At 37.6% G+C, this 144,179-nt stretch overlaps 9 protein-coding genes across 9 annotated transcripts; 5 read left to right on the top strand and 4 right to left on the bottom strand.

The window, feature by feature from the left end:
- The first annotated feature begins 31,901 nt into the window (after positions 1 to 31,901).
- On the top strand, positions 31,902 to 36,099 carry LOC100890925 (aqualysin-1-like). Its single transcript, XM_030986075.1, has 7 exons — positions 31,902 to 32,033; positions 32,545 to 32,688; positions 33,581 to 33,704; positions 34,171 to 34,280; positions 35,043 to 35,190; positions 35,550 to 35,734; positions 36,094 to 36,099. The coding sequence occupies exons 1-7, from the start codon at positions 31,902 to 31,904 to the stop codon at positions 36,097 to 36,099; spliced, it is 849 nt and encodes a 282-aa protein (XP_030841935.1).
- Positions 36,100 to 41,141: 5,042 nt separating this feature from the next.
- LOC105439046 (probable G-protein coupled receptor Mth-like 11) lies at positions 41,142 to 42,256 on the top strand. The gene is made up of 2 exons (XM_030986074.1): positions 41,142 to 41,597; positions 41,972 to 42,256. Exons 1-2 carry the CDS (start codon positions 41,142 to 41,144, stop codon positions 42,254 to 42,256), a joined length of 741 nt encoding a protein of 246 aa, XP_030841934.1.
- A 30,161-nt stretch (positions 42,257 to 72,417) lies between these two features.
- On the bottom strand, positions 72,418 to 76,604 carry LOC105443049 (ras-related protein Rab-7L1-like). The gene is made up of 5 exons (XM_030986395.1): positions 76,438 to 76,604; positions 76,070 to 76,138; positions 75,275 to 75,450; positions 74,345 to 74,466; positions 72,418 to 72,516 (listed from the first exon to the last, which is right to left on the bottom strand). Exons 1-5 carry the CDS (start codon positions 76,571 to 76,573, stop codon positions 72,432 to 72,434), a joined length of 588 nt encoding a protein of 195 aa, XP_030842255.1. The 5' UTR covers positions 76,574 to 76,604; the 3' UTR covers positions 72,418 to 72,431.
- Positions 76,605 to 78,385: 1,781 nt separating this feature from the next.
- On the top strand, positions 78,386 to 89,762 carry LOC578857 (aqualysin-1). The gene is made up of 8 exons (XM_030986224.1): positions 78,386 to 78,738; positions 82,317 to 82,457; positions 82,960 to 83,095; positions 84,708 to 84,817; positions 86,041 to 86,185; positions 87,004 to 87,188; positions 88,672 to 88,843; positions 89,541 to 89,762. The coding sequence occupies exons 1-8, from the start codon at positions 78,610 to 78,612 to the stop codon at positions 89,678 to 89,680; spliced, it is 1,158 nt and encodes a 385-aa protein (XP_030842084.1). The 5' UTR covers positions 78,386 to 78,609; the 3' UTR covers positions 89,681 to 89,762.
- A 1,129-nt stretch (positions 89,763 to 90,891) lies between these two features.
- LOC578793 (alpha-(1,3)-fucosyltransferase 6) lies at positions 90,892 to 94,399 on the bottom strand. Its single transcript, XM_003731224.3, has 2 exons — positions 94,346 to 94,399; positions 90,892 to 93,040 (listed from the first exon to the last, which is right to left on the bottom strand). Exon 2 carries the CDS (start codon positions 92,654 to 92,656, stop codon positions 91,493 to 91,495), a length of 1,164 nt encoding a protein of 387 aa, XP_003731272.2. The 5' UTR covers positions 92,657 to 93,040; positions 94,346 to 94,399; the 3' UTR covers positions 90,892 to 91,492.
- Positions 94,400 to 96,916: 2,517 nt separating this feature from the next.
- On the bottom strand, positions 96,917 to 98,193 carry LOC115924192. Its single transcript, XM_030986073.1, has 2 exons — positions 98,108 to 98,193; positions 96,917 to 97,529 (listed from the first exon to the last, which is right to left on the bottom strand). The coding sequence occupies exons 1-2, from the start codon at positions 98,191 to 98,193 to the stop codon at positions 96,917 to 96,919; spliced, it is 699 nt and encodes a 232-aa protein (XP_030841933.1).
- A 3,794-nt stretch (positions 98,194 to 101,987) lies between these two features.
- LOC115924191 (aqualysin-1-like) lies at positions 101,988 to 120,286 on the top strand. Its single transcript, XM_030986072.1, has 5 exons — positions 101,988 to 102,238; positions 115,662 to 115,802; positions 119,137 to 119,272; positions 119,744 to 119,853; positions 120,161 to 120,286. The coding sequence occupies exons 1-5, from the start codon at positions 102,113 to 102,115 to the stop codon at positions 120,284 to 120,286; spliced, it is 639 nt and encodes a 212-aa protein (XP_030841932.1). The 5' UTR covers positions 101,988 to 102,112.
- On the top strand, positions 119,645 to 141,561 carry LOC115924238 (extracellular serine proteinase-like). The gene is made up of 5 exons (XM_030986223.1): positions 119,645 to 119,853; positions 130,715 to 130,858; positions 131,804 to 131,988; positions 133,134 to 133,305; positions 140,412 to 141,561. Exons 3-5 carry the CDS (start codon positions 131,851 to 131,853, stop codon positions 140,549 to 140,551), a joined length of 450 nt encoding a protein of 149 aa, XP_030842083.1. The 5' UTR covers positions 119,645 to 119,853; positions 130,715 to 130,858; positions 131,804 to 131,850; the 3' UTR covers positions 140,552 to 141,561.
- Positions 123,172 to 130,704, bottom strand: LOC115924237. The gene is made up of 2 exons (XM_030986222.1): positions 130,541 to 130,704; positions 123,172 to 129,861 (listed from the first exon to the last, which is right to left on the bottom strand). Exon 2 carries the CDS (start codon positions 129,732 to 129,734, stop codon positions 124,269 to 124,271), a length of 5,466 nt encoding a protein of 1,821 aa, XP_030842082.1. The 5' UTR covers positions 129,735 to 129,861; positions 130,541 to 130,704; the 3' UTR covers positions 123,172 to 124,268.
- Positions 141,562 to 144,179: the final 2,618 nt, after the last annotated feature.

Below are 144,179 nucleotides of genomic sequence, written 5' to 3'. Positions count from 1 at the left end.
AATATATATATATATATATATATATATATATATATAGAGAGAGAGAGAGAGAGAGAGAGAGAGAGAAGGGGGAAAAAGAACATGATAAATTTGAGCCCCCTGGACCCCATCAAGATAGAAGTGGTTCCGTTTATTAACCCTTTTTTTTATAGAATTGACCATGTGACAGTGTGAATTCTACGCTACATTATCATAGGGAATGGTGCATAATCGGGGGACGTGGCTTGTACAAGCCCCTTCCTCTTCCAATGCTTGACAAAGAGAAGAAGAAGCAGAGAGAGAGAGAGAGAGAGAGTGTGTGTGTGTGTGTGTGTGCGTGTGTGTGTGTGTGTGTGTGTGTGTGTGTGTGTGTGTGGGGGGGGGGGTGTATGGTGAGAGAGAATTTTCCAACAAAATGAATCGATAGGGGCAGCGCAAGTTTCCAGGCTTATATAATAAGTTTCTATAGCTCAAGACGCCTATCTGTAAGGTTCTAAATGGCTGAAATTCGAGAGCGCCTGAAGGTTCCATCTTATAGACTCCATAAGGCGAGTCTCTGGACCCTATATCTGTAACGATATAAGAGAGGTTCCCAAGACAATCCTTTTCCCTAAGAAAAGAGTTCTACGAGAATGCGTGTGACATGATTTATTTCCATCGAAATAAAATTATAGACGCAGCGCAAATTTCTAGAGATAGATAAAACAAAATTCTGTATTTATCTATAGAATAGTTTTTAGGACAGACAATGCACATTTCACGGCATAGATAAGAGTTCTTATCGCTCAAGACATCTTAATTTTCTGAATTGATAAATCTCGAGAGCGTCAGCCTGGACCCCGTCTGTAAAGATGGAAGTGGTTCCCAAGACAATTGTGTATTGTATAAAAGTGCTCTTAGCTAGGAGAGAGAGCGTCTTTCTATCGCTAAATACGGCTATCTATTTGAGGTTCTGAATTGCTAAAACACGAGGGCATCCAGGGCTCTGTACCCTAGACCCCCGGCATATGCCCCTGGACGCCATCCGTTAAGATAGAAGTGGTGTGGTGCGTCTTAATTTGTAACGCTCAAGGCGGCTACCGTGAATGTTCTTAATTTCTCCGCCCCTAGGACCCTACGACAGGGGCTCTGCGTCTGGACCCCGTGACCCTTGAAGATGGGAATCCTCATTCTCTATGATTACGAAATCTTGTATCTTTCTTGGGTCTCCTCGCTCTCTTTTCCTTTCTTTCTCTCTTCCTCCCTCTCTTCTTTCTCTCTCCCTCTAGCTCTATATTCTTTCTCTCTCTCTTTCTCTCTCTCTCTCTCTCTTTTTCTCTCATTCTCTATCTACATTATCCCATTTCTCTCGCTCATATCACTTAACCCTTAGTCTGGCTATTCCAACTACGCTTAATAATTGTTTATTATTCTTTCTAACAAACACTTTTTTAATAAATACATTTTAGAGGTCACACTGAAATAATGACACATACTGATTAATTATTCTTTATTATGTTTTTATTTTAATGGATTGGGCTAATGAAATAAGAAGCCAGGTTGACATTGTTTACTCTGCATAGGTCACAGGTAATAATAATATAAAACAAATTATCAGAATGAAAATTAACAAAATAAACCTGACTACCAAACTACTCTTCAAATACCAGAATGAAGATGACCAAAATAAACACTATTACAAAACTGCTCTTCATAGTAAGAAGTGTGTCATCAACGCTATAGGGAACTATACTCTTTACACTTTTGACAAGTGATATTTTTTAAAACTAAATAAAGATATATTTGGATAAAATGAAACATTTACTTTATGTGATAAAGCATTACAACTGAAATATTCTTAAAAGCCTCTTTCCATAACTAGTTTCCTCTTTGTCAGCTAGAATTTTAAGCAAATGTCTGCAAACTGTACATGTATTTACAAGCCCGATTTAAAATCGAAATATTCTTAAAAGCCTCTTTCCATAACTAGTTTCCTCTTTGACAGCTAGAATGTTTAGCAAATGTTTGCAAACTGTGTTTACAACTACAAGCCCACTGTTTTTTGGTTTTACATTCTAAAGCCCGTCTAACCATATATGTTACACTTCCTATATCTTTATGTGACAAAGCAGGAAACTCGAAATATTCTTAAAAGCCCGTTTCCATAACTAGTTTTCTCTTTGTCAGCTATGATGTTTAGCAAATGTTTGCAAACTGTACATGTATTTACAAGCCAGATTGAAAAAATTACATTACAAAGCCCATGTAGCCTCATATATTACAATATATATATTTATGTGACAAAGCATTACAACTGAAATATTCTTAAAAGTCTTTCCATAACAAGTTTCCTCTTTGTCAGCTAGAATGTTTAGCAAATGTTTGCAAACTGTACTCACGAGCCCACTATTTTTCGGTATTACATTATAAAGCCCATCTGACCTTATGTGTTACACTTCCTATACGCTTAGGAATGAAACCTAAAACAAAGTGAAGATACATGAGTATATACAAGCGCACTGTAAAGAATTAACAAATTTATATCCCACGAATTTTAACGAATGCAAATTTATTTTAAACTTAAATCAGTATTTATTTAAGCGAAGTTGTAATATACGTGTGATGTTGGATTTTAAATATAATTTACAATCATAAGAAACTAATAAGCCTCATATTAATGTTATACATTACATATAATAATTTACTTACATGATAACTGAATATAACGTTAAATGGCACACCAATCGTAGAAATGAAGAAGAAAATAGTCCTCACATTAATGATTATATGATCTTGGTTATATACTTTAACAGGGACAGTGCCAATATTGTGGATAATGATATGAAAAAGAAAAGTTTACTTGTATGTAAACTTATCGAGGGATTAATGTAAAGGAGAAAAGTAAAAATCGAAGAAAGAGATAAAGAATAATAAGTCTACAGAACTGGGAGATTCATGAAGGGCATGTGATGATTTCAGATTGACTGATTTGAGATAGATGTATACACAGTATAGCAGTGTGAAAAGATTTTTGACAGCGGCATGAAACAAATAACATAACGAATTTATACTTAGGTGCGATTTGATATAGATGCAGAAGATTATAAGGTTTAATGAACCGCCTGTACATTTATCTATTTTTAGGGCATACAGCAATGTAGCATAAATGTACATGCCTTTAATATAATATTACAATATTAAATATAAATTGATAACATGAATCCATAATAATCAATATGATGAATTCAATGTTTCGGTTCATGAAATCATCCACACAACTTTAAAATATTGGGTCATAACCCTTCATGTTCTAGCTACCTTTACACATCACTGACAATATATTGACAAAATCTGTTTTTTAACCTGAAACGATTTGGGGGAACTGAATATGTCCCTCTACCCGTGTGAGTCAAAAAAAGTTAACACCTAGAAAATTGCTAATTATTTTTAAAGTCATGAATGAACAGTAAATTATTATATATCTTATGAAGAGTGTTTTATCCCAAATCATTTGGTACCATTTTTGTGTGGTATGTGTTCACGCTTGGATGAACAGGAGGCATTGTTTGCGAGAGTGCAAAAATCGACTTGCGCCAAAGTGATGCCTATTATGTTGGGATTAGCGGAATGAGAGAATGGATTGAATGTATCAAATGAAATGCATTGCATATGTTTTTTACATAGGGGAAAGTCACACACACCCACACACACGCGCACAAATGTTCGTTGATATTTGATATTGATATGCGTGGCATGATTAATTTTGTTAAGGATGTTATTTGGATCTGCAAAGACCGAATTAATACCCAATTCCCAATTGTTTTATTCAAACATCACATAGGCAACTTTGGCGCAAGTCGATTTTTGCACTCTCGCAAACAATGTCTCCTGTTCATCCAAGCGTGAACACATACCACACAAAAATGGTACCAAATGATTTGGGATAAAACACTCTTTCATAAGACATATAACAGTTTATTGTTCATCGATTTAAAAAAAAATAATTAGCAATTTTCTAGGTGTAAACTTTTTTTTGACTCACACTGTACAACCCCTCTTGAAGTTGAAATATCACGATAATTTGGAAATTGGAAGAAAAAAGATTGCCGATGTCAAGCTTTTATGTATTAAAAAAATAAATTGCCTCACTGTTTCAAAGTGGCTTAGTCTATTTAGACTTCTTATCGATTTAGACATATTGTGTACCACCGAAAAGGCTTAATGCTTTCCTTTGCTTTTAGAATGAGGAGTCATTTCCAAATCCATGACCTGTATTAACCCGTTTTAACCTGTCTTCTCAGGCTCCATTTTAGTGGTGTTTCGATGAGCTAATATGATATATATTTAAATTAGAATGCATCTCCATTGTATTCAATGGGTAAAAACAAATTCCTTCGTGAGAAATACAGATGCTTTAATTAACTAACTATATCGGAGAGGTCATCTCCTTGATTATTATTTATGAACAATCGAATAAGCCTACATTCCTTTGAGGCTAATTAGGCCTGCAGTGTATGAGGAATTCTATTTCTTATGATGACTTATAGTACAATAAATCTCTTCTTGTACACAAGAAGCTTGTCCCCGTCATAAGCCACAAGATGACCAGTAGGAGTTACGAGGCATGGGCCAATGTTTTTTGATGTCTCGTGTTCCACTATCTTCCTTGGCTGGATGATACCACCGCCTGACACCTGATCAACTGCGTAGATAGTATGCTCGTCATCCCGGTTTGTGATGTAGAGTGTGTCTGTCAGTTTGTCAACGCTACACCCTGACCACGCAGCACAGTGTGTGACCTTCTCTTCTCCTGATCGTGAGATGATAGTGAATTCCTTATTACTTGTCTTCACAACGATATCACCTGATGACAAGGCTTGTATCTTACCCCGCACTACCTTGCCCTGCATCGTAATAATGTTTATTATCTCATCATCAGCAGGATTTATCACGTAGATATTAGGATGATTTTCCTGAGCAGCGAGAATCATCCCATCCCTGTCAACATCAACGTACACTGAATCAAAACTGCTGTTATTCCACGGTATGTTGATGTTTCCAATCACATTCCATTGTCTGCTGTTATATTTCCACGGTATGTTGATGTTTCTAAGCACATTCCATTGTCTGTCATAGAAAATGATGCGTCCTTCAATAATGGATAAACCGCTGTAATCTCGGGCCCGGCTACCACTTACTATGACGTTGCTGTCTATGGGACGCATGATGTCATATTACCATGCGTGGACATGCTGTTTGTGTGTTCAGTGCTGATATTTGTACAGCATATGGTATTGCTATTTACGTCCAAAACAAATATCTCATCATCACTGATCAAACCACGCACTGAAGATGCATTGACAATCGGTGGAATGTTGATCGACTTGACAAGCTCCCATTTACCTGCATAGCCATCAATTCTGCCATAGTGTTTCCCACCTACTTCACCCCCGACAAACTTAATTCTCTGAACTTCACGCTCAATTCGGTCAAGACAGTCCATAATAACATCTTGATGAACATGAACATTTAAATTGTCATCAAGAGATGCAAGTACTCGAGGAGCTTTATTCACTAATGTTTTGTCATCTTGTGTGATTCGTTTGATCTTGGCGTCAATATCATCCAAATGCATAGAGTTGATTTTATGCTGATTCTTACTTGTTAGATCTTTCATCTCTTTTGCAACCACTTCGCTGATTGCCTTTGTCTCTGAGAGAACTTTTGCTAGGCTTTCATCGACGATTAGTTGATCCTTTTCCATCTCAGCATTACATGTTTTGACCTCTCTGTCCTTCCTCTCGTTAATAATACGAATTTCCTCATCCGCCTTCTCGTTGAGGAGTCGAATCTTCGTCTCATGTTTGTCCTTTACACTCCTTGATTGTTCTTTGTGTGCGGACTTAACGTTGTCGTTGATTGTCTGAAAATGGATACCTGTACTAGTTGCACTGGACTTTATTTTAGAGTCAAGCGTTTTCAGTTGTTTCTTTGTCATCTCAATCTCGTGCTGTTTATCATCCAGTTTTCTCCTCCTCTCCAAGATGACATCCGCGATGTCGTCTAGCTCACACGGTTTGTGATCTTTTGTAGCGCATGGGTGGCAAATTGAGATGTTGTGTTCTTTGCAGTAAAATTTAATCGGCTCACCGTGTATGTCACATGACCACTTCATGTCATGACCTTTTCTGGCTCTCAGTTGAACCCGATTTTTTGGAGGAAACCTTGACGCCATGGCGTGTAGTGTGTAGGTGAAAGATGTAGCTGCAATGAATGCATTTAATACATCATGAGACAAGCAACTAGTTATTGAAACACCTGGGGAAATTCTTTGTCCTGTTCGTACAATTATAGCTTATACATTGTAACACATACCAGGGGTTAATTCCAAATAAATGAGTGGAGGGGGGGGGGGGGGGGGGAATAGAAAAGCAGAAACATACTTATAGAATGAATATCAAGCATTTTATCTAATCTTTCGTATATTATTTTTTTGTGTATCTTTTTTATCCCCTATTGTCCGTCAGTACATTATGACTAATGTATTCATACTTAGTCAGGCGAGTATGAATAATGTCTACGCTTTGATCATTTCAATCGTAATTTAGCGCGTCCAAATAAACTCACCAATGTTTTGCTTGTAATGAAACCAGGCGCGTACGCAGGATTTTTTCAAGGGGGGGGGGTTTAACATTTATTAATCGGTCCGAAAATTTCGCAACGACTCAGCCAGCCGCTGAATAAGCGGGGGGGAGGGGGGGGGGGCGGGTAAGAGGTCCCTTTTTTTTTTTTTTTTTTGGTCCCCCCCAAAAAAATCGCAACGACTCAGCCGACCGCTGAATAAGCGGGGGGGGGGGGGGGTTGGAATGACAGATATATATATCTATAAAAAAAAAAAGGGGGGGTTTTAGGTTTTTTTAGGGGGGTTTACATACATAAAATTACCAAAGGGGGGGGGGGGGGTTAACCCCCCAACCCCCCCCCCCCTGCGTACGCGCCTGATTGAAACCAACAGCGATTAAGACAAACTTTATTTATCTAACGTCCTATATGTCTAAGATATCTTATTACAAATGAAATATATAACTTACGAACTATTGCTGTATTATCCCATTGCGATGAGGACTTCTCCACCATGAGACAATGATGTAGTATGTTACTATATTACAGCGTACAGTTTGATTGTATATGCAACTGATTAGAGAGGTGCAGTGCTATAGTGCGTGGTGTGCCATACTCGGTATTTCCCAGTAATAGTAATGCTCCACTCATTGAAATTAGATGTTTAGTTCTATGCGTTGCCATACGTTTGCCATAGCAATTTAATTAACAAATGTGGTTCAGGTATTATGCTACTGTTTGCTCCCGCCGTCAAGGCACGCAGTGAAATAGGTCATATGAACGGGTTTCCCACCTTCATATTCAAGGGATTTGCACACAAACAGACAACCTGTCAAAGGGATAATACAATGTTTATATTTGTGAAAATGTGATGTGCATAGAAAAACGCCATCATGTGTCCAGACTCACACAGTATCCTCATTGGGTCACCCCTAGCAAAAAGCTAGATCCGCCCCTGTTAAGATGGGGGTTCCATAAGCTATACGCATTGTGTTCTCAAAGTCCTCTAAGTATTTTAGGACAGTTTATTTTGTTTATCTTGGTTCGATATTTTCTGGAGTTCAGTTGTGGAGAAACAAAATAAGACCGACCAATGACGATAATGCGTGAATTTTAAAATTATAATATTTGTATGACAAAATAAAATTAAAGGCTCCAATAAAGCTGTACGCATGCACGTACGTGTACACAGGCATGCAAGTGTATCTTGAATTGATCCCATTGCATTGCCATCATGTGTCCAGACTCACACAGTATCCTCATTGGGTCACCCCCTAGCAAAAAGCTAGATCCGCCCCTGTTAAGATGGGGGTTCCATAAGCTATACGCATTGTGTTCTCAAAGTCCTCTAAGTATTTTAGGACAGTTTATTTTGTTTATCTTGGTTCGATATTTTCTGGAGTTCAGTTGTGGAGAAACAAAATAAGACCGACCAATGACGATAATGCGTGAATTTTAAAATTATAATATTTGTATGACAAAATAAAATTAAAGGCTCCAATAAAGCTGTACGCATGCACGTACGTGTACACAGGCATGCAAGTGTATCTTGAATTGATCCCATTGCATTGCGGCATTAATGGAAACGAAATAGCAGATCCCGGGAACAGATCATCTCGCAAAAAACATTACAGGAAGAAATCGAAGTACAGAATATATTATGTTGTTTATCTGAAATACAATCGTTGTTAATATCAGAACTGTATAATAAATGCAAGGAAACAAAGATGGCAAAATCATATTGACACAAGACCTTTCAAACCAAAAAGTTTCACTTTGAATGCAAACTGAACAGAGACAAGTTAATGATACGCAGACTCAGATTAAGTAATGTTGGCGTACTTGGCGTAATTATTAAAAAAAAAAGGATATCGGTGGTATCGATCGCCGATATCGCGTGCATCCAGTAAAAATAATTACATGGTAATTGACCAATCAGATTGCAGGGATTCTTCTACCCATCTTATAAACATGTTTGTACATTTGTTCTTTCATTTAACAGTTAATAATCAATAGATGGCTCCATACCACAATGTTCACGCCCTCTTCGCTCACAGCACACGATCATGTTTTGGATACAAGTAAGTCTACAATGCATGTTATTGCAATAGACCGGTCTACTAACATATTCACATTTATGGATTGATCATTCCTGGGGACCTCATGATGAGTTATTCCATTAACCCTTTTATTCTTGAATGAACTACAATTTTTGGAATTCAGTCTGCACACAGTAAATGTTGCTACATCGGGCAAGCCTCGGACAAGCTTTCAGATTACCAAGATCAACTTTGGTTAAAAAGTATGCATACAATTTGAACATATTAGTAAGCCGGTCAATTGACGTGAAATGTCGATATCATTATCGACAATTCGACTTGAATCTCAAGCTTCAATCTTGAGTATTTATTTAGAGTGGCGCTTGTCATTTTCTTGGCAATTTCTGATGTACAAATTTTGATTACTTGGATACTTCAGGCGGAGAAAGAGCGAGATAAACTTGAAGGATCCCTTCCTTATCAACCAGTTAGACTTTTATTTGAAACTTTAACAAAATATATGCCTATACGTCTTGATTGAAGCCTAACCCAGTCTCCCACAAGCAGCAGGTTTTTAATAAAATACTGAAACAATGTACATTACAGAAATAATGATATACATTAGAAAATGTATTCATTGAAATAATGACACATACTGATTAATTATTCTTGATTATGTTTCTTTTTTAATGGATTGGGCTAATGAAATAACAAGCCAGGTTGACATTGTTTACTCTGCATAGGTCACAGGTAATAATAATATAAAACAAATTATCAGAATGAAAATTAACAAAATAAACCTCACTATCATACTACTATTTAGATACCAGAATGAATATGAACAAAATATACATGACTACCAAACTACTCTTCAGATACCAGAATGAAAATGAACAAAATAAACCTGACTACCAAACTACTATTCAGATACCAGAATGAATATGAACAAAATAAACCTGACTACCAAACTACTCTTCAGATACCAGAATGAAGATGACCAAAATGAACACTATTACAAATCTACTCTTCATAGTAAGGAGTGTGTCATCAACGCTATAGGGAACTATACTCTTTACATTTTTGACAAGTGATATTTTTTTTTTTACTAAATAAAGATATATTTGGATAAAATGAAACAATTACTTTATGTGACAAAGCAATACACTCGAAATGTTCTTAAAAGCCCGTTTCCATAACTAGTTTTCTCTTTGTCAGCTCGAATGTTTAGCAAATGTTTGCAAAACTCTACATGTATCTACAAGCCCGATTTAAAAAAAACAACATTATAAAGCCCATGTAACCTCATATGTTACACTTCCTATATATCTCTACGTTACTAAGCATTACAACCGAAATATTCTTAAAAGCCCGTTTCCATAACTAGTTTTCTCTTTGTCAGCTAGAATGTTTAGCAAATGTCTGCAAACTGTACATGTATTTACAAGCCCGATTAAAAAACAAACATTATAAAGCCCATGTAACCTCATATGTTACACTTCCTATATCATTTTGTGACAAAAAATTACAACTGAAATATTCTTAAAAGCCTCTTTCCATAACTAGTTTCCTCTTTGTCAGCTAGAATGTTTAGCAACATGTTTGCAAACTGTATTTACAAGCCCACTGTTTTTTGAGGTATTACACTCTAAAGCCCGTCTAACCATTATGTTATACTTCCTATACGCTTAGGAATGAAACGTAAAACAAAGTGAAGATACATGAATATAGGCGTATTGTAAAGAATTATCAAATTTATATCCCACGAATTTCCCACGAGGGCGCTACACAAAATAATTCTTTTTGGGAGATAATGAAAAACTGACTGTCAAATTTGAAAGAACATACAATTTACATGACAACATAATCTTTGTTTGATCAAAATCGGTTCAGAGACGGCTGAAATATCCATAAATATGGATTTCTAATACTTGAGTAGCACCACAAATATTAGATAATTTAAATCAACCGTTGAAAGCCGTTGAAAAAAAAAAAAAAATAGCGCCTTTACGCTGTATTTCAGCCAATGCCGATGTTGGCTTTTTTGTTGGCACTTTCGTGTTGGTTATATTACGCACAATCAGCCGGTCCATATATTGTTATTATTAATTAATTAACGGTCACCGTATTTTTTAAAAAGTAGAGCTGAATTGGTATGATCGTATTGGCTAAATTTCACACATTTTGGGGTCTAAAATTATCTTCTTAGCAATTTTAGGTTCTAACAGGGCACTAGAAATGTCATAGATAAGAATAAGAGCAATAACCATGCACGTTGAAGGCATTTGCGATCTGAAAACAGAACTCAACTATCCCTTTAACAGGGACAGTGCCAATATTGTGGATAATGATATGAAAAAGAAAAGTTTACTTGTATGTAAACTTATTGAGGGATTAATGTAAAGGAGAAAAGTAGAAATCGAAGAAAGAGATAAAGAATAATAAGTCTACAGAACTGGGAGATTCATGAAGGGCATGTGATGAATTCAGTTTGACTGATTTGAGATAGATGTAGCAGCTTGAAAAGATTTTTGACAGCGGTATGAAAACAAACAACATAACGAATTTATACTTAGGTGCGATTTGATATAGATGCAAGAGATTATAAGGTTTAATGAACCGCCTATACATTCAATTTATCTGTTTTTAGTGCATACAGCAATGTAGCATAAATTCACATGCCTTTAATATAATATCGCAATCAAAAATATAAATTCATAACATGAATCCATAATACTCAATATGACGAATTCAATGTCTCGGTTCATGAAATCATCCACACAACTTCAAAATATTGGGTCATAACTCTTCATGTTCTAGCTACCTTTACACATCACTGACATATAACAAAACCTGTTTTTAACCTGAAACGATTTGGGGTAACTGGATATGTCCCTCTACAAACAACCCCTCTTCATTTCATTTCATTTATTTATTTAAACACGGAGGCCTACCTCAGCCCGCAGACTGTTCTTCTGTAGGGCCGTGTATATACATAAAAACATACAATATCAAAATAACATATATACAACATAATTCAACATAATAATGATAACATAAATATATACAAAACAAAAATAACATAAACTAAAAATACATATGAAATATTAAAAGGGGATGGGGACTACTCCTTAAGGGCTCTTGGTTCCATATACTTATTTAGATTACGCTTGAAATTTATAACAGATAATTCACGTTTAAGTTCTGGTGAGATTGAGTTCCAGCATTTCGCACCGAAATAGCTGAAACTCTTTTTTTTAAAACATGTTTTTAATTTAGGTAGTACAAAATTATTAATTGAATTTCTCATATTATAATTACATTTTTTTAGTTCAAATAAATCTAGCAAGTAATTAGGACAATTATGATTAGCAATTTTATACATCATGTAAAGGGCATGTTTATCTCTTCTTTTTTCTAAAAAATCAAGCTTTAACTGCTGAAACAGGGAAATTGTAGAATATCTGGCATCAACTTTTAATATAATTCGGAGGGCTCTATTCTGGAGGACTTGAAGCTTCTTAACAGATTTTTTCATAATATTTCGCCAGACCACATCACAATAGTCAAGTTTACTTTGTAATATTGTTTTATAAAACATAAGTGCAATATTCTGAGATATATAGTTCCTTATTCTTTTAAATAGGTACAGCTTTTTAATAATATCTTTTCTCAGGAAATTAACATATTCATCCCAATCGAGATTGTGATCTATATATATACCTAAGTATTTGCAATGATCTATTTGATTGAGTTTTACATCATTAATATAAATATTAATCGTTCGATTTTTAACTTTGGTTCTAGATCCAATTAACATGACCTCACATTTTGTAGTATTGAGAAATAATTTGTTTGAATTCAACCATTTTGAAAGACGTATAAGATCAGCATTAATGACATTTTCAATAGTTTCTGTTGTTTTACCAGGGTAATATATGCATGTGTCATCAGCGTACAACGATATACTACATCTTTTAATACAATTTGATAAATCATTAACATATATGGTAAAAAGTAGGGGGCCTAAATTGGCCCCCTGTGGAATTCCACAAATTACATTCAGTTCGTCTGATTTTACACCATTTACAACCGTGTACTGTCTTCTATCAGTCAGGTAGTTAAGGAACCATTCACAAGCCCTTTTGTCAAGTCCAATCAATTTCAGCTTATCAAGGAGGATAGCATGGTCAACCGTGTCGAAAGCCTTTTTAAGGTCGATTGTGACCATTCCAACAATGTCCCCTTTATCCAAACTATCCAACCAGTCTTCTGTGACATTCAGAAGGGCAGTCGCCGTTGAGTGCTGAGGCCTAAATCCGGATTGCTTCACGTCAATAATACTATTAGACGATAAATAACTATATAATTGATTAAAAATGAGCTTCTCGAGTATTTTTGCTATTACTGATAGTATTGAGATTGGCCTATAGTTTCCCATTTCTGACCTCTGCCCATTTTTGTGGACAGGTATAACTCTAGAGCATTTTAGCTGGGTTGGTATTTTTCCCGTTTGTATTGTTAAATTGAAAATATATGCTAAGGGTTTTGAGATGATATTAGCTACTGGTTTCAATAGAAGAGAAGGAATATTGTCACTTCCTGACGTTTTCTTAGGGGGTAAATTTTTAAGCACTTCAACTATCTGCTCTTCTGTGATATCTTCGAAGGTACATGTACAATCGTATCTTCTGATATACTCTTCAAATTGCTTATCGACAAAAGATGATTTTTCTTGCAAGGAAGGGCCAATTTCAACAAAGAATGAGTTAAAAGCATTTGCTATGTCTTTTTTGTTACGCAATTCCTTTGAATCCTTTTCAATACACTTAATTTCATCTGTAGACTTAACAGGCATTAGACGCTTTAGGGATTTCCAAACCTTTCCTGAATTTCCAGTACTTTCAACAACACTTTTAGTAATGAATGCTGCTTTTGCCTTTCTTATCTTCATTGTAATCTGGTTCCTAAGCCGTCTAAATACATTCCAATCATCTTCATTCTTGGAGACAATAGCCCTTGCCTTTTGACAGTTTCTGGAACGAATTAATACAATGATTTCCTCTGTCATCCAAGGAGATTCGAGTTTCCGAATTCTTTTTTTTCTCAGTGGAGCGTGTTTTTCTATAACCTTTAACAACTTATTTTCAAAGTAATTATATGCGGATTCTACATTCTCAAACGTCTCAACATCTTCCCATGATATCTGATCTACATCATGCACGTAATCATCCACATCCACTTTTCCAATGTTGCGTGAAATATTATATCTATGGCAGTTCTCGTTACATGCATTATGCTTTGATCCTAAAGTACAATAAACCATATAATGATCACTAAGTGATATTGGAATAACTCCAGAATTTGTTATTTTTTCGGGTCTGTTTGTTATAATAACATCTATTGTTGATGAGGTACGTGGTGTCACCCTAGTGGGTGAATTTATAATTTGTTCCATATTATAACTCTCAATAATGTCAAACAGGTGTTTTGTCTGCCATGACCTTGTATATGATGCTACATCACAGTTCAAGTCACCAAGTATCAATAAATCAGATTCATGATCATCAACTGATTGTATGACCCGTTCAAACTGTTGAAATACGTCTACATTTGCATTAGGTGGCCGATACCATACAAGTACCACAATTGGTTTCCTGTGTGATACTTTGAGCTCAATAGCTATTAATTCAAGTTCATCACTCATTATATCTGTTCGAATATTATATTTCAAATTCGATCTGATATAGGCCGCTACACCACCTCCTCTCCTATTCCTATCCTTTCTCACGATATCATACCCATCAATTTTCAATTCTGAATCATCTATCAAATCATCAATATGAGTTTCACTTAATGTCAGAAAATCTATGCTCAGTCTATAAGCAATTCAGATGAGCAAATTTAAGACCTTTTAACCTAGTTACCTTTTCTAATTGTTCGTCTAATCTGTCATCTGTTTCTCTTGTCATTCTTTCTTCATCAGAAGCAAAGCTGATTTCTTCTTCTTCATTAATAAAGTTAATGCTGTCATTCATTGTACTGTAATCATTTGCAAATGGCATTTCTTTTAATGTACTAAATCGCATGTCCAGTCTAAATTTGAATTAAATATGGAATCAGAAGTATGGGTACAACTAAGATGACACCAATGTGAACATTGGAAACATAGTAATGCATTATGATTACTTTTCACTTTTTTCTCACAAATAATACATGGAAACTTTATCGGCATCGTTATTATATAGCATAATGTCTCTTACGTGATCGTACTTTCTATTCTTCTTATCCAAGACGTTCGATGTCGCTCATGCCTCGGATCAGGGTTATTCGCCTTTCTTCACCATTTCCAGTCTGTACAAAGATTCGTCCGTCACGAGACCATGTCCTCGAGGTCGCGTCACACTTACGAGCAAAGTACATCAATGATTGGCGATGGGTTGTTAGATCTTCGTTGATGAAGATTTTACTCCCTTTGAGTTTCGACCTGGCGCTGTACACTTGTTGTCTCACTTTGTAGGTAGCGAATTTCACTATGATGCTCTTCTCCTTGCCGGTGTCTCTAGTTGTATTCGATGTTGGTTTCGGTGCAATTCTATGGCTACGGTCGATATCATTCTTTTGAAGATCAATTTTCAGATGTTTTCTAGCGATTTCAGCAACGATGTCATCCGTGTTTTCATCTGGTCTTTCCTTAACTCCGTATATTCTCAGACAATTTCGTCGACTATATTGCTCTTGCTCATCCAGTTTTTCTTGAAGTCTGTTGATTTTCCCCTCGAGTTTCTCAACTTTCCTTTTCTCCAACTTTGTCTCTTCTTCTTTGGACTCCATGTCCATTTTCAGTGCAGCGTACACTTGTTGCGTAACTTTCCTGATGATAGCTTCTTTCACTGCAGCGACGAGGGCATTTAGGACTTCGGGGGAACATAATGCGGTTTTAATCTTGGATTCAATAGCTAGATCAAGGCTATTGTCTCCATCAATTGTTGCTGTTTCCATGTCTTCAGCTCGTTGATGATAAGCTTCTTGCCCCTTGGCGTTCTGTGCTTGACTTTGCCCCCTGTAACTTCGGGACCGAGTTACTGGGGCTCCGCTGTCATCACAGTTTTTAGAAGCCGACATATTTCCATGAATGTTTCCGACAGGATTCTCACATGAGAAGTTCCAAATGTAAGATAATTCGTTCCAGTAGTAGTATATGGTATATCACAAATGATGTATAATGAAATTATCCAGAATCAGTCGGTAAAACGGTAAAAATAGCAAGGAATTTAAGAGCAAACCATATAGAGCAAACCATATAAAATGGCAATGGCAATAAGAAGTTAAAATATCGCGATAATTTGGAAATTGGAAGAACAAAATTGCCGATGTCAAGCTTTCATGTGTTTATAACAAAAAACAATTGCCTCACTGTTTCAAAGTGGCTAAGTCTATTTTCACTTCTTATCGATTTAGACATATTGTGTTTAGACATTTAGACACCAAAAAGGCTTATTGCTTTCCTTTGCTTTTAGAATGAGGAGTCATTTCCAAATCCATGACCTGTATTAACCCGTTTTAACTTGTCTTCTCAGACTCCATTTTAGAGGTGTTTTTGATGAGCTAATATGATATTTTTAAAAATTAGAATGCATCTCCGTTAGTATTCAATGGGTAAAAACAAATTCCTTCGTGAGAAATACAGATGCTTTAACTTTAACTGTGTTAAGCCCCAGTCCCATATAAAGCCGGACCAGCACGGACGAGCACGGACCACTCCGGACCATCCCGGACCATGGTCTGGGGTGATCCGGGATGGTCCGGGATGTTTTGTTCAAAAAAGTGTGATGCTTTAAAAGCTACAGCTACAGTCCCATATACGTCCCGGACCGTCCCGGACCATCCCGGACCCCATCCGGGGTGATCCGGGATTCGGTCCGTGTTGACACCGTGTTGGCACCGGGGTGGTCCTGGATGGTCCTGGATGGTCCTGGATGGTCCTGGATGGTCCTGGGCGGTCCGGGAGTCGACCCCGGATGTTTTTGACGGTCAAAAACTGCCGGGGTGGTCCGGGACGGTCCGGGACAATAGTTTGATCCGGGGTGATCCGTGTAGCCACCGTGCTGGGTCCGGGGTCATCCGTAGTGGCGCCGGGGCGGTCCGTGTTGATCCGTGGCAGTCCGGGAGTGAGTTATTGACCGCCCAGGACCATCCAGGACCATCCAGGACCATCCAGGACCATCCAGGACCATCCCGGTGCCAACACGGTGTCAACACGGACCGAATCCCGGATCACCCCGGATGGGGTCCGGGATGGTCCGGGACGGTCCGGGACGTATATGGGACTGTAGCTTTAAAAGCATCACACTTTTTTGAACAAAACATCCCGGACCATCCCGGATCACCCCAGACCATGGTCCGGGATGGTCCGGAGTGGTCCGTGCTCGTCCGTGCTGGTCCGGCTTTATATGGGACTGGGGCTTACAGTCCCATATACGTCCCGGACCGTCCCGGACCATCCCGGACCCCATCCGGGGTGATCCGGGATTCGGTCCGTGTTGACACCGTGTTGGCACCGGGGTGGTCCTGGATGGTCCTGGATGGTCCTGGATGGTCCTGGATGGTCCTGGATGGTCCTGGGCGGTCAATAACTCACTCCCGGACTGCCACGGATCAAAACGGACCGCCCCGGCGCCACTACGGATGACCCCGGACCCAGCACGGTGGCTACACGGATCACCCCGGATCAAACTATTGTCCCGGACCGTCCCGGACCACCCCGGCAGTTTTTGACCGTCAAAAACATCCGGGGTCGACTCCCGGACCGCCCAGGACCATCCAGGACCATCCAGGACCACCCCGGTGCCAACACGGTGTCAACACGGACCGAATCCCGGATCACCCCGGATGGGGTCCGGGATGGTCCGGGACGGTCCGGGACGTATATGGGACTGTAGCTTTATATCGGGTAGGTCATCTCCTTGGTTATTATTTATGAACAATCGAATGAGCCTATATTCCGTTGACGAGGCTAATTAAGCCTGCAGTGTATGAGGAATTCTATTTCTTATGATGACTTATAGTACAATAAATCTCTTCTTGTACACAAGAAGCTTGTCCCCGTCATAAGCCACAAGATGACCAGTAGGAGTTACGAGGCATGGGCCAATGTTTTTTGATGTCTCGTGTTCCACTATCTTCCTTGGCTGGATGATGTCACCGCCTGACACCTGATCAACTGCGTAAGCTACAGTCCCATATACGTCCCGGACCGTCCCGGACCATCCCGGACCCCATCCGGGGTGATCCGGGATTCGGTCCGTGTTGACACCGTGTTGGCACCGGGGTGGTCCTGGATGGTCCTGGATGGTCCTGGGCGGTCCGGGAGTCGACCCCGGATGTTTTTGACGGTCAAAAACTGCCGGGGTGGTCCGGGACGGTCCGGGACAATAGTTTGATCCGGGGTGATCCGTGTAGCCACCGTGCTGGGTCCGGGGTCATCCGTAGTGGCGCCGGGGCGGTCCGTGTTGATCCGTGGCAGTCCGGGAGTGAGTTATTGACCATCCAGGACCATCCAGGACCATCCAGGACCATCCAGGACCATCCAGGACCACCCCGGTGCCAACACGGTGTCAACACGGACCGAATCCCGGATCACCCCGGATGGGGTCCGGGATGGTCCGGGACGGTCCGGGACGTATATGGGACTGTAGCTTTTAAAGCATCACACTTTTTTGAACAAAACATCCCGGACCATCCCGGATCACCCCAGACCATGGTCCGGGATGGTCCGGAGTGGTCCGTGCTCGTCCGTGCTGGTCCGGCTTTATATGGGACTGGGGCTTTAGATAGTATGCTCGTCATCCCGGTTTGTGATGTAGAGTGTGCTTGTCACTTTGTCAACGCTACACCCTGACCACGCAGCACAATGTGTGACCTTCTCTTCTCCTGATCGTGAGATGATAGTGAATTCCTTGTTACTGGTCTTCACAACGATATCACCTGATGACAAGGCTTGTATCTTACCCCGCACTACCTTGCCCTGCATCGTAATAATGTTTATTATCTCATCATCAGCAGGATTTATCACGTAGATATTAGGATGATTTTCCTGAGCAGCGAGAATCATCCCATCCCTGTCAACATCAACGTACACTGAATCAAAACTGCTGTTATTCCACGGTATGTTGATGTTTCCAATCACATTCCATTGTCTGCTGTTATATTTCCACGGTATGTTGATGTTTCTAAGCACATTCCATTGTCTGTCATAGAAAATGATGCGTCCTTCAATAATGGATAAACCGCTGTAATCTCGGGCCCGGCTACCACTTACTATGACGTTGCTGTCTATGGGGACGCATGATGTCATATTACCATGCGTGGACATGCTGTTTGTGTGTTCAGTGCTGATATTTGTACAGCATATGGTATTGCTATTTACATCCAAAACAAATATCTCATCATCACTGATCAAACCACGCACTGAAGATGCATTGACAATCGGTGGAATGTTGATCGACTTGACAAGCTCCCATTTACCTGCATAGCCATCAATTCTGCCATAGTGTTTCCCACCTACTTCACCCCCGACAAACTTAATTCTCTGAACTTCACGCTCAATGCGGTCAAGACAGTCCATAATAACATCTTGATGAACATGAACATTTAAATTGTCATCAAGAGATGCAAGTACTCGAGGAGCTTTTTTCACTAATGTTTTGTCATCTTGTGTGATTCGTTTGATCTTGGCGTCAATATCATCCAAATGCATAGAGTTGATTTTATGCTGATTCTTACTTGTTAGATCTTTCATCTCTTTTGCAACCACTTCGCTGATTGCCTTTGTCTCTGAGAGAACTTTTGCTAGGCTTTCATCGACGATTAGTTGATCCTTTTCCATCTCAGCATTACATGTTTTGACCTCTCTGTCCTTCTTCTCGTTAATAATACGAATTTCCTCATCCGCCTTCTCGTTGAGGAGTCGAATCTTCGTCTCATGTTTGTCCTTTACACTCCTTGATTGTTCTTTGTGTGCGGACTTAACGTTGTCGTTGATTGTCTGAAAATGGATACCTGTACTAGTTGCACTGGACTTTATTTTAGAGTCAAGCGTTTTCAGTTGTTTCTTTGTCTTCTCAATCTCGTGCTGTTTATCATCCAGTTTTCTCCTCCTCTCCAAGATGACATCCGCGATGTCGTCTAGCTCACACGGTTTGTGATCTTTTGTAGCGCATGGGTGGCAAATTGAGATGTTGTGTTCTTTGCAGTAAAATTTAATCGGCTCACCGTGTATGTCACATGACCACTTCATGTCATGACCTTTTCTGGCTCTCAGTTGAACCCGATTTTTTGGAGGAAACCTTGACGCCATGGCGTGTAGTGTGTAGGTGAAAGATGTAGCTGCAATGAATGCATTTAATACATCATGAGACAAGCAACGAGTTATTGAAACACCTGGGGAAATTCTTTGTCCTGTTCGTACAATTATAGCTTATACATTGTAACACATACCAGGGGTTAATTCCAAATAAATGAGTGGAGGGGGGGGGGGGAATAGAAAAGCAGAAACATACTTATAGAATGAATATCAAGCATTTTATCTAATCTTTCGTATATTATTTTTTTGTGTATCTTTTTTTTATCTCCTATTGCCCGTCAGTACATTATGACTAATGTATTCATACTTAGTCAGGCGAGTATGAATAATGTCATATCTTCTACGCTTTGATCATTTCAATCGTAATTTAGCGCGTCCAAATAAACTCACCAATGTTTTGCTTGAAATGAAACCAACAGCGATTAAGACAAACTTTATTTATCTAACGTCCTATATGTCTAAGATATCTTATTACAAATGAAATATATAACTTACGAACTATTGCTGTATTATCCCATTGCGATGAGGACTTCTCCACCATGAGACAATGATGTAGTATGTTACTATATTACAGCGTACAGTTTGATTGTATATGCAACTGATTAGAGAGGTGCAGTGCTATAGTGCGTGGTGTGCCATACTCGGTATTTCCCAGTAATAGTAATGATCCACTCATTGAAATTAGATGTTTAGTTCTATGCGTTGCCATACGTTTGCCATAGCAATTTAATTAACAAATGTGGTTCAGGTATTATGCCACTGTTTGCTCCCGCCGTCAAGGCACGCAGTGAAATAGGTCATATGAACGGGTTTCCCACCTTCATATTCAAGGGATTTGCACACAAACAGACAACCTGTCAAAGGGATAATACAATGTTTATATTTGTGAAAATGTGATGTGCATAGAAAAACGCCATCATGTGTCCAGACTCACACAGTATCCTCATTGGGTCACCCCCTAGCAAAAAGCTAGATCCGCCCATGTTAAGATGGGGGTTCCATAAGCTATACGCATTGTGTTCTCAAAGTCCTCTAAGTATTTTAGGACAGTTTATTTTGTTTATCTTGGTTCGATTTTTCTGGAGTTCAGTTGTGGAGAAACAAAATAAGACCGACCAATGACGATAATGCGTGAATTTTAAAATTATAATATTTGTATGACAAAATAAAATTAAAGGCTCCAATAAAGCTGTACGCATGCACGTACGTGTACACAGGCATGCAAGTGTATCTTGAATTGATCCCATTGCATTGCGGCATTAATGGAAACGAAATAGCAGATCCCGGGAACAGATCATCTCGCAAAAAACATTACAGGAAGAAATCGAAGTACAGAATATATTATGTTGTTTATCTGAAATACAATCGTTGTTAATATCAGAACTGTATAATAAATGCAAGGAAACAAAGATGGCAAAATCATATTGACACAAGACCTTTCAAACCAAAAAGTTTCACTTTGAATGCAAACTGAACAGAGACAAGTTAATGATACGCAGACTCAGATTGAGTAATGTTGGCGTACTTGGCGTAATTATTTTAAAAGAAAAGGATATCGGTGGTATCGATCGCCGATATCGCGTGCATCCAGTAAAAATAATTACATGGTAATTGACCAATCAGATTGCAGGGATTCTTCTACCCATCTTATAAACATGTTTGTACATTTGTTCTTTCATGTAACAGTTAATAATCAATAGATGGCTCCATACCACAATGTTCACGCCCTCTTCGCTCACAGCACACGATCATGTTTTGGATACAAGTAAGTCTACAATGCATGTTATTGCAATAGACCGGTCTACTAACATATTCACATTTATGGATTGATCATTCCTGGGGACCTCATGATGAGTTATTCCATTAACCCTTTTATTCTTGAATGAACTACAATTTTTGGAATTCAGTCTGCACACAGTAAATGTTGCTACATCGGGCAAGCCTCGGACAAGCTTTCAGGTTACCAAGATCAACTTTGGTTAAAAAGTATACATACAATTCGAATATGTTAGTAAATCGGTTTATTGATGTAAAATATCCATATCATTATCGACAATTCGACTTGAATCTCAAGCTTCAATCTTGAGTATTTATTTAGAGTGGCGCTTTTCAATATTTTGCCAAATCCCTTACAATATTTTGCGTCACCTGTTCAATTGCTGATGTACAAATTTTGATTACTTGGATACTTCAGGCGGAGAAAGAGCGAGATAAACTTGAAGGATCCCTTCCTTATCAACCAGTCAAGCCGTTCAAAATATAGACTTTTATTTGAAACTTTAACAAAATATATGCCTATACGTCTTGATTGAAGCCTAACCCAGTCTCCCACAAGCAGCAGGTTTTTAATCAAATACTGAAACAATGTACATTACAGAAATAATGATACACATTAGAAAATGTATTCATTGAAATAATGACACATACTGATTAATTATTCTTGATTATGTTTTTTTTTTTAATGGATTGGGCGAATGAAATAACAAGCCAGGTTGACATTGTTTACTCTGCATAGGTCACAGGTAATAATAATATAAAACAAATTATCAGAATGAAAATTAACAAAATAAACCTCACTATCATACTACTATTTAGATACCAGAATGAATATGAACAAAATATACATGACTACCAAACTACTATTCAGATACCAGAATGAATATGAACAAAATAAACCTGACTACCAAACTACTATTCAGATACCAGAATGAATATGAACAAAATAAACCTGACTACCAAACTACTCTTCAAATACCAGAATGAAGATCACCAAAATGAACACTATTACAAAACTACTCTTCATAGTAAGGAGTGTGTCATCAACGCTATAGGGAACTATACTCTTTACACTTTTGACAAGTAATATTTTTTTTTACTAAATAAAGATATATCTGGATAATATGAAACAATTACTTTATGTGACAAAGCAATTAAAACATACGAAATGTTCTTAAAAGCCCGTTTCCATAACTAGTTTTCTCTTTGTCAGCTAGAATGTTTAGCAAATGTCTGCAAACTGTACATGTATTTACAAGCCCGATTTAAAATAACAAACATTCTAAAGCTTATATAATTATGTTACACTTCCTATTATCTTTATGTGACAAAGCATTACAATAGAAATATTCTTAAAAGCCCGTTTCCATAACTACTTTCCTCTTTGTCATCTTGAATATTTAGCAAATGTTTGCAAACTGTATTTACAAGCCCACTGTTTTATTTGTATTACATTCTAAAGCCAGTCTAACCATATATGTTACACTTCCTATATCTTTATGTGACAAAGCAGAACACTCGAAATGTTCTTAAAAGCCCGTTTCCATAACTAGTTACCTCTTTGTCAGCTGAAATGTTTAGCAAACGTTTGCAAACTGTACATGTATTTACAAGCCCGATTACAAAAAATTACATTACAAAGCCCATGTAACCTCGTATGTTACACTTGCTTTATCTTTACGTGACAAAGCATTACAACTGAAATATTCTTAGAAGCCTCTTTCCATAACTAGTTTCCTCTTTGTCAGCTAGAATGTTTAGCAAATGTTTGCAAACTGTATTTTCAAGCCCATTCTATTTTGTATTACATGCTAAAGCCAGTCTAACCATATATGTTACACTTCCTTTATCTTTATGTGACAAAGCAGAACACTCGAAATGTTCTTAAAAGCCTATTTCCATAATTAGTTTCTCTTTGTCAGCTAGAATGTTTAGCAAATGTTTGTAAACTGTACATGTATTTACAAGCCCGATTTTTTGAAAATTACATTATAAAGCCCATGTAACCTCATATGTTACACTTCCTATATCTCTACGTGACAAAGCATTATAACTGAAATGTTCTTAAAAGCCTCTTTCCATAACTAGTTTCCTCTATGTCAGCTAGAATGTTTAGCAAATGTTTGCATACTGTATTTACAAGCCCAATGTTTTTTGTTTGTATTTCATTATAAAGCCCCTCTGATCTTATGTGTTACACTTTCTATACGATTAGGAATGAAACCTAAACAAAGTGAAGATACATGAATATAGGCGTACCGTCAAGAATTAACAAATTTATATCCCACGAATTTTAACGAAATCAAATATATTTTTAACTTAAAATGGTATTTTTTCAAGCGAGGTTGTAATATACATGTGATGTTGGATTGTACATATAATTTACAATCATCAGAAAATAATAAGCCTCATATTAATGTTATACATTAAATATAATAATTTATATACATGATAACTGAATATAACGTTAAATGGCACACCAATCGTAGAAATGAAGAAGAAAATATTCAGTATTTCGAGAAAAAATAGTCCTCACATAATGATTATATGATCTTGGTTAGAATATAATTTAACAGGGACAGTGCCAATATTGTGGATAATGATATGAAAAAGAAAAGTTTACTTGTATGTAAACTTATTGAGGGATTAATGTAAAGGAGAAAAGTAAAAATCGAAGAAAGAGATAAAGAATAATAAGTCTACAGAACTGGGAGATTCATGAATGGCATGTGATGATTTCAGTTTGACTGATTTGAGATAGATGTATAGCAGTTTGAAAAGATTTTTGACAGATGTATAGCAGTTTGAAAAGATTTTTGACAGCGGTATGAAAAGATATTTAATTAGGTGCGATTTGATATAGATGCAAGAGATTATAAGGTTTAATGAACCGCCTGTACATTTATCTGTTTTTGGTGCATACAGCAAAGTAGCATAAATTCACATGCCTTTAATATAATATCGCAATCAAAAATATAAATTCATAACATAAATCAATAATAATCAATATGATGAATTCAATGTCTCGGTTCATGAAATCATCCACACAACTTCAAAGATTGGGTCATAGTCCTTCATGTTCTAGCTACCTTTACACATCACTGACATATGAAAAACCTGTTTTTAAACCTGAAACGATTTGGGGTAACTGAATATGTCCCTCTACAACCCCTCTTAAAGTTGAAATATCGCGATAATTTGGAAATTGGAAGAAAACAGATTGCCGATGTCAAGCTTTTATGTGTTTAAAAAAAATTGCCTCACTGTTTTAAAGTGGATAAGTCTATTTAGACTTTTTATCGATTTAGACATATTGTGTACCACCGCAAAGGCTTAATGCTTTCCTTTGTTTTTAGAATGAGGAGTCATTTCCAAATCCATGACCTGTATTAACCCGTTTTAACCTGTCTTCTCAGGCTCCATTTTATGGTGTTTTTGATGAGCTAAAATGATATATATTTAAATTAGAATGCATCTCCATTGTATTCAATGGGTAAAAACAAATTCCTTCGTGAGAAATACAGATGCTTTAATTAACTATGCTTTAACTTTAACTGTGTTATATCGGGGAGGTCTTCTCCTTGGTTATTATTTATGAACAGTCGAATAAGCGTATATTCCGTTGAGGCTAATTAGGCCTGCAGTGTATGAGGAATTCTATTTCTTCTGATGACTTATAGTACAATAAATCTCTTCTTGTACACAAGAAGCTTGTCCCCGTCATAGGCTACAAGATTACCAGTAGGAGTTACGAGGCATGGGCCAATGTTTTTTGATGTCTCGTGTTCCACTATCTTCCTTGGCTGGATGATGTCTTCGCATGACACCTGATCAACTGCGTAGATAGTATGCTCGTCACCCCGGTTTGTGATGTAGAGTGTGTCTGTCAGTTTGTCAACGCTACACCCTGACCACGCAGCACAGTGTGTGACCTTCTCTTGCCCTGATCGTGAGATGATAGTGAATTCCTTGTTACTGGTCTTCACAACGATATCACCTGATGACAAGGCTTGTATCTTACCACGCACCACCTTGCCCTGCATCGTAATAGTGTTTACTATCTCACCATCAGCAGGATTCATCACGTAGATATCATGATGATATTCCTGAGTAGCGAGGATCATCCCATCCCTGTCAACATCAACGTACACTGAATCACAACATCTGTTATTCCACGGTATGTTGATGTATTCAATCACATTCCATTGTCTGCTGTTATCTGTCCACGGTATGCTGATGGTTCTAAGCACATTCCATTGTCTGTCATAGAAAATGATGTGTCCACCCATAAAGGCGATACCCAAGTCATCTCGGCCCCGCCTACCACTTACTATGACGTTGCTGCCTATGGGGACGCATGATGTCATTTGCTTGGGCATGATGTTTGTGTGTTCAGTGCTGATATTTGTACAGTACATGGTATTGCTATTTACGTCCAACACAAATATTTCATCATCACTGATCAAACCACGCACTGAAGATATATTGCCAATCGATGGAATGTTGATCGACTTGACAAGCTCCCATTTACCTGTATAGCCATCAATTCTGCCATAGTGTTTCCCACCTACTTCACCCTCTACAAACTTAATTCTCTGAACTTCACGCTCAATTCGGTCAAGACAGTCCATAATAACATCTTGATGAACATGAACATTTAAATTGTCATCAAGAGATGCAAGTACTCGAGGAGCTTCATTCACTAATGTTTTGTCATCTTGTGTGATTCGTTTGATCTTGGCGTCAATATCAGCCAAATGCATAGAGTTGATTTTATGCTGATTCTTACTTGTGAGATCTTTTATATTTTTTGCAACCACTTCGCTGATTGCCTTTGTCTCTGAGATAACTTTTGCTAGGCTTTCATTGACGATTAGTTGATGCTTTTCCATCTCAGCATTACATGTTTTGATCTCTCTGTCCCTCCTCTCGTTAATAATACGAATTTCCTCATCCGCCTTCTCGTTGAGGAGTCGAATCTTCGTCTCATCTTTGTCCTTCACGCTCCTTGATTGTTCTTTGTGTGCGGACTTAACTTTGTCGTTGACTGTCTGAAAATGGATACTTGTACTAGTTGCACTGGACTCTATTTTAGAGTCAAGCGTTTTCAGTTGTTTCTTTGTCATCTCAATCTCGTGCTGTTTATCATCCAGTTTTCTCCTCCTCTCCAGGATGACATCCTCGATGTCGTCTAGCTCACATGGTTTCTGGCCGTGATCTTTGGTCGCACATCGGTGGCAAATAGGAATATCGTGCTTTTTACAGTAAAAAGCAATTGGCTCAGCGTGCTTGTCACATGACCAATTCATGTCATGACCTTTTCTTGCTCTCAGTTGAACCCGTTTTCTGGAGGAAACCTTGACGCCATGGCGTGTAGTGTAGATGAAAGATGAAGCTGCAATGGATGCATTTAATACATCATGAGACAAGCAACGAGTTATTGAAACACCGGGAAAAATTCTTTGTCCTGTTCGTACAATTATAGCTTATAATAAAAATGCATTGTAACAAATACCAGGGGGTGAATTCCAAATAAATGAGTGGAGGGGGAATAGAAAAGCAGAAACATAATTATAGAATGAATATCAAGCATTTTATCTAATCTTTCCTGGATTATTTTGTCTTTTTTTCCCTATTGCCCGTCAGTACATTATGACTAATGTATTCATACTTAGTCAGGCGAGTATGAATAATGTCATATCTTCTACGCTTTGATCATGGCCCGATTTAAAAATGTTAACCCCCCCCCCCCCCTTGAAAAAATCCTGCGTACGCGCCTGCGTCCAAATAAACTCACCAATGTTTTGCTCGAAATGAAACTAACAGCGAAGACAAACTTTATTTATCTAACGTCCTATATGTCTAAGATTTTCTTATTACAAATGAAATATATAACTTACGAACTATTGCTGTATTATCCCATTGCGATGAGGGCTTCTCCACCATGAGACAATGATGTTCATGTGATATGTTACTAATACAGCGTGCAGTTTGTTTGTATATGCAACTGAATTTAGAGAGGTGCAGTGCTATAGTGCGTATTGTGCCATAGTGGGTATTTCCCAGCTACATAATAGTAATACAAACGATCCACTCATTGAACTTAGATGTATAGTTCTATGCGTTGCCACGCCCATGGTTTTGTTAACGCGTTCCTACTATATAGAATTGCTCTTAGCCGAACGACTCTCATATTAAATTTCTCAATTACATCATCTTTATATATAGCAGTCGAATTAAGAAAAAAGTGGTTCAGGTATTATGTTACTGTTTGCTCCCGCCGTCAAGGCACGCAGTGGAATGTCATATGAACGAGTTTCCCACCTTTCAAGTTCAAAGGATTTGCACACAAACAGACAACCTGTCAAAGGGATAATACAATGTTTATTTTTGTCGCTGTTGTCATGTAGTGATATGAATAGCGTTCGCTGTCCATATACGACATCAGGGCGTATTACGCAGTGGCGGATCTACGGGGGGGGGGGGGGGGGGGGCTGCCAAGTGAAAATGTGATGTGAATAGAAAACGCCATCATGTGTCCAGACTCACACAGTATCGTCATTGGGTCACCCCCCTAGCAAAAAGCTAGATCCGCCCCTGTTAAGATGGGGGTTCCGTAAGCTATACGCATTGTGTTCTCAAAGTCACCTAAGTATTTTAGGACAATTTTATTTTGTTTATCTTGGTTCGATATTTTCTGGAGTTCACTTGTGTATAAAAAAATAAGACCGACCAATGACAATAATGCGTGAATTTCAAATTATAATATTTGTATGACAAAATGACATTGAAGGCTCCAATAAAGCTGTACGCATGCACGTACGTGTACAAAGGCATCCAAGTGTATCTTGAATTGATCCCATCAAGAAGTTGTAAGAGATGGAGTCCAATCTAGCTCATTCTTTTTGTACCATATTCGATGCCGCCAGTAGAAAATATGTCAGGCATGTGCTTGACTGGATCTTCCTTGCAGATACGTTTTAGGACTGTGATTTTTTACTATTTTCACAAATTAAAGCTGCTATCATACAATGTAGGCAAATTTCTTGGCACAATAATCGTCCTTGTTTTCACGAAGTGACGGTATTGCGGAAAATCGTAACGCAAAGTGAATGCAATTTTTTTTTCACTACCGTCACTTCGTGAAAACAGCGACGAATTAGGCTTTTGTATTCATATTTTATCATCTGTTCGATTTTCCCCTTGTTAGTTTCATATAAAAAGTGAAATATTAAGGATATTTCTTTGTGACAAAATCACTACTCAAGCTTTCCAATGAAATTGGCGGCTTCGAACCTCGGACATCAAAGGTAACCAGGGGCATCTCCAAAGGGGGGGGGGGTGCGACACCCCCACCTGTCAGGATATTGTCGGTAAAATTGCGCTGCTGTCGGAAAAAAGAGAAAAGGGGGAGGGAAAAAAGAGGGAAAGGGAAAGAAAATAAAACAAGGAAAGGAAAGGAAAAGAAGAAAGAAAGAAAAGAAAAGAAAGGAAAGAAAAGAGAAGATAGAAAGAGAAAGAAGAAAAAGAGGGGGGAGAGGAAAGAAAGGAAAGAACAAAAGAAAGAAAAGAAGCAAAAAGAGCAAAAGGGAAACAAAAGAAACGGGGATGAAAGAGAGGAGAGAGAAGGGAGGTAAGAGCCTGAGAGAGGAGGAGTGGGAGTGAAAGAGAGGAGGGGTTGTTGGGTGGAGTCGTCTCGTCGAGGGAGCAAGAAAGACACGGGTAAATATGGTGCTGTGTCGGGTCAGCTGTGTCGGTGTTCTTGCTCGATCCTCGTGTACTATATTAATGAAACGTCAAAGCTTTCGCGCGAGAGGAGGAAACTGAACTCAGACAAATAGGGCTTATTAAGTGTCGAAAACGTGTGTTTATTCTTTTGCATCATAATTGCCGAATTAATGACATGGAATATATATACTCTTACTAAGTCATTATTCCTTAGATTTATTTCTCTAACCATGTTTCTGATTTTCTTTTTTCTTCTACTAAACGAATCTTCGGCAATAATATGTATTTTTGAAACCAATTCTACTCTTAGCCTTTACATCGTAGCATGATGATTGAAAACTTTCTTTCTGTAATTCTGAATTTTCAATAAAATCACCTTATATTAAGGCATTTGGTTGTGGCTTTATTGTTTCAAAAACTGTTACCTTTTAGAGAGTGCCATACTTACAATTATATCATATTCTTCAAGACATTTCTTGATGAAATTTATTAGAAGTAGCATCTACCATTTACAGAAAATTAGAACTATAGACGTCGACACGAATCGTCCAGATAAATTTTTAAAGATTTTCAGAAGAAAATTCAACAGATTCGCAAAATAGCTTTTATTTAAAAATGCTCTTGTCTGTTTCAAGTTTGTTATTTAATCGATCAACACCCTAAACGTTTTTCTAATGCATTCCCCTAGATATAATACATGGCATACGTAAACAAATAACATTTTGGAATTTTAAATGGCCTCATTACGATTGTTTGAACGAGAAAATCTTTTGTTAGTCGTGTAAATAATTGATAAACCCTGCCCCTAATCGGTGTATGAAAATAGAGTATGGAGTCCAAATGTATAGCTTCTGTTGTGTAAATTTGTACATGGCTTGTCAATCGGAACAGAGCACGTAGAGTGTGGATACTTTTTTTTCTTCAGATATTTACAGGAGGTTAGAGTCCTGGGCAGGCGCGTACGCAGGGGGGGGGGTTTGGGGGGTTAAAACCCCCCCTTTGGAAATTTTTTGTGTGTAAACCCCCCTAAAAAAAAACTAAAACCCCCCCCTTTTGGATTTTTTTTTTTTTTTTTTTTTTTTTTTTTTTTTAATTATTAAAAAAAAAAAAAAAAAAAATTATTCCCATGGCCGACCTAAAAAAGGTGACCTTACCCCCCCCCCCAACGGAGCAAAATGTCAAATTTCGAGACCAAAAAAAAAAAAAAAAGTGTCCTCTTACCCCCCCCCCCCCCCCCCCCCCCCCCCCCCCCCCCCCCCCCCCCCCCCCCCCCCCCCCCCCCCCGCTTATTCAGCGGTCGGCTGAGTAGTTGCGATTTTTTTTGGGACCAAAAAAAAAAAAAAAATGTGTCCTCTTACCCCCCCCCCCCCCCCCCCCCCCCCCCCCCCCCCCCCCCCGCTTATTCAGCGGCTGGCTGAGTCGTTGCGAAATTTTCGGACCGATTTATAAATGTTAAACCCCCCCCCTTGAAAAAATCCTGCGTACGCGCCTGGTCCTGGGTATCAAAGATTGGAATATTACTGCTGGAATCGTAACAATTGTCTTCGAAAATACAGTAAGTATAAACAAATTAGATCATTCCTTGGCGCAGCATCGTTATTACCTGCTGGAATCCAGATATTTGAGCTACGGTTCTGTAAGCACCTGAGATCATTACTTGTTCAGATCGCATCGAAAGAACTAAGAAGTAAAGCCACGGTCCCCGGCGAAGTTGTGTCTTTAATTTGAATTATGCGCTTTAGCAGTTTACATTTGTATAATCTAAAGGTATCATACGAATTAATTAAAACCGTATATGTACGTGCTCATTATCTCTAAAAACGTCACTATGATTAATTTTGTACAAATAACTAATCCTAGATGCCTATGAAAAGTTGGGGTTTTATTTATTAATTTTGATCGATTATAATATACATAAAAACAGAAATTACAATACCTAAATCCCTTTGAGTTCACCTCTTATATATTGTTCATCTCATGAAAATGGCATGTCTCATTCCAAAGAAAAATCTACATTACATTTCGAAGCAGACCAATATATACTTTTTATTCATATAGGCCTATTTTTTATTTTATTAAAAGCGATTTGGCTGAATAAAGTTATTTTGTATTGTAATCACATCGTATGAATTCATTCAGCTTTTCCCATTTACTGAGGGTTATCGTTACATCCTATTGTTCTGACTGAACTTTGATCATTTACTCGAGGCCTGTCTTTATCACCTCGTGAGTATGGGTAATGTTTATGTCACCCCTAAATTTACATCAGACGAATCGACATTAAAACTGGAATTGCGTTTTGGTTAAATAGACTGGATATCGTTATCTAATTCTCAGAACATCGGAACAAAAAAAGAAATCTCCGAATATATCAATATTCATATTTTGAAGAGAAAAAACAAGGATCAACCTTCATGATGACGTCAGCAATGCGGGTTGTAATCTTCATCCTCTCATTCTCCATCTTGCTGTCTTGTGTGGTTGCCCGTCGAGCTCCTCTACTTAGAACAAGTGAAGCCATCAAGGAACAATATATCGTGGTCCTTAAGGTAACTAAATGTTAAACAAGTACGTATGAATACTCTTTGTCGTACACATTGAAAGAGTAAAGCTGAACCTAGATAGGTGATTGCTAGAGATTCTTAATGTATAGAGAATTGTAAAGAATAACTGAAAGAATAGATTGTAAGATTAACTGGTAAATTAGCGGCAGATTTGTGATGAAGTCTACGACAGGATTAATGAAAGAACGTTAAATGATGAGTTGATTCATTCCATGAAATTAAACAACATCTACATACAGACTGTAGCCACCAAACAACGATTTGGACAGGTATTTTTAACGGTATATTACAGATTACTATTTGCTTCATTGGTAATATTTTTTGTTTAACTCTTCTATTTTGTAATGTTGTTCAATATTACATACATTTCATAACTTTGTTTCCAGTTTAATTCTAGAAAAGGAATGTCACGTCCATCACGGGCAACATATTAGCTACTTTTCAAAGATTTATAAATATAACAACTGAATAGTGTATACTTTTCTTCATTTTGCAGAAAAACGCAGTGCTTTCAAACGTTCTTCAGTCCCTACGCGAAGAATCCAACCAGAAAGTGGTAACTTTAAACAACCCGATAAAAGAATACACCAGAGTACTGAACGGATTTGCCATCTCCCTGTCAAAAACAGCATTAGCCGTGGTGAGTAATCCTCTTAATAAATATATTTTTTCTTGAATCAAGAAGTTGCGATTTATTTTCGATGAAATGTATAAACCGATTATACTTAAAGGTAATACAAAGTTTTGGGAAATTTTGAAAATTGGGTGGATAGCGATTCTTTACAATTTTGATATATTTGGATGCCCATGTGGATGTATTACAAGTACTGCAAAATTTAGCCCCTAAAATACTTCTGCTTTCGAGAAAATTTGAATATAACAATTTACCGGTGCTCCCGGTAAATTTTGATAAATTTCAAATAGCGCCTACGGCCGAACAATGGTAGCTGCGACCCTGAAAATATCAGAATATGTAGTTCTGATATAATTTCCATACGGGAAAAGCTAATCGGTCGATTTTAGTCAAGAAACATTGTTTTACAGCTTAATTTATATCTTGACCTTAAGAAGGAGCTATACCACATAAAGAGTGTATTATTTACAATTTCATAACTTTAGACTCGATTTCAACCCCGAAAACGATCAATGAATATTGTAGGATCGCATATGCTTCGAATATGTTCATTTGAACCAAATTGATGACCCCATACCAAAACTTTGTATTACCTTTAAGCTGTGTAATGCTCTTGGGGACTTCCCCAAAAAAGTCAAGATTTTGTGCTTGACATGATTAAACCTTCTTCTTTTGTCTTCATAACTATGCTTTATAATACATTTCTGGGTGCTGTAGAATGTATATCCAGCTTCAAGTTAAATAATTCAAGTACTGTCTTTTTTTCATCTCTATATCGACTGTTGCTGTTTAAAACATATTACCCACCCCCCTCTCTCTCTCTCTCTCTCACTCTCTCTCTCTCTCTCTCTCTCTCTCTCTCTCTGTCTTTCACTCTCTCCTTCTCCTCCTCCTACAGGTGCGTGACCATCCATCTGTGCGGTACGTAGAGGAAGATGGCGTAGCGTATGGTTCGGAGACATGGGGTCTGGATCGGATCAACCAAAGGGACCTTCCTCTAGATGACAGCTTCACTCCTATCGGTAAATGATGAAGTCTAATAGTACAGTCAAAACAGTGTAAGTGTAGATGAAATATGACGGTTAGCTTTACATAATTATTCCAAGGACGTTAAAACGCGGGGTGTTGGGAACGTAATCCCTCACCTTTAAAAGGGCGGGGACTTCATCCCCCCTCCCATCTTCATTTTGAGGGAAAATTGAAATGTCTTTTAACACTTTTCTAACACAGAAAATTCAACCACATCCGCCTAACCCCCCCCCCCTATTTAAGACCTTGTAGACTACCTTGTATTATCTAAATGGCACAATACAACTAGATATGCATCTCGATATAATTTATGCTTGTACGTCTGCTTTGAGTGCGACGTGCACTCATACTAGTTGAATCGTCGGGAGAGCCTTAAACAAATAGTGATTTGTGGTGATGTCTCCTTATGATTATGAAGAATTTAAGAAGCAAATCTCCAACCTGGTCCATCTTTCCTAGGTAATGGGAGTGGTGTGAACGTATACGTCCTTGATACCGGGATCAGAACCACTCATGAGGACTTCGAGGGCAGGGCGGAATTCAGCTATGACGCCATGAACTACGCTATTGTAAGTGTTTCTTCTTCTTTTTCTTTTTCTTCCTTTTCTTCTTCTTCTTTTTCTTCTTCTTCTTCTTCTTCTTCTTCTTCTACTACTACTACTTCTTCGTCGTCTTCTTCTTCTACTTCTTCTTCTTCTTCTTCTTCTTCTTCTTCTTCTTCTTCTTCTCCTGTCTTTTCTTCTACTTCTCTTTTTCCCCACCATCCTCTCCTCCTCGTCTTCGTTCTTCTCATTCCTCTTAGTTGTAGTCGTCTTCTTATTCTTACTTTACCAGAGAGCAAGTCCAAATTTGCAGATCTACCTGGGCCCCATTTCACAAAGCCTTTTTTTAATGACAAACCACAAAAATCTGTGAAAAATCTGCTGAAAACCCAGAAGCAAGGATTTCACTAGCTTTTAACAAAAAATGTCATTTGTCACTGATGCAAGTTATTTTTTGAATGGGCCCCTGGGTTAGTCGTGTCTCCATCCTTCTCTATCCTGAGCCTTCTGATTGTGTTTCGTCACCTACCAAACAAGACTCTATCCCAGTTTTAAATTGTCGTCCTCTTTCCTTTTTACGTTCATTTTCAATTCAAGTAAATCCCTAAGCATGTTGTTTCTCCATCATAATTATGTCCAAATGCTCTTGTGCCTCCATCGATTTTAGTTTTTTCTCCTTCTTTCTCTTTCTAAGCAACTGTCGCTAGTCATAGATGATTTCGTATTATAAGGCTCTTTTCGAAAGAAAGAAAATGACAAAAGTGTATACATTTTATTTTATTTTCACAGGGGAATGACGGTGACTGTCACGGGCATGGGACACACTGTGCAGGTACCATAGCTGGCAAGCGATACGGTGTTGCCAAGGCCGCTAAAGTATATGCCGTACGAGTTCTTGGTTGCTCCGGCCCTGGCTCTTGGTCTGCCATTATCGATGGTAAGTAAACTAAATTGACAATATCACTTTTTTCTTTGATGATAAAGCATGAATGAATGCAATGCTTTAATATGGATAATGTCTGATCAAAGTTCCTTAGTCTTGATGACTGTGCAGAAGCAGGAATTGTTTCTCATTGGGCTCATCTTTAATAGTAGAAACCATTAATTCATGCTTCATCACTGAATGAAATCCTAATCTCCTTGGAAATTAATTTCTTTTGATACAGTTATATGAAAGTACACGTCTATTTATGTTTTACTGAATATAAGCTGAACCTACTATATTAATAATATAATATTAGATGTTTGCATGGTTTTTATCTGACACTTCCCTTCCTATAATTTTCTATGTTTCAGGTATGGATTGGGTTGCTCGTAATGGTATACGTCCAGCTATTGCGAGTATGTCACTCGGTGGAGGGGGAATCAGAGCAGTAGACGAGTCACTGAGGAACCTTCACAGAGATGGGGTCACCGTGGTAGTAGCCGCTATGAACAACGATTTAGATTCATGTGCATTTTCACCTGCTAGGGCTCCTGAGGTATTGTGTTATCTCTTTCAATATTATTTTAACTACCGCATATTCCTTCAAACTTCTTTTTGGTGCCCTCGTCTACTGCTAATAAGTAATATGCCACCTCAGGAAATTATTTTTCAATTGTGAAATGGGAATTTTTTCCTAGTGAGAGAAGCCCCTTTTCTCATCTGGAAAAAAAATCTGAATGCTCCCCATCCAAAGCTTCGTCCCGTTCTGCCTCCCATGTATATAAGTTTCAATGTGGCCTTCAAGTCGTGATGATCATGATCCTGACAAGAAAAGAAAAAAAAATCAAGTTTCAATTTTTGTACAACTGATTTGTTCATGCAGAAATTTATTACCGCCATGACTTTCGTAAACAGATTTAACCTTTATGAAAACTATCCCCTTTGTGTTGTAATATTTCAATTACTACCTATATTACCATGTTTGTTTCATACACCGTTTACCCCCTCCAGGCCATCACAGTCGGTGCTATCCAGGATGACGATGCCCGAGTCTACTTTTCAAATTGGGGCGCATGCGTAGATATCTTCGCCCCCGGACATCTCATTCTAAGTGCAGATTACCGATCTGATAATGGGTATCGATCGTTGAGTGGAACCAGCATGGCATGTCCTCACGTAGCAGGTATATCATATTTTGATGAAAAACCTCGAAATTTCATCCAAAGCTAAAGACCAATGCTAGCGTAATGCATAAACTTGTATGCCGTTGATGGACCATTTTGCTCAACGAGTGCAACTGGCCAACAAACATATCTTAAATATCATTGTTCAAGCTAATTACTAGGTACAAATAAAAGTCATTTTGTATTTTGTCAATATCCATTTTTCAACACGTTACACTGTTAGAACAAGTATTACAATTTTTAATCAAGTTGGTTAAAATTTTAATCAACCACGGATTACCAGGTGAATCACACAATCGTTGGTTAAACTTTAACCAACAGTCTGTTGATTAAAATTTAACCTGTGGTTGATTAAAATTTTTAATCAATTATTGGTTAAACAAATTTGCTCAATGTTGGTTAAAATGGTGTTGATTAAACTTTAACCATTTGTTGATTAAAAATTTAATCTTTTGTTGGTTATTTATGCTTTGTTCGGGGCTGATTCACATTATGTTGGTTAAACTTACATGGGCCGTTGGTTAAAATTGTAACCATTGTAGGTTAATTCTTTTTTGATTCACACGATGTTGGTTAAACTTGGTTACAGTTATAACCACTGTTGGTTAAACTTATGGGGGTTTGGAGGTCTTATCCTCGTGTTTGCAGGTAAGAAATTGTTTAATATGATTATCATCAATGCTAAGATTGTAAGGAAGAAGTGAAATAAGGTTCTTGCTCAAATTAAAAACGCTTTTTGTCCCGGCCCGTAGGTTGTAGCTCAGCTCAGCCAGTAAATGTAACGGATGACCTACCCAAATTGCATGCATAAAGACGTTTCACTTTATGATGACATCTTATTTTATATTTAATTGTTTTAAACAATTAGATACAATTAGACTTAAAAAATAAGATTATTATTCATGCATGCAATTTGGGTAGGTGATGCGTAATAGGCCTACACTTCTCCTTTTGTAATTTGGTCTGCCTCCTTCACGGTTGAAGATTCTTGCAGACTGATGAGTGTGTGTGTACTGTGCTTACGAGAGAGCCAGGTGCACGGTGCAAGTGAAATGTTACTTATTGGTTGAGCTACGTACAGCCTAGGGGACACAAATCGTTTTTGATTTGAGCAAGAACCTTATTTCACTTCTTCCTTACAATCTTAGAATTGATGATGATAATATTAAAATAATTTCTTACCTGAAAACACGGAGATAAGACCGTCCAAACCCCCATTTCTCAGGTCCTCGCGACAACCTCCATTGTTAATTTTTGCATGTACTTTGCATGTACTTTGTTTGTATGTCGAGCGATCGCTAGCTACGCGCTTCGATATCGTTCCGTTGGGTCACGTGACCAGTACTTTAATCAACATTGATTAAACTTTAACCAGAAGGGGGCTATCATTACTGTCGGAATTTTGTTTTTAATCCATGCTGGGTTACAATTTTTGCCAACGACTTAGACTTAACCAACACAGGTTAAAAGGAATAATTTTGATCAACACTGTTTTTAACCAACGCAAGATTAAAAGTAAATTTTAATCAACACTACATTTTTAACCAAGGTTGAGCGTTTTTTAATCAACAATTTTTTAACCCGCAGTTTTTTAATACTTGTTTTAACAGTGTACATGGTGTATGTAAATTATGTATCCATTTCTTTTATACCTCTTGTACATTAAATCTTGCAAAGTTCACTTTTTTAGCGTTTCTATCAACAAACGTACACAATAATAATGGTAATGGCAAACATCCAGACTGAATATACACAAAGGTCGTCAAGGTTTATCACGTGTGATAAAAATTATCAATAATATGCCTAGATATATATAGTTCTGAAAAGCCCTCTAAAAATAAAAGATTTCGTTACAATTTTGTGTATTCATTAAAGGTAAATATATTTCTCATGAAATGCGCATTGACGATAATAAAACCATGACAAGGAGTTGACATGATCAATCGTCTATAACGTTTTAGTAATTATTGCATGCGTGATTATTTGCGTGGTATTTTTTCATCGATTCCTCCTATCATAGGGCGCTTCAGTTGAAATGATAGCAGCAACTGTTAAGGTAGATTGATAACCATCAACCTTCAGATCTTTCCGTAAACCCATCTGGTTTCGTGTATAAATGAAAAGGTCACTTTCATATTTCCGAAATCCCTAAATGTTATCACAAAGATTACATGTACTATTTCGTATTCCCAATGAGACCATTTGATATTATTAATACTGTATCAATACCAAAGACATGGATAAAGACAAATACAAATGAATTAGTATGATATCCAGAAGATAAAAGTTTTTTTAAAAAAATCCCCTTCAGCTGAAAGTAGTTGATAGAATTGTAAAGGCCCTGTTAAAACCTTTTCAAAAATTAGCACAGGGTATCTGTCACCCCTCACATTTGTAACGATTGTCTTGTGCTCTCTCTCTCTCTCTCTTTCTTTCTTTCTCTCCATATCCGTATGTATAGACTACATTAATTGTATCAATACGTTTTCAAATCACTGTTTTCTACTCCCAATTGTTTGTTTCGTTTTGTCAGGTGTTGCTGCGATCCATCTTGGTTTGAATCCCAACTTATCACCTGATAGCCTTCGTGACGTCATCCTAGAATCAGCTAGCAGAGACAAAGTCACTGAGCTACACGACTCGGAGAACCTCCTTCTATACGTCCCCAACGAATCTTGAACCATGCTAAACAAATCACATAATGCCCAGTGTACACGAAGCGTCATTTACTGACGTACGACTGCGTCAGGATTTATGCAGACTTTAACGCATCGCATGAGAGTGACAGCGTACATGATGTGAACGCAAAAAAGTGGAAACATTGCGTTAAAGGGATAGTTGAGTTCTGTTGCAGAGAGCGCTACACACAATAATTTTTTGTGATAATGAGATAATGAAAAACTGAGTGTCAAATTTGAAAGAACATACAATTTAAATGACAAAATCATCTTTGTTTGATCAAAATAAGTTTAGAGACGGCTGAAATATCCATAAATATAACGATTTCTAATACTTTTGTACCACCACAATATTAGATAATTTGAAAAAGTCGTTGAAAAAAACAAAATAGCGCCTTTTAAGTCGTATTTCAGCCAATGCCAATGTTGGCTTTTTTGTTGGCATTTTCATGTTGGTTATGTAATGCACAACCAGCCGACCCTTGTATTGTTATTTTTAATTAGATAAATAATTAACGGTGACCATATTATTTTGAAAGTGGAGCTGAATTGGTATGATCATATTGGCTAAATTTCATACATTTTGGGGTCTCAAATTACCTTCATAGCAATTTTAAGTTCTAAAAGGGCACTAGAAATGTCATAGATAAGAATAAGAGCAATAACCGTGCACTTTGAAGGCATTTGCGGTCCGAAAACAGAGCTCAACTATCCCTTTAAATTACTGTCACAAGCCACACACACGGATTGTTTTCCTGTGCTCGATTAACGAAATCGAAATAACACTTCGTGTGCAACGGGCATTACTGTTTACAATATAACTGCAACATTGAATTAACAAACAAAAAACACGCAATGCTTTGCAGACTCTTGTCATGGCTCCGTTAATCTAACTCCTGATAAGAAGGGTGATAATGCACTTTAAACGATTGAAAATATCATGACATTTACAAAGGCATGTAGTACTCTGTAAGATTGAAAGACGTTAGATAAGTAAGTTGCCTGCTTAAAAATCACTACACAATTATTTTGTGTAAACATATGATGAGGATATATTTCACATTAAAAAAAAAGAGATATTCAAGAAATATGTGTATATTTTTCTTAAGAGACAGACGGGATTGAACAGAATTTTGGATAAATGGAACATGGAAGAGTTAATCATCAACAATATTGCTAAAGTCTAGATTGTTCATATATCTCTAATAAATTTCTCATTCCAATCTGTATCTTGTAGTTGTTTTACTGTCAACAAGTTTCTATATTTTCCTTCTGAAGTACGTGGGTTTGTTCGTGTGTGCGTACGTGTGTGACAGTGTATGCGCGTGAGCGCTTGTGTGTTAGGATTGGATTATGATATTATCCCTTTCATTGTTATAGTCCTTTCATATTTTCTTTCCGGTGAAAATAATACAAAATGTTCTGAAGAAAACCTGGATGGTGTATTCTTTTCCACAAGCCCACGACACTCAACTAGGAATGGCATCTGCAGCAATATGAGTTTCATGATATCTGTTGGATGCAGCAACCTAAATGAAAGTTGTCCTCACCGAATCGTGTCTGAAGATAAAGTTATAAAATCATACCAAAACACAACAAGACAGGTATTTGTCGTAGGAAAAACAAAGTATAGCCTTGTGGAATCTCTCTATGTAATTGAATACGATATCACATCAACGGAGATGAGTTTCAAACGAGAAAGTTTACAAGGATGTGAAGTTCCATCTGAAACATGTGCATTCGTATCACAGAACATATCACTGTTTGTTGACTTGGGCAATGGATCTTACCTTTACTCACCCCTTAACAGAACCCTGGCGCCGAATGACTATCTTGATGTTGGAAATGACACCATTTTAGTTTGCGCTTACGTCTTGCAAAGTGTGCAGTCTGTTCTTAGATTTTTCCGTTTTTACCCCTCTCAGATTATTATAGTCTACATCGAATTTTCCTTGTCTATAATTTCTCATAACCTAACAATAATGTTACTCATCTCAAATTCAACCTTCTTCGAAAAGCCACGTCGAACACTCCTATTATGAGTCTCTGCATAATTCTGATCTTCGCCCAATCTGTCATCTTATTTAAAGAACTAGCCGCGATGAATTCTAATGTGTGCCTCTCATTTGCCATCTTGGACCATTACATGTGGCTCGCAGTTTCCTCTCACACAACGGCTCTTGCTTTCGATTTACACCGTCGATTCGGCATCGCAACAAAATTTGGCCGAACCGATGAGGGCGCTGCAGTACTTTCAAGGTTCCTTCTGTTTGCCTGGGGATGTCCAATCCTTGTGGTTGTTCCGTGCCTTGGAATCTACTTCAGCGGCACCAAGCTTCCACACTTCAACCTGACCTACAGGACAGTGAACTGTTGGATCGGTGATGGTATGGCCGATGTGTATGTCTTTGCGATCCCCGTCGCTTCTCTTCTTTTCTTCAATCTCATTTTGTTCGCCATGGTAATTGCCGGTCTTCTTCAGAAGAGAATGAGCCCTGTCAACAAACACAAGAGCAAATATTCTAGTCTCCGATCGGACCTTTTGATTTACATAAAGGTGAGTATTCATGAGTCAAAGTACTCGGGATAGATATGCAATTGCAGGATATCAAACAAAATCTAGAAGAAGATTTCCTTCATTTCCGGATTTGCCTGAGCACAAAGCAAAGAATGAAAAACTTGACTTTATTGTATTATTTGATAGCATGTTTACCTATCATGGAAACTTTCGTCGTGAAATTAGCATTTGCATCAATATGTTCTATGCTCAATATATCTCGACAAACGTATCATCCATGTAAATCTTTGCTACAAAATGACAACTATGGCACACTTACGTATATAATACATGAATTGCAATATCAGATCCATGTAATGCTTTGGTGCTGATCAGCCATATTCTTTAATTGTTCCTGTCCCTCTCTAAAACAGATGTCCACACTGCTCGGTTTCACCTCGATATTGGGTTTCGTAGCTGCCTTTGCTGATGTCACAGCTCTCTGGTATATCTTCTGGTATATCGACTCTCTCCAGGGAGTCTATATCTTCATTGCATTCGTTTGTAACAAGCGTGTGTTCAAGCTCTGGCGGGACTATTGTACATGCCTCGATAGAGTCTCCTCGACGACATCATCCAGGTCAAAGACAACAACATCAGACAGAGTGAAGATGAAAGGATCAAAGTGTGAAATGGCTGAGAATGAATCAATGCTCTGAAGGAAAGTACAGCACCCACGATCGAATACAAGTTTCCAATACCATTCATGCAAAGCTGGAATCATGTACAGACGTTAAATGTTCCACTTAATAATATCTGAATGCACTTCTTTGCTCTCCTTTTCCCTTTATTACTTTCTCTCTTACACTCTTTCTTTCTCTCTCTCTCTCTCTTTAATTTTGTGTTGACCGACCGCTATTCTTTCATGCATTGTTTACATAAAATTACGTATAAATATTGTATATACATGTTTTATTTATAACAAGGACGTCAGTTCAAGTTTTGCTTATGACGACCCTTTTTTTTGTTTATGTCTGATGTTATATGACCATGTTAAAATTCATATATTTGTGCAGATGTATATATGGCAAGTAATTAAATATCCTTAGACGAAACAAAATATTAAAAACCCGACGGTTGGCTTATGCTTAGTTATGGTTAAAACGGGTTTAACATAGGAGGTTAATCGTAGGTCTCAGTTTTTCCTTTTGTTAAACGTAATTTTAGAACAGGGTCAAGTTCAACTGAATTGTAAAATACGGACCGTCAAGTCTTATTTAAATTAAAATAAAGGGTGAAGTATATATTTATTACGATGCGCGGAACCAGAGGTCTGGGGCGTGGAGTCAAAATAATGATACTTCAAGATATTATGCATATTCATTAGACAGCGCGATTGGCTCTAGGGGACGTCCTCGGGGCGCTACCCGCCCCGGCGCGCCTCGGGGTCATATCAGGATGTAACGTCCCCTTGAGCATATACCAACAGCGATGCCTCTTATAGCAGTCAATATACAATTACATTTTTCATCTAATATACATATTTTTTAAATGTTATTAATTCTAAGAAATTTGAAAAAGTAATACATTTCAGTGACTGGTTTCAGCGAATATCAAAATGTAGTATTCGTCTTGATGGAAGTACACAGAGTTTCGCGAGCAATAAACTGTCCCTCTGAAAAGTGTTGTTTTAATAGTAATGTGGAAGTACTTCTTAATTTTTCGAATATTTGTACTAAAAAAGAGCTTTCAACAATTTTGTAGAAATTAGGAGTCATCCGCAGATAAGGAATGAGATGTCATGTGATAGCGCGTAAGAGGATTTTATGAACTGCGATATTATATCTTCATCATCTAGAACACCAACGATCAAATACAGTGATCGTCTTAGTAAGGAGTCTGCAGCATTTTTTTAAATACTGCTTTCCTTTTTGTTCAAGTGAATCAATTTTAATTTAATCTATTTTTGAGACAAGAATAGATGTTCATGACACACTAGGAAGAGATCACAAGCATGCGTCATCGTCAAATAATTATTAAAGTATTAACTAGCATGCATATATTTGCACACCTTCCCCATCATTATCCCCAATATCGAACTGTAGATGCTCTTGGTGTAAGAATAACTGATTACACAAATATGTTTGACAAGTGGGTGGTTTGGCGATAAGAAGTGAAAATATCTTCTATCAATTTATGTTGATAAAGAAACTGTATGCAATACGCTTAAGTAATGCTACAGTTGTATTTTCTATAACTCTAAATAAGTTGTGATATTTGTGCTCAATAAGTTGTCATTTTACATGTATAGCTTATAATTAGCTCATTTTTTGTTTTGTTCCAGAAGGAGGCTTTGCAAATAACGGCCACTGCTAGTGTAAACGATAAAACAATCAACAATAAATATGTTTCCATGTATAATTTAGCCAAGGGCTGTGTTGTCTCAACAATTTTAACAAATACACATGTAGGCCTATGTATATCAGCTTTGAGTGAAGGCAGAGTTGTCAGGGGCGGATCCAAGGAGCATGGGCGCACGCCTCCACCTTTTATTCCCTTCAAAACAATTTGCAGGAAAGGAGTTAAGAAATATTCACATACACGTTCAGAAATATTCACATACACGTTCAGAAATATTCACATAAACGTTCAGAAATGTCTCAAAGCATCTTAAGGTTCAACATTATCCGGGGCCCTTAAGCGGGCCCGACCCTCACGCCGTAAAGGCTTCGCCCTCGCAATTTCGTACATTTCGCACCCCCCCCCTTTGTAAAATGCTGGATGTATATATAACGATTATAACAAAATTATGGATAAATGTTCCGTCTCATGTGAGATTCATGTGGATTATACATTTTAAGCTTAATAAGCATAAAACCGCATACCTTTTCAAGGAAAATGGAAGGTACAATTAACAAAAAGTAGACAATAAAAGGAAAATTGATTTAAACTTATTTGTTATTGGTGTGGTGAAATACTTGATATTAGATACACGGTATTTTATATTATCGGACTTAACTATAATTACGTTTACGACAACAAATTGCTTGGCCAATTGAATAGGTATAATCATTAATACTGTACTTGGTTTCACATGGTTTGTAACACTTTTTTGTTGGTGCAATCTTCGAATTTGAAAGAAAACTATTATTCAAATGTGTAACGATTTTACATATCGAATGTTAACTTAATTTGATGAAGAAATCGTAAACAATGATAGTTTACCCAAACAGCTCTTTGATCGATACAGTATATAAACTTCACTCAATATCTTTATAATGCAATACCCATTAATTATAATGAGAAATTAAATGGCAAGATAATAACACGAAAACACCTAAATTATTTCTTGTCCTCCCTATTTTTGAGGCTGGTAAAATTGATTTACAAAGTGTATCATTTTATGTAGTTGAATGTTGCGTTAATTAATGAGCAAAAATGAAGTGGAAAGAAACTTGTTAGCGTTCTATATTCAATTTATGGAATGTAAGGTCACTAAAAGCAATATCCTAGAAGATAATACATTATGGACGAAAAAAAGACCCCTCAAAATAGGTAAGGAGGAACAGAACAAAAATCAAAATTGAACTACAATTATGATGTGGCATGAGCGGAAATAGTGGTTAGGTATTTGATATAAAGCACACATCAATATAAGGAGCGGAAATAGAGGTTGCATGAGCGGAACTAGAGGTCGGGTTTCTGATATAAAGCACATATTAATAAATGGAGCGGAATTTGAGGTTGCATGAGCGGAACTCGAGATCGAGTCTGAGATATAAAGTACATATGGTCTGTTCGGTCAATTGTAAGTTTTGTGTTCAAGCTGCACTTGGTATATATACGTCTATCTCTTAAGACTAAACGCTGTCGTAGTTCCTTACTCAGAATGGCTCGTCAAAGGGATCATTTTGTTCCATGGTTTCAGAGTGTGTATTTGTGTTTGTTCTTCAGTTTCATATTGCCAGGTGGTAAGTTAATAATTGCTGTTGACTTTGTATGTCAATTTTGGTGTGATAATCAAATGAGTTTGCAACTCCAATTACTCTGTCATTAGAAGTTAAACATCAGTTGTAGCACCTTCTTTTTCTGGTAATAAAACAGATTGCAGAAGAGCCCGTGTCTTAACTCTTGCAGATCAGTTATATCATTATCTTCATCTGATCAATGATCGGGATTTCTCATCATGAGTAAACCTTTATGGCATCTATCTCTCACTGATTTACCAAGAGATTGGCGTCTCATTATAAGCTTTTTGGTAATGAACAGGTTTATTGCCTCCCTTCACGATCTTAAACTAGAAATGTTCTATACCTCATAAGCTTACATCACTATCACACTAATGAGGCTAACACCAGACCGACTGCAGACCGAACAACAACTGAATACGGCCCAAACTAGGGCAGTCTCCATTTTGTTTTGAGCCAGTTTGGGGGCTTGACTATAAAAGTAGGATACGACGCTAGTCATAACCGACTCCAAACCGACATATTCTTGGCCATCAATATACCTCAGTGACTCCACACCGACTCAAAACAGCTCATTGTCATTCGAAGTAATGCAATTTTCGTTCGGTCTGTTTTTGGTCTGCTTCCGGTCCCCTCAGTGTGACTGAGGTATTGTAAAAGCATGTATTAAGCTGGACACACTTCCTGTTGACATATAGAGCTTTTTTGCGATCAGGCCTTTCATCAACTTTTTAGATATCAATTATCTGAATTATCGAACCTCTTGCCTCGTATTAGTGTTTTATGAGTGACTTTTTATCCTATCGGGACGGCTCTTTCCAGGACAATCACCATAACACGAACAAATACCTCGGACAATTACACCTGTCCTGATTTGTTCACTCTATACCGCATATCTTGTCAAAGGCGTACCCAAAACAATTTTCCAGGGGGCTGCAACGTCGCTTACCCCAAAATCATCTCTTTTTAGTTCTAAATTAGTTAATAATTTGATATTTTAGTATTGTGGAAGTGTCGTGGTATAGTGGCTTAACTTCAAATTCACTGCACCTCCCAACCCACCAATATCGTCTTTTGGCAAGACATGAATCCATATCAGCCAATCTCCACCCAGTTGTTTAAATGGGTTCGTGTCAATTGCTGGGGTAATGATAATTGCAGGGCCCTCAAGAGGGCAGCATGGGTGCTGAATGGTGTTTCCTTATGGGGCGATCACACATAGGAGACGGACGGCCCGCGCATTTAAATTGTGCAATGTTAGCCAGTGCGTTATCGTTCGCTAGGTGTGCGTCATCATTCGTAACTCGTTCGTCGAGCGCGCTAGACCAACGTTATGCATTCGACGTCATTCGCTATGTGCGTCGGGATTATTTTAGCATGCTCAAAAATGTGCGCGGAGCTCGACGCATGAATGTAAACGCCATGAGGACGCCAGATATGCGCGGAGCACACGCTGTGTATTCGTTGTGATTTCAGCGGACGACGTCTAGCGAACGCCTAGTGCACACCTAGCGCATACTAGCGCGTTTCAAACGCATGTCCAGCGAACATGCAGCGAATACGTGCTACACGTGTCTCTAGCGCACCCAACGTTCTTATTGCGTGTCATTAGCGTATACCTGGCGTTTCATAGCGCAGTGGGGTTCGTGGACGTCGGGTTAATTTTCTTTGGTGAAATCTTGAAGAACTCAGCTGCACACTCGTCGTTGCGCAATTTTGATATGACGACAAACGCAAGTAAGAAGAGCTGCTACCGCGTTGAGCAGTGCATGCGTAGACCATTCGCCCCGCGCTAGCAACACGCTGTGCATTCGGTGTCAGCTCGCCAGCTTCTCTCAAATCCTGACAAAAGTTGGGCGCACTACCATGCAGTGACCTTATTTTTCCCGATTTTCAATGCGCGGGCCGTGCGTCGTCTATGTGTGACCGCGCCTTTAGGTAAAGACAATAAGTTATCATTATTATTAGTTTTGTTTTCATTAGTGTTGTTATCATTATCAATCGTGAAAATGTGAGGTTTTGTCATCATATCAAGAAAGATAAGCAGAAAACACTAAATAGCCTCACAACGTTGCGGGTGGCTGAGTAACGGTTAAGTCAGTATGTGTGCGTATCTGTGGCGAGGGGGGGGGGGGGGGTTGTCGAAAACCGGCGTATTCTTGTTTTAAAAGCGTTATGTTCATTTCGTCTTGTTTTATATTTTATTTCTGTATTTCAGGCAGCCCCTTTTTGGGTACTGAATTGTACGAGAACTACACTTTACGTGGTTGGACGGTCCCCGTATGCCCGCTTTCTTTATTCTGCAACAGCAGTTCTACGAATTACAATTATGCTGGAGGATGTCATTGTGATCCTTACTGCTTTTATTTCAATGACTGTTGTATCGACTATCTTAATGAGTGTAAGACGAACCTTGTTGATGACGCCTTCCGTGAGGCTACTGAAGGCATACATCCGAGTCAGTTCTCCTGCATGCGACCACCGGGAAAACCCTATTACAATGACGAGTATTGGATTGTGAGCCAGTGTGATGTGCGATGGAGTAATGAAGAGATAAAAGCAAAGTGCGAAGGTCAGGCAATGGATGAAGATCCACTGACATTAATGCCCGTAGAGTACTTGACGAGTATCACATTTAAGAATGTGTATTGCGCTGTTTGTAACTACAAGAACATCAGTGGAATCACACCCTGGGAAATTGCCGCTGATTGTCCCTTTGATGAATACTCTATATTCTCTGCCCAACAAATCGGTAAATACTCACATCTATCACGAAGTGAATTCTCTGCCCAACAAATCGGTGATATTATGAGGGACTGCTTCAATTGGAACTTTCAGAGTCCCTTCTCACCAACGGCTGCAAGGCAGTGCAAAAATTCAGGAATCGTAACATGCGACGTCGATCCAAAGAATGAAACAATGGTTCTATTGGCGCAGGCTTGTGAGTCGTACAAAGGCGTTCTAAGCATCTACAAAAAAGGCGTTCTAAGCATCTACAAAAACCCTCACTGCTTCATGTGTAATGAGGCTTTAGTTTACAATCAAACGATGGACAGAATCTATTTGAATTTAATTCACATGAGATGTCCTCCTTTAACCGATGACAATATTGTACCTGGCATAGATTTGTTCCCAAGTTACCCAATTTCTGTCCTCTTTGATTTTTCATCTGTTGTAGGGCTCTCTAGCCAAGAACCACCAATCGATCTTTCTTGTAGAGATAACCAAATATTTGAAAAGTTTAATAAACTGTGTATTAATATCACGTGTCCAGTAGGGTATGGTCTCATGAACGGCACTTGTCAAAGGCTTCCGGCTAATTCACATTGCTCGTTTGAAGAAGCTATCCCTATTCTTATCGAAGTGGAGTGCATGTATAATGTTGGAGACATGTCAAACTGCCATCCCGATGTGCGTTTACAGGATTACGTAATTTCTTTAATCAATGAAAATTACTTATCCTCAGTGAATCTTACCATTAATAGGTTCACAGCTGACATGAAGGAGAATGATTCATTCATCAAATGTACTCAGACCGTGGACATTTGGGGGTATCTAGGAATCAATATAGACGTCTCTAAAGAAAATCTTGACAGTGTGTTCTTGGCAACAAACGAACAAAGTTCAGCTGTAAATGATGTCTGCAGCAATATGACTTTCATGATGTCTATAGGATGCAGCAGCATCAATGAAAGTTGTCCTAACAGAATTTTGTCTACAGATGAATTTATGAAATCATACGACAACGCAACAGGACAGGTATTTTTCGTTGGAGAAACGAAATACACCCTCCGGGAATCTCTCTATGTAATTGAATACGATACCACATCATCTAAGATTAACTTAAAACGAGAAAGTTTAAACGGATGTGAAGTTCCATCAGAAACATGTGCATTAGTATCACAGAACATATCAATTTTTGTTGACTTGGGCAATGGATCTTACATTTACTCGCCTCTCAACAGAACCGTGGCGCCGAATGACTTTCTTGATGTTGGAAATGACACAATTTTAGTTTGCTCTTACGTCTTGGTAAGTGAGCAGTCTGCTGCAGGATTTCTTCGTTTTACATCTGCTCAATCTATTTTGAGCACCATTGGTATTTTCTTGTCTATAATTGCTCTTGTTGTAACATTTGTTACTTATCTCAAATTCAACCTTCTTCGGAAAGCTACGTCGAACACTCTCATCATGAGTCTCTGCATAACTCTGATCTTCGCCCAAATACTCATCTTATTTGGTGGACTAGCCGCGATGAATCCTAATGCGTGCCTCTCATTTGCCATCTTGGGTCATTTCATGTGGATCGCAGTGTTCTCTCACACAACGGCCCTTGCTTTCGATTTACACCGTCGATTCGGCATAGCAACGAAATTTGGCCGAACCGATGAGGGCGCTGCTGTACTTTCAAGGTTCCTTTTGTTTGCTTGGGGATGTCCAATCCTTGTGGTTGTTCCTTGCCTTGGAATCTATTTCAGCGGCACTAACCTTCCACACTTCAACCTGACCTACAGGACAGCTTCCTGTTTGATCGGTGATGGTATGGCCAATTTGTATGTCTTTGGAATCCCCGTCGCTTCTCTCCTTGTCGTCAATCTCATTTTGTTCGTCATGGTAGTTGCCGGACTTCAGCAGAACAGAATGAGCCCTGCCAACAAACACAAGAGCAAAAAATCTAGTCTCCGATCTGACATTTTGATTTACGTAAAGGTAATTACGTTTTTACACAAATTGAGTTGGATAGATAGATATGAGGCCCATTGCATGATAAACACAGCTTTACTGGTTTCTAAGACACCATGGACAAAAGAAATGTGAAAATAATATGGGAAGAGGTCTCTAAAATACGTTGCAATTTTGTGAAAGACTTTATTTTTCATCTTCAAATATTTTATGAGTGGTAGCTTAAAACCTTAGTGATCATGAGTATCGTGTCGTGGCGATCGTTTATTTTGCTCCGTAGGGGAGGAGATTTTTGATAGATTCCATCCCATAATAGAGTTTGTATCATATCTTTTATTGTATTCTGTGCAAAGAAAACATACGCATAAAAAAACATAATGTAATGAAATATATTTTCTCTGTATACTGAGAAATAATTATGGAGGCCTACATTGTCATTTTTTCATTTATTGTTAAAACTATGATTGGCTCAGGTGACGATCTGAAATATTCTTTACTTCTTGCTTTCCCACCCTGAAACAGATGTCCACTCTGCTTGGTTTCACCTGGGTCTTTGGTTTCGTAGCTGCCTTCGCTGACGTCACAGCTCTCTGGTATATCTTCATCATCCTCAACTCTCTCCAGGGAGTCTATATCTTCATTGCCTTCACCTGCAACAAGCGTGTCTTTAAGCTCTGACAGGACTCTTGTACATGCCTCGATAGGGTCTCCTCGACGTCGTCCTCCAAGTCTTCGTCAGATACGGTGACAATGAAAAAATCGAACTGGAAAACGACAAATAGCGAATCGATGCTTTAATAGAGCACGTGCGGAATGGTCAGATGAGCAGTCGCCAATCATCTATCAAGGGATAATCCAGTAGACCGACAGCCCACTGGAAGGGCACAACACAATACCGACAAAAAAAAAGAAATTGATTAATAATTTGTATGACTCGTGAGCTGTGGGTTTCATGGAATGTCGGTCATTTTTGCTACAGCCAAATTACACGGGGCGCAGTACAGTTTGCTGACAATATTGTACAGTTACCGGTAGTTTCTGGGTCATCACAGCAAATCGACAGTCCACGAGACCGACAAAAAGAAAAGAAAATACACAACAAGATATATAGAAGCGGAGAACCTAGAAGGTCCACGAGACTGGATAGCCCATTCGAACCACAAAATAAACATGCGGAAATATAGAGAAATTATAATCTAGATGGCTGTCGGTCTCATGAGACGTTGGTCTAGTGGTTTGTGGCAGGTTATTTTTGGCACGGATGGATCGAGCTGGTGCGACTGACTGACTGATTTTCTTCAGAGTGAAAAAAGCACATCAGTGTTAGAAGCAGTACCACGGAATGATAATGAAAACATGCGATAGCATTAAAACTGGCTCCTAAAAGAAATCTCTTAGGCCTTGATAGAAGCTGCTTTTAGTACTTCTTGCATTACTAAATGAAATGCATGTTCAGCAGTGAAAGGCACAAATCGTAAAATATAAGATTTTAGAGCAAAATAAACGGTCATTTGACGCGAAACATTGACGCGAAACATCTGTCTGCATGTTGCACACATATAGAAACATTGTACTTTAATAGTGGGACGTTTTATTGGAGGTACACCCCACAATTTTGTATGTACGGTGTGCCTTTGGTGGGGAATGTGGTTGTCGTTGTCTGGTTGTCGATTGGGTCTGACCAGCTCTTACGCTGTTTTTAATTATTAAAAACAATTTGTATTATTATTGTCTTTTCCTGTAAAATTTGTATTTATGAATGGAAATGTGCATGTACTTACAGCTACCATGTTATAGCACGTGTATCCTTGTTCCTATACCTACACTATGAAAATCTCAGTTGCCATGAATGTTATCAAGGTGCTCGGTATCCACAGACGTTAAATGTTCCACTTAATTATGTATGAATGCACTTCTTTGCTCTCCTTTTCCCGTTCTTACTCTCTCTCTTTCTCTCTCTCTTTCATTTTGTGTTGGCCAACCGCTATTCCAGTATGCATTGTTTACATAAAATTATGTATAAATATTGTATATAGGCTACATGTGCATGTTTACCTATGACAAGGACGTCAGTTCAAGTTTTGCTTATGACGACCCCATTTTTTTTGTCTATGTCTGATTTTATATGACCATGTTAATAATTCATATATTTGTAACAATGTATATGACAAGTAAAGAAATATGATTAGACGGAAAAAAAAAACCGACGGTTGGCTTATGCTTAGTTATGGTGAAAAACGGGTTAAATCTAGGAGGTTGATCGTAGGTCTAAGTTTTTCCACATGACTTGTTTAAACAAATGTAGACAAATTTAAGTTGATCACATGTCTGTATCAAATAGTCAATGTAAAATTGCATTTCTGTCCTACGGTTTGACTCACTGACCGCCTCTTAAAAATGGTATATGATTACGTCATGTTTGTCGTTTTCAATTTCAATGTCTTCTTGTTGTGAATTATAAACAAAATCTTGATTAATGCTAAATATATTACTCATTGCGGATATAGTATCGAAAATAATATCGCTGGTGATATTCGTTTGTCTCGCAGTAGTTATTATCACCAGACGAAGTGTTGCAGATGCGCACGAAACGTCGTGAACTTTTAGATTCCTTATTGACCACATTGCGAGACAAACGAATATCACTAGCGATATTATTTTCAAAATCTTGATTGTTTGTACATAAAGAATGATTTAATGTTTAAAATGTTAAGTTAAACTGTTTACATGTGTATAATGAATTGTTATGGTATATGAGAAAAACTACAAGCCGTAGAAGCCTTTGTTGAGCATTACTATGAGCTTTACTGGACAAATAACTGAACGATTGGCATACTGATTGGCTGAAGCTGTAGATTTTAAAGCTACGTGGTATAATTGTATTTTGTTTATTTGGAAATAGTATATATACACTCCTTGATAGATATGAACATCACTTTGCGTTCAGACCTACTAACCAATTATTCTGTGATTGCATTTAATGTAAAATAATGAAAGATTTTAATCGGGGGCTAACCTCGATTACCATGTTGTTATTTGTTATTAGCTCAAGTTACCAAATAATGTTATTCGTGTTTTATTGACATTGAATGAATTTACATGTTGGCGATTTGGTAATAAGTTCTAAATTTCAAAATTTGGAAAGGAGAAACACGATTACTTTGCATTGATACAAAATTCGTCATTTTACCAAAAAATGGCCAAATGCTCGTAAGTAAACTTTTACCATGGACTTTCACGATTATAGCAGGACTTCAAACGTTAGCGTTATTTTATTTTGCATGAAGGTTTGAATAATAATTATGTGGTCCTGAGGCCAGGAAATAGGCTGAGATCTCTAAGGTGCAGAACAAGTCGGTTTCTCAACTCAGTTGTGCCTAGCTCGATCAGGTTGTTGAACGAGAGGGTTAAATTTGAGAACGTTCGACATTCCATGTATTGCTATGCTCTGATTAATTAAATGCTCCCAAGCTGATGAAATGATAAACAGCTTTATGATTTTTACATTCGAAAATAGGATACCCTCTTGTTCCGAGTATTACCTTTATCGTATGGTACATGCCATTTGTTACTTGATCTGAATTATGAATTTAGTTTTAATCTGAATTAAGAATTGAATGTGATAGGGATTAGAATTGGATTACCAAGTACCAAGTACCATTACCCTGAATTTGATTTTTTTGTTGAAAGTCTTTGCGATCATTTTTTCTTCTTATTATGATCCACTTGGAAAATTGTCCAGGTAGGGTAATACACACAAGTAAAGTTATTGGTAATACGGACCAAGACGTCATGATCATCATAAATATGAATATTCGATATATACGTAAATGATATCACTCTTAAATCACGTAACTTCTACCAATGGCGTATAGTTGGCCTCGTGCTGCGGAGGCGGGGAGGGGGAGGGGGCACGTTATATAGGTCTTGGAGGGGTCGCATCAATCATGTTTTCCTTATCCTTCTTCCCTCTTTCGCACACACACACTCTCTCTCTCTCTCTCTCTCTCTCTATATATATATATATCTCACACCCTCTCTCGCTCTTTCTTTCTCTCTCTCTACCTCTCTATATCTCTCATACACACTCTCTCTCTCTCTATCTCTCTCTCTCTCTTACACTCTTTTTCTCTCTCTCTCTCTCTCTTTTACAGACTCTCTCTCTTCCTCTCTTTGCCAAGCGTTGGGAGAGGAAGGGGCTTGTACAACCCACGTCCCCCGATTCTGCACCATCCCCTATGATATACATTGTAATGTCGCGTAGAATTCACACTGCCATATTATCGCTCTCAACCCATAGTCACATTGAAAAACGACTTTATAATTGTTTGCCTGAGCGATCTTTTATGAACTTCAACTACCGAACTTAAATAATCCAGAGTTTTTCGGAACTAGAGATAGATGCCATGTGTTGCGTCTGGCCAGATGAAAGGGGCTACCTGTAGATTTATACATGTTGTGGTGCATCCGGGGGGGGGGGGGTGGAAGCATGATGGGTATAGACATGTGCAAATCCTATTATGCATGGATATCCCAACAATAATGAAAATTCTAAATAACTTCGTAGGGCGCTTCGGGTTTTTTTTTACGTGTTGGAATTGTGCTTATTTGATGTGCGATAATGTGGTGGAGAAACGTTTACAGTGCACTCTCGTTATAAAGAACACCGATATAACAACATTTCATTATAAAGAAGTAAAATCTCTGGTCCCATATGTGGGATTCCCTTTGTATTCTATTGTTTTTGCAACCCTGATACATGTATAAAGAAAATTGATTATAAAGAAATTTCATGGGTCCCGAGGACTTCTTTATAATGAGAGTGCACTGTACATGGTGTTCTAGAGGTGAAGGATATGCAGGATGTTAAGAATGTGGATAAGATATCCCTCCCCGCCCGTGGCAGTGACCAATAAAAGACAATGACACCATGGACCGTGTGTTGAGTGGTCTGACATAAGTGTAACGTTTATATTTAGGAAAAGTCTGTTGACCTCCAAAGTATATACAGTATTTAAGATAATTACTATTTTTTTTATCAATGATGGTCCAAACGTGAAGCATTGGTGGAGGAGTACATGTATGGGCCAGGAGGAAGTACACTCCCTTCACAATGGCGATTCCCTCATTCACATATGATGTATGTCATCACTCTCAAGTGAAGCAAGTATTGGAACAAGGGAACAACCTCTCGAGAGGAGTATAGGGGGAAGTGTCGTGGCAGTATTGGAATGCCCTTACAGGTACACTCCCCTCAAGAAGTTGTTCCCTCATTCACTTACAGTGCACTCTCGTTATAAAGAACACTGATATAACAAAATTTCATTTTAAAGAAGTAAAATCTCTGGTCCCATATCTTGGATTTCCTTTGTATTCTATTGTTTTGGCAGCCCTGATATAAAGAAATTTCGTTATAAAGAAACAATTTCATGGGTCCCAAGGACTTTTTTATAACGAGACGACCAAGATGTGACTTTTGCTTTGGACTACCATCCCCCTGTTCATGAGGAAAATGATGAACAACCGAAGATTTGGGGGTATGAGTTACAGGTTAATGCTAGTGTTGGACAATAATTAAAAGATTAAGGTGTTAGCAAAATCAACAGGTACAATTACTTTGGCTACATGCAGTGTTTGTTGAAGGCATGCTGAAGGGATTTTAATGTAGGCCTACTGGTACATGTCTTGAACTGTTTTGATGTTGCACATAATTTTGTGTAATGTTCCTGTGCTTGGAGGATGACTGTTGTTGATGAAGGATTCTGGTGGTGAGAGGATGCATTACCCATACGGGGAATACATCCTCTCACCTACTGATTTTGATGTTGGAAGTGAATGTTGGGATAGTGTCTGTACTCACATTGGCTGGAGTTGTTCATGGGTGAAATTGTCCGAAGTCCTCCCAAATTAGATTTGGGTAGCGTTGACGCATGCGGTTGAAGACGCATGCGGTTGAAGACTATCACATGAACATAACAAATGATCTTCCATGGAAAACATTTACCAAAAGTTTATATTTAATTGTAAAGTGTCAGTACAAGGTGGCAGATTTACAATGTATTCCACACACAAAAAAGACAATCGGCATGGTCCTTGTCACATACTCTGAGAAACTATAGCGACATATTGCTGAAAGTGGAAAGGATAGGGAAGATGACTATGAGTGTACCAGTGGTAGTCATGATGAGAGCAATTTATACTAAGAATCACTGATTGCTATGTGCACTCAAGTAGCCAGCAGTAACTTTTGAGATGTTGGTATTACACAATGTGTGTTATGGGTAGTTGGATATTTTTCTTTTGAAGTCTACGAAATTATGAGAACCTTAAATAATTTTTAATTGGTAAAATGACCTTTTAAAGGAAAATGCAAGATTTTGCAACCAATGACAACAAAGCATGCCAAGTGAGTGTGTTGTTTGTAACATATTTTTTCATATGCTCTGGCCTACAACAAATTTGTCAGAGGTGCAGAGGTAAATTTATGGTGAAATACATAGTCTTACATGTATAATAGCCCCAAAGGTGAAAGTGATTTCACACGCCCTAATATTTGTTAATACACATCCATTTTTCACAAAATTATACCTATTAGGTGACAAAAAAAATGGCGGTCAAACCTTCCAGGGAGGGTCGGTCAGTCAGCATTTTTTATTGTGTTTTTGACATTAAATTTATCGATTAAAAAACATGGAAATTATTTGTTCTCAGCTTCTCGCTCACTCACTGCACTCGCAACTTTTCATCCAATTTTTTTGTCAAAATGGCTGATTTCCTTGTTTCCAACAAAATTTACAATGATAAAATATAGACCTAAACACCTCAAAATAACAGTAAAATACAAAGACTGACAAATGGAGGAATGAGCCGGAGAGCCAGTAAGGCCCGAAAGTAGCCCACACCTTTACAAAAATATGTATACAATGCATGATATACACAGAAAAAAGAAACAATTAACAAAAGTTGAACGCGTAAAAAAGACTCTGACAAAAACCATTACGACAAGACAAATGTGGACATGCTCTAAAGAAATTACTCATAATTACTAATCAGCTAACGTTTAAGTAGGTTTCGAAAGTGTTTTGTATTTTTTGATTCTTTGATTAGTTTAGGGAGTGAATTCGAAAGGATTAGGCCGGCTGCTTGTATACCATGATCAGAGAAAGCTTTCTTATTGAGTGTATGAGAAAGATCATTAATTTGTGTTGTTTAGTAATGGTAAGTATCAGAGCGCCTTTTGAAGTAGTCTTTGAAAGACACTGGTAAATTATTAATATAGAATGAATGCATAAATACGCCAAGTTCAAGATTATACATGTCTATTACAGTATCGTGCATGCGCATTCAGTTTCAGCAGTTCCCTACGAAGAAGAAGTGTTCAAGCGATGCCCGTTATGGACAGAAATTGCTTGAAAACACTGACATCGTAAGTAATGGTTGTATATGTGGTGTAAATGTTCATTAATATCGTGTTATTGATCTCGGTGAGCACAAACATGGAGAGCTCCTAGTCAGGAATCCGCCTGACAAGCAATAGTTCATATCCTGCCCGGTTGACGTGAATTGACGCGCATGAAAATATGCTGGTAATGATGTCTGTCCTTTGTATGAGGGGACTGACCCAACAACACCTCAAGGAAATTTTGGACGGTAATAGGTAGGGTGGGGACTTGAGTAACCGGACACTTCATTTTGTGCGTTTTTTCAGAATATGTTGCCAAAAAACATAATTTCCAAATAATCAGCATTATAATTTCCATGCAAAATCAGGATTTATGCGAAGAAAAATAACAGCTGCGCCACCGGGTGTCTGTTTGCAACTACGCGCGATGTTTCCCCGACGCGTATTGCGCCGTTCTAATGCGCGATGTCCGGGTACTCAACCCGTCCGGAAATACAACCCCTCATGATACCTATTTTGTGAGCACGAAAAAGAAGACTACGACAAGGTTAGGGTCATTTTGAACAGCGATATAAACAAACTGGTAGGTTGATACGGAGTGCCATTCCAGGAAATAAAAATACAGAAGTTTCTTTTTTATCATAAACCTACTCGTAGATTTCATGTTTTGATCGACAAATTGAGGACCTGAAATAATTGTGGACGGTAATGGTAATAGGGCCCCCGTCATACGAGATGAACACGTATGCCCACGCATGGTATTACCGGACACTATTGAATTACCGGACGCGCGTTCTACGCGCGGGACTACACGTATCGAATGTGCAAGTCGAGTGGGGTGATCAAGAAATGTATGACGCATCGTAAGAACACAAAAAAAAATTTAGAAAATTTACACATCTAACTTAGCCTAACGTATGAGTGACAAATACATGCCTTTTTCATGAAATAATCCAATTTTCCTAATGCCCGTGCAAAGTGAATGGCTGTCAAGTTTGTTTTGAGAATGTCATTTTGCTATTTGTTTTCCGTGCATTTTCTTCTCGCGCGACTCGCGACTTTTGCGTTTCGCCATAGACATAACACGGTGTCCGGCAATACAGGTCGATTTTCAGCGCCGCGAAATAAGAATCATAACATGTGCAGGGACTAGATCTACGTGGGTACACTTTCCCATGACCATGTGCATGGCATTTTAATTTTAAGCGCCAACATGCTAAATAATCTGGTCAAGTTCACGCGATTTCTACATTTACACTTTTGCGTAGCGAATAATGATTCGAGTAGTGTAAAATCTAAACAGTTAAAAAGTTACTCGCTCAAAATCGCTCAAATTTTGTATCAATTTGAAGAAAAAAAATCACATTTTCACTTACCCATCATTGATGCCATTTGCCTCATGATCATCTTGAACTTTCAACTTTGTTTGGGTGACATTTCCGAGCATCCGAATGCTTCCGAAGACGTTGCTTCCAAGACCTATGATGCCGAAGATGACGTTTTGTGTGACGTCACAGGTCTACTAAATAAAATAATAAAATTCACTTTTTGGCTCAGATATATACTGTTTCGTATGTTTTTCAGCGTTTTAACCCTCTTGAAACCATTCTAAGGCGTTCCATGCGATAGAATGTCAAAATGTTGGCTACAACATACATATCTGGGGCATTTTAGGTCATTACCTGGTATTTTACTACGAAAGTAATACACCAGTTTACAGTTGTATCAGTGCGCATGCGCAGACAGTTGACCTCGGGTCATTGGCCCCGGAAGCGGGGTCATTGGCCCCGGAAGCGGGGCCAATAAGCTTTGACCAGTGGTATTTATGCGTAAATTAAGATTGCGCCCATGCAAATAATGATGTGCGCACACAACGCAGCGCGTAGGCAGTGATATCATCAAAATTTGCATGGGCGCAATCTTAATTTACGCATAAATACATGACCTCTAGGTCATTGGCTTTGTTTAAAATGGCGCACACAACTGTAAACTGTTTAAAATGGCGCACACAACTGTAAACTGTTTAAAATGGCGCACACAACTGTAAACTACCAGTTTACAGTTGTGTGCGCCATTTTAAACAAAGCCAATGACCTAGAGGTCATGTATTTATGCGTAAATTAGGATTGCGCCCATGCAAATTTTGATGATATCACTGCCCTACGCGCTGCGTTGTGCGCGCACATCATCATTTGCATGGGCGCAATCTTAATTTACGCATAAATACCACTGGTCAAAAGTTATTGGCCCCGCTTCCGGGGCCAGTGACCCGAGATCAACTGTCTGCGCATGCGCACTGATACAACTGTAAACTGGTGTATTGAGAGTGTTCCGTTAAAGCCCTAGTCATGTGGTGCGCCACCTACCGGTGGTTCCGGGAACATTGCGTCGAGGTTAAGATAGGCGGTGAAAAGCTTTATATAATTGAACCTTTTTGTTACAAGAAATTTGAGAAATGTGAGATCTTTATTGTGATCGCTCGCATTTTTGACGCACAACTGCTGCCAACAAAAGTGTTTGTTCCATATCCTTCCTCTCTCTCTCTATAGATCTCTCCCTCTCTCTCTCTCTATAGAAATATCTCTCTCGTCCTCTCGTTGTTTGTTTAGTTGATTTCTTTGCGAGTTGCACGTAAATGTTATATTGTACTACATCATTCTAGACATTTAACTCTAAGTCCTACGAAATGTGCAGGTGAATCAAAATGGCTCATGAAATGGATCATTTTGCGTCTTTGTTTCAAAGCATGTACTTGCTTTTGATCTTCAGTTTCATGTTAGCAGCTGGTAAGTTGTTGTTGATTCTGTTTGTCGATATGTAACTAAACTGAATGACGTTTATGTACAATAAATTCCGATTTAAAATGTTGCAAAAGACGTTATCGTCTGTTCTTCAAGTGTATTTCATGTTTCATATATTTTGATGAGAGTGCATGGGAAGTTTGACATGTTGACTGATGTCACCTTTATCAAATTCCTTATACTTGTTCGTTATCTTTAACTAAATTGATAATAATAATAATAGAGAATATTTATATAGCGCATAACAAATTGAAAATTTCTCTATGCGCTTTACAACCATGATGTTACTATAGCGCTTTGTTGAGTAGCTTTGGTTATAGTTTGGCCAATTTTGCTAACTTTCACAACATCTAACGAGAAATCCTGCTCTGAATTTAAATTTGGGCTCCTAGAAACTTGCCTCTTTCTGGATGGATTAAATATGTTGATAGTCAGACCTTTCATCAACTATTACGATCACAAAGATAATATTTAAATGATTGAAGATCTTGTAGTTTAGTGTTTTTCAAACTTGTACTATTTACTATATCTGCATGGACCCTGTAACATAACAAGTTACGATTAATTGTATCTCCCCACGATCAATCACATCTCCTTCAAATTAATCGTATCTCCTTCAATCAATTGTAACTTTACAATTAATAGAAATTAACGACCAGATTTATGATACAGATAGACACAATACATAGAAAATACAATGCATTGTAGCGGGATCATTCAAGTTGATCTTTATGTTACAGGGCCCAGGACACATCTATCCCTAAGACTATCACCTCGGAAAATTGACCAAAAACCTATACACCCTTCAAATTCACCAAATAACCCCAAATAAATGTCATAGGGGGTGGGTAATAATCCTATGCGTAATATCCTCGGAGCTATTGTGTGGGGAAGTTCTCCTATGGTAGTTGTCCCTAGCTGTGATAGATTTACGGGGGTACTTATCAAAATTAAGGAGTGCACGGCCTAGAATCTTACATTCTAAGTTACATGTACCATTGTATGCTAAAATTTGACTTAGATCTCTAAAATTAAACGAGAATTCCTTCAATATTTTCCACTGAAACTTGATTTTAATATTCTGATGAGTAAGTGTGCCAAAAATCTCATCAAGATGAGGGCAAAATATATGAAATTTTAAGAAGAAACGGCGTAGACTGTGCGCATGCAGACATGCAAGGCCAGCTAGGGCACTGCGCAAATTTGGGGCGCCATACCATACACATACTCATGCATTACACACTCAAACGTACATGACGATTCTCACGTTGTTCGCTACAGTTGTTTCACATGTCTAATTTGTTCAAAAATTATCTTAATAATGACGTAAGGTATATATAGTAATTAAAATGTAATTAAAAATTAAAAATTCTTATCTACAAATCAGGTTTCGCTCGTGTCAGGACGGCTTAGCTGCATATTCGACTCGCGTTGCCAAGTTACGACGATGCAGTGCACGTACGTACGTATTATCGTAAGCCAATATTAACGCGCGAAGTTAACATTTGACCAGTAAATTTTACACCTTTTTGGCGTCTGAGTCGCTCCGACATGATAAGTATGACGTCACACTCTAATTTACAGGCCTTTAACTGTAATACACGTAGACTATAAATATTCGTCGAGTTTTACCGCCAGTGGATTGTAAAATTTACAAACATTTTTTACAGTGTAGGTATGTACGTGCATGGTTATACTCAGAGGCGGCACTCCCGGGGGCAGGGGGCACAGTGCCCTCCCACTTTTTCAAGAGCCCCTTTTTACATAGGAATATTGCCCCTTTTACTGAGACAAGTGCCCCTATTAATTTGTAAATGAGCCCCTTCCTCTTTTCAACTCTGATAAGTGCCCCTTTTATTTGGACACGCGCCCCTTTTCTTTCGACAGGTTCCCATTTTCCTTTGCAATATTTAGTGTCCATTTTCCATTCTTATAAGTGCCCTTTTTAATCTCTAGGAAGTGCTCCAAATTAGGTACGAGAAGTGCCTCTTTTTACTATTGTTAAGTGCCCCCTTCACCCCTGATAATTGTCCTATTTAAATCTGAGAGGTACTTGCCTGTTTTAATTTGACAAGTGCACCTTTTCCTTTGTTAGAAGTGCCCCTTCCCCTTTTAATAACTACCCCCATTTTAACTCTAATAAGCACACCTTATATTTTCACATGTGCCCTTTTTCCTTTCTAATAAGTGCCCCTTTTCCTAATGATAAGTGCCCCATTAAAAAAGATCCCCTTCTCCTTCTCATAAGTGCCCCTTCTCTGGTAAATGACCCTTTTCAGGTACGAGAAGTAACTTCTTTTCACTTCAGATAAGTGCCCCCTTCACCTCCGATAAATGCCCCTTTAAAATCTGATCGGTGCCCCTTTTCCGTCGACAAATGCCCATTTCCTATTCTCATGACCGACTTTTTTCATCCCTGGTGAGTGCTTCTTTTTGAGGGTTTAAAAAGTGCTCCATTTTCACCTCTGATAATTACTCTTGGTACTTTGGCACATGCTTATTTCTTTCCTAATAAATGTCCCCTTTTCCTCTCATCATTATACATGCCCTAGCTAATTTCAAGCGACTAAGAGCAATTTCCCCCAAAATTCGCTCGCTACGCTCGCACGCATCTATAGAAGATATACTTACGTTACTTAAGGTCTTTTCAGTCTTCCGTTATGAGAATATGCTTATAACCCTTATACGGTTTTTTTTTTTTCCTGTTTATAAGATGTAATTTTTCGCACTGCGACCTCACCCATCTTAAAATTGTTCCTCGCTCGCAAATCAAACTCAACTGCAAAGCATGATCTTGTATGGTGTATGAAGTGAAACAAATATTGAAATCATCCACTGATAATTGTAATCACAATGTAGGGGCATATACTAATGCTTAAAAAATTGTATATTTTTGCTTTGAGATTTCCCTTTATAGGTGCCCTTTTTTCCCAGAAAGTGCCCTTTTTTCTTGGTGCCCCCCTCTCCCCCACACTTTGGAAGTCGCTCGGCCGCCCCTGGCTATACTATCCTCGTGAGTGCACTATACATACACAAATGACTAGTCTAGTCTGCAAAAGCACTTCGACTTTCTCAAATGTGTATTGTATACAATGTACGATGGTATACGGCTTGGATCTCAGAGAAAATTGAAAAGCAAGACAAAGGTGAAGTAAAAACATTAATGATACCACCATGTCATATAGCACTGGAAACAAGTCAATAATCAGTCTAGTAAAAAAACAATCCGGAAAATACATATTCGAGGGGGTGGCATAATGTTTAGAAAGATTACCGGTTCACGAACATGTTTTTTTTTTAACGTATTTTTGTCCATATTTCTGTATCGATTTCAGGCAGTCCTCATAATTCGTATACTAACTTCACAGTAAACGGTTGGACAGCCCCAATTTGCGGAGCCTCTTCTCTCTGCAACGATGACGAATCATGTTCTACTACCCGCTACATGTCGCTGGGAGGATGTCATTGTGATCCTTACTGCTTTTATTTCAAGGACTGTTGTATCGACTATCTTAATGAGTGTAGAACGGACCTTGCTGATGACGCCTTCCATGAAGCGACTGAAGGCATCGATCCAAGTCAGTTCTCCTGCGAGCAACCAGCGGGTAATCCCGTTACAATGACAAGTATTGGATGGTGAGCCAGTGTGATGTGCGATGTAGTAAAAAAGAGATGAAAGCCAAGTGTGAAGGGCAGGCAGTGGATGAAGATAAACTGACCCAATCCCCGTCCAATATTTGAAGAGTATCACTTTTAAGAATGTGTACTGTGCTCTCTGTAACAACAAGAATATCAGTGACATTACACCTTGGAAAATCGACCTTACATGTGTCTCTGAAGAATACTCAAATTTATCACGAAGTGAATTCTCTGCCCAAGAAATCGGTGATATTATGAAGGACTGCCCTGGATGGTACTTCCAGAAGCCAGAGTCAACAACAGCAGCTAGGCGATGCCGACACTCAGCAATCGTTTCATGCGACGTCGATCCAAGAATGATACGATTATTTTCTTGGCGCAAGCTTGTAAGTCGTACAAAGGTGTTGTCGGTATCTTCAAAAACCCTCACTGCTTCATGTGTCACAAAGCTTCAGTCTACAATCAAACAATGGAGGCAATCTATTCAAATTTGGTTTCCGGAACTTGTCCTTCTAACTTAAATCGTTTCGATGATGAAATTATTATAAGTAAACCCATACGTAAGTCCATTTCTGTTAAGTTTGATTTTTTATCTGGTCAAGGACTCCCCCAGAAAAGACCCCCAGTCAGCGCTTTTGGCTCAGATGATCAAACGTTTGACCAGTTGAACAAAGATTCAATCCTAACGTGCCCAGTGGGATATGATCTGATGAATGATACTTGTCAAATGTGTTCCATGAATTCGGATTGTACGCTCTATGACACAATGCCTTTGCTTATCGAAGTAAGGTGCACACATGTGGTAGACAGATCAAATTGCCATCCTGATATGCTTTTAAAAGATTACGTAATGTCTATAATTAGTGGCAACTATATATCCTCAGTGAATCTTAGCGTTAGTAGGTTCCAAGCCGAAATCCATGGGAAGAATTCATTCATGGTATGTACTCAGACCTTGGACATTTGGGGGTACCTGAGAATGAATGTAGATGTTTCGGAAGAAAACCTGGATAGTGTATTCTTTTCCACAAGCCCACAACACTCAGCTAGGAATGGCAACTGCAGCAATATGAGTTTCATGATATCTATTGGATGCAGCAACCTAAATGAAAGTTGTCCTAGCCGATTCGTGTCTGAAGATAAAGTTCTAAAATCATACCAAAACTCAACAAGACAGGTATTTGTCGTTGGAGAAACAAAGTACAGCCTTGTGGAATCTCTCTATGTAATTGAATACGATATCACATCATCGGAGATGAACTTAAAACGAGAAAGTTTAAACGGATGTGAAGTTCCATCTGAAACATGTGCATTAGTGTCACAGAACATGTCATTTTTTGTTGACTTGGGCAATGGATCTTACCTTTACTCGCCTCTTAACAGAACCCTGGCACCGAGTGACTATCTTGATGTTGGAAATGACACAATTTTAGTTTGCTCTTACGTCTTGCAAAGTGTGCAGTATGGTGCAGGATTTCTTAGTACCTACCTCGCTCTGTCTATTCTAAGCAAAATCGGGACGTCCTTGTCTATAATTGCTCTTATCCTAACATTTGTTACTTATCTAAAATTCAAACTTCTTCGGAAAGCCACGTCGAGCACTCTTGTCATGAGTCTCTGCATAACTATGACCTTCGCACAATTTGTCATCTTATTTGGTGAACTAGCCTATATGAATTCTAATGTGTGCCTCTTATTTGCCATCTTGGGTCATTCCATGTGGCTCGCAGTTTCCTCTCACACAACGGCTCTTGCTTTCGATTTACACCGTCGATTCGGCATAGCAACGAAATTTGGCCGAACCGATGAGGGCGCTGCTGTACTTTCAAGGTTCCTTCTGTTTGCCTGGGGATGTCCAATCCTTGTGGTTGTTCCTTGCCTTGGAATCTACTTCAGCGGCACCAAGCTTTCACACTTCAACCTGACCTACACGACATTTATCTGTGGGATCAGTGATAGTTTGGCCAATTTGTATGTCTTTGTAATCCCCGCCACTTCTCTTCTTGTCGTCAATCTTGTTTTGTTCGCCATGGTAGTTGCCGGTCTTCTTCAGAAGAGAATGAGCCCTGTCAACAAACACAAGAGCAAATATTCTAGTCTCCGATCTGACCTTTTGATCTACGTAAAGGTGAGTATTCATTAGTCAAAGTACACGGGAATGATATGGAATTGCAGGATATCACACCAAATCTAGAAGAAGATTTATTTCATTTCCGAAATGCCTGAGCATAAAGCAAAGAATGGAAAACTTATGGTAAAGGGCCTATCTCACTGAGCAGCGAATGCTTGCGAACGTTGCGAATTTGGATTCGCCAACTTTTCTGACGAATGTTGGCGAAAATCAGCGACATTAAGTGACGTTTAGCGACAATTAGCAACATTTGAGCGAATGTCTCCGAAAGTGTTTGCGAAAGGCAGTTGGCGACTATTAGCGACTGTAAACAAATGTTAGCGACAACTTTTGCGAAGATTAGCAACTATTTGCCAATCCTTTGCCACTATTTGTGAACGTTTGAGACCTTTTGCTAACTACTGGTACTCAATGGGTCGATTTTATAAAGGAACCATAAGGTAACGTGGTCGCTAGCTTTGGCGAAACACAGAGAACTGACGAAAACAAAGAGCAAAACCGTTTAACAACCGTTTGCAAAGGCTTACGACTGTTTTGCAAACGCTAACGACTGTTTTGCAAACGCCTGCAACTGTTTGCGGAAAAATAAATTCGCAAAGAAATTTTGAACATGTTCAAAATTTCTTTGCGACAAGAAAAACTGTTTACAACAAAGAAAACTGTTTGCGATCTTTCTTGCAACCTTTTACAACATTTTACAAACTCTGGCGAAACCCCAAATTCGCTACGTTCGCAAGCATTCGCCGCTCAGTGAGATAGGCCCTTTAGGGTAATATTCCAATTTGTATGATGTCCTGTTCATACAACATGTAAGGTTATACATGTATATATAAACAACCTCTCAAACTTTTGTAAATATTTTGTACAAAGTAAGCATATATAATTATCATAAAAGAAAGCCACAAAGAGTTAGTACATGAACTGTATTTTGTAGAAAACGAGTAAATCCATTTTGCTGGGGGGGGGGGGGGGGGGGTCATATCGCTCATGTCTTTTCCCGCTATTTCCTGAGCCTTCAGCATTTTGTGTCATGTGACGCTTTATATGAATACTCATATCGTCGTTATTGTTAAAAACGAATGGAATAAGTTGCAGAGTCTCATCTCTATATACACATGATGCACAAGTGAATAATTATCAAGTTTAACTAGAATGAGTTTTACGGATGTCAAATCTTATCATTCATTATACGAAGGTCTATGATAAAGCAAATTATCTTTATTAGTTAGTTGTTTAGACCCCTTTCTCAATCACGTTGCTGGACCGATGTATGCTAGACCTATCCCCTGGACCGCTCCAGAGGTACGGTTTGTTCGGTATCACACTTATCGCAATGCTTTACCCTGATGAGTCACGTGATCCCATAGCAATAAGAAACTGTGGCTATGATAGCATGGGCCATTTTCGCGCGGAATCATCTTCTCTTCTATCTTTCCTTTTCTTATTCTTAATCTTTATTATTCTTTCATCTTCTCTTTCTTCGTTTCCCCTTTCCCCCTTCTATCATCTTCTCCAATGTTATTCTTTTTGTTTATCATTCTATCATTTTCTCTTTCTGTCTTTACTTATGCTATCCTTTGTTTTTCTTTTTGTCATTTTCTCATTCTGTCTTCCGTTATATTATTATTTCTTTTTTATTCCTTGATTTTCTGCTCTATCTCTCCCTTTGCTAGTCTTTCTCTTTACAATTACTCTATCGTCTTTGTTTAAATTTCCATCTATCATCTTCTTTAATGTTATTTCTTGTCTCTATCATTTTATCATTTTATCTTTCTTTTTTCCTTTCCCTATGTAAATATTTTTTTTTCTTCCTGCTAATATATTTCCTTATATTATTCTCTTATTTATTTCTTTTTACTGTAATATATTTCTATCTTTCATTACTTTCCCGCCAAACAAACTCACTTCCGATTAAAGGACGCTTCCTGGCGCGGTTTGGTTTCACACTGCACGTTAGAGCTACGATCACGATCACACAAAACTTTCACAAAATTGTAGCTTATTAGGCAATATCAAAAGGTTTGTACACCACCTCTTGAAATGTAAAAAAAACATTGCAATTGCGTTATATTACGTAATCTGAAATTCTCTTCTCTAGGCACTTCAATATGGTATTGATATTGCCATGAATGTGATTTTTCGAAAGTCTTTATGATCATGTTTTTTTCCTAATCACCCCGATATCGGGAAACATTGTTATGTTTATTGCGCGGCTGTTTAATTAACAGTGCAATCACATGACTCGAGCTTTTAAAGAGAAGGTTGAGTTCTGGTACAGATGATAAATGATATGAGAGCTTTAGAAAAGAATATACGTAAGTTTGAAAGAGTATCAAATAGTACAAACTTTCCCTGAACAAACTGACTGGGATCCTGTGGACAGTGAATAGGCCTTTAATTAGAATTGAGCCAATTACTCATCAACAATCTGATTGCATGAACAAGAACTCAACTTGACCTTCTTTTTTAATTGCAGCTCTACTCTTTCAAGGATCCACTTAGAAAATGTTCTAGGTAGGGTAATACATACAAGTAAAGCTATTGGTAATACGGACCAAGACATCATTATCATCATAAATATGGATAGTCGATATATATTACGTACATGAACAGGTGGCGTATCGTTGGCCTCTAGCTGCGAAGATGGGGAGAGGAAGGGGCTTGTACAACCCACGTCCCCCGATTCTGCACCATCCCCTATGATATACATGTGATGTCGCGTAGAATTCACACTGTCATATTATCGCTCTTAACCCACAGTCACATTGAAAAACGACGTTATAATTGTTTGCCTGAGTGATCTTTTATGAACTTCAACTACCGAACTTAAATAATCGATGTTAAAGGTGAAATTCAAAGAAAATCACAAATATGTCAACTAATGTATCAATAGAAACTGGTAAGCTAACAGATCGCCAGCGTACAAGTTTATAGGTCATCTACATATCGGGTGATTTATAAAAATACAAATACAACCACCTCCATAGCAGCTGGGATATACGAGAGATTCGCCGGAAAAATAACGATGTTTTAATGACGTCACTATATGGACCAATACTGCCCAAGCAGACGACATCCCATAAAGAATCAACATAATTGCAAAGTTATTATTTGTCAAATTATAATGAGTTTAGTGTATATAAATGTAATGGCATGTCAAACCATTCAAAAGGGGATATGACCCGATTCTGATAACTAAAATCTTTTGCTTGTAAATACACAGGATATGGGTTAATTAACAATCAAAGAAACCAGACTTTCAAATTGAAAACCCCCGGACGGCATTTGTTCCCTCTTGAAACGCCGAACATACCGCGTTGTGTGCAGCTGAAAATACAATGGCGTCTGATTTTGTTTACAAGCGACAGATTCCTTTATTTTTGTATCACTGCATTTGTCATCAAAATAAAACCATGCGCGGGGTTTAGAGTGAGGCAATAGATTATACATTTAGCCTGACGGTAGTGAAGTAAGAGAAAGAACTCATGAGAAGATGAAAACACAGGCACTGAAAATGTGTGAGATGTCATGGGACATCGTCTGCTTGTGCAAAACATGTCCATACTGTGATCTCACACATCTCTGCGGCGTTCGGAGAGCTCTTCAGGTGCTATGCCGGGGCTGTATTTAAGCGTTTTGTAATTTATAATAATCATTACTTCGAATGTTTCAAAGCATTGAATTTTGATAACCTTGTCGAATCAAAGTTTCAACTTTGCAATAATGAAAATAAGTTAGTTTTTAAAATCAATGAATATCTACTTTAAGATAGGCGGTGAAAAGCTTTATATAATTGAACCTTTTTGTTACAAGAAATTTGAGAAATGTGAGATCTTTATTGTGATCGCTCGCATTTTTGAAGCACAATTGCTGCCAACAAAAGTGTTTGTTCCCTATCCTTCCTCTCTCTCTATATAAATATCTCTCTCGTCCTCTCGTTGTCTGTTTAGTTGATTTCTTTGTGAGTTGCACGTAAATTTTATATTGTACTACATCATTCTAGACATTACTCCAAGTCCTACGAAATGTACATGTGACGCCTCATCGTAACTCTCAAGGTTGAATCAATGTTTGATATCATAGGTATTCTTTAATAGTAAAATACATTCAATTACTCTTGATTTAGTCATATAGTTGCAGATATCGTTGCCCAAGCTGACAGTCAGCCCAGCACTGATTCCGACTTTTTTCTCTCTTTTTTTCTTCTTTCTTTCAGTCTTTCTCTCTCTCTCTCTCTCTTCTTTCACTTCTTTCTCTTTCTCCCTTTCTCCCATACACTTTTCTTCCTCCTTCGTATCTTTTCTTTCTTCTTCTCTTTTCTCTCTCTCTCTCACTCTCTCTCGCTCACAATTTCTCTCTCACATGCTCAATGCGTTCATGAAAATCTAAATATGGTTTTATAATCAAAGGCTGATGTTTTTATTTTAAACTACTGATGGGTTAATTGACTATCCATTTATTATTCAATCTCGTTCTTTATTTTTTTTTATTCATCTATTTATTTTGACTGGGTTACCTACATGTATTAAAAAAAAAAAAAACATAAAGGAGTATAACAATAACGAAGAATACAAGAAAACGAAGTTCAATTATTAATACAATAACAGGAAAAAGCCATCAACTAATTACCAAAAGAAACTGATATTCTGTAGGAGGCTCTCCTCATTAGTTGATGGTATAATACATAACTATACATAAATATACATAACTATACATAAATATACATAAATATACATAAATACATAATATATATATAATTCAATAACAAAAAGATGCAAAAGACAAATCATGAGATCTTAAATATAATAATAATAATATATTGTTCAGGTCATAAGAGTATAAAACGATTTAAAAGATGAAAGAAGAAAAAGATATCATTTTTTTTTTTTTTTTTTTTTTTTGGGGGGGGGGTGGTGTTTTCAAAAGGAGGGAACATTATATGCGAACCCTAAATAACACTGGCTGGGGGGGGGGGGGGTTCTTTCCATTAACCTGTTATTCTTGAATGAACTATAATTCTTGGAATCCAGTCTGCTTCAATCTTGAGTATTTATTTAGAGTGGCGTTATTCAATATTTTGTCAAATCCCTTACAATATTTTGCGTCACCTGTTCAATTGCTGATGTACACATTTCGATTACTTGGAACTTCAGGCGGAGGAAAAGAGGGAAAGAGACATGTTAATGAAATATATGCCTATACGTCTTGATTGAAGCCTAACCCAGTCTCCTACAATCATATATTTTATAGGTGAATTGCATCAAAACAGTTAATAACTACTAATTAAGTTCATTTTGTAACTTCAGGGCTTCATCGAATTATCTGCGATATATATCAATAAAGTTATATTTTGTTCACAGTCAATAAGAAAGTTCAGGAAGCAGCAACATATGACGCTTCTTTTCAAATAGATTTAACAGACTGATCACACTGAAAAGCTTACCTAAACTAAACATTCTTTATATCATACATGATCATAACTTGACCTGATAAATATGTTAAAAACGTAAATTTTCAGACGTAATATTTCAAGTCACGTATCATGAACGATAACCTTTATCAACTTGATCGCATTGATTCGAATTGACCAAATAAAAACAAATAGTCAATAGTAATATTTTAAGTCACCTATCATAACAAAATGACTAAGATTACTTTTATCAAGTTGATCGCATTGAGTTGAATTGACCAAATAAAAACATATAGTCAATAGTAATATTTCAAGTCACCTATCATGAAATTTCGACTAAGATTACTTCTATCAACTTGATTGCATTGACTTGAATTGACCAAATAAAAAAAAATAGTCAATAGTAATATTTCAAGTCACCTATCATGAAATTTCGACTAAGATTACTTTTATCAACTTGATGGCATTGGATTGAATTGACCAAATAAAAAACAAATAGTCAATAGTAATATTTTTAAGTCACCTATCATGAAATATCGACTAAGATTACTTTTATCAACTTGATGGCATTGAGTGGAAGTGACCAAATAAAAACAAATTGTCAATAGTAATATTTCAAGTCACCTATCATGAAATTTCGAATAAGATTACTTTTATAAACTTGATGGCATTGAGTTGAATTGACCCCCCAAAAAATCAATAGTCAGAGATGCTTCATCTGTCACAGGATTTTGAATCATTGCTATACAGACGAATATGTATAAGACATACTATCTAAGTAAATCATATCACACTATTGCAAGTTTGATATTTGTAATGATGTATTCCAGAGCCAGGTGTGTTTAAGTGTCACGTATTATTCACTTGATGCTCTCAGCTTGTAGGAGAATCCCGACGTCACTGTCCAATCGCCCGTTCGATATTAAAGCTTTCTCCACCAAGAACCTGGGATTTGGTAGTAAAAGGATACATTAAATAGCATGAATAATGTATAACATACATTGTAATTTTGTTTCCATATTTTCCCTCCACAGGGATTTTATTGATTTTCAACAAATTAACAAACATATTCAATTTACATTTATAATATAAATAAATTTGACTACTCAAGATACAAATATTTGTTGATCTGTTGAGTTGACAAAAGACAAACATATTATTTTCAATAATGTAATTTTGATGTTCATGGAAAAAAAGGAAAACAATGCAAAAGACACATATTATCGTTTCATTATTGAGCTATGCAATTACATTATTGTGACCAGAAAATGATTTAGAAAATATATCTCAAATTGGCAACACGTTAAAGACCATTTGCGCATACGCAAGTACGATATATAGTCCATAGGCCCCGGGTTCATAGGGTTAAAATTGTAGATATTGGGACATTTAATTTTGTTGGTAATTGGTGGCTAGTTTTGTCGGTAATTGTTGGCCTCTAAACCCCCCCCCCCCCACTGAAAAAGGTCTAGCGACACCCCTGATGACAAGGGGCCTAATAACTCGCCAAGTGTTTATAAACATTATGTAATCATCCATGTATGCATCAACCATGAAGCTACTACCACAACAGTGCATTCTGTAATATACAGGTGGATTTTTGTTTTCTTCTTCAAGAGGGAAACATAAGTTATTCATAGAGCTCTGCATCACCGCATCACCGCAGTAGTTCTGTCTATTGCACAGTACAGAGTGCAAGGCGACGTTTCTTTGTTTTAAAAAACACCCAGTGGTTATTTGAGGTTAAACGCTAACTCCGAACTGGTCCATTTATTCACTCACCTTACTTCCCGTTTTATCCATTTAATATGTAACAAAATACTGATGATTACCTTCCTTAAACAGGTAGACATATACATAGATGATATTAAATCACTCGTGGTTCCCCATACATTGTAATAAAGGAATAAGAGGAGTATAAAATTGAGTCTTATTTTAATAGCCAGAGTAGCCACATTAGTGTTACTGCTCTTTCTGTGAACCCTATACAATTATCAATATTACCCCAGCAATTGCCAGGTACCCATTTACACCTGGGTGGAGAGTGGGAAATGTGGATTAACGTCTTGCTAAAGAACGTTAGACCCGGGTGGGAATCGAACCATCAACCATTCGATTGAGAGTCAGGTGAATAAACTACTCTACCACGATCCGTTTCTCTTTATATTGTCCACTTCTTTGTTATCAGTTCAAATTTTGATTCGCAATGGTGCAAGGGCTAAACATTTACCTTAAGGGCAATAATAAGCAATGTCCGTCCATAACGTCTAAATGCGATGTTGGGATAGGGTCGATCTCCATTCTAATATATCAAAACAATATACCCCCACCGCCGTGAAACAAGTTCTCAGTAATTTCGTCACCTTGTTTTCAAGTGAGATATCGACACACCTGCCTAGTTCGGGGGTATCCCAATAGATCAAAAGCCCAAAAGACCGACAGTTCATGATTCCGACTGAAATGTCAAGAGACCAATTATGTCGGTCTCGAATCCCTCAGAGAAATTGTCAGGATGCCTATGAAATGTAGGTCTCGTGGGTCGTCGGTCTATTAAACACTCGTATATTTTTCCGAAGGTCGGTCTCGTGGATCATCGGAATCTCAAACACTCGTATATTTTTTCGAAGGACGGTCTCGTGGGTCATCGGTCTATTAAACACTCGTATATTTTTCACAAGTTCCTTCTCATGGACATTAGCCCCCACTTTCGCAAGTCTCCCCGCCCCTCTCTCTATCTCTGAAAAGCGCATTCTACAATTTCACTGAAACTTACTGCATAGTTTCATCTATGTTGGTCCTGTCTTGAGCTGAAATCTTTCCCCATCCAATGAAATTATTTTGGTTACATCGCTCCTCAATTTCCTCATCGGTCACGCTATGTGATTGCAGGTCTACCTAAAGAGAAAATGTTACAAGGGATGACGAGAAGAAAAAAAAACGACGATATGAGCAAAAAGGTGCAAAATTGTCTATCTTTCCAATTTCAGTAGAATGCAGGATGAGACTTGCAAGATCACATAAGATACATGTATAATTTTGAAATATGTGCCAAATATGTTGAGTATCCTACCACGTGACAAGAGGCGTCGATGTCGGAGATTGTTATAATAATATTCCGCATTTATATAGCGCTTCATGCATTGACGATGTCTCTTAGCGCTTTACAGATATATTATTACCCCGGTTATCGGATTCAAGGGAAGTTCTCAAGCTTATAGGAGGAAGTTTGCTGACTTTATCTAAAGCATTTACATTATGTTCGTTTGATTAACAAAACAAAAACATTTCTTGAAAGTTTGTTTATGCTTACAACCGTTGCCGAAAAAAAGTCTTGAATACGAACTTACGCTAATTGACAATATTTGCCTTGTTCGCTTTCGGCAAACTTGTCCAACACAACGCCAACATTAAAAATGTTCAGGGGAGTGAGATAATCATCTTCCAAACAATGAGAGTAATAGCGCAACGGCCTGTTTGCGCACGAAGCGTCATTTGCCTGGCGTAAGACTTCGTCAATGACCGATGCGGTTTTGAGGCATCATGTCAAAGTAACAAGTATTTGCAGGAGGAATAATGGGGCCCAATGCCTTTAATCACTGACGTACGGGCTAACGGCGTTTTACAGGAAATTAGCACAGGTAATACCCAAATCGAATGACACCTCGTGTGCAACAAGCGTGACGTAACGATGGGTTGATTATACCTTATTGGCAAGCAGTAGGCAAGGTAGGGAGCTCACGTTGGATAACGTCTCCACGTTCTTCCGCCATTTGATGGCGCTGTCGAATGTTTTATATTGCGTCACATCGAATATAACGACGCAAGCTGACGCATCTTTGTAGTAGAGTTTCCTAATTGGGCTGCATCTCTCGAGCTGGCCTGATGCAAACGATAAATGAATAACACTGAATGAATGGATTCGACTCAACTCTGGATAGAAAACTTTTCTTGGACATTTGAAAGGAGTGAAAATAGCACTAAGCAAAATAGGCGTAGGAATTCATGCAGCTATTCTGCTAAAATACCTCCAATTGATTATCATGTATCTTACCCAGATAATAGCTATATTTGGCATTGTAACTGTCAACCATTACTGTAATTATCTTTTATTATTTCTCTTTGTAGATTCATGTGTAAATTAAATCCAGTAAAAAACAAATTTCCGAATGGACATTAACTACTTACAATCATATGTTTAAATGAGGTATGAAACAAAAATGAAAACGTCCAACGTGACTGGAAAATTGGCTAATATGATTCTCGTGAAATGTATAATTAGCATGTATGAGTCGAATTAAAATCATGGACTTCAATCACCATCGTGCCTCGATAGAGAGCGATCGTTGTTGTGGTTAGTTACTCCCACTGTTCAAACATGAAAAAACTCTGATTTTGTGTCATCAAATTTTAAATGGCTCGACACCCACATTTAATATGGCCTAATGAAACATCTATTCATCATTTAAGACAAGTATATATATATATTTGCATGGATTACCGTTAATGTCCCACAGTTGCAGCTTTACCACTTGTTCCTGACACTTCACAATCTTGAAAGCAAAGTCAACTGTGAAAGGAAAGAATGTAGATCAAAATCCCTTTCAGACAACTAGAAAATCGTTATCAAAGACACATTTCATGATAACATGTACGATTCGGTGCATCAAGCTTCGATTTACTTTAAGCCCCAAGTTTATGAAATAAGAATATAAAAAAATAAAAAAATATTTTTAGATCCCTTTGTTTCTTATTGTTGATATTGTCATTTTCTGATTTATATTGACGACATGTTTCACGTCGTAATTAATGAGTTTAGATTTGATTTGGTTGCATTTGACTGATTGCGAAACTTACTGGGAAACTTACCACCAGTTGTAGTGCGTCTAATCTTGCCGTTGATAAAACTTTCAACAAACGAGCTCTTCCCGACGAGACTGTCTCCAATAATAATCACCTTAAGATGTTTTTCATCCACCCTCTCTGTCGCATCCACAAGATTCATTTCGATACTGTCATAATACACAAGATGATATTAATGGTATGGAGTTGTGATGTCCAGGCATCATGGAACTATTCTAGGAGTAGGGGTGCTCATTAAAAACAATGTGAGCGAAGTGTGGTCCATTGGCATCAATACGTTTAGTCTGAGCAGGAGAGGGGGGGGGGGGGGGAGATCGTGCCCTCTCAGCCTCTCTTTATCGCGGGTCCCGTAGTTGGTTACGTCAGCGTCATAAGCGTCTTCCACGAAGGAATCCTGCAGAATAATAATTAAGAAAAAAAATGAAACATTTTTGAAAATTAAAGCATCCGATGCATTTTCAGTTTCAAGATCAGAAGTCTATTTGCACTGCAAAAACAAGGGTGTTAAATTTAACACCATGGGTGTTAATTTTAACAACATCCCGGTATCTATATCGGAAAAACACCAGCTGGTATTTTGAATTAAACAATTCAATTCCACTCTTGGTGTTGAAGTAATTCCGCCTTTGGTGTTAAATCTAACAACATTATTTCAACTTGGTGTTAAAGTTCAATTCTAGTTTTGGTGTTACAAAATCCAACACTACTGCTTTCAATACCAGTGGTGTGTAGAATTTAATCCTGACTTTTTTGTTAAAATCAATACCAATGATTTAACACTCAATTCAAAGAATCCTGCGATGTCTGTTGGATTTAGTGGTAACACTTTTATAACTTTTCTGTCTGCAGAACAAATTTACACACTTAACGGCATGATTGCGCTGATGAAATAGGATAATAATAATAATAATGCCAAAGGATATTAGTGCCGTGTCGGGATTCGAACCCTCGACCTTCGCATCTCCGAGTCAAGCGCCTTAAACCACTCGACAACGACACGTGACTAAAAATTCTACAACCACGATATCCCGAAGAGATTCATGACTGCTAGCACGCGCATGCGCATGCACGATAGGACGTCATATCATATGACAACTGTCGTCCAAAGATTTTGCTCGAATCCACTAACTTATGCGCATGCGCAAGTTCAACACCATAACACCAAGACTCGGAACATCAACCTGTAATTAAATATTGTAACCTGTAATTAAATATTTCGACACTCTGTTGGTGTTGAACGGACATGAAATTAACACCAAGGGTGTTTTTTTCTATTCCGCGCTGGTGTTAGAAATTTAACACCCTGGTTTTTGCAGTGTGGTCGTATATTATAATCGTTCTATAGTTTGGCATTCATGGTTGAATGATTTATTATTATTATAGGAAGGCTAGAGGGAGGGAGGGTGGGAGAGAGAGAGAGAGAGAGAGAGAGGGAGAGAGAGCGAGAGAGAGGGAGAGAGAGAGAGAGAGAGAGAGAGGGAAAGAGAAAGAGAAGGGGAGAGATAACATGAAATGTAAACTACCGGCATTCAGGACGACAAGATCAAAGTTCACAGGATGCAAATAAATATATACATACACAAGGCAGCTACGTAAATAGTCAATGGTAAGTGGTGTTTGTACAAATCTAGATTATCATCATCCTATGTAAGGTCTAGTTTGTAGGAAATGTACCTTGATCAGGGGCATCGCTAGACTATTAATGGGAAGGGGGGGGGGGGGGGCTCGGACTAATATTGACAACAAACATGACAAATATGCAGCAATTTCTTTAACACTCTACACAGCATATTCAGCTCCTACCTTGTATTCCTCTGATCTGCGTTGATGGCATCATGTTTAAGAATGTTTGGGACTCAATCATTATGTCAGTTGTTTTTCTTCTCGACATCGCTAACATCATAACCAACTTAAACAATTAGTGTTCCAACCGCCTCTTCTAATTGGTTGCTCATAAATACGGTTATACACGACTGCAAATAGTACCTTTGCCTTGCATGGATACAAAACAAATTCTGTTCTGTTCATCACGTGGGTATTTAACCTTTGCCTGTATCATAATAATAATACATCACTTGTCTTCACTGTGAACTATATTTTTTAGCTTCCGTGTTGTATCAGAGAGATACTAAATATTTAGGTATAGGACTATAACGATAATCTGGTCTTGGAGTCAACATGATTCGTCAGATCCTAGTCCTGGCCCTGTTGGTTCTTCTTACTGTGGAAGCGAGACCAAAGTGGGAGAAGCTGTTTAAGAAGTCAGATAATGATCGGGTGCCAGGCCAGTACATCGTTGCTCTAAAGGTATTTTTGTTTTCATTTTTAGTGCCATGCCGACATAGATATCAGAATGATGCCGTTTGAAGGATGAACCAATTAAAGTAGGCCTAGAATGACCAGGACCCTTAAGAAAAATTATTGGGGCACAACAGATTAAAGCACATTTTCCTTCCAGCGGGGCACATGACCGTGTATCAAAACAATTATTTTAGAAGGGGTGCCACACAGTCGGTAATTGGTATCCCTTTCAAATGCGACAATTCATGCACCATTCTATGCATAGTACACAATTTGACCGTAATAATGTCATATTCAAGATCGTTATATACAACAGTTTTCTCATTCGAAATTTGTACTTATAATGCAAATACAATATAGGCAAATAAGGCAAACTTTATAATCAAAGAATATGAAAATGTGTCAATATACATACCAATTGCTTATTCCAGAATATGACTATATGACCTGTACTGCAATCGTGAAAGCATGTCTGCCGCAAATGGTGATCATATTCGTTTGGATAGTTTTTTTTATTTCTAATTTCCACATTCCTGTTCCGTGACTGCTAGAAGCCATCCGATCGAAGTCATTATATACGAGTAACATGAGGAAGCAAAAGTAATCAACGTCAGACCAGAACAGGGAAAATCCGTGAAAGTAATATGAATATGAAATAACAGTTGTGTTTCCTTCCATTACAACATACATGTACACCGTTGTCTTAAAAAACAAACACCATGAAATGATTGTCCCATTATGGTTTATCCTCGATAGATACAGTTTATATCTTCAAAGAACATTGTTGGCCATTGTTATGAGAACATGGATTTAGTGACGAAGAAACTAATCGTTAAGCGCCTAGTATAAGAAAGAACTACTTGTCTCTTCAAAAGAGCACAACATAAAGTTGGACCTAAAGTATTGTCTGATATTTCTTTTCATGATGTTTTCAAAGAAATACATATAAAGGTCAGATGACTATGCTGCCCACATGTGAAAAAGGATTTTTTTTCTCCATTATTTACCTCATAGGAAGACTGTAATCAAAACCTATGTTTTCCGGTAAAAATAAGCAGGATATGGAATATTTTTGCTGCTGTGTTTCATCCAAAATCAGTTTATCAGATTTGTTGTGTTTGTTAACCCACAATACTAAGCCCAATCAATAGTCTTTTATCCTTACTAAAAGAGAGATAAATGAAGTGAATAATTTAGATCCCAGGTCTGATCAGAATTACCATGCATTATCTTAATCTTTGTCTTAGATTCCTATCAAATCTTTATTTCCAGAGGTCATAAGTTTTGAGGAAACAACTTTTGTAGTGAACTGCCTTAAAATCCACAAGATAAACATAATCATTCTGCATTTCCTTATCATTGTTAATCTTGTCTTTAAAGTAGATATTCATTGATTTTAAAAACTAACTTTATTTTCATTATTGCAAAGTTGAAACTTTGATTCGACAAGGTTATCATAATTAAATGCTTGGAAACATTCGAAGTAAGGATTATCATAATTTACAAAACGCTTAAATAAAGCCCCGGCATAGCACCTGAAGAGCTCTCCGAACGCTGCTGATGTGTGAGATCACAGTATGGACATGATTTGCACAAGCAGACGATGTCCCATGACATCTCACACATTTTCAGTGCCTGTATTTTCATCTTTTCTTGAGTTCTTTCTCTTACTTCACTACCGTCAGGCTAAATGTATAATCTATTGCCTCACCCTAAACCCCGCGCATGGTTTTATTTTGCTGACAAATGCAGTGATACAAAAATAAAGGAATCTGTCGCTTGTAAACAAAATAAGACGCCATTGTATTTTCAGGTGCACACACCGCGGTATGTTCAGCGTTTCAAGACGGAACAAATGCCGTCCTTAGTGTCATTCCGGGGGGTTTTCATTTTGAAAAGTCTGGTTTCTTTGATTGTTAATTAACTCCTATCCTGTGTATTTACAAGCAAAAGATTTTAGCTATCAGAATCGGGTCATATCCCCTATTGAATGGTTTGACATGCCATTATATTTATATACACTAAACTCATTATAATTTGAGAAATAATAGCTTTGCAATTATGTTCATTCTCTATGGGATGTTCTCTGCTTGGGCAGTATTGGTCCATATAGTGACGTCATTAAAACATCGTTATTTTTCCGGCGATTCTCTCGTATATCCCAGCTGCTATGGAGGTGGTTGTATTTATATTTTTATAAATCACCCGATATGTAGTTGACCTAAAACTTGTACGATGGCCATATGTTAGCTTACCAGTTTCTAGTGATACATTAGTTGACATATTTGTGATTTTCTTTGAATTTCACCTTTAAGCTGTCCATTGCTTTTGAAAGGCAGCATTGCCCTTTTATCGTATTAATGACAGATTAATATCATTGCTTCAAAGATTATACAACGGGACTTGTCAAAGTAGAAACTCTGAAATTCATTTGCTCTACTTTGAAAAGGCTATTAATAATCAATTCTTTATAGTCAATCTTGTTTCTGTTTTGAATCATTAGTTGTTAATCACCCATTCATTAAAAAATAAAGATATTATAGGTTTCATTTTCACCTCAAGTGTGAGAACTAGATCATCTTTCAGTATCAATGTTTCGATAGCAAACATTTAAGGTGGTGAGTTTACTTTCTTTTTCGGATATACATTAGACATGGATTCTCGATGATGCTTTGTTTCATGGCATCATATGAATTCGTATTATGGCAGTCGGGAGATTACATTGCTATCGCATGATCTTTATTTGCAATAACGTCATCAGTTTTTATGTGATTGTATAAAAAAGATAAAGAACAAAAGTGAAATGAAAAAATATAGGATTTTTACGACATATCCCGTGATGTCCAAAGTATAACAATTACAACGACACAAGTCTATTGTCTACAGCTATTTATGGAGGATATAAATGTAGAGTTTATTTGTTACATATGATTCAAACAAACGTTCTTTTTTTTAATTTGGTATTATTGACATTCAAATTTATCAAATAGTAAACAAAATTCACCATAATTTAGAGGCAGCGAATTCTCAAAAAAAGAGTTTACACGCAGCATGCCAGGGGCGGATCCAGCCGGTGGCGAGGGGGGGGGGGGGGGGGGGGGGAGGGGGGCGGGGTAATTCGTGAGAAAAAAATATTATTTAGCGGCGTGGGGGAGCCTGAGGGTGGATTTTCTGCACGTTCCAACACACCATTAATTTATGCTCGAGTGTTGTTCAAATAAGAGAAAAATTAAATACCGATATAAATATCATATCAAAAACACGGATATAACCTAAAGCTAGGAATGATTGAAAGTTATTTTTCCTTCAAAATGATGTTGGATGCTACTTATAAATATCGGCTTGCATGGTGATGTAAATTATTATCAAGAGTCCTTTTCAGGACTTCCCAATCCTCCCTCTCTCTCACATGGTGCAACCTCAAGCCTACTTTATAAAATGATATTAGTTTAGTTTAAGAAGTGTTATGTCGAAATGTGTAATATCCGTCATTTCCCTTATCAATTATGTCTTGATATGAATTTGTAAAGCCCAAAAGTATGGTGACTTCAAATTTTGTTGTTTGTTTTTCTTTTGATTAATAGCCTGGGTTCAAGGCTGAGGCATTTGTGACTAAGGTTTCAACCCAGAAATCTCCGTCGTTTGCGAATTGTTCCTTCTTCCACGTGTACAAGAGTATCATCAACGGGTTCGCCGCCAAACTCACCCCAAAGGGCTTAGAAGAAGTGAGTATAATATTCCATGTGGCGATAATATTGAAACCAATTGCTTCAACTGCGGCTGGCGGATCTATAATTTTTTTTTGGATAGGGTCATTTCATTTAAAAAAAATTCCTTTGATCATCTTTTAAAGTTTTCTGTATCTTTTTTATAATTTTTGTATTAATGGATGATTAAATTAATAAATCAATGATGAATTGAATTGAATTGAATTGAATTGAATTGAATGGATAAATGAATAAATTAATGATGAATAAATAAATAAATAAATAAATAAATAAATAAATTATTCATTCATGTATTCATTCATTAATCAAAGGTATGTGCTTGTGTATACTTCATCCAAGAATGCACAGAACAGAACATGTGCCGAGGGGAGGGAGGGGGAGAGAGAGAGAGAGAGAGAGAGAGGGGGGGGGGGTTATAGCTTTCCACAATGATTGTGCTGTAGTAAATCTAGAGTCTAATTTACCTCTCCTCCTGATTTGTCAAATCTTTAAACTTAAGCTTCTTAGCCTTGAAGAGGTATCTTTGGTGGAGGAGAATGGGGTCGTTCAAGCTCACCAAGCCTACCCTGGGTCGTGGGGGCTGGACCGGGTAGACCAGAGGTACCTACCACTAGATGGACAGGCGGATTTCACAGGTTTGACAAAATTGACCTTACATTCAATATCTTGTTTGCATCAAAACTTGTTTCTACATTTCGAAATGAATCAGTTTTGAAATGCTGAAAATATTTAATATACATAAGCGTGAGAGAAAAGGAGATAGGGTATAGAAGGGGAAAGAGAGAGAGAGAGAGAGAACCATGGTAATAATAGTACTGATAATAGTAATAATATTTATGATGTCAATAATAATCAAGAAAATAATAATAATAATAATAATAATAATAGTAATAATAATAACAATGACAATAACAACAACAATAATAATAATGATAATGATAATAATATTGGTAATAATAATAACAATAACAGCAACAACTACAACAATAATGATGACAATAACAATAACAATGATAATAATAATAATTATAAAATGTAGTTTCTAAGCTTCTACCAACCTTAAAGGTGAAATTCAAAGAAAATCACAAATATGTCAACTAATGTATGACTAGAAACTGGTAAGCTAACATATGGCCATCGTACAAGTTTTAGGTCAAATACATATCGGGTGATTTATGGAAATACAAATACAACCATCTGCATAGCAGCTGGGATATACGAGAGATTCGCCGGAAACGATGTTTTAATGACGTCACTATATGGACCAATACTGCCCAAGCAGACGACATTCCATAAAGAATGAACATAATTGCAAAGCTTTTAGTTGTCAAATTATAATGAGTTTAGTGTATATAAATGTGATGGCATGTCAAACCATTCAAAAGGGGATATGACCCGATTCCGATAACTAAAATCTTTTGCTTGTAAACACACAGGAAAGGGGTTAATTAACAATCAAAGAAACCAGACTTTCGAATTGAAAACCCCCGGAATGATATTAAGGACGGCATTTGTTCCCTCTTGAAACGCCGAACATACCGCGGTGTGTGCAGCTGAATATTCAATGGCGTCTTATATTGTTTACAAGCGACAGATTCCTTTATTTTTGTATCGCTGCATTTGTCATCAAAATAAAACCATGCGCGGGGTTTAGAGTGAGGCAATAGATTATAAATTTAGCCTGACGGTAGTGAAGTAAGAGAAAAAACTCGAGATAAGATGAAAACACAGGCACTGAAAATGTGTGAGATGTCATGCGACATCGTCTGCTTGTGCAAGTCATGTCTATACTGTATCTCACACATCTCTGCAGCGTTCGGAGAGCTCTTCAGGTGCTATGCCGGGGCTGTATTTAAGCGTTTTATAATTTATAATAATCATTACTTCGAATGTTTCCAAGCATTGAATTTTGATAACCTTGTCGAATCAAAGTTTCAACTTTGCAATAATGAAATAAAGTTAGTTTTTTAAATCAATGAATATCTACTTTAAATTTGTTATGCAAGCTTTCATCCTCTCCTGTATACTTTCTCAAGCTAAGTGATCAGTCTGAGTCACACGTTTGCTTCGCTGTACTACCCGGTAATAATAATAATAATGATGTTAATGATAACAATAGTAGGCTATACACTTCCATCGCTTTCTGTCATGTACCTTTGTTCTATCCTCTCCGTAGTTAAAATAATGAAAATTATAAATTGATGATGACGATATTGTATTATAGTCTATATTCATTGTTTTCTTAAGGTGACGGAAGCGGTGTAAATGTGTACATCTTAGACACGGGTATCTATCCATCTAACACCTATTTCAACGGAAGAGCTTCTGTGGGGTATGATGCTGTAGGCGGTGCGACGGTATTTTTATTTTTATTTTTATTTTTATTTTTCTTTAACAAAAAATATTTATCTTTAATCATCTTTTTTAATTATTGGCATTCACCCGCATGATTTTGATATTGACGCGTTGAAACGCTGATACATTTTTCAGTATACATGTATCGAAATTGTAACAACAATGTTGTTTAAAAAAAAAAAAAAATGTGACAAAATGTAAATAAAATGTAACAACATTTACAAGCCCAATGTAATAAACCTGTTTAACCTGTATTTTAATTTATACATGATTCTCTCCATAACCCCTGTAGTTGCGAACCATTTCATTCACCTGCTATGAATAATGGATGTATGTTGATGAAATCTACTTCGCATACATTCTTTGTTGCTCTGTCGGGCAAGCATTTCAAATTACCATGGAATACTTTCGAAAAGTATGCATACACCAATGAAATTAACCAAATGAAGCTTGAAATCTTTTTTAGCCAAAATTTTAATAATATAGAATTTATAATACGCCAACTCCTTCTCAACAGAAAAATACGAACATTACAATATGAAACATGATACAATTTAGAAAATAAAAAGATGGAAAGCAACTTGAAAGTAATTTTTAGAAGATAACGCAGTGTTTAAAGGGATAGTTGAGTTTTGTAGCAGAGGGCGCTGCACATAATAGTTTTGAGATAATGAAAAACTGAGTGTCAAATTTGAAAGAACATACAATTTAAACGACAGAATCGTTTTTGTTTGATCAAAATCGTTTCAGAGACGACTGAAATATCCATAAATATAACGATTTTTAATATTTGTGGTGCCCCACAAATATTCGATAATTTGAACTAGCCGTTAAAAAAACGAGATAGCGCCTTATACGTTTTATTCCAGCCCATGCCGATGTTGGCTTTTGTTTCCTTTTCGTGTTTGTCATAATACGCATAACCAGTCGGCCCGTGTATTGTTGATATTAATTAATTAATTAATTAACGGTTATCGTATTTTCTTTTAAAGTGGAGCTAAATTGGTGTAATCAAACTGGCTAAATTTCTCACATTTTGGTGTCTAAAATTACCATCATAGCAATTTTAGGTCCTAAGAGAGCACTAGAAATAAGAATAAGAGTAATAACCATACACTTTGAATGCATTTGCGGTCTGAAACAAGAACTCAACTATCCCTTTTAGAGATGTATGTCATTTATCTTTTAAAAAGATATGTCACTTGTCATTGCCTTGCTATACAAGGGAGGAATTGATTGTAACGGTCATGGTACCCACTGTTCCGGGACGATAGGCTCCGATGTCTATGGGATAGCTAGAGGCGCATCATTGATCGGAATTCGGGTCCTCAACTGTCTGGGCTCTGGCTCTACATCACAGGTTTTAGAAGGTATGTTTATACTATTTTCTCTCTCTTTTGTTCTGGTTTGATTCATAATTTATTCTAATTATAAGCTTTGAGCTAAACAATCATACATTTTTTAAACAGTTAAACATTTCCGACACTTAGCGGTACAATCATGATCATTATGAACTACAACTGGAAGAAACACAGTATACAAGGTGTGAGAAGAGTCTGAAAGCAGTGTGGAAACAATCACACACAAAAAACAAGTCAAACATGTCATAAAACGATTTCATGTCAGGTTATATATCGTGTTAACATGGATTACATTGTCTCTTTAAAGTTAGAATTACAAATGCGTACAACAGCATTGTTATCTTTTTTCTACAAAACAAAGTTACACATGTTTTGTATTTTTTATGTTAGCTTAGCTTATGTGGCAATCCTTCTTCATTAGTATCTTATGTTAGTGTTGCAATGGAAGTATTTGATGTTGATGATGTATTAATGATAAAATTTGTTTATCCTCATGATTTATGTTGTAATTAAATTGCAACATTGGAAAAAGGCCGTGAAGAAAAATCAATAAACCAAATCAAAAATGCTCTGACAAAAAAAACCTTGAAAGATTAGAAACGAAAAAAAAAAATCAAACCCTCTCAAGCATGACTTTAAAGACTTTCGAGGAATCACCACAGCGCTTAGAAACAGTATCATTCAGTGGTATACAAATGTTAAATTATTATTATTATCATTATCATTATCATTTTTTTCTTATACATGTATGATTAACATTTTTAATTATTCATTATCATTATTATTAATATCATTCATTGTTATTAATGAATTCTGTTGTTATCAAGGTCTTGATTGGGTACAAACCTGGGCGCGGAAACCAGCAGTGGCGTCCATGTCTCTCGGAGGCGGGGTATCCGTACTCCTGGATGCAGGTGTGACGTCACTTACTAACAGTGGAGTCTTGGTGGCGGTCTCGGCGGGAAACGACGACCATGAAGCCTGCCAGAATTCTCCGGCTAGAAACCCACTTGTAAATATCTTCTAATAACGTTGGTAGACATTTTAGAAGTTCTCCTCTTTTTTAAAGGGGGGGGGGGTTGTGGGAGGGTGGTGTAACAAATGTCAGGCAAGGTTTGTTGGAAAAAATCCTGTGATGTTCAAATGTCATGAAAATATTATTTTTTAAAATTTGCCGAAATAGGCTTTAGAAAGGTGGAGAAGAATGGGGGCATCAAATCTGGATTTCCTATCAATGTTACTAATGAGAAGGGGGGGGGGGGGGGGGGTGGGAGGGGGGGGAGGGGGTATGGGAGAAGTTTGACACATCTTAAACGTAATATATGTACATAATTTTTGTGTGCACTTGTGAAGAATAGCCAGTTCACGTATTAACATATAAGTGTTGACAGCTAGCAAGCCACACCAGCCGTTCCTGTATTAAAGAGAGTACCAAATATACCGATCAAATTGGTTCGCGGCAGCTCAGATGCTGTTATGTTTCACTAATTTATTTAAAAAACAAGGAATGTTATGAATTGTTATTTTAACCATATGTATTGAAAATTGGGGATAAAATTCGTAACTTGGGGTAAATAGGCATGGAGGAGTTTTCATTGTGTCCGTTACTTCTAAAATTGTAAAAACACAGACATACAAAATACTAGGGCATTATGTTCTCTGAATACGAGGGTGTAAAAGAAAATTTCTAAACGTGTCGAAGGGTTTGGAAAACGGTCAAGTGCGTAAAAGGAAGGTTTAATTCTCGAGATTTCTAATTCTTTATACATGTATGTCATCTTGGAAGATCATCGGAGTAGAAATGTCTCTTGAAAAGGATTGCTCTTATAATGCCCTCATATTTGAATTACGACACGAAACGGTGAAAAGTTTGGACCAATCATTTGTGTGTAGTCCCGTATCCCCATTTCTGTATGCAGTGATTGTGATCTTTAGCAAGACTGTGTTAACTTCCTTTCATTTAGAATCCAAACCTTAAGAGTATACATCGATTCTTATGGATACATTATCAATTTTTCCTAATTGTTTTAATATGAGTTGACGTGACATAGTGGTGGATTCAGTTGACTCTCAATCTTAGGGTTGAGGGTTGGAATCAACGTCCGGCACTAACGTCCTGCGGTAAGACATAATCCACGTTTGGCACTCTCCGCCAAGGTGTAAATGATTGCAGTTTCCACAGGAAGAACAACATTGATACTGCCGAGGCTTTGGTTATTATTGTTATTATTATTATTTTTACTATTACCATTTTATTATTATTATTATTATGATTATTACGATTGTCGTTGTTGTTATTGTTCTTGTTACTATCATCATAAAGAAGACCTTCTGGTTACAGTTATTTAGTTAATATTTTTCTTTTCCCGGCATCAATGTGACTTTTTTCCAAATGTACTCTTGTTTTGTATTCAATGATTTTCTTTGTTTTTGCCGAATAAATAATAATAATAATCATCACCATTGTCATCATCTTAAAAATGATACCTTTCCAGGCTATGACTGTGGGTGCCACGGACATGCAAGATGCACGAGCTTACTTCTCCAACTACGGCACTTGTCTTGATATCTATGCTCCTGGAGTAGACATCACCAGTACTTGGTACGGTGGACCTACCGCTACCAACACTATCAGCGGTACCTCTATGGCATGTCCTCATGTAGCAGGTACAAAATTGTCCTCTTCTGTATTCTTCTTCTTCTTCTTTTTTTTTTTTCTTCTTCTTTTACTTCTTCTTCTTCTTCTTCTTCTTTTTCTTCTTTCTCTTTTTCTTTTTCTTCTTGTTCTTGTTCTTCTTCTTCTTGTTGTTGTTGTTCTTCTTCTCCTTGTTGTTGTTGTTGTTGTTCTTAATTATTGCTTTAATTATTGTTATTATTACTAATATTATCATTATCAATATCATTCTTCTTATTTTTTCTTTTTTCTTCTTCTTATTTTCGTCTTCTTGTTATTATTTATTTGGCCTCATGGAAGACCACCATTATTGGTGATAATGAGTCACCCTGTCTAAATATCATAAATAAATAAATAAATAATAAATAAATAAATAAGATGTACATACAAAGTACAGGGTGTGATATGAGAACCTGAGTAATATAAGAAATGGCATGTGGGTTATGATTCACAAAAGCAACATTGCCACCTGTTGCCCGTAAGCATCTGAACCCTCACATGCCATTCCGAGAATTATATGACCGACATTTCACCATACACATACGTAATTATGAAATTAAAAGCAAGACTTCATCAAGGAAATTATCATATCCATATCTGAACAAGCCTTTATTCTCTGTCCGTACAAGTAATGTAACATTGTCTTTCAGCAAATAGTTGCCTACTTCTGTTTTTGTTTGTTCTTTTTAGGAGCGGCCGTCATAGCACTTGGAAACGACAACAGCCTCGCTCCAGATGCTCTCAAACAGAAGATCGTGAACGACGCAACACCGGATATAGTTTCTGACCCCAAGTCTGGGTCACCAAACTTGCTGCTTTACATACCCTGAATTGATTTGCGCATGCGCTAAGCGCTACACCAATGATGATAACACTGATGAAGAATTGTTACGTAGTGCCTGATGAAACAAATCGCTGAAAGTTTTACAGAGTTTATGAGTGTGTAATGCACATAGGCCTACTTATAGTGCAATCATAGTACACGATATTAAGATAAATTTTTAGATCAGAAATACTATAGGCACATCTTTTCCGCCGTTTTTTCCTAAATAGTTCTCGTGATAACATCGATATCAATAGTAATGTACACCACAACTTGTTCGTACGCACTGGAAGGGAATGAGAAGGAGATATAACTTTCTAATCTGGCAAATCTTGAGGTGTTTCACATAAATAATAAAAAACATGTGAGATAAACTTGTATGTTATATAATTATAAGTATTCTGTTATAAAAATGTAGGCTGATATTATCGCGAACTGTCGTAACAAAGGCTCCTAATATTGATATCAAAATTGCATGGTAACTTTGTACCTTTCTTTGCATGCCTAGTGGATCTCGATTTATTGAACAAAGAAATTGTTTCATTATGTCACACGCGGGGTTGTATCAATGTTCCACATCTATCTATTTGATGAAAGTCATCATACCTACATAATGGAAGCTGTTTTGCATTCTTATACTCGTTTCTTCATCATTTCAAATGGACAATAACAAATAATAGGTCTTCAAATTTGAACTACATTGTATTTTTTTTTACACACAGTAATCTGTTCATAAAAAGAGATGCTTTTAAAGATCTACACACAAAAGTGATAAAAATGCCATTGTCCTGATCGTAGTTATATTTAAGATTGTATGAAATGAGAGTGGAAATAAATAGAGATCGGAGAGAAAGAGAGTCAAATAGAAAGATAGAGGGAGAGGGGAAGACACGACAGATATTGAAATAGCGAAGAATAAGACGAAGAAGAAGAAAGAGACGAAGAAGACGACAACGACCAGGACGATGAAGAAGAAGAAGAAGACGGAGATGACGGAGACGATGAAAAAGAAGGAGAAGACAGAGACGAAGAAGGAGGTATATAGATAGAGAGTGAGAGAGAGAGAGAGGGAGAGAGAGAGAGAGAGAGATAGAGAGAGAGAGAGAGAGAGATACATAATATGATATGCAGATTGATAATATTAACAGAAGAGAGGGAGAGAGAGAGAGAGAGAGGGTAGAGGGAACAATGGCAACAACTCGACAGGTACACAATTCATTATGTTTTCAAAAAGAAATATGGTACCATTTATTAGACCGAAGCAGACATTACCAATTACATTATATCTGTTTCTTCAAGTTTTTCTTTGCATGTTATTAATTTTTATTTAGTCTAGGAACGTTTCTTAAGAGATTCAACCCACCGAGCCCTAAAAATTACTTACATATTTAATTAATTTACATACTGTTGTCAGCACAACCGCGGTCGCCGAGTTAACCCCTCTAACCACACAAACCCGACGCCCATACGGGTCGATTTTCATCGAATCTACCCCACTTTTTTCAAAATGATATAAAGTAATATGGCTGCACATTGCAACAAAACGAACAATCTAGGGAAAATCACCCTGGGATTAGTTACCAAACTCCGCTAAAGGCAATCGATCCAAAGGTTTCAGAAGGAAGAAATATGACTATAATTCCAAAAAGAGTTTAAAAACGGTTCCATTTGGAAAATTGGGTGACTTCCCCACTAGGAAATACAAAATGTTTTTTATGAGTTTCTTTAATATATTTTCAGGGAGGTCACTCCAAATGTCAGTTCACCTCCCTTCAAATCAGACGACAAAAATATTTTGAAGCAAGTCTTGTTTCCATGATTAAACATCTATATCCATGATGCGCCTCTTCTGAGAATCCTTCGGACACAATCCATGCCACCAGTCGTGGAAGTTCGGATGCTGGTCCTTCCAAGGGTACTCATCTGGACTCAAAGACTTCTTGAGCAACGTCATGATGATGTAGCACAACCTCCTTCCAGTCTGGATACGCGTTGTCAGAATTGGCGAAGACTTCTCCACTCGGCCAAGCCTCCGCCATGCGAAATATTCGAGGTATAAGTCATCGTTACGATCCAAGAGATGGATATAGTCAGTAAACTCCTGGACCGTCTTGAAGTCGTCCACGTGGATGAAAGAATGAGGCGGAGCGAGACGCTCGTAGTCTTCTCTCGGTGGGCCGAATACGATTGGGACGGAGCCTGCATCAAGAGCGTTGTACCAGAACTTCTCCGTGATGTACTCAGGACATTGACTATTCTCTAAGGCAAGGTTGAACTTGTAATCCGCACGAAAGGACCAACAACCCTCTGAAAAGCGAGGACACTCGAGGCGTCCGCATAGACCGTACGTGTCGATGTCAAGATGCTTCTCGAGCTCGTGAACGAAGCGTGTCCTCCCCCAGCTGGTGTGGTTGCAGTTGGATGACGCCCAAGACATCAGTTTTGTCTTACGTAGAACCTTAGGGTTTTGCTCTGGGTTTCTTGTGTCAAAGTAGTGATACGCTGGACCAATATCCGAACTGGTCATGAAGGTGAGGGAAATATTGAATGGATTCCCAAATTCGCGAGGGGGAGACTGTTCCGGGCCGTGGAACGGTGCTTCCTTGGAGTGGAAAACCCAGAGTTGTCCTTTCGGTCGGCTTTCAATGATAGCTTTCCAATCCCTTGAGTCCGGCAGGATGAATACCACATCACTCTCTTGAATGTCTTTCAACGAGTATCCGACCTTGGTTTCAAATCGACAGTTCGAGAATTTACAGGAAAATTTCGTCCATCGTTTGTTAGCTTCTGTGATCATCCGTACACACATCGTCTTACACAATTGAAGAACTTTGATTACACAAATGTCTGGACTGGTATTGCTGTTGTTTTGTCTGTCGATTGCTGATTTGTGTATTTTACTCAAGAGTCTATTCTCCTGCAAGGAAACCTTGTGCTTCATATTTATCAAAGTCTCAACCAGCCATTGACCACCACTTTCCATTTCCGACTCAATCTCGCGATTAGTTCTCTCCGTTTTCAGGACATCGGAACTGAGCTTGAGATTCTCCAATTGAGGAATATGCTCGTAATATTTCTTCTCCACGTGTGAAATCTGAACTTTTCCAGTCTCAAATGGAGCTCTTTCTCGCGCGTCGGCATCCAATCTATTTTCAATGTTCTGGAGGTGGTGGGAATTTTTTTCTGCTCAGAATAACCCCTCATGACCAAACGACAGGCAATGACGAATAGGACCGCTGTGACTGTCTTCAGCAGTGTTCGCTGGTACATAAGCTTCATCATGTTGATGCGTTGACTGATTCAGCTTCACGTAGCTTGTACATCAACAAAAGATGGCTTCAAATGCGTATGGAATCTCGCACATTGTCTGCGGGTGAAGCAAATGATATTAATGAGTTAAATTTATTAAAGTTGGCAAGAAGTTAACGGTTATTTTACAGCTCAAGGATCCTACAATAATTCGTAATGGCTAAATACAACTTCAGCAAATCATTTAGTTTTCAAGCGATTGCGAATTGAGTCGTCCCTTCCAAACTTTCTCGTCATTATCATCATCATCACTTTTGATAACTAGACACAATATCACGACGAAACAGGCATTGTTTATTCGAGTGCAACCTTTATTTTTCTTAGTTGATGATTCTATTATGCAGTATTGACTGGATACTGTTACGACTCTCTCAGCCAGCTTATGTTCCCGATCCCAATAATTTCAAGAAGTTTTCGTCTCAGAACTTATGATTATAATTTGTGCATTATAGCAGTGGCAGATCGGGGGAGCTGGGGCACGGGGGGCACAAGCCCCCGCCCCAAGGAATTCTGCTATATTGTAATAAGAGGTTTGGATATGCCTCGGAATATGCTGAAGTCATACTTTTCCCCAATCCCCCTCCCGCAAGTAGCTCTGAAAAGTTCGTGGATATAATATTGATTGAAAAAGCCACATTCCGCGTCCTAGGAGTCATAGTAAACCCCATGAAATGATTCAAGAAAGAGCATGCGACGGCCCTAGTGTGAAAGACATGTAGAGATGCACAGGGTGAAGTAAAAACCCCAAACAATTAGATATTGATTAAAGCCCATTCTGAATAAGGACCTACTGGAACGTGGAGACGGACTAAAATCAATAGTAATGAGCGAAGCTCCTGTACCGACCATTGGTATATATATATATACACGGTATGCACGTGTGTTTTATTACATAATAATCACACATAATTTTAAAGAATATACCCATTCAAATAATAAAGTTGTAATAAATGAGATATGATGATATATAATAAAATGTAATTATCTATTTCGTGACTTGTTATCTTTGGATTAATTATGAATTATATAATTTTATTTTTTAGGCCAGTTTTCCACAGTCATGAAAAAGAACATGACCGTATTTTGATAGAATATATTCATGCTCTCGTTTTTTGGAAGTCAATAATCAGAAGTAATTTCTGACTTCAGAAAAAGCCTATATGAACTCTCGATGCAGAAACAATTTTAAATGCAACGTATGATTATCTGTCACCCCTATCATAATTATATACCCCTATGTTCCGTTCGTGACATCCTTTATGACACGACTCTAAACGGAAAATGACAGATCCTTTGATTTCGCGTATATGACATTTTTTTCAAACCATCGACAAATTCGACATTAATCAAGTATAATACTCACTCAATATGGTCTGTATAAACATATCCACCCTATACGTCCTTTCGTATTAGTTTTAGCACGTAAAACGAAGAAAACCAGCTTCCAGTAATGAAGGGTAATAAGTGACCGGAGCTAAGTCATTGTGGCCTCACATATCGACCACTACTGATCCGATTGGAAGACACCACCAACGACTGGGGAAGACCATCTTATATTCATCAATATTGATTTACAAAGCTTCTTCAAAATCTTATTATCCCAGAGGAAATATTTACATTTGAATTGAAAATGCTCTATAAAGTATATGAAGCGGTCAGGTTATAATTATTTCAAGAAGAAAAGAGTGATATTCAATATTATTTCTTGAAGAAAGATAAAGGCCGATGGCAGTGCTGAAACAATTTGTACTTATGAAAATCAGCGAGAAATAAATAAAGCCTTTTCCCTTTTTCTCACCAAAAGAAAAGAAAGAAAGAAAAAAAGAAAGACATTTAGTTACAAAAGTACCGAATTGATTTTGAAGGTAGCTTCCCGTGTTATGTAAAGTACATAATTTAATAAAATTACATTCATCATCCTTTTTTTTTTGGGGGGGGGGGGGGGGAGGGGGGTGGGAGATGGAAATTCGCTAAGAAAGTCTCCACCCTCTATATGTCTTTTTTTTCCCCCTCTCTCTCTCTCTCTCTCTCTCTCCCTCCCCCATGTCTTGGTCTACTTCTCTCCCTTCCCCTCTCTTTCTCCCCTTCTCTTTTCCCATCTCCTTCTCTCTCTGTCTTCCTTCTCCCCTCCCATCTTCTTGTTACCTCATCACACGATACATACAGCCATGCAATATCTTGCTCAGCGTCCTCATACAGTTATCTCATTCAGATTTATATAATACAAAATCTATTAAGAAAAATCTTCTAAATTTCAACAGTTTTTTCATACCAAACATTATAAAAAGTATTCAAAGACATTTTGCTTTTATTTAGTCTCAATGAAGATCGATTTCAAGAATCGGCTTAAACTCAATGATAATCATCTTGATTGCGCTTATTTCGCATAACCGTGTTTTTATAATAGTCAATTGACATTATACTTTGATATTGAATAAAAGTCATGAGTCATGATCATCATTGTAACATGGCTATATTCTCGTAAAGCTCCGTTAACTTTTACTAGTCAATAATATTTTCTTCATAAAAATGACTAACACTATATATAATGTTCCCCAGCAACATAGCATAGCAACATTTGTTAAGTCATTTACTTTCCGATGTTCTTTTTTATTTTAGTTGCTACAGCTTTCATATAGTGGTGGATTTTTCTTCTTGACAAAGTAATTTTACAAGCAAACTCAAACTTTATATCGTGATAAATAGTTATATATTATTTTCTTGCAGCTGTCTTGTACTCTCACAACTAAAGGAATAAAAGGATCAAAAATTGTAAACAAAAATCTGACCCATCTGTGCTTGCGTAGATATATGAATAGAATAAGGAAGGGCAGTGAATATGGTCCAATACTGATCTAAATGTATCTCACGTAATATAAAACATAATGGACTCCTCTTGTCATACACAAATATTTCCATGCAAAGCCTAATATAACATAGGATTTGCAAGTACATTAAAGTTACAAAACGGCGTTTTTTCCATTCTCGATTACAGGCTATTGACGGATAAATTGCAATCAATTTAGTCCTACTAAATAATGTTATTGTTGTTTCACATGTTTGTAGGATCCCTGTAACATTTCCTCACAGTCGATAAGAATGGTCCATATCCTAAAAATGAAAATAATATCGGAAATTTCGTAAATTCAAGAATTAATTGTTTGAATTCAATTTTTTTGGGTAAAATATGATACACCTCATACAATAACATTCATTGTCAACTCCCAACGAGTGAGGTTTAAGAATCATAATAGTGACAACTGGTTCATTTTGTTCCACAGATTTTTCGAAATGAGACAACAAGATTAACGTGTACAAAGATGACAGGTCAACAACAATACCCTTGATTTGTTTAATGCCTAATAATCATGTAACATTCGATGAACTTTCATCTGAATTTGTGAATCATTACATGTGTTCTTTAGAGATATAATCATCCACACGAGATGAAGATTTATTTGCATCTAGCCTCGTTATGTTCGAAAAACTTCGGATCGAAATAATGAAAGATTGAATCAGTTTTCAAATAAGTCGTCCTGTGACTGGTTGTTCGTCGGCTTTCTGCAAAAGAGGACACATCTCTGTTCTCTGCCATTCTGGTGCAGTATTAACTGCAGTGTTATTCCATTCCATGTCTTTATGTTCTCCTCACAGTTGGTTCTTGGTTTCCCTCTTGGTCTAGTACCGTCTCCTTTATATAAATCTCCAATAAATCTTTGAATAGATTCAGATGTCTTTTGATTTTGCCTTCCTTTCTTTAAATAGTCCTATCAGGATAGTTTGTTAAACCATGCCATAGTTCTTTGCTAGTTCTCCGATCTTTCCATGCTAATCTTATCATTCTCCTGTACACCCACATTTCAAATGATGTGATTTTGTCCATCTTTATTCATGTTATTATAACTTGTTTACCATAAGCTCTTAACTATTATGGTCATAACTGAGACACGAATTCAATGAGGTCCAGTAGCTTAATACGTGACAAAGGTTCTCGATAGAGACATCTCTCTCCAATATCTCTCAGATCTTCATTTCCCATATCATTTCCCATGATGTAAATAAGCTGTCCAATCTGATACACATCGCTCGCTCGAGTCGTGGCGGCATTATCAAAAATCAGTTCTGGCGCGTAATGAATCGACAATGGATCATCGTCGTAATAATCTCTCTCCGTCTGTCCGAAATCGTAGATAGCAGAGAGGAATGTCGTCGACGCGTTGCCCAGATCGATGAGGTACCCGCTGAATAAGTCGTGATCGGATTGTTTGACGATCACGTTATCACCTTTGATGTCGTTATGAAGGATATCCATCGAATGTAATGCCTTCATCGCAGACAGGGCGTCGAGCAAAACTGTCTTTGCGTGGTGGATGCTGACGTGTTCCTCATGTGGCCATGTGTTCAAAGTCTTGACTTTATACGTGCTATCGTCACCTAGAAACTTCTCGGTAATGTTCACGTTTGCAATGGGAGTCGTCTTTCTGAGTAAAGCGAAGTGGATCTCATTGAGGTCTTTGAACTCACTGTCCGCGGTGTCTTTCAAAAGTCTGTGACAAACCAGAATATAAATACAAATGAGGATATCTTTAAAACACATTTTAAATGTAGTAACTTTATCTGAGAAATGGGGGTCGTAATTATGTATCAACTGATTTCTAAAGTCCCTAGATATGTTATTGCCAGTGTCATCTTTGCTCTGATGATTTCCTTAGGAGGGTGCCCTCTATCGATTAACAACTGTGCATGAATTATGCGGTCAAGTATTTGTTTAACTTTCTTATCGTTACTGTTACCAGATAAAGAAGTTGCATCGATAAATAAAGTGTGATAGATTTATAGAAAATACCAGCTGAGTTCTCTTTCTAGTTTCTCCTTCGCTTTGGTAGCCTCATGTACAGGCACTTCAAGAAACATATCAGAGTTTAAAATAAAGGAAGTGTTAGCGTGTTACATCAACTACTTTTGGAGCATGAAATAATTATGCTTGATAAAAACCGGGAGACAGAATCTTGAGATTGTATTTGAATGTGTTCTTGGTTGCATTTAACTGCATGTGAAACTTACTGGAAACTTACCACCAGTTGTAGTGCGTCTAAACTTGCCATTGATAAAACTTTCAACAAACGAGCTCTTCCCGACGAGACTATCTCCAATAATAATCACCTTTAGATGTTTTTCATCCACCTCCTCCGTTTCATCCACAAGATTCATTTCGATATTCTCATAATACACAAGATGATATTAATGGTATGGAGTAGTATATTGATGTCCAGGCATCATGAAACTATTCTAGGAGTAGGGGTGCTCATTAAGACCAACGTGAGCGTAGAGTCCAAGAAAGTGGGGTCCATTGGCATCGATTCGTTAAGTCTGAACAGCAGAGCGGGAAGGGAGGGGGGGGGGTGCTCGTGCCCACTCAGCCTCTCTTTATCGCGGGCTCCGTAGTTAATGCTTGGTCACTTTAAAATGCGTGGCGTCAGTGTCATAAGCGTTTTTTTACGAAGGAATCCTCAGCAACAATCCCTCCTGCACAATAATAATAACAACAATGATATTAATTGTTGAAAATTAAAGCATCCATTACATGGATTTTCAGCCGCAAGATCAGAAGTCTATATGGTCGTATTACACTGTTAAATGCAGCAAATCAATAGTTTGGCATTCATGGTTGAATAATTTATTATCCATAGATGATTTTAACCGACTCTTTCCACAGCATGTTCTTTATATCCCTTTTCTCAATGGAAGCCCTGGATTCGGCTTTACCACGATTGCAAAGACTTTTAAGAAATCAACTCGAGGCAGGCCTACTTCATTACACAATGAGAGATATCAAACTCGGATTATGTTCTAAGTCATTTTCATGATCGCTCATTTCAATAGATGGCGCCATTTATTTATTAAACCCAGAGCCATCTATACACATCGATGTGTATGTGTATATGTGTATAGATGGCTCTGATTAAACCAATAACAGGCATTGCATTTAATAGACGGATTTCCCTACTCAGTTGTGTCATTATGTCACAACTGTTTTTTTCTTCGCAAATATATAGGGCAATATCAGTGGCGTAATGAGCAAATAAGTTGTTTTTTTTTTTTTTGGGGGGGGGGGGGGGGCTGACAGACAATCCGCATCACCCCACTCTTACATGCAGGCCCAGTTGAACGTTTTTTTTTTTTTTGAACGTATTTACGATCAGGTAGAGCGTAGTGTAAATTGGCGTGGGGTCTAGGGGCAAAGCCCCGGAGGGGGTCAAGGGGCAGAGTCACCAGAAGCTCAGGGGGTATGGGCATTTAATTACGGTCAGATGAGCATATTTTGATACCTTATTCATGACACTGGCAGGTCACTTATTGGCGTGTGGTCCAGGGGGCTGAACCCCTGAAACTCAGGGATTTGAGGCATTTTATTACGGTCATTGAGCATTTAGGGGCCGCCTTAGGACCCCTGGTGGGGTCGAGGGGGCAGAGCCCTGGAGGATCAGGGGTTTTACGCGTTTAATTACGGTCAGATGAGCATATTTTGATATCTTATTATTTTGTGACACAGGCAGGTAAGGGACTTTCGGCCCCCCGATCCATATGTTGTTAGCGGAATTAATCGCAACTGATCTCCCCTTCTTTTCACCCTTTTCTTTTTTTGTTCCTCCTTTTTTGTTCCCTTTTAGCCCTCCTCTTTCCCTTTCCCTTCTCCATTTTTTTTTGGCGGGGGCGGGGGGGGGGGGGGGGGGAGCGACAAGGGCCTTTTGGCCCCCCCCAATCCCAGCTTGTTGGCGGGAAAATTGCAACTGATATCCCCCTTCTTTTCTTCTTCCTCTTTTTTCCTTCCCTTTATCTCCTCTTTTCCTTTTTTCTTTCCGTTTCCTTCCTTCTCTCTTATTTTTTTGATGAGGGGGGGGGGGGGGAACAGCCTGGGAGGCAAGGCCCTTTCCCCCATTTTCTTTTCTTCTTCCTCTTTCTTTCCCTTTATCTCCTCTTTCCCTTTTCCTTCTTTTCCTTCCTTTTCTCTCTTTTTTCTTTTTCTTTGCCGGGGGGGGGGGGGGGGGGGCAAGACCCGCTCGCCCATCTGGATCCGCGCCTGTGAAACATTCCCTCAGGAAATGACCCTCCTCGCCACATCCAAAGCAAACCCTGTGCGCAGGCGACTGCGCATTCCCTCGCGTACGCCGGCAGCCTAGAGCTGCCGCGATCCCCGGCCCCCCCCCACTCAGTGTTATTTAGGGTACGCATATGCGTGTTCCAACCGACCCCCCCTTTTCAGCAAAAGTCCGGTGTGTAAAGTCAATACGGCTCGACCTTTTTCTTTTGTATACGAGCCTTTTTCAGCATCCCCCCCTTTTCAGCAAAAGTCCGGTGTGTAAAGTCAATACGGCTCGACCTTTTTCTTTTGTTACGAAAAGGACATTTTGGCAACACGCATGCGGTCATTTTGAAACCTGAGTGGGGGGGGGGGGGGGGGGGGGGGGGCCGGGCCGCGATCTTCTCTTTAAGCTCTTCTCTAGGCCGGACATACGGGTATCCAGATTTTTCGCTAAACTGGATATACGGTTATTTACTAGTGTTAATGTTAGTGGCCCTAAGGCCCATTAGTGACTATAAAAAAACATATGCTCTTCCTGGCTATTTGGGAATGTGTCAGTTTGCAACAGAAATGGAGAAACGCGCATTTTCTTGAAAATCATGTGATATCACGAATATTTATAAATCACTTGTTTGTAATTGAAAATAAGTCATGCCCCACCACCAGTACGCTAGTGGGCAACATATTATAGGGACAGACAACAAGACGACTGAGTACAATTACACAGACCCCAAATCTTTACAAAAATAAAGAGAGAGAGAGAGAGAGAGAGAGAAAGAGAAGAGAGAGAGAGAGAGAGAGGGGGGGGGGGAGAGAGAGAGAGAGATAAGGACAGCGATAATATGAAATGAAAACTACTGGAATTCAGGACGACAAGATCAAAGTTCACAGGATGTAAATATATACAGACACACGGCAGATCAGCAAGGCCGATGGCTAATAGTAAATAGTCAATAGTTAATGGTGTTTGTACGAATCGAGATTATCCTCATCCTTGGCTTTCATCGAAAGGGTGCGGTGCGGTGCGGCGCGGTGTGGTGAGTTCAACGCACCCATTCATAAAAGGCCCCCGCTTTTCTCGAAAGGGTGCGTTGAGAACGGAGGACCGTCTTAGCACACCCTTTCGAGAAAAGAGGGGGTCTTTTCTCGAAAGGGTGTGTCGACTAGTCTTTCACATCACTGATTTAATTCTTATTAATGCCTGATCTGGCAGACTACGCAAAAGTAGTTTCAATTTTGATTATTTCAATTTATAAAATGACATTTCTATTCCTTGAACCTGACGGTGCGCAGCGGGCGCTAGGGTACGTCAACGCCCCCACAAAAACGAAAAAAACAAATAAAATGCAATAAATTTTCAATAATTCATTGCATTTTGCCCCGACCCCCAACATTAAAAAAATCTTCTATGTGGGTATGCCTTAATCATAATGCATGGCCCTACAGAGGAATTGTTCCTGCTGACAAGCTGCCGTATTTAGTCACGAACTTTCTCGTAAAAAAAAAAAGTTTTTGACCATTTATATCAGTGGCAATGTAATTTCATGTCATCATGTATACAAAATAAGACATGAAAATAAAAATACCCACATCATTGCCCATAGATGGCAGCTGCCCAAATTTCACATTAAGATTTGTTGGGGGAGGGAGGGGATGAGGGTTGCAGCCCACTCAGCTCCCGCCGGGTATGCTCCGATCTGCGTTCATTACCTCATATTTGGGGATGTTGGGGGACTCAATCATTATGTCGCTTGTTTTTCTGCTCGACATCGCTCACAACATAATCAACTCCAGGAATTAGTGTTCTAACCGCCCCCACCATCCACAGAAGCCCCCTTCTAATCGGTTTTCGTAGATACGCTACACGACTGCAAACAATTCCTCTGTTTCGATTCGTTCATCACGTGGGTATTTAACATTTGCCTGGATCATATTGATACATTCTTGACTTCAGTGCGGACTACATTTTTAGCTTCCCTGTTGAATCAGAGAGAGGCTAAATATTTAGGTATAGTACTTTAACGATAATCTGGTCTTGGAGTCAACATGATTCGTCAGATCCTAATCCTGGTCCTGTTGGGTTTTACAGTGGAAGCGAGACCAAAGTGGGAGAAGTTGTTTCAGAAGTCAGATAATGATCGGGTGCCAGGCCAGTACATTGTTGCTCTAAAGGTATGTTTGTTTTATTTTTAAAATTGTGATAGCTTCTTATTTGTACTGATAATGTAAACACATTATAGGCATACATTAATCAAAGTATTATAATCAAAATAATCAAAGAATATGAAAATGTGTCAATATACATGTTTATTCCAGAATATGACGATAAGACCGTGTACTGCAATCATGAAAGTATGTCTGCACAAAAATTAATGATGATCAAATTTGGTTAGATATTTCTTTTTTTAATTTCGATATTCCTGTTCCGTGAATCCATTCGATCTAAGTTATTATATACGGGTAACATGAGGAAGCAAAAGCAATCAAAGGCAGACCAGTACAGGGAAAACCCGTGAAAATAATAACAGTTGTGATTCCTTCCATTACAACATACACTGTTGCCCATTATGTTGGTACGATTTCTTAAAACAAATACATGAAATAATTGTTACAGTATGGTTTATTCTTGATAGATAAAATTTATATCTTCTAAGAACTTTGTTGATCATTTTAAGGATTCAAACAGATTGATCAATAAAGTAATGAGAACATGGGTTTAGTGAAGAAGAAATTAATCTTTAAGCGCCTAGTATAAAAAAGGACCAATTAACTCTTACAAAATAAATGTGGGCCTGTATTGTCTGAAATGTCTTGTCATGGTGTTTTAAAGGTAATACAAAGTTTTGGTATGGGGTCATGAATTTGGTTCAAATGAACATATTGGAAGCATATGCGATCCTACAATATTCAGTGATCGTTGTCGCGGTCGAAATCGACTCTAAAGCTATGAAATTGTAAATAATAAACATTTTATGTTGAATAGCTCCCTCTCAAGGTCAAGATATTAATTAAGCTATAAAAACAATGTTTATTGACTAAAATCGACCGATTAGCTATTCTCGTTCGGAAATAATGTACCACAACTACATACTCTGAGATTTTCATGGTCGCAGCTACCATTATACGGCGTAGGAGCTATTTGAAATTTATCAAAATTTACCGGGAGCACCGTAAATCTTTATATTCAATTTTTCTCGATAGCAGAATTGTTTAAGGGGCTACAATTCTGGTGTTTTTAATACATCCACAGGGGCATCCAAATTTATCAAAATTGTTAAGAATCACTATCCACCCATTTTTCAACATTTCCCAAAACTTTGTAATACCTTTAAATGAAATATACACTGTTGGTCATAAGATGGGATAATTTTTTGTTACCCCAATTTATGCAATGGTTTTGACAACGATTTATTCCTAATAGATCTAGATAATGGTATACATTCTCAGATTTTATTGAATAATAATTTGCGAGTTTTTGTTTTGCGTTACTGCTAAAGCATGTGTATGCTACTATGCTTATCAACTAGGGGACCTACGTCTTTAAGTCATAACTGACAGTAATGAGGATTAATGCCTCACAAAAGGGCACTAATATAGCACATCGACACGGTTTTGATCCTGGGGCCTCACAGTTATGAAGCCATTGCTTTGCCACTGAATCATGACTGTACGCAACGGGGGCTAGGGTAGGAAGCCGCCACCACAAATAAAAAAAAAGAAAAGAAAATGCAATAAATTATCAATAATTCATTGCATTTCCCCCGGTCCCCAGAAGAACGTACGGCCATCCAATATGGTTCATGGCATGGCCACATGTGTCGATGTGCCAGTTTAGTGCCCTTTTGTGAGGCATTAATCCTCATTGCTGTCAGTTATGACTTAAGGACGTAGGTCCCCCAGTTGATAAGCATAGTAGGCTACACATGCTTTTGCAGTCACGCAAAACAAACACTCGCAAATTATTATTCAATAAAATCTGAGGATGTTTACTATAATCTAGATCTATTAGGAATAAATTATTTTCAAAATCATTCCATAAGTTGGGGTAACCAATTTTTTTCCACCTTTATGACCAACACTGTATATCAGTCAGATGACTTTACTGCCTACCAATGAAACAAAACAAAATCCCCTTCATTATTTTATGTAATCAGACTGTAATCAAAATCTATATTTCCGGTTAAAATTTTCCGGATATGAGAATATTATGCTGCTGTGTTTCATCCAAAAGCAGTTGATCAGATCTGTTTTTATTTTTGTTGTTATACCACAATACTAAGCCCTATCAGTGGTCTTTTATCCTCCCAAAAGAGAGATAAATGAAGTGAGTAATTTAGATCCAGGTCCTGATCAGAATTACCATTATATTCATCTTTGTCTTAGATTCCTATCAAATCTTGATTTCCAGAGGTCATAAGTTTTGAGGAAACAACTTTTGTAGTGAACTGCCTTAAAATCCACAAGATAAACATAATCATTTCGCATTTCTATATCATTTTTAATCTTGTCTTTAAGGTGTCCATTGCTGAAATGCAGTGTTGCCATTTTAAGGTATCAATGACAGATTAGTGATTGCTTCAAGAATTATACAACGGGACTTGTCAAGAGCAGAAACTCTGAAATTTATTTGCTTTACAGTCCATCCTGTTTTTATTTGAATAATTTATCGTTAATCACCCATTAGTGTCAAAATAAAGATATTATAGGTTTGAAAAGGCAATTATCAAACAATCCTTTAAAGTTAATCTTGTTTCTGTTTTTAATCGTTAATCGTTATCCGTTAATCACCTATCAATGTAAAGAAGAAGAAGATATGCTTCATTTAACCTCAAATATGAGAACCAGATCATCTTGAATAAGTTGTCCTGATTGTTCCCATAGCAAACATTTATAAGGATAAGTTTATTTGCCTTTTCGGATATACATTAGAAATGGATTCCCGACGATTCTTTGTTTCACGGCATCATGCGACATCATTTTATGGCCAGGGGCAGATCCATGATTTTCCAAAGGGGGGGGGGGTGTACGAAACCGCAAATTGCAATCAGTTATCAGTTTTTTGTAATTGTATTAAAGAGAAAAAGAACATATCCCGTGATGTCCAAGGTATAACAATAACAACGACACAAGTCTTAAGGGCCCTGGACAATTTTGAACCTTCAGATGCTTATGGTACATTCTGAAGCATGTTGCAATCAGTTATGTAGATTCTTCGATATGAGAGTTTTTTAAGAGATGCTTTAAAAGAATAGAGAGATGAACAATGCCTCATGAATTTGGTAAGGAGTTCCAAACATCTGGTCCATGATGTCTTTCTGACTTTTGGGCTAAAAGTATTTTAGGATTTTCTAAGTGATAATTTGTTGAACAATGGGTGAGATATGTGTGAATGTTTGAATTTAAACTGTAAATGTTGTGAAATAAGGATGGCAGTTGATTATGAGAATATTTATACATAAAAATGCTTGTCTGAAAAATGTGAATATCTTGTATTTTTAATGTTTTTAAACGATGAAATAAAGGTTCCCTGTGTGATATATTATTTGAGTTAGTGATCATGCGAATCGCTCTCTTTTGAAGCAAAGATAAGGAATTAATTCTTGTTAAACGACAATTACCCAACACAATATTACAATATTTAACATGTGATAAAATTAGAGAATTGTATAATATAATCATTGATCTTTCAGAAAGGAATCGTTTTAAATTATACAATATTCCAATATTCCTCGATACTGATGTATGTAAATTAAGTATATGCTCATTAAAATTGAGATGAGAATCAATATTGAACAAAGGGGGGGGGGGGGGTTTTAGGATTTTTTAGGGGGGTTTACATACATAAAAATACCAAAGGGGGGGGTTTGAACCCCCAAACCCCCCCCCCCTGCGTACGCCCCTTGCTCCGGTGACAAATGCTCCTTGAACGACAGTTGCTCCGCCGACATTTGCTCCGCCCACAATTGCTCCGCCGACATTTGCTCCGCCGACAATTGCTCCGCAAAAAGCGATAATTGCTCCGGGAATATTTGCTCCGCCGACAATTGCTCCGCCGACATTTGCTCCGCCTGAAGCGACACTTGCTCCGGTGACAATGTTGATGATAATAATAATAACTAGATTTGTAATACTTGTTTTGAACAAGTATAGGTGGGCTGGTCTATCTAAAATTTGAGACAAAATGAAGGGCACATTTGAGATAGCTAATTGTCTCAGCTACAACATACTTAAAGTTCAGCGTAAACGAAGCTAAAACGACGGAGATATTGCTCGCGAAAGACGGGAATGTAGAATCCAGTTTTGAAAAAAGTCATGTCCCATAGAGAATACACGCAAAAAGTGAAAAATTGATATTCCTCCTTAATCGCAAAAATACGCCATTTTGTCGAAATGAAAAATCATGCCCAATGCATTCGCAGTGAGCTATCTCAGCTAGAACATATCGAAAGTTGGAAGAAAATCAATCAATATTTACAGAGATACAATCAATTTTCCAAAAATATGCTGATGTCATAATATGCAAATTGGAATTTTGAGTTCGGAGGCCATTATGATGACGTCATGAGTTAATTGAGGGTCAAATGAGACAAGAAATTATATTTCCAATTCATATTTTACAAAATATGAAACAAAATTTGGGGTCACCTTACATCCTAAAGAGCTACAATGGATTTGTATAGGCATGTTTTTGCCCATATATGCTATGTATTACAAGAGTTCGCACGCACGGACGTGTATCTTAAACGGACGCTCAATCCGTTATTAATGGTCAGAAATATGTTAACAAGGTATCAAAATGCTTGGAAAAATGTGCCAAATATGATGATAAAGAAAAATCTGCGATTCTTTGTTGCAAAATGCCAGAACGCGCGAAAACACGCGCGCATGCGCGTGTGCGAGATTTTTTTTATAAAATGCTTTAAATGGCCTAAAACGTATGTTAAATTTTTTGAGACTATTTTGAGCATTTTAATATTTTGCGCGCGCACTGACACGCGCACGTACGCGCACGCGCGCGTTTTTTGACCTGAAATTGATTGGACGAATATTGACCTTAATCATGATAAATATGAATCCAAAATGGCTTTTGGTTATGAAGATATGATCATGAGTAGATTTTCAGAAAAATTTACAAAATGGCGCCTAGATGACGTCATCAGTGAAGGTCATAGTTGAAAACGTGATTGTGTTTTGTACATATGCCTATACATATATGTGTGCCAAATTTGAAGGCATTTGATTGAGTCATTTTCAAGTAATCGTGCTTACAAAAAAGTGGTTTGAAATAAGTAAAATAAATAATAAAGGCAATTCTAACGAAATTATAAGGTGGTCTGTACGATCTACAGCCCACCTGATAATAAATAAATATATAACAAAGGCAATTCTAACGAAATTATAAGGTGGTCTGTATGATATACAGCCCACCTGATAATTACAAAAATAACATTAGTAACACCACCAACCATAATAATAATTGTTGTCATTATTATTGTGATACTGCTTCTAATACTACTCCTAATACATGTACTAGGAAGGAGGGGAAGAGGAAGAATCTTATTGTTTATTTTCTGTATTATCGAGGCATACAAAAAATGCACAGGAAGGTAAAAGAGGGAAAAGTAAGGCGACGAAGAGGGAGAGAGAGGGAGAGAGAACGAGAGGGGATAGCCTATGGCTCGGGTTCAAATTCAGTTCTCTTTAATTTATTTGACCCAGTACTGATGATCATAATTTTATCTACCATGTGATTGCCATGTGTACGCCACACCGAATAGCACTAGCTCACATTTTGTTATTGTTGTCAAGAACTTATTGGTATGCAGCCAGTAGATTTTCATCATGTGTTTGATCTTGTATTGAAAAAAATATCAAACACATCATCATAATCTACAGAGTGCAACCAAAAATTTCTTAACAACAATTGAAATTTCTTTCAGGAAGCCTAACACTAAAAGCTGTTTTTGATTCAAAGAGCATCGTAGAGACGATAAACAAATAAGAATAATAATACATCCACTTCTATTTTCCCCGCCAAATAATCCGAACAAAAGAATCAACAGAGGGTAATCAACTGTTAAACGAATGTACCATGAGTCCTTGATAAATTAATTAATACTGCTTGTCAAATATTATTGAAGAGCAGCAAAGGCGAACGCGATTGTCGCTACAATTCAGAAATCATTGCTTGCATTGCTTTTCTCTCAAAAATTACCGTGAGATATCAAGCTACATAGAACTATGATCGATACAAAAGATATTGTCTTGAAAACATTCAGAAACATTAAAACTTGAATGAATTAACATAATGCAAATGAATAAGACTAGAATGAATAGGACACAAGTTAATTTCTACCATTTAAATCATCCAGTACCGAATACCTGAGCAAAATTCGAACCAGATGCATTTAATGGTAAACTTAAAGACAATGATTCATGACAATTGTCAATTGTCATGAGTTTATCGTCTAGACGTATTGCAAAAGATAATCAGAATAATAATGATCAGAATGATACCTCTACTACTAGGCCTACTTCTACATGACTATACTATACTACTGCCATTGTAGAATATGCTGATAATACAGATAATGATATGATTAACAATTATAACGAGACTTTAATTCGTCACTTTGACGAATTAGGTGATACGTATGCCATTTTTGTATCATGAAAGTGTGCCGATCATGATCTAATGATAATATTCATAAATACGATAATAAAGATATTGATGATGATGATTTATTGTTTTAAATGACGATGATTAACAATTATAACTAGACTTTAATTCGTCACTTTGACGAATTAGGTGATACGTATGCTATTTTTGTATCATGAAAGTCTGCCGATCATGATCTAATGATAATATTCATAAATACGATAATAAAGATATTGATGATGATGATTTATTGTTTTAAATGACGATGACAATGATTAAAAGTGGTATAGCGCCCCCTTCAGGTATTCGATAGACAATTGTTATATGATTAATTTACTAAACAAGCTCAAATTTTCGCCTGATTGCAGAGCCTACCAATCATTTAACTGATATTTCGACGCACTACATACGCAACATAATGAACAAGTCTAGACTGGAATGTAGTATCATTCACCTCCCATAGGCATAAGACGCATATTAAGCAAACAATCTAATGACGTCATCAAAATGAATAAATATTGGTAATAATCTTGTGAAGAATTGTCTCAGCTACAACGTATCAAAATTTAGAAGAAAATTGATCAATATTTGCAGAGATACAATCATTTTCTGTAAATATGTTGACGTCATAATATGCAAATTCGTATTTTGTCTTCCAAGGCCATTATGATGACGTTAAAATGTACTTATTGGCCAAATGAGAAATGAAATCATATCTCCGACTCATAATTGCAAAATAAAAGAACAATCGGGGGTTTAGGTGCATCCCAAAGAGCTGTGATGGATTTTGTGTAATCATGTTTTTGCCTATATATGCTATGTATTACATGTGCTCGTGCGCACGGCAAATTATCTTAAACGGACGCGCATTCCGTTATGAAATATCATGAATGAACAAAAAATTGCGTTTCTTTGTTGTGTAATGGCGTTACACGCAAAAACGCGCGTGCATAATTTTCGAAATTCTTTAAATGGCCTAGAACATACTCTGTTTTGATTAAAAAGTGAATTTGAGCATTTTAAAATTCAGACGCGCGCGGATTTTGATGAGATGTTATGTCGAACCTTGACCTGAAGTTCATGTGTTTTAAATATGGTTCAGTTTTGATGACTCGTTATGAAGATATGATTAAAAGTTGATTTCCACAAAATAGCGCCTGGATGACGTCACGATGATTTTGAGTTACTGAAAAGTGTCACGATTCTAAGTTATGCTAATATTAATCATCATGGCAAGTTTCATGATAATGGCTTTATTCATTCATGAGATATCCTGCGAACAAATTAATGGCAGAATAATGAATGGGAATAATAATAACTTGAATTTGTTACTTTGACAATTTAGGTTATACGTATGCTAATGTTTTAAATAATGAAGAATGTATTTTCACGATTTTTTATATTATCTTCTAAAATGCTCTTCCTATTAAAGGTAAAAACCAGTATTGGAAACGCCCCAATTTCAAAAAATGAAATGGAAGCTCCTATTACCAATCATGTGAAAGAATATGTTTTGACTAATACATGATGATAACAATTTTGCCGGGAAACCGCCTACTAATTGATATAATAATAATAATAATAATAATAGCTTATAGTCCACTCCAAATTTTATTAAACCGAAACGGAAATTCTTTTTGCCCAATTGATCGTGAGCCCGGCAGCCACTGAGCAGCGCCAGATCGACGTTACTCTATCCCTTATTGTTGAACGCCAAACAAGGTAGCAACAACTCCCATCTTTTAACGTCTTTTGGTATGACGCGGCCGGGGTTCGAACCCACGAACCCACGAACCCACGACCTCCGGTTGTGAGGCGGACGCTCTACTGACTGAGCCAACACTCCGGTTTTGTAAATTGTAAATTGTAAATTAGTTTATCTCAATGGTCTGTGAGAGATAAACGCACGTGTCGCGCACGTGTGCGTATAGTCCCATATACATCTTTCTGTGTACAGTACTTGTAACTTTACGAAGACTGGGCCAAATTTCTTATCATTTTGATGATTCCAAAACCTTGCAGTACACACCAATACGTATATGCTAGATGATCAACCTTTTCTGATCGATTCCACAACGTTTCTTTCACAATGCAATCGCATGACCATAACTGGTCTTTACCTTTAAGGTCTATCCATATGAAAAATTTCAACTGTGTAGTATATTGACCCTTATGGATCTATGGAAGATAGATTGAGACGATATATGACAATTGACCCCATACAATAAGCAGTTACACCTTTGACCCTAATTGACATAACGAATAATGCATTTTCACAATTTCATCTTCTTCCATGAAATGCTCTACCCGTCATGTTTACCTAGATTGTGCTGCGCATAGATTCAATCGGATTATTTTGGGCCATTACAAGAAGTGGGTTATTGATGTGGACAAATGCTCATGTATCCTTTAAGCTCATATAATGTATTTTATTACCAGAGGAAAAAAGATTGGTCAGTCACTCAATAGTGTCTGACAGTAAAGTATAGAAAGTAAAGGGGTTTCCTTGTTTAATTTGAATACTAGAAAACTGCTAACGTTTATATTTCACAAATAGGACAAACGTGACATATGCATAATTCCTACAATGTTCTACAAAATTTGCGAATTTAACTTTCAATTGAAAATTGTGACATGATCCCACCATCTGATCAAAAAACAAAAGACACAACTTTTATAGCCCATAGTCTCAGCTATAATATACCAAAATTTAGGAGAACATAGAGCACAAATAAGCTAGATAGTGCTCAAAGATTAATGTCATGTAGATCCATGATTTGAACTAAATTGGCACCTTCCACAGGCTTAACACGCAAATTAAGAAAATCTGTCAAGTTACCTTTAAACGCAATTTTCACTATGATGATGTCATCAAAATGAAAAATAATATGCAGTTAACTTGTAGACAATTGCCTCAACTACAAGATATCAACATTAAGAAGAGAATCAATCAATATTTACAGAGATACAATCAATTTTCCATAAATATGCTGACGTCATAATATGCAAATTCGTATTTTGAGTTCCAAGGTCAATATGATGATGACACGATATACTTAATGGCCAAATGAGACATGGAATCACATTTCCGACTCATACTCTATCCGAATATGAAAAACAATTGTGGGTTCCTGTCCATCCCAAAGAGTCAAAGGGTTTTGTGTAGGCATGTTGTTGCCCATATATGCTATGTATTACATGAGCACGCGCGCACGGACGTTTATCTTGAACGGACGCTCATTCCCTTATTAATGGTCATAAAGAGATAAACATGGTATCAAATTGTTCGGGAAGACATGAGGAATACTGTGTCAAAAAAGAATCTAGGATGAATTATTTTGCGTTCGGCCGTGACAAACGAAAACGTGCGCGCATGCGCGTGCGCGCGATTCTTTATGAAATGCTTTTGCTAATAATGGCGTACGCTCGCGTTTTTTGACGTGAAATTGACCGGACTGATATTGACCTTGATCCTGGTAAATATGAATGAGAAATGTCTTTTCGTTATGAAGATATGATCATATTTTGATTTTCACAAAATTGCGCCTGGATGACGTTATCAATCAAGGTCAAGGTTGAAAACCTTATTGTGCTCTTTCCTCATGCCTATACATATGTGTGTCAAATTTCAAGGCATTTGATTTAGCCATTTTCAAGTTATCTTGCTAACAATAAAGTGGTTAGAAATAAGAAAAATATTCTAACGAAAACATAAGGTGATCTGTATTATATAAAGCCCACCTGATAATACATTACATTTATAATGCGCTTCATACAATGTTTCTAAACGCAAGAGAAAGAATAAAGGATAAGGATGTGGGAGGAAAAAGGAGTTACCTCGAAGTCATTTCGAATATACTGAAATAACTTTCCATCTATCACTGTACGTCCCATATGATGTACACTGAACACTCATTCCATGTCGTGGGAAGTTTTTTTTTTAAAGTAGAGCCGCAAGCCACATTCCCCAATACGCGCATACCTCCTAGTTCGCTCATCAATATGTAAGACCTGAAATGACCTCAATGCAAGCAAGCACATGCATCTTACTAGGTAAACCATCTGCAAGTAAAGCATTACAGGGGCGTCGCCAAAGGGAAGGGGGGGGGGGGGGGTGTGGGGGTGCGACACCCCCCCACCTCTCAGGATATTATCGGTAAAATTGCGCTGCCGTCGGGAAAAAGAGAAAAGGGAGAGGGAAAAAAGAAAGGGCAAGGGAAAGAAAAGAAAAAAGAAAAGAAAAAGAAAAGAAAGTAAGGAAAAGAAAGGAAAGAAAGGAAAAGAAAGGAAAGAAAAGAGAAGAAAGAAAGAGAAGAAAATAAAAGAGGGAGGAGAGGAAAGAAAGAAAAAGAAAGAAAAGAAAGAAAAGAAAGAAAAGGAAAAAAAAAAAGAGAAAAGGGAAACAAAAGAAACGGGGGGTGTGAAAGAGAGGAGGGGGAAGGTAAGAGCCTGAGAAAGCAGGAGTGGGGTAAAAGAAAGGGGGTCGTTGGGTGGAGTCGTCTCGTCAAGGAAGCAAAAAAGACACGGGTAAATATGTTGCTGTGTCGGGTCAGCTGTGTCGGTATTTTTGCTCGATCCTCGTGTACTATATCAATGCAGAAGTTTGAAGTCGGTGAGATGTATATTGTCGGTCGGCCGACAATTTTTTTTCCCTACGAACTGTGACTTTGTATCCGCTGTGACGACTTCGAGAGTGACTACAACTACAATACTTGTATTTTCTCGAAGTTTCACTTTCCTATAATATCAGCAAAAGAAATCAGAGATTTAACATTTTCGGGGAAACTAAATTCAAACAAGGATTAAGAGTAAAAAACGATACGACGAATCGTCTTCCTTTCTCTATATTTTGATGAAACGCCAAAATTTCCGCACTTCGCGCGGGAGGGGAAAACTTCATTTAGACGGGTCAAGAACGATACAATAAATCGTCTTCTTTTCCTAATAATTTAGGGAAACGTCTAAGCTTCCGCGCTTCGCGCGGGAGGCCTAACACCGACACCCTCTAACGAGCGCGCTTCGCTTGCTCACTACCGCCCCTCCCTAAAATAAGATCCTAGCTCTGCGCCTGCATTAAAATATATAGCTATGATGTTGACTAAGTTGACAAAATAATTCGTATATTTATGTCGTCGAGGAAATTGATCATTTGCGCATACGCAAGTACTTTAGATAGTCCATAGGAAAAACAATTTAGCCTTCGGCCCCGGGTTTATAGGGTTATTTGTAGATATTGAGACACTTAATTTTGTCGGTAATTGGTGGCTAGTTTTGTCGGTAATCGTTGGCCTCTACACCAACCCCCCCCCCCCCCACTGAAAAAGGTCTAGCGACGCCCCTGATACAATGTATTAGTCATCGTGGAAGTTCTAGAAAGCAACAGGGGAGGGATCAAAATAAGCTTTGAAGGGCACTTATACGTAAAGAAGAGAACCCTTTCAGACGGGAAAATTAGATGGCAGCCTTTCTGCTTATTCCCATTGATACAAATCATTTTGTTGCAGTTTGATGTCAGTTCTTCACGATAAGCCAATTGCTCTTCTTCCGGTGGTTCCGTGAGTCCCTTAAAGTCAGTGAAAACAAAGTACTCAAATGAGACGGGGTGTTTTACACACTAATATATATATATATATATATAGTAAAAGCTACATACACTTAACTGAAGGAAAGAAACCTATAGAAAACGGACTGGATATTATTGAAAATACTATTCTAAACAAGAATGTACTCCTACATGTACTACATTACGTTACAATTTCACGAGAGAAATAGAACTCGAGAGGGGAAGAAAAGAAGAAGTGATGAAAATGAGAAGACTAGCACGAGAGGAAAGAAAAGAGCTAAGAAGACAAGAAAAGGGTGTAAAAAGGAAAAGGAAGAGCAAGAGAGAGAGAGAGAGAGATAGCCTTGAGCTTTTGGATCGGCTAATGAGTAATAAATGAAACAAATTTTGAGCGGAGTAATTATCTTTCGCCGGAGAACTTGCATAAGGAGCTAAAACTTGATGTTTTTTTAAATCAAACATGGGGAATAGCAAACAAACGGTTGAGCATTTATTGCACTAATTGCCAGAGGAGCATTCATGTCTTCCACGAGGCCGCACTTTTGGATCAGAGAGCAATTTAATTGTCGGCGGAGCATTGTCTTTTGCGGGGCACTTTTTTAGCGGAGCAAATGTCGGCGGAGCAATTGTCGGCAGAGCAAATGTCACCGGAGCAATTGTCGCGTTTTGCGGAGCAATTGTCGGCGGAGCAATTGTCGGCGGAGCAACTGTCGTTCGAGGAGCATTTGTCACCGAAGCAATTGTCGCGTTTTGCGGAGCAATTGTCGGCGGAGCAATTGTCGGCGGAGCAAATGTCGGCGGAGCAATTGTCGGCGGAACAATTGTCGGCGGAGCAAATGTCGGCGGAGCAATTGTCGGCGGAGCATGTGTCATGGAACCATTATAAGCAATTGTCGGCGGAGCAAATGTCGGCGGAGCAATTGTCGGCGGAGCAAATGTCGGCGGAGCAAATGTCGGCGGAGCAACTGTCGGCGGAGCAACTGTCGCGGAGCAATTGTCGCGTTTTGCGGAGTAAGTGTCGGTGGAGCAATCGTCGGCGGAGCATGTGTCATGGAACCATTATAAGCTATGAATGACCAAAATACGGTAACTTGTCTCCGTTGCAACACACCATTAGTGAATATTATCATGCTCGAGTGCTTTTTAAATAAGAAAACAACAAGCAACGACACAAATACAAACAAGGATATATAAGCTAGGAAATATTGAAATAGTTTTTTTCTTTAAAATTATATTATTTTTTTTGTTTAGGAAGTGTTTGTCAAAATATGTAATTTTCGTCATTTTCCTTATCAATTACATGATGTAAATTTGTAAAGCCAAAAAGTATACTGACTTTAAGGTTTGTTGTTTGTATTTCTTTTGACTAATAGCCTGGGTTCAAGGCTGACGCATTTGTGACTAAGGTTGAAACACAGAACTCTCCGTCGTTTGCGAATTGTTCCTTCTTCCACGTCTACAAGAGTATCATCAACGGGTTCGCCGCCAAACTCACCACAAAAGGCTTAGAAGAAGTGAGTATAATATTCCATGTGGCGATAATATTGTAATCAAATGATACAACTGCGGTGGGTGGATCTATGAATATTTTGAATCTTTAATTGATTTTATCAGTTTTCTTTATTTTTTTTCAATTTTATTGATGGATAAATAAATTAATAAATAAATTATTCATTAATTTATTCAATCAAAATTCATTTATGCGTGTGTGTGTATGTGTGTGTGTTTGTGTTTGCGTGAGGTCGTGTGTGTGCGTGTATGTGTGTATATGTTAAAAACTATAGGCCTATAATAAACACGGACTATAAGAACATTTCATAGATAATGGCAAAACGAATAAAAGAAGTTTTGAATGATATTATTCATTCAGATCAAGTGGGTTACATAAATGTTGGGCATATTGGTGAAGCTATACGTTTGATAGATGATGTGATTTTTCACTGTAATAATTACTGTGAGGAAGATATATTCCTCATAGCAGTAGAATTTGAAAAAGCTTTTTATTCTGTTTCACATAAATTTCTCTTCAAAGTACTAGATTTATTTAGGTTTGGACAGTCTTTTTATTCTTGGGTTAACATCATGCATAACAGAATTAGTAGTTGTGTAATGAATGGAGGTTTCTCCACTGGTTATTTTGTTACTAAGAGAGGGGTGAGGCAGGATACTCTCATCGTATCTGTTTTTGCTAGTAATAGAAATTTTGGCTCATGCAAGTTCGACAAATTTTGTATGCCAATGATATGATTTTGTTCGTTAAAAATGAAACATCGATTACAAGAATACAGGATATATTCCGAGCTTTCTATAAGTTAAGCGGTTTAAGGGTTAACATAGACAAAACTAATGTGATGAGGAAGGAAAAAACAGAGGAGAGTCTGGAACATTACCTATGGGCAATATAGTAACGAGAATGAAAATTTTAGGAGTATATTTTTTCATTGAATAAAGAAATGAGGGAAGATTAAATTATACAGATATTTTGAGTAGAATTAAAAGACTTTTGGAATGGTGGAAACAGAGAGATTTAACAGTGATGGGGAAAGTACATTTGCTTAAAACATATGCTTTGTCAAAATTGAACTTTGTTTCCTCATCATTAGTTGTTCCAAAGTGAGTAGTAGCAGAGATTAAGAAAATTTGTTTTGATTTCATATGGAATAGAAAAACGAATTAAAAGAGCTATTGCACCAGCACTACGGGGATGGTGGCTAAAGGATGATAGAGTTTGAATTAGTTGTGAAAAATCAAAGAGTAATGTGGTTAACACGGCTACTTTATGGGGAAAGGAAGATGGGATGGAAGCTTTACTTTGACTATAGCTTTAGAACAATGGGTGAAAGGTTTATATCCCTGTGTGTGTAATTATGATGTTAAATTATAGACTTTTTAAGCACCAATGTTTTATTAGAGATTTTAAAGGCTTGGCAAGATATGGAGAAAAACAGGAATTTTCTTGTAGGAAAAGCTAATCCAATCTTTTGTATTAAAAAAGATTACCTTTCGAAAGGTAAATTGATTTTTGATGAAGACTTACTTAAGAAAGACATTTATCTAGTAGATCACATGTTAGAGAAAAGGGAAGGTGAAAACAATTGATTATTTTCATAACTTAGGTTTAAGTAGTGAAAATATTATGTAAATTTGGAAGATAAGTGATGCAGTTTTGAAAAGCGGAAAATATGAAGGGAACTTACACGAGTTTTACTCAGTTGATGTACACAAATAGAATATTTCGTTGAAGATTTTTGAAAATATCATTCTATTGAAAAATGTACCATTAAAAAAGGTTAACGGAATTTTTGTAACAAATCTACAATATTTATATACTTTACGAGTAAAAGATGGCCACACTGACTTTGAATTCTCTAAAAAAGAAATCGCAGACATTTTCATAAGACCTAGAATCACAACAATTTTATCAAAAGTTATAGGGAATTTCAGTATAAATTACTTCATGGAGCAATATATACAAACGAACATCTCTTTAAATTTGTTTTGTTGATACTAATTATTGTTTCTTCTGTAAGCAAGATTTAGAATCGTATGAACACATATTTTGGGATTGTGATGATTTCAAAGCTTTATGGCAGAGAGTATTGAAAAAAATTAGTTTGGTAAAGCTTAAAAAGGGAGAGTGAAAAGATATACATGTTGGGATTACTGGAAAGGACCTTGAAATCCAAATTTGTAGTACAGCAATCTTTTCAATAAAATACATTATTTTCAGGTCAAGGTCGGAGGGTGTAGTTCCTACTCAGGAGGAATATTTTTAGAAGATAGTAGAATATCGAAATGACGAAAAGGCAATAGCTATGAAAAGGAATAGGTTAGACAAACATTTGTTAAAATGGGAGAAGTTGTATGAAAACAGCAGGACTGAGGGTGGTATTCAAAATTAAACATGGTTATGCTCCATCATATTTAAACGACCTTCTCAAACCTATTGTTCCATCACGTTCATTACGGTCAACTACACATGCTAATTTCCAATACGCCCCTGGTCCCCGAACAAATACCCGTTACGGAGATCGTAGTTTTGCCATTGCAGCCCCTAAATTATGGAACAGTTTACCTATTATTATTCGTCAATCCCCATCTGTAGAGTCTTTTAAGGCAAGTTTGAAGTATTTTTTGTTTACCGGTAATAGTAATTTATAGGGCAGTTTAATTATCTGTAATGTTATTATTAAAATTATGTATTATTATTGCTGTATGTTTATTTTACGTTGTACCTAATTACTTGTATGTTAAGCGCTTAGAAACATTGTATTAAGCGCTTTATAAATGTAATTTATTATTATTATTATTATTATTATTCACGAGTGGGCGAGTGTGTGAGAGACAGAGAGAGAGAGAGAGAGAGAGTGTGTGTGTGTGTGAATGAGGGGGGGGGGGGTAGGGGGTTCGGGTGCAGGGAGTCCAGTACAATGTATATGCAATAATATGATATATATTGTTTCCCTTGTTAATGGAGGGGGAGGGGTGGGCTATTTTTATGAAAAGATTTCATTCAGTGCTTAGCTTTGAATTTCAGTTATTCTTTTATAGAATATTTTACATGATAATGTGCTTTATTTGTCATACACTTTCATTGAAATGTTGATTTATGATTCATTTACATGACATGTATTATTATCGAGTGAAATCAAAATAAAGATCATTAAAAAAAAGTATGTGTGAGGGGGGGGGGGGGGGTGGGTTAAGTACGCTCAATTGCTCTCATCCAAGAATGCACATAACAGAACGAGGGGGTAATAGCTTACCCCGATGATTGTGCTGTACTTCATCTGGTGTTGGTAATCTAATTTACCTCTCTTCCTGAATTTTCAAACCTTTGAACTTAAGCTTCTTAGCCTTGAAGAGGTGTCTTTGGTGGAGGAGAACGGAGTTGTTCGAGCTCACCAAGCCTACCCTGGGTCGTGGGGGTTAGAACGGGTAGACCAGAGGTTCCTTCCACTAGATGGACGGGCGGATTTCACAGGTTTGACAAAATTGACCTTACATCCATTATTTTTTTGCGTTAAAATCTTTTTTCTACATTTTGAAATGAATCAGTTTTGAAATGTTTAAAATATTTAATATACATAAGCGTCAGAGAAAGAGAAAGAGAGAGAGAGAGAGAGAGGGAGAGGGGGGGGGGTAGGGTAGAGAGTGAAAGAGAAAAGGTCAGAGAAAGAGAGAGAGAGAGAGCATCATGGTAATAATAATAATCATCATCATAATAATAATTATACTATATATACTACTAATAACAAAGATAATAGTATTAATAATATTAATACTAATAATAACAAAAACAACAACAACAATGATAATGATAATTATAATAATGATAATGATAATGATGATGTTTATAGTCTATATATAGGTTTTATTCATTTCTTTTTAATGGGGACGGGAGCGATGCGATTTCTAAATGTTTTTCTCAGACAGTATTCATTGTTTTCTAAAGGTGACGGAAGCGGTGTGAATGCGTACATCTTAGACACGGGCATCTATCCATCTAACAGCTATTTCAACGCAAGAGCTACTGTGGGGTACGACGCTGTCGGCGATGGACAGGTATTTTCATTTGGATTTATTCATCTTAAATCATCTATTCAAATTATACGTATTCATCCGCATTAATGTAATATTGACGTGTTGAAACACTGATACATTTTTCAATGTAGTATATGCATCGAAATTGAAACAGCAATGTGACAAAATATGAATAAAATGGAATAACATTTACTAGCCGAATGTAATAAACTAGGGGGTCATTTCACGAAACCAAAGATCAACGACATCTCGACACTGTCGCTTGACTTGTCCGCTAAGTGTTCACAACACCGTCTTGAAAACAGTGTCGTTCTTACAAATTTGACAGGTTTGGAGTCGCGACAAGTCTCTTGTCGGGGACGTTGTCGCTCGTCTTGGCGAAGACAGTTTTGTGAAACACTTAGCGGACAAGTCGAGCGATAGCGTCAAGATGTCGTTGATCTTGAAGTTATGAAGGTTTCGTGAAAAAATCCAGTTTAATACCAACCATTTCATTCACCTGCTATGAATAATGAAATATATGTGGATTGAATCTTCTTTTCATACATTATTTGTTGTTATGTCGGGCAAGCATTTTACTTGCCATGGGACATTTTCAAAAAGTATGCATAGAATAGGCCATTTCCGTCACGTAACCAAATTTTTGCATATGCCTTTGTGAAGCCTTGAAACGAATTACTTCATATACCTGCTACGCATAAATTATTTTATCTCGATAGTCAGAATGCTAATTGCATACATTTGTTGTTTGGTAGGTATGACCAGGGAGTTGGAATGAACTCCCCGGTATGACAAAAATTATAGCTTGTCCTATATAGCAACACGTAATATATGCAATTTGCATTCTGACTATTGTATAAATTTGGGTTTATTGGCCAGAAGGCGAAGCAAATAGCGTACAGTCTTATTTGGATTTGCACGCACATTACGAAAATGGCCTATTAGTTAAAAGGTCTATATTGATATAAATGTTGTAAAGGAGGGCTGCAGCGTAAGCATGAAAACTTGACATACATGCGCTTGTAACCCTCATTTTAACTAAGAAAATAAATAAGACACATTATAGTGACTGTCCAAGAAAGATGGAGAAAAGGGCAAGGCGTTGGTTTCCAGCTGTAATAATGAATTATATGTTTATTTAAAAAAAAAACCTGCATTGCTTTATGTTATATGTACAACATGTGGTGTCGCTAGACGGAGGGGTTGATACCTCCATTCAAAATTTTCTGTCAGCAAAATTCGATTAAAAAAAGTGGAATATATGCCAGATTCAGATTCAGATTCAGATTCGGGTGTTCATATTCAGATTTATTTCATAACCAAAAAGTTAATACTCCTTCGAAAATCTGAGGGCCTTTTTTCTGTCGTTTTTAAGAAATAGGTTAATTTTATCGGCAAATTTGTAGGGCAAATATGTATAGTGACGCCTTAAATGACAAACTATGAAAGAGATACATGTATATCCATGGATATATATATATATATATATATATATATATATATATATATATAAACGATGTAAGATCGTCAAGTGATATTTGACATTTTAAAATAATATTTAGGACTTATATCAGTCGCAAAAAAAATATCAGGAAATCAACGTACGGGCAACAATTTGAATACCTCAACGTTTGTAGAGTGTAGGTCTACTACACTCTACAACACAAATGGGTGAGAATTTAAAATTTCTACAGAATGGGTTGAATTATAATATTTCAATAACATTCCAAAATAGATGAATCTTTCCGCATTCAAATAATACATGCATTATGGTACCAGTTTTGTTACAGTAATAACACAAATCGTTTTCTTTGAGTTTCCATTTGAAAAAACTAACAGATGTTGGTAAAATATTATACATAAATTAAAAGTTGAATTGAATCAAGTAGTTATTAATAATAATAATAATAATACTGATAATAATGGTAATAATACTGATAATAACACTAACGATAATAATAGCAATAATAATATCAATACTACTACTACTACTACTACTACTGCTACTAGTAATAATGATAATGATAATAATACAAATAATAATATTGATTATTAATAATGCCAACTCCATACTCAACAGAAAAATACGATAATTAAAATCTACCGGAAAGCAATGTTTATTAGATAATACAACACAGTGTTTAAGAGATATATGTCATTTATATGTTTAAAAGGTATGTCAATTGTGGTTGATTTGCTATACTAGGTGTGACGTTAAATTCTGCTGAAGTGACCCCAACAGTAGGCTTAAAGAAAGGACGACGACATCCAAGTTGAGATACGTGCATAAAATGCAGTTCATCTGTAATATTAATAAAACAAACAAGCAATCATAAGCATGTGTACAAATTCACATGAATAAACAAACATCTATTGTATCGCACAACTAGCTTGCCATAAATGACCTTAATATGCATAACTGAGTAAAGAAAACCTTCAAGAATAAACTATGTGAGTAAAGCTCACTTGTGCAAACACAAACTGTATAACTGCCTCATTTATCTTATTCTAATGAACTGTCTCAAATTCTACCTTTGTTTACAAATATAACCCTTACAAATCATACCTCTCTATCTTGTAGGTTAACGTCATACACAAATAAACCCTCGACCAGCCTTATTTCCTGCCTCTATCTTACACTCTTTACTTGGTTCCTGAACTAAATTCCTATTTGCTTCTACACCCTTGACATTCTTTATAACCAAGGAAAACAATTCATACTCTTTGTTTCATGTCAATTATCATCACTCATTACACACAAATCTAGATTATCCTCAACACAAACTGATATATGCACAAATTGTGCATTCACACACGTTATCCTACGTTTGTCTATATGTGGTGCTACATGCACAGACAACATTTTAACGTACTTTTCATCTTAAAATTACAGAAAACTAGATTTATATCTTGTGCCATTTTTGGCCTCATACAAACAATTAAAGATTGATTTATACAAATAACAGCTTTATAGTACTTACAACATTGGGCTTGTCTCGATTGTCGGGGATTACTGATGGAATCACTGTCCACAAAACATTTCAAATTTCGTGACTTTTAGGCTGGCGAACTACAAACGCCCTCTTACGACCAAATGAAATTATGGTAAATCTGAACCGACGTCATGACAGAAAACTTTCTAAATCTTACATCCCGGCCCCTTAAATGCGTAGCCACAGCAAAGCATTTATCCAAATAACTTCAACTTCCATTCAAATTGTCTAACTTTTCTGTTAATAAAACACAACTAAACATTCAGAATTTACACTCAACTCTGCATAGCACATTCCATTAATTTCATTTACACAATGTAGTACATTACAGTAAATGCCTTTAGGCGTGAGTTTTCAAGCAAAATTCAGTAGCCCACCACTAAGTACAACAGGGTTACACACAAAAAATGATTTTCAAATTCAGAAAATGGTGCTTCTGTGATTAAACTTTCTCATCATTCGCAATCTTGAGTAAATTGTCAATTTACTTCCGGTATACAAAACTTTAGTTCAACTATCCCCTTCATATCAAATATCCTCTTTTGGGTCTATGCATCAAATATCAACACAATTCGGTTCTTTAAAGTTTCAACTTGAACTAGACACTACATATTTGTATGCTCATGCATTGACCAAATAACATGTTATCATGACAAATGATTCTCATTTGTAGTGGTCAAATATTTAACTCCTGCTCTTAGGAAAAAACATGTAAGAAATTACGTATGAATATCGTTCGAACAAAAAAATCTTTCAGCAATAGTCTCAGTTCAATACTGAAATGAATACATGTATTCTGAAGTCCATTATAGTCTTTCTTCAAGTATTGACTAATAAACATAATATGACATAGTCTATAACAAGGCTGAAATGTTTATTACTCTTCAAGAGTAGAGTCCACTGTCCTCAAATATAACATGCCCGATTTACCTCAAGGGCACAATGTTACCGCAAATAGTCTTGTATAAAGTCTGGGGACTGTTTTTATCAATTTCTTGCGCTTAAACAAGTTTGTTGCTGTAAACGAGTTCTGTCTTGCGTCGACGTCAGTCTAACTTGAATATGATGATCAGGATCTTTCGCTTGTCACGGATCAGGATAATCGCGACATAAAAAATTCACAAGAGGCGGCGCTAGGCTCTCACCTCGCACGTTTAATTCATCGTGCATCAAATATAATTATCTCACATAAGAAACTAATGCTCCAATTTAGTCGTTCTTCGCTGTGGATCCATTTAAATTGAGATCGCTCTCCACGGTTCACCAATTTACGCTCTTTGCTTCTTCCAAAACTGAAACATGATGATCAGGATCTTACGCTCGTCACGGATCAGGAAAATTGCGACACAAAAATTCACAAGAGGCGGCGCTAGGCTCTCACCTCGCACGTTTAATTCACCGTGCATCAATATAATTATCTCACATAAGAAATGAATGCTCCAATTAGTCGCTGTGGTTCACCAATACGCTATCTGCTTCTTCCAAAAGACATAGTTTCTGCACAGGCCTGACTAGGATACCGGTGCTATGTTTCAGCTTGACCGATCGGACGAGCTTGTCCTTCCCAGGATAGGTTTCGATTACTCTTCCCGTCAACCACTTGTTCCTCGGCAGATTGTCGATAATCAGCACGATGTCACCTTCCTCCAGATTTCTCGTCTCTTTCAGCCACTTCTGCCGCTGTTGTAAGGAAGGTAGGTATTCCTTCACCCACCTGCGCCAAAATAAGTCTGCCAGGTATTGAATCTGCCGCCAGCGTCGACGTCCATACAGATCATGTTTCTGGAACACATCAGGTGGTAGAGCATTTTTTGACCTCAGGAGCAGCAGATGATTTGGTGTGAGAGGCTCTGCATCCCTTGCGTCATCAGATGTTATGGTGAGTGGACGCCCATTGATAATTGCCTCTACTAGACACATAAGAGTCGTTAAGCCCTCATCATTCAGAACCTGCTGCTTCATGACTGCATTCAAGACCTTTCTCGTAGTTCTGATTTGTCTTTCCCATGATCCACCCATATGGGATGCTCTCGGTGGATTGAATTTCCAATCAATTCCTTGTTGAAGGAGATTATCGTGGATCTTCTCCTGGTTCCATCGTTTCAATCCCTCCCTCAGTTCACGTTCAGCACCTATGAAATTTGTACCATTGTCGGATCTGATAATCTCTGGTTGTCCTCTGCGTGAAATGAATCTCTGAAGGGCATTCAGAAATGAATCCGTCTCCAATGAATGCAGTACCTCTATGTGTATTGCTCTTATAACCAGACAAGTGAATATACATCCATATCTCTTCACAGAGCTCCTTCCTTGTCTCACCATGTATGGGCCAAAGCAGTCAACTCCCACGTTACTGAATGGAGGTTTTTCTGGTACCACTCTATCTGCCGGCAAATCTGCCATCTTCTGTTCCACTGGTTTTGCACGTTGACGTTTACATGTGAAACACTTGTGTAGTACATGACGAACTGCTAACCTCCCTCTGATTATCCAAAATCGTTGTCTGAGTAGGGATAGCACATACTCCTTCCCTGAGTGACCACACATAATGTGGTAATGTCTCACCAAAAGCTGTACTACATGATGCTTGGAAGGCAAAATCACTGGGTGTTTTGTCTGCTCTTCTAGTGGTGCATTGTGTAGTCTTCCTCCAACACATATCAATCCTTCGTCTGTGAGTTTCACGCTCAATTTAGATAGTGGGCTGGATTTTGCTATTCGAGTGGGTGACCGTTGTGTAGTCTTATTTTGCTGTAAGACTCTGTACTCCTCAGCATAGGTCTGTTGCTGAACGTATCTGACAATTGCTTCTTCAGCTACAGTCATCTCATCAACTGTTACTGGCTGCTTCATATCCAGTAAATTCATATCTTTGCGTGCCTTTCTTCTCAAGCACTCCTTGACCTTCAGGATCCATGCAATACCTTTCTTCAGCCGGAACCAGGACGAGTAACTTTCAAGGAGTCTATCTGTCGCCTTGACTTCAGATTCGGCTGCAGCAAACACTCCAGTCTTGTCTTGCTTTACCTCTGGGTCATGCTCTAAGCTAGACTCATTCACTCTCAAGCTTTTAGGCCAATCGCATTCTTCTGACCACAAAAATTTTGGCCCTTCTTTCCATCGTCCAGTCAATTCCTCAGCTGTCAGTCCACGCGAGGCATCATCGGCTGGATTGACATCAGTGTTAACATGTCGCCACTGCCTTGGTTCAGATCCCTCATGAATGGTTGTAATTCTGTTTGCTACAAACGTATGGAAACGTTTATCCTCATTCTTCACATAATGAAGTACTATTGAACTGTCAGTCCAAAACACTGACTCTTGGAGCGGCAGATCCAGTTCCCGTTGTATCATACTGTCTATAGTGACAGAGAGTGTAGCCGCCATCAGTTCAAGCCGTGGGATTGTCATCCTCTTCAGGGGTGCAAGACGTGACCTTGCAAATAGTATGCTGCAGTGCACCTGACCCTCAACATCCTTCATCCGCAGGTAGGAAACGACTCCATAGGCTTTCTCTGAAGCATCTGCAAAGTGATGTAGCTTATACTCTGCTACCTTGCCAAAGTCGTGTGGTTTGATGCATCTGTTGACCTGGAATTCAGTCATCTTGGGTAGTTCCTGTACCCATTCATTCCATCTCTCTATTTCCTTGCTTGGAATCTCCTCATCCCATGCAAGTTTAAGTCTGGTTAGTTCCTGCAAGATCATCTTAGCCTTTAGGATGAAAGGACTGGCGTAACCGAGAGGGTCGTAGATGGAAGATACAACACTCAAGATACCCCTCCTGGTTTGGGGTTTGTCCTTGGGTCTAAATTTGTACAGCAAACAATCAGTTTCTACATCCCAGCTGATTCCAAGTGCTCTCTCGACTGGAAGAGCATCATGATTGAGATCCAGACCCCTCACATCTTTAGCTCTCTCTTCTTCTGGTATGGATTGCAGGACAAATGGGTTGTTACTGACCCATTTGGTTAATCTGAAGCCTCCTTCACTGAGCAAGACCATCAAGTCCGCAGCAAGTTTCACCGCTGTTTCTTCATTCTCAACTGACACCAGGCAGTCGTCCACATAGAAGTTTTCGAGAATGGCCTTAGATGCTTCCACTTTACCATTACCATCACCGTTTCTTGCTGTCTGACGAAGTGCATGGCTGCACACACTTGGGCTCCACGTACCTCCGAAGAGGTGGACGCACATCCGGTAGACCAGCGGTTCCTTGTTGAAGTCTCCGTCCTTCCACCACAAGAATCTCAACACGTCTCGATCTTCTGGAGGTACCCTCACTTGGTGGAACATTGCCTCTATATCTGACATGAGTGCTACTGGTTGCTGGCGGAATCTAAGCAAAACTCCCATCAAATTGTTGATAAGGTCCGGCCCCTGTAACACTGCATCATTCAAAGATACCCCTTGGTGCTTGGCCGCACAATCGAACACGATTCGCATCTTGTCTGGTTTTTGGGGATTCAAGACTGGATGGTGGGGCAAATACCAAACAGGGGTGTCCTTGGGTTGCCTAGTCTCCTCACTAACTTCCTCTGCATAGCCTTTCCTGAGGAGATCCTCTATGCCCTGTTTGTATTTCACATACATTGCTTGATCTCTTTGCAATCTCCTTGCCAACGATTTCAAACGCTGTTCTGCACTCCACTTGTTATCAGGCAAGTTAGGTGGTCTCCTTCTGAAGGGCACCGGTAGTTGGAAATGTGCACCTTCCCGCTGGATGTCCCTCTCCCATATTTCCATTACCTTCTTGTCATTGACTGACATTGCCTTGTCTTTCTTAAGCACATCTGTAGCTTCGATCTTCCAGAATTGGCTGACTTGTTCCTCCAGTCTATCATTACTGTCAATGAAGCTAGATGTAGCTTTGGGTACACCATCTGAACTGGAACCTACAGGTCCACTCACTGACCAACCCAATTTGGTCCTAACAGCATAAGGGCCATGCTGTCCTCGTCTCACCTCGATAGGTATCAAGGCTTCAGGTGAATCCTGCCCTATCAACAGTCCAACTTCATGTCGTTCAATGATCGGGAGGTTGATTCCTTCTAAGTGATGATATCCTGAAATGTCATCCACATTGGCAATGTGTGTGTCTCTGATATTAATGGCGTCTCTGGTATACACACAGGGTAGCTTCACACAGTCTGTATCTGGTCCCGTGTCTGCAATCAGACTAATCACTGAGGTCTCTATGGGGCTATTACGCTTCTCCAGTGTTGTCAGGCTTAAACTTTGCTTCCTTCCAGTAGCATTGAGTTCTCTGGCCAAAGTGGCTGTACAAAATGTACTGGTTGAACCAGAATCCAACAGTGCATATGTATTCACAAATACATTCTCTCCTTGAGCTCTAACCCTCACTGGAACAATGGGAAGCACACACCTTCCGGCCCCTGTGACACACTTCTTAACGAACCCATTCTGGACTTGATGGACTTCGTTGTTCTGGGTTTCAACTGGAGCCTGTGTCGTTGTCATCCTTCCTGCAGATGAAGATGCATCCTGTGCAAAATGGAGAAATTTTGTGTGTTTTCTCTGGCATCCTTGTACTGAGCATCTTCTATTCAATCTGCAAAACCTACTGGTGTGGCCAGATTGCAGGCAGTTGAAACATAGTCTGTTGTCCTGAGCAAACTGAAATCTCATCTCGGGTGCCATGGATTTAAAACTGTCGCACCCAAACAAGGAATGTTCTTGCCTACACTTCAGGCACTTCAGGTTGACTGCTACTTCTGTTACCTCTGTAGCGTACATGTAGTTACTTCTTGTACTCTTCTTGTTGAAAGCTGGGTTTGAAGTTTCAACTCTTTTTGTTGTTGCTGTCAGATCTCCAAAGACAGGATCATTGGCTTCCTCAGCAGCGTTGGAGACAAACCTTGCCATGTCAGAGATATCGGGAGAACGCTCCTGCTGTCTGATGTCTCTCACCAACTTTAACCATCTACCTTTAAGGTAATATGGAAGTCTCTCAGCCACCTTCAGCAACTCTCTCTGACTACTAATTTCCTGCAGTAGATCCATTGCTCGAAGAGTTTCCATGCTGATCTTCAACTCATCTGCAAACTTCTGCAGCCCCTTCCGGTCATTCCCATGGCAGATTGGACCAGTGGTTATACGTTTGATCCAGGCTTCTCCTATCTTGTACTTGCTGCCAAAGCGTTCCACCAACAGCTCTCTGGCTCGTTGGTACCCATACAGTGGTTCCATGACCATACAGCACTGTATGATGCCCTTAACTTCTCCTTCACAGCAATGATATAACTTCATAAGTTTTGTCCCACTATCGAGTGAAGATCGACCAATTAAGTTGTCGAACGACATCATAAATTCATGGAAGTGCAAAGGACTCCCATCAAACTTCATCATCTCTACATTAGCCAGACTGATAGCTTCCAACCATCGTTGTTGCTGAACTTGGGTCTGCAGATAAAATTCTCGGTCGTCTCGTGGTTGATAAGCTTGACCTGAAATGGGAGATGAAGCCATTTGCTGAGCTGGAAAAGGAATAGTCTCTTGTAGGAGCGCAGGTTCCTTGACATCATGATTGCTGACATGATGATGATGTTCCGTAGCATGCTCTGCACTTTCATGCACCTGCTTGACATTCTGCTGACTGGAACTCCTATTCCCTATACTCGACACCTTACTGCCACTCCTGTGTTGCTCATACAAGTCTTCTTCTGCCTCTGCTGCGCTGAGCTTGGCACGTAAGAGTAACTTAGCCTTCCTTTGCTTAAGGCGTATTTCTTCGAGTTCTATCTCTTGTTCTTCCTGAAGAACTGCTAATTCTGCTGCTATTGCAGCCCTCTTGGCCCTGGTCCTAAGTCCAGATGACGTGGTGGAACTCTTCCCAACCTGACTTGCAGAATCCTCTGGATTGACATCATCAACACCTACTTGACTCATGGTGACGAATGCTAAAGCTGTTATGAACTTTGTGTGACGTTAAATTCTGCTGAAGTGACCCCAACAGTAGGCTTAAAGAAAGGACGACGACATCCAAGTTGAGATACGTGCATAAAATGCAGTTCATCTGTAATATTAATAAAACAAACAAGCAATCATAAGCATGTGTACAAATTCACATGAATAAACAAACATCTATTGTATCGCACAACTAGCTTGCCATAAATGACCTTAATATGCATAACTGAGTAAAGAAAACCTTCAAGAATAAACTATGTGAGTAAAGCTCACTTGTGCAAACACAAACTGTATAACTGCCTCATTTATCTTATTCTAATGAACTGTCTCAAATTCTACCTTTGTTTACAAATATAACCCTTACAAATCATACCTCTCTATCTTGTAGGTTAACGTCATACACAAATAAACCCTCGACCAGCCTTATTTCCTGCCTCTATCTTACACTCTTTACTTGGTTCCTGAACTAAATTCCTATTTGCTTCTACACCCTTGACATTCTTTATAACCAAGGAAAACAATTCATACTCTTTGTTTCATGTCAATTATCATCACTCATTACACACAAATCTAGATTATCCTCAACACAAACTGATATATGCACAAATTGTGCATTCACACACGTTATCCTACGTTTGTCTATATGTGGTGCTACATGCACAGACAACATTTTAACGTACTTTTCATCTTAAAATTACAGAAAACTAGATTTATATCTTGTGCCATTTTTGGCCTCATACAAACAATTAAAGATTGATTTATACAAATAACAGCTTTATAGTACTTACAACATTGGGCTTGTCTCGATTGTCGGGGATTACTGATGGAATCACTGTCCACAAAACATTTCAAATTTCGTGACTTTTAGGCTGGCGAACTACAAACGCCCTCTTACGACCAAATGAAATTATGGTAAATCTGAACCGACGTCATGACAGAAAACTTTCTAAATCTTACACTAGGAAGGTATTGATTGTAACGGCCATGGTACTCACTGTGCTGGGACGGTAGGCTCGGATGTCTTTGGATCGCTAGAGGTGCATCATTGGTCGGAATTCGGGTCCTCAACTGTTTCGGCAAGGGCTCTTTATCACAGATCTTAGATGGTATGCTTATTTTCTTTCTCTCTCTTTTCTGGTCTGGTTCAGAATTTATTCTTATCTCAAAGATAAAGTTGAGTTCTGGTCATGCGATTGCATTGTGAATGAAAAGGTGTGGAATCGATCAGAAAATTTGATCATGTAGCAGATAAGTATTGGTGTGTACTGCAATGTTCTGGAGTCATCAAAATGATAAAAAATCTGGCGCAGTTTTGTTAAAGTTACAAGCACTTTACACAGAAAGATGTATATGGGACTGCACAAACATGTGGCATAAAAATCAGGCCTTACTTTTAATATTTTTAAAAACATGAAGGTATTTGAAGAGCCATGCTTTTCAGGGAAGATTTTTTCCTCTGATTTCCTTCCACGCTTGCATAATATCAATGATAACGCTCACAAATTATTTTTCACCTCTCCCCAGAACTCAACATTTTCTTTAAGCTTAGAGCTATAACAAACATATGTTTTTTTTAAACAGTTAAACATTTCCGACACTAAGCTGTACAATCACGACCATAATGAAGGTGTGAGCAAAGTCTGAAAACAGTGTCAAAACAAACAAACAAACAAACAAACAAACAAACAAGACAAATATGTCATAAAACGATTAGATGTAAGGTTATATATCGCGTTAAAATGGATTATACTGTCTCTTTAAAGTTAAAATTACAAATGTGTACATCAGCATTATTGTTTATTTTCTACCAAACAAATTTTATTATTGTCTTTATTATAATAATTATTATTATCACTATTATTCTCATCATCATTATTGTTATCACTATTATAATCATCACCATTACTATTTTTATAATTATTATTATTATCATTATTATTATCACTTGTATTATAATCCCTATTATTATCATCAATAGTACTATTATTATCATCAATAGTACTATTATTATTATTATCATTATTGTTGTTGATTAATTTTGTTGATACAAGGTCTTGATTGGGTGCAAAACAACGCGCAGAAACCAGCAGTGGCGTCCATGTCTCTTGGAGGCGGGGTATCCACACTCCTGGATGCAGGTGTGACGTCACTTATTAACAGTGGAATCTTGGTGGCGGTTGCAGCGGGAAACGACGACCATGAAGCCTGCTTGAATTCTCCGGCTCAAAACCCACTTGTAAGTATTTTCTAATAACGTCGGTAGAAAAATTCAAAAATGTCCTCTTTTTTGAAGGGGGGGGGGGGGGGGGAGGTTTGGAACAAATTTTCCGACAAGGCCAGTTGGAAAAATTTCCCATCAGTGTTAATAATGAAGAGGTTATGTCGGGGGAGTGGGGGGGGGGGGGGGTGGTGGAAAGTGTGGCACACCTTGAACATCTGTAAAATAACTTTTTGTGTGCACTTCTGAACAATAGCCACTTCAAGTATCAACAGATAATTGTTGACAGCTGGCCACACCAGCAGTCCGTGTAAGGAGAGTACCAAATATACCAATCAAATTGGTTCGCTGCTGCTCAGATGATGTTATGTTTCACTAATTTAATGAAAAATCAAAATTGTCTTATGAATTGTTATTGGGGTGGACAGGCATGGGGATTTTCAAAGTGACCACAAATTCTATAAAAAAAAATCAAAACAAACAAGGGAACTATGTAACAAAATAAGAACGCTCTATGTTCTGTGGCTTCTAAATTCGAGGGTGTGACAGAAAATTTCAAAACGTGTCGAAGGGTTTGGAAGACGGTCAATTACTTAAAGGAGAATAAAACTCAACCCTTTAAGTCTCATAATCCTGTACAGAGTAATATTATTTCCATATGAAGTAATTGTGATCTTTAGCAAAATTGTGTCAACTTCCTTTTATTTTGATTCCAAAACCTTACAGTATACATCGATTCTTACAGAATACATTATCAACATTTCCTAATTGCTACAATAAGAGTCGAGGTATAGTGGTGTATTCACTTGACTCTCAATCTGTTATGGTTGAGCCTTTGAGGGTTCGAATCCGAGTCCGGAACTAACATTTGGCACTCTCCACCAAGGTGTAAATACCTGCCATGCAGTTGCTGGGCTAATAATAATTGTAGGGCCCTCTGGGAAAACAGTATTGATAGTAATGAGGCTTAGGTAATCATTATTAGTATTATTATGATAGTTGTTGATATCATTATAATTATTATTATGATTGTTATTGTTATTATAATTTTTATTATTATGATTATTATTATTATTATTATTATTATTACTATTATTGTTATTGTTATTGTTATTGTTGTTGTTATTGTTATTGTAATCATCATAAAAATGATACCTTTCCAGGCTGTGACTGTTGGTGCCACGGACAAGCAAGATAAACGATATAATCTCTCCAACTACGGCACTTGCCTTGATATCTATGCTCCAGGAGTAGACATCACCAGTACTTGGTACGGTGGACCTACCGCTACCAACACTATCAGCGGTACCTCTATGGCGTGTCCTCATGTAGCAGGTGAGAAATTTGTTCTCTTCTGTTTTGTTATCATTCTTCTTCTTATTATTATAATAATCATTAATCTCATTATTATTATTATTATTATTACTATCATTATTGATATATTATTATTGTTTTAATTATTGTTGTTATTATAAATATTTTTTAAAAATTATTATTATTATTATTTCTAGTATTATTGTTTCAAATATTGTTATTACTGTTATTATAATTGATATTATTATTATTGTTTTAATTATTGTTGTTATAAATGTTATTAGTATTACTATTTTTATTATTATTGTCTAATTATTATTATTATTATTATTATTATTATTATTATTATTATCATCATTATTATTATTATCAATGTAATTATTATCATTATAATCATTATTTATTTGACCATAAACATGCAAAGATATACATACAAAGTATTAGATAAAAGATACAGAGTAAAACAAGGAATGGCATGTGGGTCAGGGTTCACAAAAGCGACATTCCTACTTGTTGCCCGTAGGCATTTGAACCCTCACATGTCATTCCGAGAAATATGATAAATTAGATATCACACGGTACACATACATAATTATGAAGTTGAAAGCAAGCAATCATCAAGGAAAGTGCCAATGAATCATTAAAATTGCCACAGTCGAATCACATCCATGCCAAACTGAATTAAATTGATCATCGTTAATTGATTCAAGAACTGATGTATTCTCTTCATGCCTAGAAGTAGAAACTGAAAGAAGAAAACAAATTTAATTTTGTTTTTCTTGAAGTTCAGTGGTGTATCCAGTCCTGGGCCTCAAGAGGGGCAACCATCTCATCTTAAGCCATATTCAAGTATAAAGCGGTAAAATCGCGGGGGCTTTTTGTTGTTGTTATATGATGAAGTAAAGCGTAGCACGCTTCACATGTCTGTATCTTGTAACACAGAGCGAAGTGAGTACGCGTAGGACATTAGATACTCGTAGTTGTAATTCATTTTCATACACAAAAACGGCGGTCTTTTTTTTTGCTGCAGTTAACGCGCCATATCTGAACAAGCCTTTAGTCTGTCCTATAATCTCACATATTATTTCGTCTGTCATCCCTCTTGACTCCTAATACACACAAATAACACAATAATACACTTCAATTATTGTGGAATAGCCTGACAACGACTACTGAGAGCCGGCCGTTTATTCAGTATGAATGTTTAACAAACATTTCTTCTCGTTTCCTTCACTGGAAACCGTTTCCTTCACTGGAAACCGGACCTATCATGGTCCAGGATAAAAAACCAGAGATAAAACTCCATGGCCCGAATTCACAAAGGAGGTTTGTCGACAAACCTTGGTTTTCGTACGTCATATGACGCGTTTTACGCGTTTTTTACAAACCTGGTTTGTAAAGAACAAATTGAGGTTTGGCGAAACAAAAGGAGGTTTGAGCTCAAACCTTGCTTTGTCAATTCGGGCCAACGAGCATAAAAACTCTTGAGAACCTTATTCAAACACAGTCATGTAACACTACATGACACAACGCACTTTTATTGTAAATAAAAGTTGTCTCGTTGAAAGTTCAAGCTAGAATGATTCAATTACACACTAATTCATGCCACGCCCTCGTCTCCGTGGCAGAATTAGCTCGCACACCTGTACGAGCTGCCTATGCAAATTACATTCCATCGGGGCACAGCCCCGGACCCAACATAAGTATGCATTCATTAACGATACAAACAACATTTGTCTGCTATACAATCGTACCGCAGACAAATAATAGTCTGTCCTATAATCTCACATATTATTTCGTCTGTCATCCCTCTTGACTCCTAATACACAAAAATAACACAATAATACACTTCAATTATTGTGGAATAGCCTGACAACGACTAGAATTCAAAGAACGGGAGCAAAAGAGAACAGAAGAGAAATGAGCAATCTAAATTTAAGTCATGCCAAATAGACTCCCAGATAAATATATATTTTAACATTGTTTAATACTAATGGCATTTCTATAGCGCCGTCTATCGAGAAATCCTATTCTGAGGCGCATTAATAATATTACCCCGGCTTTACCCTTGCTGCCGTATATCACAGAGCTCCAGCATTTCAAGGAACTAATATTCATGCAAGCTATGTATCCATTTACTTCACCTGGGTTTACTATAATGAAATCTGAAAGTTAGTACCCAACTGACAAACGAGTCCAATTTGGACTAAAATCACTACCTTGCTCGTTTAAACTTATTACCTTTTTTTAATACAACCGATTCTAAAGTATTATGTTTCAGGAATTTGCCTTTCCCACTTAATACATAAGCGTACAGAACACTGTCATTGAATAATTTGATTCATAACCATGACATTCTAGATCCGAAACGTTCTCTTTCAAGAAAAAGTTGAAATTCGAACAAATGCTCGTTATATTCAAATATGAACAGGCAAACCTGTGTACGAGACAAGACCTCGTTTTCTTGCCCTTCTTTTGATAATTTTTAAAATCCTGTCCGTAAGGTGAAAACACCATCAATGCTAATAATATGTCATTAAATTCAATTAACAACTCTTTGTTCAGGCAACACTTTGTTGGTGGCTACCTACGAATATTTGCGGTCTTGTTTAAACCAGCTTTGTGGAAAAATATCTTTTGTAATTTCTCCCAATCAAAGTTTATAGAGTAAATTTTATCACTTACATCCAAATGAATATCATGCATTTTGCGTATCTACGCTCACTTGCAGGTCAATCCAATTTGTATTGAACAGGAATAAAGCACTAATTCAAATGATTACTTTTCCTACAATATGTGAGTGATGGTGCTGTTTTCCCATCCGCAATCTCAAATCATATTCAATTTTGATAAATCTTGGATTGATTTTCCTTCCACATTGAAACGATATTAGCAATTCTCCTGAAAGAAAAATTATTATGATTATTTAATCATGTCACATGTTTGAAGTTAAGAAAAATAAATTGCCCAAGGCACAAACATGTTCTGAGAATGAACAAAGCAAAACTTATGCTTATTTTATATTTATTTAGCTGCACGACACTTTGTGCTATTTCTCAAATCTAACAGAAAAAGCACTTTTCACAATTTCAAAGACTTAATGACCAATAATTTGTGCTCCAAACTATCGTCAACATTGCCATCTTTTGACTTCTCACTGCTCTTTCGCCCGTGCCTCTTCCAAAGCCTATTTGGCACGGAAGCTCTGGCATCGGCGGTATAGCCCCTCCTGCTTTGAGGGAGTAGGCCCAAATTAAACTAGCCTCTTCCACGCATACCTTCCACAAACGAGCAAAAACTGTCTCATATGCACTGGTATAACTTGACTGTTTGTTTTCTATGACAAAGTCTTATTACCTTTGTTCCAATAAACTGGTCTGAATTGAATGGGTCAGATTTTTTGAAAATACCTTCCTTTCCTTTGCCACATACATTCTCGTAGAATTTCTACTGGACAATTAAGTACTTCATTTACCATTACTCATCAAGATGGTATTGTGCCTGCGATACTGATCTGACTTTCACTTCTCCGCCAACATATTACGAATAAATATGAGCTTTCAAACACAATGTCAGAAACGAGAATATAAACGAGATCTCTTGAAAGCTCAAACATCATCGCATCCTCCGTAAATCACTGTAAAAAACACTGCGTCCTTCTTGACGACGAGTCTTGGACGTCCCTTCTCCCCTTCGGCTCCGATGATTGTCAAGCCATGACGATAAGATTCTCAGATCAAACCCTCGCTTCGTCCACCGCACCATGTATGGCCTTCTTGACTCCTAAACCTGGAGAGTGTAAATAAAAATAACATGGTACAACTAAAAGTCTTCAATGCGACAAGCATAAATCTGCTTCGAGGGCTTCCAAAAGTTCAGTTTTGGCCCTGTATCCTCCTCACCAGAGGGTAATATCTCAAATTCTTCAATAAAATGAATAGAACTTATCACCATCCCAGATCATGGGCCCAATGAAGCAGACTTCCAATATGGGACTATATTAGTGAGCCCTTGCTTTTAATATCCGGCACCAATTTATCAACAGTTTTGGCCATGAATCGAAGTGGTGGTATACCTACCCACCTATCGATATCTCACTCTCAACTCTGAGAAAAAACACAACTTGTCCCATTACACCATTTGGAATTAAACTTCCTACTTTTGGTATTATAATGACAAACAATAATTATTCTGTCAAACACATGAGTCCTCCACTTCTGATCAAGCCTATGTTACAAGCCTCAGTTTACATATGCCAGTCGTCTGACGCCCTATTCAATCCATCAACCTGCCTGTTCTCACGTCTAGATATCCAAACGGGATAAATATTTACATTGTTTTCTTCACAAACAATTCGTATTTCCAAAGCCTTTTCTTGGCAGGCGGAGTTACCACTCCATTTTATCACGGTGTCCACAACATTCTTGTTGTCCGCGTGTACCAGCGTACACTTCGCCCTTCCAGGCGATGCTCGAACAACACTTGCCGTTCTCACGACGGCTTCGAGTACTCTCCACGAGGAGCTTTGAATCTTCTCCGACCAAACTCCCATGAGTTCTATGTTACTATTTAACTTGTCTACACTCAATCTATCAACCTGCTTGTTCTCACGTCTAGATACCCAAGCCGGATCAATTTTTACATCGTTTTCTTTACAAACAATTCGTATTGTCAAAGCCTTTTCTTGGCAGGTGGGGTTACCACTCCATTTTATCACAATATCCACAATATTCTTGTTGTCCGCGTGTACACTTCGCCCTTCTAGGCGATGCTCAAACATTACTTGCCGTTCTCACGACGGCTTCGGACACTCTCCACGACGAGCTTTGAATTTTCTCAGACTCAGACCAAACTCCCATGAGTTCTGTGTTACTATTTAACTTGTATACATTTTCCCTGCAAAAAACCGAACCCTGCCAGCATATCTCATGTTTACCGAGATAGGAGCATTCCAACTCTTTCTGTTCACACACTTGAACGACTCCATTGTCTTTAATAGACCAGTTCACGGTTATCCACGGATCCTCAAAAAAAATGAAGAGTTCCCACTTAATACACTTTGAAATAATCACTCCAATAGCGATGGAGGTACTATATAAATAGCCTTTGTATCCCCTTTTCAAAGAATTCTTCCACCTGTGTATCGTGGAATGCAGTTGCTTGTGCATAAAAAGAATAATGATTACATCACTTTCATGAACACTATCCAGTATTTTGACTCCGTGTATTTCACAATTTGGTCTGCAATGACCTTTATCTACTCATGCTCAGACTGCAGCTATGAATTGACACACCGATTATCCAAACACGATGTGCATTGACACTTTCTTTCCCACTACCTTCGCTAGAGACCTAACGAGCAAAAAAATACCAGACCTTCGATCTTTAGAAATTATAGTGGAAATAGAAACCTTAAAATCGTTAATGCGTTTCTTTGCGATTCGCTCTCGTTCGTTCAGAAAATCCCATTTTATTCCTAGCCAGGAAGTATTGCCCACTGACATTTTTCTTCAGCAAGAAGAAGACCTAGACCTTAGGTTCCTTTAGCACTGAGACACGTAGAGAATCAGCCCCTTTCCTGCTGTCATGTCCTGCAATTCCGTGTTCAGGAAACATGATTGCATTATGACCATGACCACGCCAATAAGTGACAACAAATCTCATCACTTTTAATGGTGAACACATACCCCAAGGTAGAAATGCCTAAAAAAAAAAATACCTTATTTCACCGAAATCCCAGGCAAAGCCTAATATATGGCTTTCCTCATTAACCCTCTCAATGTGAATGTATTAATGCCAACTTCAGGCCGAACGTGAACACATAGTCACCCATTTCATCTTTCACAATTAAACATCTTCATATTTCTCTTTGTATTAATTGAGATTGACGCTCATTCAATCTCGAACTTATCTGCACTGTCCTTTGTAATCGGACACAGAATTCATTACAAGAAGCCTCTCTGCAACCTCGTCAATACATTTTCTACTCTATTAACAACAAAATGAGATGTAAAGGGAAATTGTACCCTTGTTCTACTATCACAGACGTATTTAACAGCAATTCTCCCCCCAAAACAATTCCTTCTTCTCTCGTAGTCTCCCTACAGGAAATGGTATATGCCAGCTTCGAAACTCGTTTCACACTCCAATGCACGGTGATCTTTACTTTCCTTCAACCTCCTCCTCTTATTCAGTTATACAATCCTTCTCTACCAATTTACCCATCTCTCTCTCGACAAATTTCGAATGGTCTTTGGCAAAAAGATTATAGGGCAAATTAATTCCTATAAAGGAGTTGAATGTACGGGTAATTTGTACCCTTGTTCGATTATATCAGACATAATTATCAGCACTTATATATATATATATATATATATCAATACATTTCCCAACATTCCTTCTTAATTTTCTCGTAGTCTCCTACAAGAGGTGCTATTTTGACAGTTACGAAACTCATTTAACACACCGTTTTAGTACATGGAGAATCTTTCCTTTTCGTATTACCTAATACACTTCTTCTTTACCAATTTACCTATCTCTCTCTCGAGACAAAACCTTTCCAAAAAGATTATTGGGTAAATTAACCCCTATAAACGGGTGAATGTAAGGATAATTTTACTTGGCTCTGTATTGTTAAGAAAATAAATGAAGACCTCTCTGTCGTCAACTCTCCAATGCCGTGCTTTTCCACACGAAAAAACACGATCCCGGCTTTCTGATTGCTATTAATATGCTGCTGAAAAAACTTCTTAGAAGTCAACGAATCGGGCTGGCCTGGCAGCCCGTTTGGTTGTCTCGCATGTCCGCGTTCACGAGATCGATAACTTCGGTCGGCTCCACGGTAGTTGTCTCGTTGAAAGTTCAAGCTAGAATGATTCAATTACACACTAATTCATGCCACGCCCTGGTCTCCGTGGCAGAATTAGCTCGCACACCTGTACGAGCTGCCTATGCAAATTACATTCCATCGGGGCACAGCCCCGGACCCAACATAAGTATGCATTCATTAACGATACAAACAACATTTGTCTGCTATACAATCGTACCGCAGACAAATAATATTCTCCATGCGTACGAGACAGTAATGTAAATAATTGCTTACTTCTGTTTTTGTTTGTTCTTTATAGGAGCGGCCATCATAGCACTTGGAAACGACAACAGCCTCGCTCCAGATGCTCTCAAACAGAAGATCTTGAACGACGCAACACCGTATGTAGTTCGTGACGCCAAGTTAGGGTCACCAAACTTGCTGCTTTACATACCCTGAATTGATCTGCGCATGCGCTATGCGCTAGCTACACCTATTAGGATAGCAGTGATGAAGAAATTGTTACGTAGCGCATGATGAAACAAATCGCTGAATGTTTAGCAGAGTTAATGAGTGTTTAATGCAATTACGCCTACTTATAGTGCATTCATAGTATATGATATCATTTTTTTAGATCCTAATATTTTTTCCTTCTATTTACTCTGTTTCGAGGGACTTTATTTGTTCATATCATAAAATAACAGCTATTAGCAACAATGTTTATATACATAATTCATGCAAATTGTAACATATCATATATAGTACAAAACATAAAACTAATGTGACACAATCACTAACTAAAATATTGAAAATATTAGTGTTATTTCGTTTGCATCGAATTTCTCATATCGAGATGGGTGCGAATTTCTACCTTTAAATCTTTCATCAAATATACAGCATGTATCCTGTGCTTTTCACTTCCAAAACATTCTCTAATATAGTTTCTATAGATAATAAACTGAGCGAAGTTTAAAATCAGATTGACAAGATTTATTTCTCTTCTCTCTAATTCATGACGTATTAAAATAATTTTTCCGTTCAAAACGATTCTTAAAATAAAAATCGATTAAGTATCGATTAATTTGGATATAATCTTCCAAAAAAAGCGAAACCTTCTTACAAGCCAGGAGAAGGTGGTTTGTTGTATCTGGGATCTTACAGATATCACACATAGCTTATTATTTTTGATATTTCATTTACATAAATTGTCTTTACTAGGTAATATTCTATGAATACATTTAAAATTAAACTGCTTAATTCTGTTGTCATTTATAAAGTAAAATGTATAATGAATCACCGTCTTCATGTTAAACTCATTAGGTAAATCAAAATAAGCGTTCCAAAAATATGTGCAGATATGACACCTCAATCACGAAAAATGAGCTAGGAATACCAAAGTTCTGTATGATTGAAGTAGTGCTTGCATTTCCATAATTTCATCAAACGAGCTCGTTTTCACTGGCTGCCTGCCTCAGCAACAAACGGAATTAACAAAAGACTTACCTCCGTTTCGTTGACAATCGGCCGTAGACGAAAGACTTCATGCATGGCTGATTGTCAACGAAACGGAGGTAAGTCCTTTGTCAATTCTGCGTGTTGCTTCGGCAGGCAGCCAGTGAAAACGAATTCGAATTCGTATGCTGGAGCATACACATTCAAACATAGATACATTTGATCTTGTTACGAAAATCTAAGTGCGATAGACCTACCTTCACTTTTGAAATATATGTCGATGATAGTAAATAGGAAGATTTTCCCTGACTAAAATTGCTACACCTTTGGAATAGTTTGTACCATGATCAAACAAGCAAAGTCCTTTCCATTCTTTAGATACAATGTTTTCTATGTTTCTTGACAAAAACAAATCTCATGCAAAAATGATATGTCACACTTTTGGCGATGGAGCAAAAGGAATATTTTCTTTCGCTTCAGCACTTGACGTACCCCTCGCACATTTAACGTAATAAAGTGAACATTGTTAGCATTTTTTTTTACAGTTTCACAGTTGCTCTGTCCTTCGTTCATTTTTGCTTCAGTATAAATTTTCTGATTTTTGTAGTCACGTTGTACTGGTATTTATTTATTTTTCTTTCTTGATTTCTTCTTTCGTTTCGGATAACAGAAATACAATAAGAACAACTTTCCAATCTTCACATGCGTTTTTTCCTTAAAAGTTCTCATGTATTTTGTATTGTATTGTATTTATTAAACATCATTGATGTACATCAATATTCTGTTTATAGACATAGTTATAATCACTTTACAATGTAATGCAACAATCGATATATAAAACATAATATAAAACATTTACAACACCTTTCTAAATAAACAATAAGTCATGCAATACGAAATATGTAAATGAGAACTAAAACAAAAGCATAAGATTGTACACGACTACTTTGTTATAACATATAGTATCTAAAAATTACCCCTCATTGCAATTATGTTTTTGATGAACAAAGAAAAACTATCTATTACAACTTCATTATCTAATCTCATTATAAATATGAATTTATAACATCGATATCAATAGTAGTTCAAGTTCAAGTTCAAGTTTATTTGTCTTTCAGAAATCACATGTAACAAAATATAATAGAGTATAATCATAACAGTACAAAAGTGTCATATATACACTGTAATGTACATCACAACGTGTTCTTACGTACTGGAAGGGAATAAGAAGGAGATATAACTTTCTAATTTGGCAAATCTTGAGGTGTTTTACAGAAATAATAGGAAACGTGTGATATATACGTGTATATTATATAATCATAAGTATTCTGTTATAAAAATGTAGGCTGATGTCGACGCGGTCTGCCATAACAAAAGCCCCTAATATTGGTGTCGAAATTGTATGGTAACATTGTACCTTTCTTTGCATGCAAATGGGATCTCGATTTATTGAAGAAAGAAAATGTTTCATTATGTAATACGCGGGGTTGTATCGATGTTCCATATTTATCTACTTGGTGAAAGTCTTCATACCTACATAATGAAAGTAGTTTTGCATTCTTATACTCGTTTCTTCATCATTTCAAATGTACAATAACAAATAATAACTCTTCATATTTGAACTACATTGTATTTTTCTACACACAGTAATCTGTTCATAGAAAGAGATGCTTTTAAAGATCTAAACTAATAAATAAATAAAAATGTCCTGATCGTAGTTATATTTAGGATTGTACAAAATGAGAGGAGAGATAAAAGGAGATCGGAGAGAAAGAGAGTCAAGTAGGAAGATAGAGGGAGAGGGGAAGAGACGACAGATAATGAAAGAGCGAAAAAGAAGAAGAAGGAGATAGAGAGTGAGTGAGAGAGAGAGAGAGAGAGAGAGGGCAAAGAGGGGGTGAGATAAAGAGGAGAGAGAGAGAGAGAGAGAGAGAATATGATATGCAGAGGGATTACAATGAGAGAGAGAGAGAGATAAATAGATAGAGAGAGAGAGAGAGAGAGAAAGAGGGAGAGGGGGTAGAGAGAACAATGTCAACAGTTTGACACGGTCGCCGAGTTAAGCTCCCAGAACCCAACCTTTCGGGTTAATTTTCATCGAATCTTCCCCACTGTTCCAAAATGATATAAAGTATACAACAAAAAAACGAAAAATCAAGGGAAAATTTCCGTGTGAATGATGATTATCCGACTCCTCTTAATGGTTAGAACCCCCCCGAAAAAAAAAAGCTGTGGATCCAACGTTTTCAGATGGAAGAAATGTGACCGTACGTCCAAATAGATTTTAAAAAACTATTCCATTTGGAATTAACGGGTGTCTTCCCCGCCAGGAAAAGGAAATGTTTTTATGAGTTCCATTAATATCTGTTCAGCGAGGTCATTCCAAATGCCTGCTGTGGTGTACAGGAAACATTTCGTTTTAAAACCATTACTGTTCAGTCAGCATTACTCTTCTGTTATGTATAAATGTATCAGTATTATTCTTTGCATTGTATTTTTTGCAAGTGTTGTTGTTAAGAAATTCAAATTAAGGCCGATGGCAGTGATTATGAGCTTGTGAAAATCAGTAAAAATGGAGAAATTTTTCCTTTTTCCTAAAAAGAAAAGAAAAAAGAAAGAAAAGAAGAAAGAAAGA

Source organism: Strongylocentrotus purpuratus, unplaced genomic scaffold, assembly GCF_000002235.5.
Source record: "Strongylocentrotus purpuratus isolate Spur 01 unplaced genomic scaffold, Spur_5.0 spur5_scaffold_15, whole genome shotgun sequence".
NCBI classification, from domain to species: domain Eukaryota; kingdom Metazoa; phylum Echinodermata; class Echinoidea; order Camarodonta; family Strongylocentrotidae; genus Strongylocentrotus; species Strongylocentrotus purpuratus.
This window is presented reverse-complemented; position numbering and strand designations above follow the sequence as displayed.

What these genes read in the sequence shown, in the direction of transcription:
- LOC115924192 (XM_030986073.1), bottom strand. Translation starts at nt 98,193, where the DNA reads ATGAATCTTGTGGATGAAACGGAGGAGGTGGATGAAAAACATCTAAAG. An exon ending in AGTCTCGTCGGGAAGAGCTC is followed by an intron (nt 97,530 to 98,107) that starts GTTTGTTGAAAG and finishes GGTTTGTCACAG; the next exon opens with ACTTTTGAAAGACACCGCGG.
- LOC578857 (XM_030986224.1), top strand. Translation starts at nt 78,610, where the DNA reads ATGATTCGTCAGATCCTAGTCCTGGCCCTGTTGGTTCTTCTTACTGTG. An exon ending in ATGCTGTAGGCGGTGCGACG is followed by an intron (nt 84,818 to 86,040) that starts GTATTTTTATTT and finishes TTGCTATACAAG; the next exon opens with GGAGGAATTGATTGTAACGG. An exon ending in TACATCACAGGTTTTAGAAG is followed by an intron (nt 86,186 to 87,003) that starts GTATGTTTATAC and finishes GTTGTTATCAAG; the next exon opens with GTCTTGATTGGGTACAAACC.
- LOC105439046 (XM_030986074.1), top strand. Translation starts at nt 41,142, where the DNA reads ATGAATTCTAATGTGTGCCTCTCATTTGCCATCTTGGACCATTACATG. An exon ending in ACCTTTTGATTTACATAAAG is followed by an intron (nt 41,598 to 41,971) that starts GTGAGTATTCAT and finishes TCTCTAAAACAG; the next exon opens with ATGTCCACACTGCTCGGTTT.
- LOC115924237 (XM_030986222.1), bottom strand. Translation starts at nt 129,734, where the DNA reads ATGAGTCAAGTAGGTGTTGATGATGTCAATCCAGAGGATTCTGCAAGT.
- LOC100890925 (XM_030986075.1), top strand. Translation starts at nt 31,902, where the DNA reads ATGACGTCAGCAATGCGGGTTGTAATCTTCATCCTCTCATTCTCCATC. An exon ending in AATATATCGTGGTCCTTAAG is followed by an intron (nt 32,034 to 32,544) that starts GTAACTAAATGT and finishes TTCATTTTGCAG; the next exon opens with AAAAACGCAGTGCTTTCAAA. An exon ending in TGACAGCTTCACTCCTATCG is followed by an intron (nt 33,705 to 34,170) that starts GTAAATGATGAA and finishes CATCTTTCCTAG; the next exon opens with GTAATGGGAGTGGTGTGAAC.
- LOC578793 (XM_003731224.3), bottom strand. Translation starts at nt 92,656, where the DNA reads ATGGAAAGTGGTGGTCAATGGCTGGTTGAGACTTTGATAAATATGAAG.
- LOC115924191 (XM_030986072.1), top strand. Translation starts at nt 102,113, where the DNA reads ATGATTCGTCAGATCCTAATCCTGGTCCTGTTGGGTTTTACAGTGGAA. An exon ending in CCACAAAAGGCTTAGAAGAA is followed by an intron (nt 115,803 to 119,136) that starts GTGAGTATAATA and finishes TTTGAACTTAAG; the next exon opens with CTTCTTAGCCTTGAAGAGGT. An exon ending in TGGACGGGCGGATTTCACAG is followed by an intron (nt 119,273 to 119,743) that starts GTTTGACAAAAT and finishes TGTTTTCTAAAG; the next exon opens with GTGACGGAAGCGGTGTGAAT.
- LOC115924238 (XM_030986223.1), top strand. Translation starts at nt 131,851, where the DNA reads ATGTCTCTTGGAGGCGGGGTATCCACACTCCTGGATGCAGGTGTGACG. An exon ending in CTCCGGCTCAAAACCCACTT is followed by an intron (nt 131,989 to 133,133) that starts GTAAGTATTTTC and finishes ATACCTTTCCAG; the next exon opens with GCTGTGACTGTTGGTGCCAC. An exon ending in GGCGTGTCCTCATGTAGCAG is followed by an intron (nt 133,306 to 140,411) that starts GTGAGAAATTTG and finishes TGTTCTTTATAG; the next exon opens with GAGCGGCCATCATAGCACTT.
- LOC105443049 (XM_030986395.1), bottom strand. Translation starts at nt 76,573, where the DNA reads ATGAATCTTGTGGATGCGACAGAGAGGGTGGATGAAAAACATCTTAAG. An exon ending in GCCTACTGCTTGCCAATAAG is followed by an intron (nt 74,467 to 75,274) that starts GTATAATCAACC and finishes TTTTCTCTTTAG; the next exon opens with GTAGACCTGCAATCACATAG. An exon ending in AACATAGATGAAACTATGCA is followed by an intron (nt 72,517 to 74,344) that starts GTAAGTTTCAGT and finishes ACCAAATCCCAG; the next exon opens with GTTCTTGGTGGAGAAAGCTT.